The 119308-nt window shown below is 46.7% G+C and overlaps 14 protein-coding genes and 1 long non-coding RNA gene across 26 annotated transcripts; 10 read left to right on the top strand and 5 right to left on the bottom strand.

Annotated features, from left to right (window-relative positions):
* The first annotated feature begins 11594 nt into the window (after positions 1–11594).
* On the top strand, positions 11595–19801 carry LOC100835668 (polyadenylate-binding protein-interacting protein 7). 5 transcript variants are annotated; one of them, XM_024462465.1, is made up of 8 exons: positions 11595–11703; positions 11774–11899; positions 13838–14452; positions 14534–14619; positions 17461–17854; positions 17951–18018; positions 18533–18657; positions 19232–19801. In XM_024462465.1, the coding sequence occupies exons 3-8, from the start codon at positions 13873–13875 to the stop codon at positions 19509–19511; spliced, it is 1533 nt and encodes a 510-aa protein (XP_024318233.1). In that variant the 5' UTR covers positions 11595–11703; positions 11774–11899; positions 13838–13872; the 3' UTR covers positions 19512–19801. The 5 variants fall into 5 exon arrangements, with proteins under 5 accessions (XP_024318233.1, XP_014752815.1, XP_014752813.1 ...); XM_014897329.2 differs by having other exon boundaries at positions 13770–14452; positions 17464–17854; positions 18536–18657; XM_014897327.2 differs by having other exon boundaries at positions 13770–14452; positions 17464–17854.
* Positions 19802–20683: 882 nt separating this feature from the next.
* LOC100835050 (proteasome subunit alpha type-6) lies at positions 20684–23402 on the bottom strand. Its single transcript, XM_003558619.4, has 9 exons — positions 23141–23402; positions 22917–23011; positions 22665–22746; positions 21861–21957; positions 21698–21756; positions 21486–21568; positions 21291–21386; positions 21094–21153; positions 20684–21011 (listed from the first exon to the last, which is right to left on the bottom strand). The coding sequence occupies exons 1-9, from the start codon at positions 23214–23216 to the stop codon at positions 20919–20921; spliced, it is 741 nt and encodes a 246-aa protein (XP_003558667.1). The 5' UTR covers positions 23217–23402; the 3' UTR covers positions 20684–20918.
* A 1573-nt stretch (positions 23403–24975) lies between these two features.
* LOC112270038 lies at positions 24976–26629 on the top strand. Of its 2 annotated transcripts, none has more exons than XM_024457685.1 (5): positions 24976–25323; positions 25414–25495; positions 25603–25943; positions 26113–26266; positions 26345–26629. In XM_024457685.1, exons 1-5 carry the CDS (start codon positions 25318–25320, stop codon positions 26362–26364), a joined length of 603 nt encoding a protein of 200 aa, XP_024313453.1. In that variant the 5' UTR covers positions 24976–25317; the 3' UTR covers positions 26365–26629. The 2 variants fall into 2 exon arrangements, with proteins under 2 accessions (XP_024313453.1, XP_024313452.1); XM_024457684.1 differs by having other exon boundaries at positions 24978–25323; positions 25600–25943.
* Positions 26390–30346, bottom strand: LOC100828564 (UDP-glycosyltransferase TURAN). Of its 3 annotated transcripts, XM_003561943.4 has the most exons (16): positions 30106–30346; positions 29730–29763; positions 29490–29545; positions 29278–29412; positions 28705–28853; positions 28522–28611; positions 28370–28436; positions 28235–28298; positions 28033–28138; positions 27745–27911; positions 27555–27665; positions 27427–27488; positions 27295–27347; positions 27132–27207; positions 26845–26973; positions 26390–26764 (listed from the first exon to the last, which is right to left on the bottom strand). In XM_003561943.4, the coding sequence occupies exons 1-16, from the start codon at positions 30208–30210 to the stop codon at positions 26753–26755; spliced, it is 1416 nt and encodes a 471-aa protein (XP_003561991.1). In that variant the 5' UTR covers positions 30211–30346; the 3' UTR covers positions 26390–26752. The 3 variants fall into 3 exon arrangements, with proteins under 3 accessions (XP_003561991.1, XP_024313451.1, XP_010229087.1); XM_024457683.1 differs by lacking the exon at positions 28033–28138 and having other exon boundaries at positions 28192–28298; XM_010230785.3 differs by lacking the exon at positions 29278–29412.
* A 3908-nt stretch (positions 30347–34254) lies between these two features.
* On the bottom strand, positions 34255–35305 carry LOC100834743 (protein TIFY 11a). Its single transcript, XM_003558618.4, has one exon. The coding sequence runs from the start codon at positions 35295–35297 to the stop codon at positions 34656–34658; it is 642 nt and encodes a 213-aa protein (XP_003558666.3). The 5' UTR covers positions 35298–35305; the 3' UTR covers positions 34255–34655.
* A 2955-nt stretch (positions 35306–38260) lies between these two features.
* Positions 38261–40060, top strand: LOC100828261 (protein TIFY 11c). The gene is made up of 3 exons (XM_003561942.4): positions 38261–38963; positions 39144–39322; positions 39464–40060. The coding sequence occupies exons 1-3, from the start codon at positions 38725–38727 to the stop codon at positions 39658–39660; spliced, it is 615 nt and encodes a 204-aa protein (XP_003561990.1). The 5' UTR covers positions 38261–38724; the 3' UTR covers positions 39661–40060.
* Positions 40061–43440: 3380 nt separating this feature from the next.
* LOC112269826 lies at positions 43441–44749 on the top strand. The gene is made up of 2 exons (XR_002961962.1): positions 43441–43682; positions 44126–44749. It is a non-coding gene; the product is annotated as an uncharacterized LOC112269826 (long non-coding RNA).
* A 1309-nt stretch (positions 44750–46058) lies between these two features.
* Positions 46059–47095, top strand: LOC100834439 (protein TIFY 11b). The gene has a single exon (XM_003558617.4). The coding sequence runs from the start codon at positions 46279–46281 to the stop codon at positions 46843–46845; it is 567 nt and encodes a 188-aa protein (XP_003558665.1). The 5' UTR covers positions 46059–46278; the 3' UTR covers positions 46846–47095.
* Positions 47096–49701: 2606 nt separating this feature from the next.
* LOC100834137 lies at positions 49702–52992 on the bottom strand. 2 transcript variants are annotated; one of them, XM_014901290.2, is made up of 4 exons: positions 51517–52992; positions 50729–50784; positions 50511–50648; positions 49702–50408 (listed from the first exon to the last, which is right to left on the bottom strand). In XM_014901290.2, the coding sequence occupies exons 1-3, from the start codon at positions 52778–52780 to the stop codon at positions 50604–50606; spliced, it is 1365 nt and encodes a 454-aa protein (XP_014756776.1). In that variant the 5' UTR covers positions 52781–52992; the 3' UTR covers positions 49702–50408; positions 50511–50603. The 2 variants fall into 2 exon arrangements, with proteins under 2 accessions (XP_014756776.1, XP_014756781.1); XM_014901295.2 differs by having other exon boundaries at positions 50737–50784.
* Positions 52993–59117: 6125 nt separating this feature from the next.
* On the top strand, positions 59118–63337 carry LOC100827955 (brassinosteroid LRR receptor kinase BRI1). The gene is made up of 3 exons (XM_014897457.2): positions 59118–59842; positions 59930–62212; positions 62856–63337. The coding sequence occupies exons 1-3, from the start codon at positions 59323–59325 to the stop codon at positions 63242–63244; spliced, it is 3192 nt and encodes a 1063-aa protein (XP_014752943.1). The 5' UTR covers positions 59118–59322; the 3' UTR covers positions 63245–63337.
* A 165-nt stretch (positions 63338–63502) lies between these two features.
* Positions 63503–65928, top strand: LOC100827641 (acyl-[acyl-carrier-protein] desaturase 4, chloroplastic). Of its 2 annotated transcripts, none has more exons than XM_003561940.4 (4): positions 63503–63585; positions 64309–64465; positions 64541–65069; positions 65174–65928. In XM_003561940.4, exons 1-4 carry the CDS (start codon positions 63534–63536, stop codon positions 65756–65758), a joined length of 1323 nt encoding a protein of 440 aa, XP_003561988.2. In that variant the 5' UTR covers positions 63503–63533; the 3' UTR covers positions 65759–65928. The 2 variants fall into 2 exon arrangements, with proteins under 2 accessions (XP_003561988.2, XP_024318051.1); XM_024462283.1 differs by having other exon boundaries at positions 63576–63706.
* Positions 65929–70282: 4354 nt separating this feature from the next.
* Positions 70283–73913, top strand: LOC100833827 (3-ketoacyl-CoA synthase 10). The gene is made up of 2 exons (XM_003558615.4): positions 70283–70902; positions 72306–73913. The coding sequence occupies exons 1-2, from the start codon at positions 70483–70485 to the stop codon at positions 73518–73520; spliced, it is 1635 nt and encodes a 544-aa protein (XP_003558663.1). The 5' UTR covers positions 70283–70482; the 3' UTR covers positions 73521–73913.
* Positions 73914–75557: 1644 nt separating this feature from the next.
* LOC100827340 (Werner Syndrome-like exonuclease) lies at positions 75558–76298 on the bottom strand. The gene has a single exon (XM_003561939.3). The coding sequence runs from the start codon at positions 76247–76249 to the stop codon at positions 75650–75652; it is 600 nt and encodes a 199-aa protein (XP_003561987.1). The 5' UTR covers positions 76250–76298; the 3' UTR covers positions 75558–75649.
* Positions 76299–104292: 27994 nt separating this feature from the next.
* On the top strand, positions 104293–110060 carry LOC100827033 (ABC transporter B family member 19). The gene is made up of 8 exons (XM_010231939.3): positions 104293–105557; positions 105653–105707; positions 105784–105959; positions 106077–106241; positions 106358–106970; positions 107064–107287; positions 107384–109306; positions 109406–110060. The coding sequence occupies exons 1-8, from the start codon at positions 104595–104597 to the stop codon at positions 109751–109753; spliced, it is 4467 nt and encodes a 1488-aa protein (XP_010230241.2). The 5' UTR covers positions 104293–104594; the 3' UTR covers positions 109754–110060.
* A 2725-nt stretch (positions 110061–112785) lies between these two features.
* Positions 112786–117419, top strand: LOC100833519. 3 transcript variants are annotated; one of them, XM_010230782.3, is made up of 6 exons: positions 112959–113181; positions 113325–113436; positions 114701–115388; positions 115636–115992; positions 116237–116328; positions 116419–117419. In XM_010230782.3, exons 3-6 carry the CDS (start codon positions 114735–114737, stop codon positions 117032–117034), a joined length of 1719 nt encoding a protein of 572 aa, XP_010229084.1. In that variant the 5' UTR covers positions 112959–113181; positions 113325–113436; positions 114701–114734; the 3' UTR covers positions 117035–117419. The 3 variants fall into 3 exon arrangements, with proteins under 3 accessions (XP_003558662.1, XP_010229084.1, XP_010229085.1); XM_003558614.4 differs by lacking the exons at positions 112959–113181; positions 113325–113436 and adding an exon at positions 112786–112942; XM_010230783.3 differs by lacking the exon at positions 113325–113436.
* The last annotated feature ends 1889 nt before the right edge of the window (positions 117420–119308 follow it).

Raw genomic sequence — 119308 nt, 5'->3', positions numbered from 1 at the left:
CGCCGCAGTACTCTACACGCATACGCTCGTGCTATCGCGGATCTGGAAGGCGGCTCCAGGCCCACATGTCCGTGGCACGTGCTCGCTTGCCGTCTCGTGTCCACGCTTGCGGGTTCTCTTGTGCTAGTGGTAGATTAGGACACCTCGGCCAATGGAGACGCGCCAGATGCTACGAACTGTAGTGAAGTCTACTTCCCTTTTTTTTTAAGTTCGTGTGTGTGTGGAGCGTGTAATGCGCACGTGCAGTGTCTGTCTGTTTTAGCTGCGGCCGCTGTTGTCACTGCTCTTCAGTGCCAGTACATTTGTACGTTTATCACAGTGCTTGGTGCAGATCGGATTAAACCTAAATAAATTACTCGTAGTAACTAATCTGATCGATGAGGTGTGTTAGTAGTTTGGTACGTTGATTGCGGCGATATTTTCACAAGGTAAAAATGGGCCATCGCTGCCAGATTAACCTAACTCGAGTTGTTTGACTCGCTGGAAAAAAAGACATGCATGTGGGTTGAGGTGTCACCTTGTCCATTTCAGAATCATGTCTCAGATTTGGACAGGAAAACGTAATCATCTTTTTGTGTTGTGCTATTCTTATACGGTTGGAAAGGAGAGGTGGACGATGAATCAGTTTCATTTATCGAAATGAACAAAGATAGCTTTGGTCACATTGTAGACTGTTCGAGACCATGACGGAGGTAGACATGGGTCGTCGCACTAGTGCAGAAAAAATTATCAGTAACGGTCGCTCCGATGATACCCATCATCAATAACACGAAGTTAGTAACGGTCGTGTCGGCCCGCCCGCCACTGATGTATATATACATCAGTAACAGTCGCGTTGCCACATCTGTGTCGGTCGCTCGACCGACACTGATACATTTTCGGTACTTAAAAAAATAATTAAAATCACAGAAAATACACAGGAAATACACAAAATTGTATATACAGCACACCACATAAAAATACATATAAAGCCGCATCACATCACAGCACAGCACATCACATTACATCATTTAAACCATACAAATGTATAAGAAGCCGCATCATTTAAAACATATAAATAATACAAAAATATCTCACTTCACGACATTGATTACAAAGTGTCAAAATTTCATAGAAGCATAATTACAAAGTGTCAAAATTTCACAGAAGCATATAAGGAATACAAATGTATCTCATTTCAAGTTAGGTCCTAATGTTGTGGGTGAACCTTAGACACCACTTGTTCCACGCGTTCGTAGAAGTCCCCACTAGGCTTGATGACCTCATTGTTGATGAGATGGGCGAACTCCCTTTGAATGTTATACACGACCCATTTAGGTCGGTGTCCCATTGTCATTCGGAGCCGCCAGTACTCTTCCATCGCCGCGACTGACCCTTCCACTCATGCTTGAACATGCTGGCATTCTTCATAAGGATGTGACAGCAGTAGTAGCCACAGAACACACTGCCGGGCGACTGTTGCTGGCAAGGGAACCTGTGGTTGTGGTGAGGCTCATCTTTGTAGCCTTTACCAGCTAGTTTTCTCTTGGTCGCCACCTTTCAGGCAGTGTTAATGAGTGATTTGATGGGTTTCCAGAACCTACCTCGAACACCCTTCTTCGGAAGTAGTGAGTCGAAATAGTACACCACGGACCAAAACAAACAAATGAGCAGTGTGACCCAATGGTCTCTGTTTTCAAAAGAAACAAACTTTAGTATCTAAGGGTGTATAAGAAAGACTGAATTAGAAAAAACAAACGGTTCCATATATAAAACTGAACTTACTCCAAATTAAGGAAGAAGAGGATAAAGTTGTGGTCCGTGTATTTCTCGAGACATGCCACCAAGTATTTAGATGCAAGGGTTCTTGAGGCATCCTTTCCTGACTCAAGACCAATGTCACCGTAGTTGAACATCGCGGGGTCTATAATGGCTACTTTTTTGACTTCCATTCGCCGCAGTTCTCTTATTTGGTAGGCAGACCGCAGCCTTAAGAGGTTGATATCAAACTTTTGGTGGTTGAAGAGGTGGAACAGTTCGTTAAACTCCACACCAAAGGTGATAGGACGTTCCTGAATGTTCCCGGTTTATTGGTCAAAGAAGCCATAGTCTTTTGGGATTCGAACATTGATCTGTTGCGCATGCTGTTGAGAACCAGCTGATACTTGCATGTAGAACTGATGAAGCCATTGCATCTGTTTGGACACGGCACGCAGGGAATCTTCGGTGACCATCGGTCTTCCAGGATAGTAAATAAGCACCCGGTCAAACTCCCTAGCCACGAAATAGGATCCGTCTTCGAATCTCTGGCCTTGACGGGGGTTCTTTATGAGAATGTCAGGCCTATTGTCCTCTCGGACTCCAGTTATGTCAGGCACATGGTGCATCTCATCTTGAGTGACATTGGAGGACTCCTTGATGGTCTTGCCACCGCGCCCCCTCTTTTTATGTCTTGTCTTATTGTCCAATGCCTTATGCTCATCTGCCTTGTACTTGGCATCGATCTTGTGGCCACCCATGGACTAAGCGGCACCCAAGAGAGAGAAGGTAGGAGGGACGCTTCCAGCCTGTGCCAACCCTGTGGTCTGGCTATCTTTGAGCTGTGCAGGCATCGACATTGCCCGCTCTTCATCTCCGCTGGCATCGACGGGAGGAAGTATCCTAGGGGAAAGGCCGAGCGGCGAATGAGAAGTACCTTTGTGGGCGGAGGGAGATGGAGTCATAGAGAGCCGGCGCTGGTTGTAGAGAGATACCAAGCTCCTAGGCCACATAATGCGGTAGTTTGGACAACCGCCTTGGATATCCACGCCTTCCTCCGGAGGTAGCGGGATAGCATAATCCCGATGCTCCTCGACGACAGAGTCCACCATCACACTCACTTGTGCGTCGTTCATAAGAATGCCGTGCACCAGTGACGGTGATTGTCTGGGCATCAGGCGGCCAATGGCGCCTATAGGCTTCCCAGACTTGTCAACATGGATACGACACTTCACCGGTGCCTGCGCATAACAAAAAGAAGGCATATGTGTGTAAAATCTTTATTCATGAAGGTAAGGAGTGAAAAAGAGTTTGAAAAGTATGCTTACAAGGATGTTGTCGCTCGGACCCGGATCGTTATCCCGGATGCCCTCGCTTGGGTCCGGTTGGCTAGCGGGGGGGTTGTCCATGCTAGGAGCCGGGTTGTAACCTGGGGTGTAGGTGTCTTCGTCGTCCATACGTGTGTCGGAGGCGGCGCTGCTCTTCAGCGGGGTGCTCTTTCGTGGGGGAAGAGGAGGAAGGAGGTTCCTCAAACCTTCCACTCCTCCCCCGAGTATGGCGTCAAGGGCAGGGTGGTCTTTGGCCAACGCCGACACCAAATGATGGACGGCTTGCACTGCATATTCCCGCGACACCTCTTGAGACACGATAGATGCCTGTTCTGGCGCCTCCGCCTTAGCTTGTTCTATTATTTCAGCAGAAGCGGGGAGCTTTTTCTGGACCCTGCTTCGCTTCGGAGCAGGCGGGAAATAATCATCCCAGCAGGCCCCTTCGCCTTCCCCTAGAACACGGCCCGTGTGCTCCGCCTTTTGCCAGCCGGCGGTCACAGCCGACTCCCACCTCTTGCTCTGCACGGAGTTGTCAGAGGTTTCTGACCTCTTGCTTTCCTCTCATTTGTGGGCATTTTCCTGTTATCATATAAGACATGACGCGAGTCTATATGGATCAGGAGTGTCATAATTAACGCCGAAAACAAATAAATGCACGTGAACCCTTACCGTAAATTTTTTTACAGGCAGCTGCATTGGCTTAATGCCCGCCCACTCCTCAGGTGTCATGTGCTGACGTGCATATTCTCTAGCACGTTGGTCCTCCAGCATGTCATGCACTGGAGGCACCCTGCCTGCTGCCTCGAGAATTCGGTTCTGCTTGCGCCAGACCTTCTTCTTCCCCTCTTTCCCTGCACTCCCTAGCCTGTGGTTCAAGGGCCTCCTCGCGCGCAACGCCCTCATACGTTCACTCTTCGCAATGAAGGCCGGGTCAGACGATTCCTTCTTGAATTTTTCCCATTCGGCCTCATCAGTTACCAACGGCCATTTCTTCTTGATGATCTCGTAGAGTTTATCCATCCACTTTCTAGCGGTGGTTTTCCAATTAGCAAGTCCATTGCGCACTGCTATGTTAACGGCCGCTAGGAATCGCTCGCGCCACTCGTCAGTGACTTGGGTCCTCCTTGCAACGTCCGCGATGCACGTGTTTCTAACGACTTCGGAGATGTCACTCCACTCGTCGGTGATCTTGCAATACTTACGTGCAACGGCTCCACAGGTCGTTGCGAAGGCCTTCTGTGCCCTCTCAGGCGACTCCGGGCGGCCTCTCTTAGAGTGCCGGGTGACCACGTAACAGAACTCCTTCAAGTTGTGGCTCCCCCTCGGTATCTTCTTCCTTGGCTTCTTAGCGGGAGTTTCAGAAGGCTGCGGGTTACTCTCTTCCACCCATCGCTCGTTATCGCGCTCTTCTGAACGAGAGCTACCTGAGCCAGAACTGGCAATTTGCTCTCTCGATGAAGACTCTTCATCAACACGATCTACCTCCTCCCGATCAAGAACTGATTTCTGGCTACTCTTGCCCATTTTGTACCTATGCCATCAAAACCATCAAATATATATCGGCCGAAAATTTCGGCATGACCTATGCTAAAAAACTAGCAATTTTTCTCTATTAGGAGCTCGAAACCTGCATAAAAACCCCACTCGCATATGTACCCCCTCGGCACGATGGCCGGCCCCTTCTCCAATGACCCGACACGATGGTCGGGCCCACAATTCAAATAAATGAAGCACTTGGTGTATATAGCTAAAATCATAAGTAAACATCATGTATATAGCTAAAATCATGCACTTTCTGAAATTATGTAGAGCTAAATTTATGAACTGCATCACGCAAACATGTATATTGCAGCATCTAAATTATGTAGAGCTAAATATATAGCTAAAATCTTAAACATGTATAAATCATGCTCTTTAATTCAAATCGGCAAGCTAATTCAAATTAGCAAGGAGCACAGGAGCACATCATACAAGGATTTGGAGCACAAGAGCACATCATACAACATTTGTAATTTCAGTGAACCTTAACACTTGTAAACAGGGGCAGAAGCAGCAATTCCTAACCCTAACAGTGAAACCTAACACTAACCCTAACCCTAACGGTGAACCCTAACCCTAAAATTCAACCCTAACCCTAACAGTGAACCCTAACCCTAACAGTGAGAGGGAGGCAGAGGGAGCGCGCACCTTGTGGGTCGAGGAAGACGGCTTGGTGGCGTGGGGTCGACGGCGCGGAAGAGGAAGACAGCTCGGTGGTGCGGGCTCGGGGACGGCGGAGGAAGACGGCTCGAGGCGGAGGAGGAAGACGGCGAGGAGGTCGCGGGCGAGGTCAACGGCTGCTCCGGGCAAGGACGACGAGGCCGTGGGCGGCGGGCTCCGATCGAGGACGGGGAGGCACGGGCTCGGGGCGGGGGAGGAAGACGGCGCGGAATCCGGCGCGGGCTCGGGGCGGAGGAGGAAGGAGGCGAGGACGAGGCCGTCGGCGGCGGGCTCGGGGCAGCGTGAGGGGTCGACGGCAGCGGCGGCGCGAAAATTGGGCAGAGCTTCGCTAGGGTTAGCGGGGCGCCCACTGCTGGTCTCTCGGTTAGGGGAGGACGCGCATGCGAGAATGAGACCCGACCGTTTCGGCATCTTCTCTTATATACCCTACGTATATCAGTAACGGGCGGGTAAGGGAGCCGACCGTTACTGATGTGCCTATACTCATCAGTAACGGTCGCGTTAGGATGCGACCGCCACTGATAAGCTCTTGTGAGCAATGCCCAACCACTCATCAGTAACGGTCGCACAGCAGCGCGAATGACAGACGACCGTTATTGATGATTATACTTACTAGTATTTCAAGTTTGATGTAAAAATTCATGCATTCGTCTAGTATTTGTACACCACATCATGTCTTGTGTAGTATTTATACACCACACCATGGAATTCACTAGTAATCTGTCCTAAATTAAATTCAAAAAATTCATCACATGCATACACAAAAGTACATGGATCACACATAATTTCACTTAGTACATTACAATGTGACTATTAGTGTTTCTCCTTCCTTCGGTAAGTCATAACTTGACTCCTCGCAGAACTGCTTCTGAGGTAGGGTTTTTGTGGTATTTTCTCGCTCTCGCTCCCATCACTTCTTCTTTTCCCTCTCTTTTTCCTCCTTAATATCGTGCGTTCCGTTTCTTCGTCATCTGCGGCGGTCGTCGGATCATGGAAACCTTCGTAGTCTTCTTGTGAAGTAACTCCGTCCACTCCAACAATGCTTCTTTTTCCTCTTCTTACTACGACAGGGCCTTTATTTGCCGGGTCGTCTATGTAGAATACCTGCTTGCATTGTTTAGCAAAGACCCATGGTTTCTCTCTTGCCGGGATTTTTCTCACGTCAACTTGTTCACGAGGGATCTCAGGAGGTAGCACCATCGTCGTGAACCTGTTATTTTCTTCTTTGTCACCTTTGGTCCATCTTACACGGAACATTGGGATCTTTGTGATCGAGTACTCCAATTCCCAGATCTCCTCGATAACGCCAAAGAACGCTTTGGTTTTGCTGCTGTCGTCGGTCACGGTCTCAGAAGTCATGACTACACCACTATTTTGATACGTGCTTTTACGGTCCTGAGACGCAGTGTAGAAGTTATAGCCGTTGATCGCATATGATTGCCAAATAGAGACGTGGTAAGCAGGTTCCCGTGACAAACATGCAACCGTCTCTTCTGATACATTGGTCATCTCCTTGCTGTACCAATAATTTTTCAGCCACGCTGCGAATGTTTTATTGTGCTTCCAGTGGATCCAGACTTCTCCTCTTTTAGGGTTTTCATTTGGCAGTTGTTCCATGTGCATTTCCTGATAAGGCCGGCAGCAATCGACAGTTTGCAACACAATCAAATGTGCTCTTTCAAAGTCATCTTTCCTTCCTCTTCCATAGACATTAAGGTATGTATGTCCAAGGCCACCTTCGCCATCGAGCTTGCCCTTGTGTCGTGATTCGGGAACACCTATTGATTTCTGATCGGACAACCAATCCGTGCAGAACTCGATGCACTCTTCTGCCCTAAAACCTTCCACAATGCTATCTTCCGGACGCCATCTGTTACGAACGTAGCGCTTCAGAACCCCGTTGTATCGTTCAGGGTCATACATGTTATGCAGGAACGAGGGCCCTAGGGACAAGATCTCATCGCATATGTAGATCATTAGATGGACCATGATATCGAAGAATGATGGAGGGAAGAACATCTCGAGCTCGCACAGAATCTGTATCATACTATCCTTTTGTATTTGACATCGTCTAACGGTGATTGACTTCTGCGAGATGCTGTCAAAGAAGTCAGAAAGCTTCATGATTGTCTCCCTTACGTGCGGCTCCATGATACCTCTGATTGCGATCGGAAGTAACTGAGTGAGTATGACATGGTTGTCGTGAGACTTCATGCGAGATAGCTTCTGACTCTTCATGTCAACTAGATGCTTGATGCTCGACGAATAGTTCGATGTGACTTTAATGCCCTGCAGGCACTGGCACATTCTATCCAACTCGTCTTTGTACAGGTTGTAACATGCAAGACGACACCGCGTGCTCACCGTCACGAAACCATTCTTGTCGGCTGGCGACACTTGATTTTTGCCCCACAACTCTTTTCTGATAGACATGAGTTCCAGGTCCTTCCGTGCATTGGGTCCATCATTCGTCTTCTCTGTAATGTTCATTAGCAACCCCACCACGGTGTCTCATACATTTTTCTCCACATGCATGACATCTATGCTGTGGCGGCATTCTAAATGTGCTCAGTACTTCAGGTCCCAGAATACGGACCTCCTTTTCCACACGACGCCTTCAGGTTCCTTATATTTCTTCGCAGTAATCTTTCTGGGGACAACTTCAAGATCGTTCACAATTTCGAGGATTTGCATACCAGACTTCTCCTTCGGCGCTGTCCCGTGCTCCGTCTTCCCATTGAACCTTTTCTTGTCATCTCTCCAAGGGTCTTTAGCATCCAACCACTTTCGGTGGCCCATGTAAACAATTTTGGATGAAGCGGGCAACTTCTCCGATGTCGTGTTTTCCCCGCACTTTGTACAGGCCTTGTACCCATGTGTCACCTGGCATGAAGTATTTTCATTCGCGGGGTAGTCATGCACGCAGGTCAGAAGTGCTGTTCTCATCGTGAAGCACTCCCTCCTGTTTACGTCCCAAACCACTCTGCCAGGGTTCCAAAGCTACTTCAGCTCATCCTTCACTAGCTGCAGATACACATTTAGGTTAGCTCCCGGCTGCTTTGGACCCTGTATGAGCATGCACATGTGAATGTACTTTCTCTTCATGATTAACCATGGAGAAAGGTTGTAGACAAACAAGATCATTGGCCATGTGCTGTGCTTGTTGTTCATGTTTCCCAAAGGATTTATCCCGTCAGTGTTGAAACCGGGCCTCAGGTTTCTGGGCTCTGCCCCGAAATCAGGAAATGCCATGTCGAAGTTCCTCCACTGAGTCCCATCGGCAGGGTGTCTTAGGACCCCAGCTTTCTCCACATGGTAATGCCCGTTAGGATCGAATGCAGCTTGCGCCGGATCGTGATAGACGAGATACCTCGCGTCCTTAACGTTCTGCATCCAACGCTCAACTCGGCCATCTGCCGTAAGATACCAGACAGTTTTTGCCGGCCGGCCCTTCATCACTTCTTCCCCATCGTCTTCGCCAGCTCTGGCGTTTTTCTTCTTGTATCTCGATGCACCGCATATGTGGCAGCTCTCATGGTTCTCGTACTCTCCAATGTATACCATGTAGTCGTTTGGACATGAATGATGTTTCACGCAATCTAATCCAAGCGGGCATGTAATCTTCTTTGCCTTGTATGTGCTCTTGGGCAACTTGTTTGGCTGTGGAAAAACCGAAGTAAGGTAACTCAACAAGTTCGTGAAACCCTTGTCTAACCAGCATGATGCTGCCTTCAGACTCAAAAGTTCGAGCGTCACTTCGAGCACGTTGTTTTCTTCGCCAGCTCCATCATACAATGGTGTGTTTGCGTCCTCCAACAATTTTTTGAACCGAGAAGACTCTGCCTCATCTTCGGGGTCCTCTAGCTGGTCCCGTAGGTACGGGTCATCTAGCATTTCGGCAATCCTGCCATGTGAAGCTCGTTCACCTTCCACATTAGCCTCCTCATCGACCCTTGTTTCTTCCTCAGAATCATTCGGCAGATCATAACGCAGGACATCATCATCTTCGGTACCGCTACCGACATCAACCGCATACTCCCCGCGACAAGTCCGGCGAGAATAACCTTCCACAAAACCCGATGCTAGCACGTGCATCTGAACATCTTCGGGCTTCATCATGCATGTGTTTCCACATTTGCAACATGGACAACGCATCATCACAAGTCCTTTTCGTTCCATATCACCATTCGCGACTCCAAAAAAGACCGTCCATTCGGTTATCCATTTTGATTCTTTCCTTGGCGTACATCCAAGAACGGTCTTTCGATCTACGACACAAAACACAAGAAAACAAACAAAGCAAAATAGTTAGCCTAATCATTGACAAGGAGATTAAGGTGTTATTAACCGGAGCTAACTAAAACTTTGAAATTAGAGACATTCGGAGAGAAATTGGAGGCCGGCGAGAAAGATCGGGAGGGAGAGAGAGCTCGCAAGGGAGAGGGAAGCTCCGGGCGACGACGAGGAGGCCGCATTTTGGCCGGTGGCCGGAGCTCAAAAATTTGAAATTTGAGAACTTCAGAGAGAAATTGGAGGCTTGCGAGATAAATCGGGAGGGAGAGGGAAGCTTCGGGGTCGAGAATCGGAGCTCGCCCGCCATGGCCGCCCGCCGGCCATGGAAATGGCGACCGCCGGCGCGGGGGGGGGGGGGGAGAGGACGAAGGGGGAGGGAGGAGGGGCTACCTGGGGGGCGCGCCGGCGGCCATGGCGTCGTCGGGCAACGCTTCGCCGTTGCCGGAGAAGAAGGGGCCGCAGCTGGTCCGTTACGGCGCGCAGCGCGACCAGCTGTGGCTCTGCTCTTCGTATTTAAACCGCGACGATCATCAATGGCGGTCAGAAATTGAGCGACCGTTACTGATAATAGTGGGTACATCAGTAACGGTCGCGGTAGGTCTACCGTTACTGATGCGTGGTTCATCAGTGGCGGTCGGTTAAGAACCGACGGCCACTGATGTATCTCGCGAGGTAGAATGGTTCATCGCGCGACCGCCACTGATGTATGGCTAGGCGGGGACGGGCAGACCCAGCTCTGTTCATCAGTAACGGTCGCGACCGCGACCGACACTGATGTTGTTCATCAGTAACGGTCGCGCCGGACCCGTTACTGATGTGCCGTTGCATATAGACTGTTTTGTAGTAGCGTCGGTTGCATGCTCGGGCAAAGAGATATATTTTGTTGGAGTATAAGTGAATTGTCCGCTTTTCTCCAACAGTTCCTGCTTTTGAATGAACTGATTCGGTGCATGAAACTTTTCATGGTATCAAAGTCAAGGTGCTTTCGGTCCGTGTTTAGTCATGTGAGAGCCACACATGAGTGGGAGTGTTGAACAAAGAAACCAACGATGTCCTTAGGAAATAAAAGGGTTCATATACATTTTCAAAAGAAACAAAACATTAACCTAGATCAAAAGCTTTCAATATTATTTGTTCGTCCCTTGACGCTCATCTCATTTATGAATTTCTGGTGTTCACGGTAATTAAACTTCGAACAAAATGAACAGGACCCACCCAGAAAAGGCGAGCAAGGGACATGTGCATATGGAGGATATCCATCGAAGATTTATGTACATTTGTTACAAAAAAATATGCCATGCAAAAAGATATAGAAAGGCATTCCTAAACAAGCGTGTGACTAAAATTATTAGCCAACATAACCGTATACAACATGTCAAAATATGTATAGCTAATCCTCTTGTCCATTTGTATGAATGTTCATCAAAACTTTTATATCTTCCAAAGAAGTGCATTTCTATGTTGTGATTCAAAATCGCATCCCAATGGTTTTTATCTTCCTAATTCCTACCGATCCTCGCCTAAAAAGAGACGCAAGGACCACACGATCCCATGCAACCAAGAATCATTTCGGTACAAAAGATGCGTAAACTATTCGCCCCCTCGCACCTCGAAGGGAGGCGCGACGCTACTCCAAACAGAAACTGGGTCCACCATGCCGCACGCATTTTCCTTCGCTGACCTGCGGGCCGCATACACTTCCGGTCCTCTCTGTCAGTAACACACTCGCCACCAACCCCGCGGGTGGTCCCAGGACCCATCAAATCGAAATGTGGGCCCGCAGCTTCCATCACGGGACAAACAAACACGCCACAGTAGACGCCATTTCTCGCAGGGCCCACATGTCATCCGGACTCGATTCGGTGGCTCCAAAGGTACGCTCGATCTATACCCGCTGGACAACGGACGGGCGGATGCGCGCCCGTGCACGCGTCGGAGGGCCAGGATGAGCCCGTGGGATCCTATCGCGTCCACGAATAATATAAGGCTACGAGTCAACACAGCGAACAAGAGTGATAGAGAGAGAGAGGGGGGCAAAAAAATCTCACGGCAAAAAACATTGGAGAAGAGGGGGAGGAGGAGAAGGGCAGGGAAGAGGAGAGGGGAGGAGGAGGAGAAGGCGAAGGTGAGATCTCCAATCCTTCTAGAAGCTTCTGGATTCGTCGAACCCTTCTAACAATTTCCAATCGTCGCAGATGCGTGCTTCGTCGGCGGAGTGGTAGGTGGTGGCGGAGCTTACGCGTGGGTGGAAAAGCTTTCAGAAGGGCCATCGTACGGGCTGGTTTCCTTCGTGCACCGCCCGCTCTTCGATCTCGTGGAAGGTGAGGGTCCCGATGCTTCTAGATCCTTATCGGTTGCATTGAGTTGGGATTCAACGTGCTCGATTTGCGGATGGGGTTTTTCGAGGATTGGCCGCTAATAGAGCTGCTAAATTCAGCTAGTTTGGCGCTCGATTTCGTTAATTTCAAGCTGCCAAATGCTGCTGACGCGTCTCTCTAGGGTTTTTCCGCTGCATCGAACTGGGTATTGTAATGATTGGATTCGTTAGGTGTGCGTGGTTTCCACTTCTGGACTGAGCCTCCTGAATTTAGTCACTCTGGTGCTTACTGTCACGCTCGACTTACTGGTGTTACTCGCGTACTCCGATTTACTCATGGAAGCACCGCATCAGTTCGATCGAAATTCCTGAGCTGCGGGTTGGAACTGGATTATGTCGTCTTTGGCGTTTTGTAGCTTAGTGCTAGGGGCCTCTGGATGCGATGTGGAGGGGAGTTCCATTCGTTCGGATTTGTGTTGTTCTGTAGTGCAGCTAAGGTTTACCATTTTGGATGTGTCATTGTTTTTCTGTTGTGATCCAGGGCCTGTTTAGATAGTGGCCAAATTGTGCCCTAACAATTTTTTGGTTATGACCAAATAGTTGGTCTTTGTTTGGATGCTTGCCAATTTTTTGGCATGCCAATGCTTCTTTTGGCACTCTTGTTCATGTTTCTTGCCAATGTTGGCCAGACCTTAGGCAAGCAAAACCACGACCAAAAAATTGGCTAGCCAACTTTTGGTTGGGCAAACCTAGGGTAAATCCGAACACACCCCTAGACGTATGACGTATCATCTAATTCTGCTTCTGGGTTGGTGATTAGTTTTAGAGTTATTTTACTTCATTTATCATCTGCTGCACAATGATAATGGTATATGATCCTTCTGTTCTTTGTTATAGAACGAAATGATTAAAGGTTATACTTGCAGCTATTTATGACTAAAGTTGTCAGTCTTTTCCATTTACTTGAGCTGCCACTCATAATCTAACCCCTCATTAGACAGTGCTTCTTGCTCTGGTACTTCAGTATCCAGTAGTGTCGTATGTGCATACTTTGTTCTGTGTCCATGCTTTTTATGAAATCCATACTGCTTGGCTCGGAATGATCTGAGATTCTTAGCTCAACAATGTAGTTTCTCTCTTTTGGAAATAAATATGTTTTCCCATTTGCATCTTCTCAACTGGAATCGTGTTTTGTCTACTTTTGCACTGGTCTGAATTTATAAGATTCGTCGTTGGCTAGCATTTCCGTTTTTAGCTCACACTAAAATGGGAAGAAGCCAATTTCTATGGAAAATAGAGCTTTTCCTTTGACACGCATCGGTTCTTGCCAGTGCATTTCACTTGGTAGGATTTACAGCTTACTGGATAGCTATTTTGTTTAAGTTATGTTCATTCATTTTGCTAGCAATGTGCAGTCTCACATGGCCCACTTTGATATGTCTTTTAAGCGTTTCCTAACTTTTATCATCGATCCTTGCTGGAAATGTAATGTGCTCCGGGAAACACTACGGATCTGTGTCTACCTCCTTACTGTATAGGAATACCAGTACATAGTTAGAGAACACTACGGATCTATGCACCATCTATCCACTTGGATTAAAACATAGTTAGAGAAAACACAGAGTTTGTGTTGGTTGTGCAAATGCGAAAATTGCTTCTTTTTTTGTGTGCAAATCACAGACACGAAAGTTTTTCTCTGAGGTTTTTTCTTCACAACTGGTTGATAAGTTTTGAGTTCCACATAAATGTAGTGGTTAGGGATATTCAGTTCTTTCTTAACACAGTTTATGTCTTGTTTTTCTCAAAGGAAAATTTGTCTGTTAATTTTGCACTGTCTGAATTCTAACTCTCCCTTTCGCAATCCTATCTAATAGGAGTAGGAGAATCTCTTCAGAGAAAGTTTTGCCCCTTGGTGTTCAGTGCTGTTTGTGCCCATTTTCAGATTCTTGAGCAGAGTTGCATCTGGTGACCAGCAAGATGTCAATTGAAGAGAGAAAATTAAGTTTGATAAACAAGTCCACTGCATTAAATCCTAATGCGGTAGAATTTGTTCCTTCATGCCTTAGATCTGTCGGTGATGCTTCAAACAGATCGGACACAACCAAGATTGCTGTCTCAGGGTCCTCCAAGGACAGCAGTGCAGACCAACCGGAGTCCATCCCAAGTAACCCTGATGAAGAAGCACATCGGTATTGGCAACAACAGCTTCCAGATGATATTACTCCTGATTTCAAAGTTGTAGAAGATGAGACTCCTGGACCTGACAGTCTTTCACTCGTGGGCTTGTCAATGAATGATGGCTTTGGTACTTCAGTATTTTCTCCAAACCAGGCATCGAGAATGCAACACCATGCTTCTCCTTTTGTTAGGGATGCACTAAATACGCGTGCAAAGATGGAATTTCCTGGCCCAGAACAGTCGCAAGCTACTATTATGAGTCCAACTGCAAGTACTATGAGTCCGACTGCTGCTCCATGGGTAAAGACAATAAGAAATGGTGGACAATATAGTACAAACAGACGGGATGCTAGTCAGTACAATGGAGATTCTAGCATTGGTACGTCGATTTGATGAGTGTAGTTTGTTTTAAATACTGAAGGTGTTTTATGAATCCTAATCTTTCCCCTTGTAATTTCAGGGTCCCCACTGCAAAACACATCTGATGCTTATTACAGAAACAGGCGTAGCTTGAGGTCAACTATGGACATCATGACTCAGCTGGAGGTCTGTCTTCATTTATCTATCGCGTTGTTCATCTGAAATTGTTCTCTTTGAAAGTTGTATTCGTCCAAGGCCCTAGGCCTCCCAACTGTCTTTGGGCTTGAGTATGCGAAAATCATTAAAAAAATGTTGCAGTAGTTTAACATCAGCTAAGCTGTTTGCTACAATGAAACTTGGAATACTTAATAGGAGCTCCTGGTGTTTAATTGCCGGTAATATTGAATGGTAATTGCTTGCTGTCATCTGATTCATACAAGTATGCATCATCATCTCACTTTGTAATGGTCAGGTTTTCAACAGAATAGTGTGCTACTAATTTTTAAATAATAAGCCCCATCTGACGATCCATGATTAAGGTTTACTCTCAATTAACTAGTCAAGTTTTGCATTTAGCAGCCTTCCTAGTTCTGTCTTCGGCCTTTGGTTTCTATAGTCACAACTTTACACCCTAATTAGGAACACATCTTCAGTTTGATTTCGTAACTGGTAAAAACAATTAGGGATCTCATGTGTCTTTGTAAGTCTTTTTGGTTGCTTGCAATCCTTTGCTAAGTCTTATGCCAAGTGTGTGGAAACCTATGAAGTGCTGATTTGGGAATACAGACACGGGGATACAGGATAAGGCATTTTTCAAAAACAGTCCTACAGGGTTATTGTGAGTATATATAAATAATTTAAAAACACCATGTAACACAGACAAAAAAGATAATTCTAAGTTGTGAGATGAGATTTAAATACTGCCCCATTTGTTGCGTCCGTAACTCCTTTTGAAGTCCTCAATGATTGAATGTTCCTTAATTTCCTAAGTGCTCATACAGTGGCTTTTGAAACTTACAAAATACATCATACGTGAGCATTGACAGTGTTTCTTCCAGTCCCACCGGCAGATGGTTGGCTGCGTGCATGCCGCTGCCACTAGATGCTATGCTTCCTAGACAACCACAAGGGAAGAACAGCAACAACTCAGCAAGCAGCAAGGGCATGGAAGGTGGCAGCAAGCCAGCAACGGTAGCACAGATTCAAGAACAACAGTGAGGGGAGAGGGCTGGAGGGGAGAGATGAGGGTGAGGTACCTTGCTCGAGTTTGCTTACCACCAGGAGGAGCGCTTGGGCCTAGGGGATTCGGATGGGCGAGTCCAGATGGAGGCGGTGGCAAGGTCGAGCTTAGTTTTGCCGATTTGTGTCTGCTGTCCAGTGTGTGCATGCTTGAATAGTATTATTGTTCCAATTGGCCCTAATGGGCTCACATATACCCCCGCTGTATCCCACCGTATCCCCATTTACTTTCTTTTTTACAAAAAACCTGGGATACTCAAGGATACTCGTATCCTGGTGTATCCCCGTGCCCCACCGTATCAGCACGTGGATAAGCCGTATCGGTGCCTGCGAGGTGGGAACTCTTGTGGTAGCACTTTGTTGGCCGACTGTGGTAAGGTGACAAGGGTCGATAGAATTCCATTTATACCGCTGATAATTTGGTCAGTTCCAGATATACCACCAAAATATCCTGGTTCCAAGTATACGACTCAAATTTTGCTCTGGTCCAAATAAGCCACTACCGTTAGTTGACCATCAAGTGGCTGCTGAAAACACAGTTTTGCCCTTTGTGCTGATATTCATACTATCCACTTTGTAGTAGATGTGTATGTAGGCATACATTAGGAAAATATTTGTTCTTAATAAAGAAAGTGACAAGGTTTTGATTTTCTTAGCCGGTCAACTAACAGCCAACTAGCGGTAGTGGCATATTTGGAACCGGTGCAAATTTTGAGTGGTACATTTGGAACTGGGATTGTGCATGCTATACCAGGAAGTGGCCAAATTACTATTGGTATATATGGAATTCTCTCTATTCTCTGTGATATGTGAGTGGTGCTCAAATCATATAGTCTGCGGTGCTCCACAAACTTGGAGAAGAACCAGACAGTATCCTAAGAAAGTCAGATACTCCTACCCCAACGTCACCTTACGGCAGAAATTAGTCTGCTATGGTATCAGTACTGACCTATCTACAGACGAGTACATAATATGGGACTACATACTGTATGAGTTATTTGAGTACGTGATGTTAAAGCTATGTGTAAACTTGGCGTATTCCTTATGTGTGCAACCCATGTGTTACAATCACTAACAGGCACTCTCTCTTAGTGTACAAGTCGCTAATAAAAAAAATATCATGTTGTTAGACAACGAAATTATCTTTGCTAGATATACTAGATATACTCTACTTGCAACTGAGATGTATCGGACTATCGGTCTACACCAAAATGATGTTGTGGTGGATCTCATAATATAGCTTACATTTTCATTGGACTTAGTACAAAGGTTACAAATTAGGATGTCTTCTATTTATGGCAAGTTAGTGACTGTAACAAGTCACTCTGATTAGTTGTGGAGCCGGTCCACTATAGACATTTATTTTTAACTAGGATATAAATACATGATATGATAATATTAGTTCTCTGTTTTAGGTACCATGCTCTGTTAATTCAAATCAACCAAAATAGTGCTCACCCTAGGAACGTAATATACATACTTCCATTGATTTATTATCAGGTCATTCTCTTGACAAAAAAAACTCTGTTATTTTATTCAGTACAATTATAATTATAGTAAATCTTGGCTCATAAATACAATGTGTGACCTAAAATGGCCATGTTTGTAATCAAATCTATAATCCATTATTTCCTTGATGTGCCTGTGAGTTAACAAAACTGCATATCCGTATTTGCTGATGTTGTCTATATATATTTTCGGAATGTTTGATTGCAATAGCTACAATCTATGTTCACCTGCATGAAGTCTGCTTTAAACATTTCTTTAATATCACCATATGTTTAATAGCAGAATAAAGTTGATGGACGACTCGGTCAGAATCTCAGGTCACTGTCATTTGGACATTCAAGTCCTCCATCACCAGTATCATATTCTCAAAATGGTCTTGGGAACTATAACAAAGAGGCATTCGGTCTGCCAAACAGTACATATAGATCTCATTCAGCTATACTCGCAGATGATATAATTTCACCTTCAGCTGGTCGTGAACATGTGTCCCTGGATTCTCCGAGAGGGAGATACAAGACGACCAATTTGCCTGTTTCTGGTCTTGGTTCAAGCAGAGGCTCTCAGCTGCTGTCTGGCTCGTACAACGGTAATCATGATATGATCTCAAACAACGCACTGCAAAACATTACTGGAGTTCAAACAGGACCAAGCTGGCTTGAAACTGATGCTACGGGTAGTGTTGGTGAATTACGACAAATATTTTTTCGTGAACTCTATGGCAGCATTCATGCCTGGTTGCCTTATTGTTTGAATTTGTTTGTGATGGCAGCGAACATGTTTTTGGAAAAGGATGAAGTTCATGATTTTGCAAGTCTAAGACATGCACTTCTTGAACAGGTAGATACACTACTCTGAGATGCTAGATTATTGAAATTCTTCAGGCCAAAATTATTTTGCATGCTAGTTTCAATGGCATAGCTTATTATCCATACGAAAATGTGCATGGCCATTTTATGTTAGTGGAAGTACTCATTGCAAAGTGCTGAAAACAATATTAGCAGTAATAGTGCATATCATCATGGTCATAAATTTTTAGGAGCTTCTAATATTTTGCTGCAGTATAGGGTGATGTTCCTCACTTACCATGTATTAACAATGACAGGAAAGTAGACCTGGAAATTATAGTTGTTCATAGTTAAAATGCACTGGCAGTAAAACTGTGCGATGTTGGTCATGCAAGAGCTTTTGTTTTTGTATGTCTAACCATACACGAATCTTAAATACTTTGTTTTCAGTGTTGCTTTGACCCGTCAATAGCATTTCTGAAAGAATCTCTTCGGTTGTGAGTGTTAATTTTATGGTTTCTGGTTATGTTTGCTCACAGTATGCTACCATCCTCTGAATTTTTTAGCAGGATAGGCAAGCTTTTCTAACTGGTGGCAATCCTTTAGCAAAGGACCTAAATCTTAAGGAGCTATATGCTATCCAAAGCAGATTAGCTCAGGAGAAGGCCAGAGAAACAATGTATCACCAGAGGTCAGCACTAATTTCTCCTTGACGTCAATGTTTGTAAATAGATTATCATGCTTCAATACATTCTTAGAAGGGTATCTTTGCATCATGAACATATGAACATATCTACACATACAAACTGTTCTGTTTGTGATTTTCCATAATTCTAAACCGCCACATCGTGCTTGCTTGTAGATGAGCATGTAATGCGTGAACTTAGTTGCCCAATGGAAGGTTTTCTTAAAACATAATCTGTTTGCATGCATTGTTATGGTTTTTATTCGTAAACTTCTATGTATTTGAAGAACATTAGGTTCTATATTATCGTTCAACTTGTACAGATTGCTTGTTTTAAAGTTTAAGATCTTGAAATTCAACAGTAACCAGCCGACTTTGTGTACCACTAGGGACTAAACCTCCTTTTGAGTCAATAAATCATTGCAATCTATATTGTAGTATGTGAAGTTACTCCACAACGGATCAACCACGATGCTTTGTTGTGCCATACTTTTACAGCATGATATCATGTTCTTGATTAGATGCTAAAAGAATTGTTCACCACCACCCCAAAACTAATGCATACTCGTACTTTCTCCAGATTCCCAATGCCAGAGTTGCAAGGCCTCATCCAGGAGCAGAATCCCCCAATCGACCTTTGTGGTCTTCACGCAAGTGAGGCGATGCACGTCCTGAACTATGAGCTCAACAATCGGAGGAAGATTGCTCGTTCCACTGGCCGCCGGCTTCAGGTCATCATAATATCAAGCGCCCGTTCCGCCCCGGCTAGGCTGACCGCTGCCGTCGAGCAGTACCTCCTGGAGCACGGCCTTCAGTATACGCAGGCACAGCCAGGTCTCTTCCGTATCCTCCTGCCGTGAAGTAGCAGGATGGTGGTCGGCTCTAGCTGTTTGTGTACACAATCAGCTGAAAGAAAAGGTAGGAAAAAAAAGAATGACTTGTACTTCTGTATATGGCAGAGATGAGTAGCAGAATAGAAATGATACAGCAATAGTCCTTGTAATGTTGGTATATCAGGGTTTTTTTTTGTCAGCAAATAACTTGTAAAATTTGCGGAATTAGGGGATATGTTCTTTCACTGTGGCGGTGGGAATGTTGCATCTATCATGCCTTGACGCTGCTGCCCGGTATTGAAGCGTGTTCGTCTGGATAACGGAAGCAGCTGGGCTAGGATGGTATCGCGTAATTGGTTCATGGCTCGATACCATTAGCTGCCTTTGAAAATCATGGCTATCAGATGTACAATTGAATGGACTAATTGACGACTAGGATGGTAGGCGTAAATGACGTGGGCTCTGGGCTGGTACTTGACAGTTGACTACCAGGATGTTTAGGGGTGCACATTACGCACGCCTGAACTATTGGACACGTTTAATACACAACTCTAAGAGCCCTCTTTGTATCGATACGCCTGAACTATTGGCCAAGTTTAACAGGACGTCTCATGTGAAAACATCTATTTAGTAAAAACTTCAAAACTTAGTCCTAGTCATTTGATCTCGAATGTGGGGCATCTAACCGCTTACATGCATGAAAATCCCATCATGATTAGATGTATAAAGGAGTTTTCATAAAATATGTTGTAAGTGCTTACAAGTCTCCCTTTCATATTATCTATTCATTTAAGATGTAACAGTTAGGATTCAAAGTTTTCCCTGAATAAATATTTTCACCTTAAATATTCCCCAAGTTTAATACACAACTCTAAGAGCCTGTAGAATTTCTAAGGATTTCTGTAGAGTTTAATAATCCATATGTATTTCTTTTCTATGGAGGTTCTTTGGTTTAAAGGGTGTCCTCCAAACTTTCTATGGATTGTTTTCTCGTAAGGATAAATGCATCCGTGGTTCAACTATTATTGAATTGGTGTCAATTTAGTCATAAAATTAGGAAATTGCACACTTAGCTCCTAAGCTGGAGCTGGTTTTAACGTGTTCGACCCGTGGCTCGTTGACTCCAGCACACATCAGCCTTTTGTTCTATTCAAAATTACTCGGTTAGATCAGAGTAAAATGAAACCTGTCCCTGTGGGTTCTTAAGCAGGTGCTCGCACACATTTGCCAGCAATATATATTAAATTAAGTCGTAGCAAATTCAACCACACAAAAGGATGATCCAACTAATACACGGCAGACTGGATGCCTGTTTTTGTTGCTACACATCAAATGATTCACTGAATGTTTCTTGGCTGGCTACGAAATAAAATAACAGTGCCAAAGCACTACAACGCTGTGTATGATCACCCACAGTTCAAATTTCAGCGCCGCTCAGTCGCGCTCGCTTATGGCTGTTAGGTGCTGATCGATCTCCTCTGTCGTGAGTGCCCTGAAAACACGATCTTCTTTCCTCACTACACCGACCTGTAATTTGCAATGTGTTAACATGAGCACACATTACAGAATTAAGCTAAGCAACTTGGAAGGAGACGGCTTGTGTATTTACCTCGATCTCGGTAGCCTTGAAATCTTCCTGTAGAACTGATTGCAATGCGGAAATCGCAATCTGAGGGCATAGCGTAAACGTTAGCGGAGGGAAACAATCTCACTTTCTCTGTGGCTGTATGAATAAAAAGGAAAAAACACAAACATCTCTTCCATCCAAACGTGATGAGATTCCGTAATGTAAGCACATGCATTTACCTGAACAGTTTCGTCATATGTGAACTGTGGGCTATCCTTCATTTTCTTCTCTAGAAAATTTATTGCTTCCTGCTCCTTGAGTCCAGCACTGGTTGCCTGACAAGAAAATGTCAGTAGCTTGCTAAAACGAAATATCACAGAGAATATACATCCAACCAATAGAGAATTAGTGCAGTGTAGGAATTTATTGAATACCTTGTGTCCAAAGAAGTGACCTGCAGGGTCACACTTGAAGAGTTGAGCATTTTTCTCTTCGTCATAGCCCAAGACCATAGCAACTGAAGAATATAGCCAAAGAAGATGAGCATGGAGGGCCATAGGCTTTACGCTAATTGATCAAACACTGGAACATCCAGTAGAATAATAAAAACTGAACATACTAATAGATGTAATATGATGATACTAACCTACACCAAGGGGTCTCATGTACGCATGCTGCGTGTATATTTGTGCTTTGTCTGCTATCCTGAAACATTAATCAGATATATGTTATAGCTACCACTTTGTTAAAATACATAACACGACCACATTGCATAAATAAGTAGCTTGAATAAGTGTAATGCACTGTACCATTTTGCCAGTACATCAACAGGCATCTCATAGCCCCATTTTTTACGATACTCCGCTGCTTCATTTCTCGCTTGGGAGACCAAGGACCTAGCATCAGCTGGGAAAAAAAAAAGACATATTCAACATCAACGAAGAGCAGATGGAATGAGGGAAAGCGAATACGATAATCTCAAGGTCGTAGCCCCGACTATCTGATACAAGATAAAAGATAGCGATGTGTGATATCAGGACATGCACAACAACTTTATACAGACAGTACTTTCCTGAAAGGGTAGAATAAACAGAGTAGACAGACCAATATACCAGTGAATTATGTAATTTGAAATATCCAGCAAAAACCATGCTCTCCTTTGTTTCTCCGGTTATTAGCACAAGAATATGACAGTGAAACCTAACCCAAAATCTCATTGTTCACACACTAGGAAATCAAGAAGACTTTGGATATTTCTTACAGCAGAACACATAGAAATACTGCAAGAAATAACACTGTTTCAACCTATCATGACTCTAATAGATAGGCACACATTTGACCATCAGCTCCCACAAATACACATTGCTACAATCCAACATGACTACCATGTAAGAAGCAAACTTTAGTTCTGATCTGCTATGACCATATTCTAGTTAGAATAAGCAATACTGGCAGACACAATTTGGTGTGGTGATGGTCTATTTCTAGTGCCTCTTAACAAAAAAATGATGTGTGATCACTTTCATCGTCGCTATTGTACAACGACTTGACTGTACCATAACTCATCAGTATCACTCATCACATAGTAAAACAAAGCACAGTAGTAAGCAAACCTGTGAGGCCAGTGGCAAGCAGCCCAATGTACTTGGTAATCGGGAACAAGTGGGTGACACTCGTTTCATCCAGCAACTTATCCTACAATCAGAACCACACCACAGGGGGGCAAAAAAATTCAGTATTTCAGTAGCTATGATCTTGCAACCAACAAATCGGGCCGCGCATAAATTTGCAATCCTTTGCACGGCCGGCGCAAGAGATAAAAGCATCCGTAATCGACCGAGGCTAGGGGGCGGCGGATAACTCACCGGCACTTTCTTCTGGGTGACGACGCAGACGGAGTCCTTGCCGCGCACGCCGATAGAGGTCACCCCCGCCGACTTGACCGCCTTGAACGCGTACTCTGCGCAACAACAAACATCCACGGACGGATCAGACGCCCGCGAATCGAATCTCCAGATCTAGGCGAGGAAGAGGGGGGAGAGAGAGAGAAAAAAAGAGCTAGGGTTTTGGGAAGGGGATTCGCACGCACCGACTTGGTAGAGGCGGCCCTCGGGGGAGAAGATGGTGATGTGGCGGTCGTACCCCGCGCCCGATCCGCGGCTCATCTCGAGGTCGCCGGAGAGATCTCGCCGGAGCTGAAGCTGGGCGTGCTGTCTCTGGGCGGATACACGGGAGTTTGTGTGCGTCGCGTCTGTGTGACCTGCTCGGCTGCCTGGGAGAGCAGTAGGAGACGGCTGCGTTGGCTTCTGCCCCAAGAAGAAGCCCGTTTAGGTTCGGCCCCGGCTCGGGTCGGGCACTCGGGCCTTGGTCGGGGTATTTGTGTTCCTCGTCGAGTCGGACTCGAATCCAATCAATATGATACTGCCCCGATTGAGATGAAGCAACACAAATTAAGTATGGAATATATACATAATCGGTTAAAATGCATTAGAAATTCTAATTCATTCGCAAAAGTTACCAAGTTAGTACTAATTCTTTTTAAAACTGCACGTTTGAATCTTAATTGCTTTATAAGTGGTTCAGCGCAGGTCCTATGGTGGTTCGAGCGTGTGCCTTCGGCTAACGTGACTACTTAGACCCACATGTCAGGTGTCAAGGTGGACCTGACGTGGCTACTTGTTGTTGCGGTTGCTCGCGGTCCGCGGCACAGGGGAAGGAAGACACGGAGGAGGCAGGACGAAGCTCGCCGTAGGGGAAAGAGGAGGTGGCGGAGTGTAGAAGAAAATGGGAAGAGTTTGGGGGAGAAAGGGAATAGAGATTGCAGAGGGAGGGAGGAGACGCCAGGGATAAGAAGGAGGAGAGGGAGGGGCTGCTCGGGAGGACAATAATGGAGAGGGGAGGGGTGCGCGGAGCAGAGCAGGACAGCGGCGGGTCCTGACGGCTCCATGGCGTTGGGTCGGGAAGGACAACACTCACGAGTTGCACGGTAGGAGGGAGAAGACAAGTGGGTCCAGCAGTCAGGGAGGAGAAGAGGAAGGAGGAGGTGTTTTTTTTTGCAAAAAAAAGTTCATCTTGGCACCTGACATGTGGGCCTAAATAGTCACATGTGGGACCGAACCACCATAGAGGACCTGCGATGAACCACTTATGAAACAATTGGGACTGAAACATGCAGTTTCAAAAAATTAGGACTAATTTGGGACATTTACGAAAGAATTTGGACCTCTGATGCATTTTACTCTGGATAATTGGACAACTTGAACTATTAATTTTCTGAGATAAATTCTCGCATAAGATTTTCGAAACTCTAGTTAAAAAAATACTACTTCACTAGGAAATTGAACGTTTGGCTTTTCTTATGTACAAAATGATAGTAACTTTGAAAGGACTAGAGTGGGTAGTTTTATCACTTGACCGATTGGAATATGGAGTACTTTTTTCTTGCATAACAATTAAAATTAGCGCATTTTTATTGCACGTTTTTCTTTAGGAACGGAGGTAGCAAGCGAATGCGGAGCCACTAACGCCTAATGTTGCAGTGTTGCTATACGTGCTAACACTGTTGGTTACCGATTAGTTTCAACAGACTGCACTGTCGCCCGAAAAAATGTTTAGCTAGAATGCAAGATGACAGTGCAGACCGACCGGAGCTCTCTCGCCTCCCTCCACGCTTTGCTTCAGGATCGGAGCATCAGCAGGGCACTTTCCGATCCACTGACAAAAAATAAAACACGCTAATAAATCTGTGGCCAAGTTAGCCCACACGCCAAATACTTCGGGGAGACGTCTTAAAACGGGCATACAATACTGCACCCCAGCTCGCTGGACGCAGCACCGGCCACGAGCCTCTCCTCATGATAAGATCCTTGGCCGGAAGTCCGGAAGTGGGAAGATCTCCCCTACTCATGTAATCGACCACGTGCATGGAGGATTAAATCTTCAGTGATTGCAAATCTTTTGCCCCTTTTCAGTCGAAACAAAAAGAACAATGAACAGAACAATTAACTGAGAGGTGTGGTGTGGATTACAACAACTTGTAACTTGGAATTCTTGACACGGCCTGCTCAGGAAATTACAATAAACAGTAGGCGCATTGGAGCTCGAGCTATCAATAAGTTCAGTGCTTGCCTTCAGATGATCGGAGTTCCTCCTATATATATAGCCTGAATCATCCATCAGTTCTGCTACTCAGTCAAGAAGACAAGAACTGAAGAAAATTTTGCTGCTGAACTTTCTTACACAGGAGGGTGCAAGAAGCCAAGACTCATGAGGGTACAATCCATATGCATTCTCTGTTAATCTGTTTCATCTCAACCTCTCGCAGCTAAGGGTACATGCTAATTCTTGTTCACGCTGCTGCAGGTTCTGAACTGGATGCAGAACAGGCTTCATGGGGCGCGCTGCAGCAACAAGAATTCAGAGTTCAGCACAGGCTCCAATCAACGTAAGAACTGCTGATCACATAGACAGCCCACATTTTCTTACAGTTTCAGAGGTTCCAGTGTATCGCATGAATCTGACACCGAAACCTCACCTGCCCTCTTGCAGCAGCTGCTGACACTTCCGTTCTAACCGGACCTCATCGTGACGACGACGACGACCTCCATGACCGCTGGGCCCCGGTGATGCTGTCGATTGGGACGTTTGGTGTAGGCGAGGGTCGGGATGCGCTCAAGAAGCTGCAACAGGAGCTCACGTTGATCATGAGTGCCAAGGCGGAGGAACGCGAGGAGGACAAGAGGCGTCATCACCTGTTGCTGGAGAGGTCCTTGAATGGAGATGGAAGGATAGTCAAGCACAGGTCGTTCAGGAAACTTGTAACCAGTGTAGTCCGTGGCTTCCTGCCCAGACCAAGGCTCAGGGGAACGATGCCTGGATCCAGACCTATTCAGGTGCTGCTATACTGTGCTGCTATACTGCTACAGAATGTTTTTGGTTCAGGACTCATGTCCTATTTCGGAATGCACTAATTTGCTCTAAACAAGCGCGTGGTTAGTTACTGCCTTACTGGTACTTAACTGGGCATGCTCATATGTTGCTATATGATTTTGTTCATGACAGATCCCCTTGCCATTGCTCTACATGGACATACTCCTCGAGAACTCGGCATCGTCAGATATGAAGATCAAGAACTACCAAACAGCCGTGCAATTTCACAGCAGCAGAGATGCGGAGAAGGAACAAGAGATCAAATGGATCAGAACAGATTCAGAGTGTAAGTTCAGATGAGAGAGTGTAGGTTTTGTAGCAGTGATTATAAGCTAAAACTAACATGTCCTTCCATTTTCTCCAGACATCGTGCTAGAGATCTGAACTCACAAGACGGCAGCAAAGAACAGAGGGGAACAGCCTCCTGATACAATTTTGTTTGGTACATGTACATGTCTATTTGTAAAATGTTGTCAGTTTACCGAAATACAGTGTTCCGGGTAGTTTTTCACTTCTCTAGTTGATTGTGTAGAGGCCCCGAGGGCATTGGTGAGGTCTACCAAGACTAACACCAATACCCTTGGCAGCAACTGATCCTAGCAGCAGCTGGTTGCAAGCAAACTGAAATATGCACATGCTCTCTCCTCAACCTATAGATGTACATCTGGTCTCACAATTGTACAATAATACAATTATAAACTCCAGGATTAGCACAAGTTGAGTCCAGCTGTAAAACCATCATTTTGCCATCCGATCAATATTATCATGTCTTTCAGCCTATGACCTGCAAATTGAATTATGAAGGTAAGGCCTAATCTGATGAACCGAATGTACATATTTAGTAAGCCAGATTTGAGCTGTCACCTGGTTCACCAAAGGAAGTGCATATGTTTCCCATTCTGTTGACCATTTGGAAGATGACCCTGTACTCAAGGCACCATCCTTGAGGGATTTCAAGGTGTCACATTCCTCAGGAAACCCCTTAAAGAGCATCTGCATGGTTTGGCAATTGCACTAGTTAACGTCTATTCTAATGGGGGGAAAAAAGCAAGTCACAAAAAAGTGCTTATACTACTTTTTAAATGTATTAAACAACGACCCAAGTAGTCATAAAATGAATGAAACAGAATAATACCAAAAGAGGTCCTCACCATAAGTTCATCTGCAAGCTCTGAAGACGTTGAGAAGAGAAGTCCATTTATGTTTACTTTTACAAGCTCCTCGATGCTGCACAAAGAAAAAGAAAGTAAGATGCTTATAATAATAAATAGAAAACCAAAGACAAGGGCTAAGAAATCCAAAATATGGGGTTACCAGGAAAATGAAGCAGCACAAACTGGCAATCCACATCCAAACATATCAACAACCTAAGAACAACCATTCATGTTACAACCCAGCAAATAAAAATTCCTACATCCTTCAGGTAAGCAGATGCTTGTGAGTAACCTTCATAGGTAGGTCAAGCCCTGACGAGGATGTATGCAATGATACGCCTAGATCAGCCGATCCTGTAATTATTCAAGAAATAAGCATCTACGCTAGTGTAAAATTCTTTTGGCAATTGACTGGTTTACCTAGCAGTAGAGGATAGTCCTCTGATGCAAGCCACATAGTCCGGAAGGCAACACGTCTCAACTTCAACCTTTTTACTTGCTCCTCATATTTCTTCCTGTCAGGTCCTTTACCTTCAATATCGAAATTTACGAAAATCAGAACAATAATTCAACATTAATTATTCAATCTAATACAACAGACACGTGATACCTGTAATAATGAAAAGCAATCTTGGGTAAGAAAATTGCTTCCCATTCTTGATGTCAATCCAAAGTTGCCCCTCATCCATTGAATCCTCTTCACCTAACGTTGCAGCAACACGTCTATCATACATCAGTGCTGCTTCCAGAAGTATGCTGAAATCTTCATCAGGAGTCCTGGAATACAATGGGCAAAAAAAATTGATCTTATCTGCATTTTGACTACCCACTCAAATAATCATGTGTGCTGAACATAAAGAGCTCTGTAGCAGAGACCACTCAGTTCAAGAGAACAGACCAGCTTGTGCTGCTCACAACAAGTGCGGGCCTATTAGGCTTCAACAAAATTTCACCATCAATATTACTAGTAAGTACAGTAGTGTTCTTGTCATCACCTTCTTTTTCTGTGTTTTAAATGAAAACCGCACAAAAAAGTCAAACTGGAATGTGTTTATACCATGAAAAAATATCCAATTGATTGGAGTTAGAGAACAGCATACCAACAGAGATGCAATCAGCACTGCCCATAGCACTACAAATGGTATTACCCAACCTGCTGAACAACTATTTCATGTCTTATTAAGGTCACATACTCAATACTGCAAGTAGAAGAGCAATTGAAAACAGACGCTCACTTCATGTTTCTCTGCCAAGGAAGCAGGATGGAAAAATTCAGGTGAATGATCGTAAAGGACTGTTGCTCTGAAAATTACAGTTATGTTAGTACAAACTGCAGCATGTGTACAACAGCCTTTTGACAAAAAAAAACTAAGTTCAATCTATTTACTTGATTCCCCAATTCTGAGCAAGCTCATGCTGCATTGCTTTCGTAACACAAAAGGCACCATCAGCCATCTGCCCAAAGTGCTTCTCAAACCTAGAATACATGAAAACATCACCAATTAAAACACATGTTCAATAAGATACACTAGCAGTCTAGCAGAGAAACAAACAGGGTTTCAGGGATTACCAGAAATAGATTTTGACAACTATATGACTTCTGCCATGAGACAATCCAAGCAACGTATATCCAAAGTTATGCCAATCCACAATAAATTTAGCACCTCTTATCCAGCTTACAAGTTTTACAGCAGCCAATGTTGGAACGGAGGGTGGATTCTGTTGGACAAAAGATGGTCAAATGACACAGATCTCCCATTGTTACTGCGAAATACAATGACTAAAGCTTAACATTTTTTTACCAAAAATGTGTTCTATAAAAATATCAGACAAAAGTGACTCTAGGTGATTAAAATCTGTAACTAGATAGACTGGAGCATTCTGTAGGTCAGATTAGACAGCTTTGCAAATATACTGCAGTCAGCATTGCCAAAATGAAAATGGTGTCGACAATAGGTTCCTGTATATATTGCATAACACGAGTTATTAACACTATGACTATGAAATTATTTAGCATGGTGGATGAAAAATTCTAGTTTGTTGAATTCTCTTAGATGAAATATAATTCACAGGAAGTGGTTAGTATACTGTTCATATAATTCTGAGCCACACGCAGGTAAGAAAGCTGAATGCGAATTTACACCTGAACGATGAAGACATCAGGGCACGGAATCTTAAAGCAAAGGAACCAAACAAGCATGATAAACTGGATGGCAGCTTTAAGTAGCAAAGCTAGGGCACCAGATATCTTTGAAATTCCTGGTAACTGCACTGATTTCTGGAGAAAAAATACATTTATTGAACTTAACTGTAATAGGAGAGAACAGAGAAAATAGAATAGCTCAAACAATCTACCATCTCGTGGATGTGAATTGATGGATTCTCTCTTAATGATAGATGGGGATCACTTCCTGGACACAGACATAAATTTGTATACAAGGTCAAATATAAAACAAAATAAAAACAGAAAGCTGATGCAATTTCGTCTTGCATGAGGTTCCTTAAGATGTATATCTATATTTAGGATATAAACAGCTACGTACTAAATTTGGTGCCAAATTCAACAGTACAATGAAATTGTGAAGAGCAGAATACCTCCGTTTGCAACAATGTCCACTTCCATACCAGCCTGTTAAGAAGAACAGCGAACGACTAAGTCTAAGAGACTGGAGCAAAAAAACCTATGCTGACACACTAGAATTGTTTGCTCCATGCTCTCAACAACAAGGAATATGCCTCAGCTTCCCAAGTTTCGGTCACTTGTTGAAAAAATAAAAGAAATAATCCGGGTAAATGCACACGCAGTGTGCTCGAGGTATCGAATCTAAAAGTAGTTGGCTAGGTACATGCGCAGAATTAGTCACCGCTACGGCGCTACCGACGCAATCGATAGTATGCTGAGGCGACTACGCTCATCTAATCCAATCCAGGCAAATCGAACACGAGATTACGGAATTTGCGACAGGAGTACCTGGTTGGCGAGGGAGAGGGAGTGGTACTGCATGCGTGGGCTGCGCCCGATGTCCCCCAGCACAACCACCGCCGCGCGCTTCTTCCTTCCCGCCTCAACCTCCATCGTCGTCGAACCTGCGCTGCAGAAGGAGGGAGGGGGGAACGGGGCAGCGCCTAGATATGGAGGGGTCGGGGGCGGCCAGCGGTGGGCACGGACGAGAGATGCTCTGTTCCGATCCAGCCGGAGAAGAGCCGGCAAACCGTTGAAATCCTTCCGTAGTGGGTAGGGCGGCGCGAGGGGTCGCCGTTGCCAGGAGAGGGCGGCGCGGGCGTCTGCGGGTCCGGGGAAGGGGAAAGGCGGCCGACGGCGGGGCTGGACAGCACGGCGGCTCTAGCGCCCGTGGCGTGTGCGACGGGAGGGGGAGGCAGGGAGTGGTCGGGTTGGGTTGGGCTACGTTTGGTTAACTAGTTGGGCCAAAATCTTGTAGTGGGCTGTTTTGTTCTTTTATTCAAATCTTGTAGCCTTGTAGGGAGCACGGGAATACGGGATACTGGAGTGGTCGAATTGCACGACATAAATTTGGGTTTTCAAGCTTAACATCCGAAAATTCTCTTCGGCTTTCGGGCTTCGGGTACTGGGTTCTGTACTTTTGTGTCCAGCCTGACCTGGGCCTCCGCTGCTCGTCGGGCGGATCAATGCCCCCAACGTGGAGGCACTCGTCTTCAATCTCGGATGCCAGTGAGAAGCTTTGTTCTTCCAAAAAAAAAAAGTGAGAAGCTTTGCCCCTAAATTTGGTGCTCGTTCGGCCGGTGATGTTCTGATGCGTGCCTTTTTGCGCGCACGTGTATATAGGGCTGTTTTGGTTTAACTTGAAGATCAAATTGATCCCGTCTCCCTCTTTTTTTTTCTATAACGTGCAGGTGTTGTTCTCTTCAGTAAAGACGTCTGTATTTTAGATGATCAAGACGTCTGTATTTAGCATTGTACAAACAAGATTGATGCAGTGAGATTGACAAAGTACTCATTAGACACTAGAGTCACGACCCTGACTGCTGATTACGTACAGTTCATTGATTTACTCCAACGCAACACTGATGCATCTTACATTCGCGTGACAGTGACATGCAATCCTTCCGGTCACTCGAGGATATTTGTCTTAAGTTTCGGAGAACCAGCTGAAAAAAACGCGAAATTAGTTTTGCAACAATGATTATGTGCGTGTTTCACGCTATACGATCATGCTCCATTGATTGTAACTAGTCGTGTCTCACACAAAGGAGAACACTGTTGCCTGTTTTGCAGAGGTTCCTTTCATGCGTACCATCGTAAGTTTACTTGTCATCTTAAAGGTTGGACATCTGTATTCTGTGGCGTTTCAATTTCTTGTATACTTTGGGTGGTAGGGGATCGATCTAAACTTGTCCTGTGAGTGACACCCATGATATCACGCGGAACATGCTCGGGGAGTACGATTTGTCTGCTCATTTTATCTGTTAAAAAGGAAAAACGCACAGGATTACTGTGGTAACGAGGGGGGGGGGGGGGGGGGGGCAGGGCAATCACAAGATAAGAACAGGGCACCACCAAGGCGAATAAACTGATGATGTGTGGCGTCAGCGTCACGGGCAGTGCCACTTGGTGGCCGGAACGCGTGTTTACGCTGCCGGTGGCCGGTGGGGCTCTCGTGCATGCCACCAGTCGGAGCGACGTGAGTCACGAGTTCACACCACGCAAACAACTCAACTCCGGCAGATCGAGCAGCGGCTGCAAACAGCAGATATCTGCTCACAAAGCGGGAGCATGTGGAGTGTGGACGTCGCCGTCTCCTCTTGATTCTCCATCTTGGCGTCACGAGGCGTGCCTTCCGCGATAAAGCGCCAGGAGGGCCCAGGTTGCTTAGCTAGGACGCCTTCCCATTTCGGCAGGTGAATTCCAGAAAACAGAATGGGAGAATATATATCTGCTGTTTGGTTTGGCTTGGCTGGAGGAGGCCGGCCGGTACGATGATCGATCGGTCGGTGAACGGAGAGCACGCGCATGATGTGCATAATGGATGCGTGCGCATTTGTTGGTTTTCAGGTTTCTGTTGTCACGGGGCAGGACGACGAGCGTTCGGTGCATGCATGCATGAGACTGCAGCCGGACAGCCAGATCACGAGAAGTTTGCCGCGCAACGTACGTGCTGCTCCCTGCTCGGTCGTGTTCAGGGTCAAGATCGAGGTGGTGATACTACATTTTTGGGAAGAACCATATCTTCTGTTTGTTGTGACGTGCTTAATTAGAGTGCTACACTGAAGCTAGCTGCCTAGCTAGTTTGATCATGCTAACAACATGTGCTCACAGCTCAAACTCATGACCCACTCAAGGCTTTAGTTAGCTTTTAACCGGCCGGCCCGTCGATTATATCACACACACGTCCCTTACAGAAAAAAAGCGCGTGTGACAGGTTTTTACTTGCCCCATGCGCGCGCGGCCGGGCTGCGGGTCACACGAACCTCGCCTCCCAACCAACCCCGGCATTACAGGAGACACGCATTCTCCCCGCCTTCCCGGAGCTAGCCGATCGATCGGGCCGGAAGCCGGCGCCCATCCATCGATCCGGCCCGCTTCCTCGATCGATCCCAAAACATGAATATAGTCACGCCCGCCGTGTGTCGCGCGCGTCATGCCGTTTCCGTTTCTTCCGCATGCACGCCCACCCGCCCCGGCCCTGCTGGGCATGCTTTGCCGCCCACCAGGCCGGCACGGCCGATCGATCGATCGGTGAGTCACGGGGAACGGCGTCGCGCGTGTGCGTGCCACGTGAGATACATGCCTGCGCGCACCGGCCCGATCGATCTGTTAGGCAGGCACACGTCGTAATACGGGGGCGTGTTTCATCTGCTCCGCACTCGCAAGCGGGGATGATCCATCGATAGGGACGCCTAACTGTTAGGCGCCGAGACGCGCGCGGGCATGGGCATGGGCGAGCGTGAAGCGATCCGTGGAGCTAGCTAGCAAGCCACATGGAACATGCATGCGCGCATGCGTTGTTGCTGGGATCTGACTGAGATATTTGCGCTCGGTCGATCTCCTGGCCTGAACTTTAGCGGCCGGCAGCTAGGCAGGGAATCAACAACGTACTGACGTGCGTGATGGTGCTTTATACGGAGTAGTACGGTACGTACGCGCGGGGCCAACGCAAAACGACCGATACCTACTTGATTCGTACTGTGATCGTACTGATACGTGCCATATAGACCTACGAACAGCATACGGTGTGCGCGCGTATCCTGGCCTACTAAATTCATTTCGTCTTTTTCTCCCGATCTCTACTTATCTTCACCTCCCATCATCTTTTTTTTTTTTGGAGAATTCACCCCCCCATCATCCAATACGAGCATTTACATAGGAAAAGTAAGAGAGTACTATGTTTGGAAAAAAAATGTACAAGTATTATTAAAAACTTGCAGTGCGTATGTGTACAACTAATGAAAAAAGGATGGAGTACTTGGTCCGCATTTTAATATTCCCGTCCCACCTCCCCTCACCAAATAGAATGGTAGCATTCCATCTTGTTTTAAAGGATAATAAGTAATAGAATGGTTAATTAGGCTTGAGGAGCCCCATTGTATAGTAGTAAGTATTTTGAGAAAACTTGCAAGTGCTACATGTACATAAAAAGAAACGAAGGAATAGTTGTGCTCAACGGCCTTCGATGCCTCCTATCCCTGGCTACACCTAGCAAGAACAAAATATTCGTTCCATTGTAGAGACCTCTTAGCAATTTTACCTTTCTGGTTCTTCATTTTTATTGTTCAAATCTACTACAGTACCTCCGTTCCAAAAATAAGATGTTATAACTTTGTCTTAAGTTAAACTTCTAAAAGTTTGACCAAGTTCATAAAAATGTACTACTTAACATGTACAATATCAAATAAGTACCCCCTCTGATTCTAAATTCTTGACTCAAATTTGCCCAACATGGATGTATCTATTCTTAAAAAACGTCTAGATACATGTAATATTTTAATAACAATTTAGGATCGGAGGGAGTATACTATGGACATATATATCATGATAGATTTAATAAACTAATTTAGATTTATAAATATGTTTGTAGAATTTTCTCTATGAAGTTTGTTAAATTTTAAGAAATTTGATTTAGGGAAAAGCTAAAACACCTACTTTTTAAGAAACAGCGACTCACTGTTCATATAACGAACGTCGCATCCATATAGGACACGAGCAACTTGGCAATACAATAATGATCAGTACAAGCAATTAATTTTGAAACATGCAACTACGCATCTTGTTCACGCAGTTCAACATTTTTAGGGGGTTAGATCGATCTATACGAATGGATCGATCGGTACTAGTACGATTATGTCATCGCGCTCAGCAGGGAGCATGCCTGCCACACATGTACACACACATGTGCGTGGCTTTAATCAAACGAGGAACAAATAGTTGTTAAAATAATTAACCGTATGTAAATTAAGGTTAATCCATCAACTCTCCGCTGGCCATCATCTGTAGGAAAAGCTCCCTGGTCACAGCTCGACGTAGTTGTCATATTGAGGCGGCGATCACTGCGCGTGCATGTCTCCTAAGCTACCCAGGGCCAGCCAGGACGAAGCTGCTCCCGCCTTGCCTTTTTTCGCCGGCGGAAAGGGCGGCTCCACCGCCTCCTCCTCCAAAAGGCCGTAGGGCGGGACAACTGCGGCTGCGACGGCGACGGCGGCGCCCCTGTCCTTGCGCTTCGAGAGGAACCGCTGCAAGGACGCCTTCCTCGCGATCGGCATGTCCACCGGTGCCGGCGCGGGCGCGGGCGCGGCCACCGCCGCCGCGTACCGGATCAGCTCGGCGGCCCTGGCCGGCGTGCAGCCGTCGATCACCACCACCCTCCCCCCGTAGAAGATCGTCAGCTGCTGCGCCCCGTCCGCCAGTGCCGGGCCGAGCTCCTGCTGGACGCGCGCGCCGGACGCCGGCATCGGCATCGGCATCGGCATCGGCGTGGCGGCCTTGACGTACTGGCTGAGCACGCCGCACGCCACGGCGAAGCGGCGCGCGGCGGAGTCTGCCGCCGTCGACGACGACATCGGTGTCGTGGTCGCCATCGGTGGCATCAGCTGGGAGTCGAAGGACGAGGAGGGAGGTTTCGATGGCGATGGATCAAGGAAGCAGCAGGGGCGCCCTTTGCTCAAGCCAGCTGTGGGCGATCGATTCATCCTGGGCGGTCGCCCTGATGGGTTTTATAAAGACTAGCTAGGCCGAGACGACGGGGTTGGTTACCAGCGGTGGGATGGATGAGTCTTTGGCGCGCGGAGTGGCGAGAGCGACCCGGAACGTGATGGAAAACGTGGCCTCGCCTCGCGCGATCGGGAACAGTTCGTGTGTTTGAAACGGTCATTTTTCTCGCTGGCGCCATCGGCAGCCGCGGCAACCGCCTTCCTTCCGTTACGGGGCGACACGTACGCGCCTGGCAGTAATAGCAAATGAGACCCTGTAAAAAGCCGTGTGTGTTTTCCAAGCTGGCTGGACTGGACGAGTGGTTCGTATTTTGTGGACAACGGGACACGAGGAGAAAAAGCTTAATTCGTGCTCGTGCCCGTCCATTCGCAATTTTGACTCGCGGAAAAAAGTGGGATAGCGGTGATATATAGCAGTACGTGAATATCATTTGCTTTTTCTAGAGAAAAACGTGGAGATCTTTAAATTGGACGATCGAAAAGCTCTGATCAAGATAAGCAGAGTTTCAGTCGGTTAATTAGAGGCCTGTCCAGCTGTTCAACTCTTAATTAAGGACTCATAGGCACTACCATTCTTGTCCAGTAGGAGTAATGTACCTTTGGTTCCATATATGACGACGTACGGGATTTATTGTCCTTGCACCGCACGTTGGACCGTTCGTACAGGAGAAGGAGATTCGATCCAAAGCAAATAACCATCGAGTGAGCTAGCTAGATACCATCAGAACCGCCGGTCTTTGTCAATCCGCAATAAATGATCCGCGAGCTAGCTACCTATCTAGCCGCCGCTAGCATGTACAGTATCACGAAACATCCCACAGTTGACAGTTGATTTCGGTCGATTTTATCACATGTGCATCATTCCTTTCGCCAGAATTCCGAAACACTGTCGTATCGAAGGTTAGGAGCCTCGCCAGCTAGCCGAACACGGGCCAAACCAGGCGCACTCTGAAATCTCGATGCGTTTCCGGCAGGCACGGGCGATTTCCGTTGTCCTGACACGAACCAGATAGATACGAGATCGGAGATCATGCACACGTACGCGCGAGAGCACCGTATTCCTTCATGTTCTCTCTGGACGTACACTTCCGGAGAGCTGGAGAATGTTCCCGGAGCGCGTTCGCGTGCCGGAAGCCAGCCCGAATAGGCAAAGCAGGCATCTGAGCATCTCCCGTTCGGCGACGCCCACACCACCGCCGCCGGTATAGCGTGGGACGAAGGGGAAAATAAACGACGTACGGGAAACGGATCCTGGGTACGTACTGTACTACACGTAAACTCTGTCTCAGGGACTCGTGAGGCCGAAACACTATCCTTTTGGGCAAAGACTTGTTGCCCCACACGGCCAAACCACAGCGTCGCTCTGGACCGCGTTTCCGGCACGGGCAATTTCCGTTTCCTTGGTCGAACCGGATAGTGCTCAAGATACGCGAGCACACGAGTTTTGGTTCTCTCTGGAACTTGGCGAATGTTCCCGCGGCGTTCGCGTCGTCGCGTGTGCCCTACAGAGGCCAGATCGGAAGCCCGTTACGAAGGCGGCGAGGCAGGTTAATTGTCCGCGTTCGGCGACGCCCCCAACGTCTCCGAGGCGTATCCCCGCAGCCATGGCCCTTGGGCTAGCTAGCTTTTCGTTTTTCTGTAAAGAACAGCTCAAATCTCAATGATGCCGCGCGCCGGGTTGATTGATTAGCGGGAGCGGGGGACGTGTATGTACAATATGCAACCACTCCACGTACGTACGCGGACTTGAATTGATATATTGATTAGCGGGAGCGGGGGACGTGTGCCTGCACTGCTTTGTTGATGTCTTAACAAAATGGAGCCAAGCTGATCTCTACGCGTGCGTACTTTGTTGATGTCTTAACAAAAAAGAACAGGATGGAGCCAAACTGATCTCATAATTAATCTATGTACACCCATGCTTTGCACCGAGTGGTTGGGTCACAATATGTTACAGGTACGACGTGCACGCACTCGATCCACTAGCTGAGTATACTCCTCGCAAGTCGCAACCCCTTTTCCTTCCTTGTCTTTGCCTTGTTCTTTAATTCCTCCTAGCTAGCTAGCTAGATGCCGAAAGTGAGCCGGGGCCGGGACTACGCGTCAACGACCAGAAGCTAAGCGTCCGTCCGATGAACTTTCTCGCCCAGTTCGTAGGCTTGCAAAGCTTGCTGCCGTGGCGTGCAGTTGACACTGAGAGGCGCCGCGGTGGCCCACATGTCAGCCGCGGATAGAGCATCATTCATTCATTCCTTGGGCCGTGTTTCGACCGACGACGGGGGCTAATCCCAAGCGAAATAATTGGATTTTTTTTTTCTTCGTCGGCATGCATGCATGCCCCACTGTCCCGATTCCATAATCAGCTCGCATACCTTTTGAACTTTCCTTCGACGAAGTACGCGGTAGAGTATGCCAGTGTGGCTTGGCGTGCAGTTACCCATCACCTTTGCACGTCCATTGCATCCCATTGGCTGTTCATGTTACGTACTATCGCGAGTCATGAAAATTATGTCACTTACAACTTACAACCATCAGTTTTTTTCTGCGAAGACGCTAATTTTCTAGGAGCACCTTTTGTGTCTGTCCTCCATCTCCTCCATGTCAACATTCCCTAAAAAAAGTGTACGTGTGCACCAACAACTGAGAACAATTTTCTTGGACATTTGTCAAGCCGAGCAGCCAACGCCGCTCTTCCAGGAAAATAACAAGATCGAACCCGGCGTGGCGAAGAAAAACCGACCAAAGCGGTCGAGCATGGGACCCTGCCACGCCAGTGGCCATGGCCCATGACGTTCGCGTGCGTAACCGTAGCCTGGGGAGAAATCGCCCGTGCGCCAAATTTAACCCGAAACCCAAACGGGCATTTCATTTCCCCTCCTTTCCCTTTTCCCCCTCTGACGCCGCGGCGCGCCACAACCGGGCAAACCAGGGCCGCGCACAGCACATGCCACATGCACGACAACCCCACAAATACACACGCGCGCTTCGGTATCCTTGAATTCCAGAGCAGCTAGCAGCAGAAACAAAAGCAGAAACACGGCCAAACTAAAAACCGTCGCCGAAGCCAGCCAGAGAGACGTGCGGTGCAGCTAGCGAGGGACGGATATAACCACACTTCTTCTTCTTCTCCGGCCGTCTCCTCCAGTCCTCCTCCTCCTCCCCGGCCCTCGCCTTTCACGTGCCGCTTTCCTTCCCGGGAAACGGAAATTAGGCCTATTCTTTACTCCTCCAGCTGTACTGTCCAAAAAAGAAGTGGGGCGTGGTGGTCTTAACCTACGACCTCACCCCTCCCGGCCCCGGGCAATTAAACATCCCGCGTCTCGTCTCGTCTCCGAGAAGCAACCGCAGGCAGGCAGGCTGTACGGAATTTTTGCTGTGAGTTTTGAAAGTTTTCTTTGCTTGAAACATGGGAGCTGAGCAGCAGGCGGCTTCAGCTAAGGCCGGCGGCAGCAGGTTCGCCGCGACGTGCGGCCTGCTGCGGCAGTTCATGAAGGAGCAAGGCGCTGCTGCCGCCGCCTCGCCGGCCGTGACCATAGACTTCATGCCGGCCGCCGCTGATGGTTTCGGGGCGGCGCCCCAGGAGAGGAGGACCATGGAGCTCTTCCCCCAGCAGGCCGGCACACTCAAGGACTCGCAGGACCTAAGGTACGTCTATGCGCAATTTACTCATGATATGTAAGTAAGTTTATTATGGGATCATGTCGGGAAACGGGAGTTCTCTTGCGTCTTCCAGTTTGCAAGGACAGATCATGTCGGATGTTCTTGGAATTAGTACTCCGTGCTAAAAGTTGTGAGCTTTCTTTTGATGTTGCTGTTCTTAATTAGGATGTGGCCTGAGAAGGCGCAGCTGACCATCTTCTACGGCGGGAGGACGATGGTGTTCGACGATTTCCCCGCCGAGAAGGCCAAGGAACTGCTGCAGCTCGCCGGCTCCTTCGAAGCCTCCGACGCCGGCTCCGAGCCCGTCAATTACCATAACTCGCAGGCGGAGCCTTTCTTGTCAGGTACCGATCGTAGTAGTACTTCGTACTGTGTCTGGACTTCTCGACAGGACAAAACAAAAACCCCAGGCACTACGTGCGTCCATACAACGAACGAACTGACTGACTGTACAACATGTGTGTTCGTTTCTTCTTCTTCTTCAGAGATGCCGATGGCGAGGAAGGCGTCGCTGCAGAGGTTCCTGGAGAAGAGGAAGAGCAGGCTCGCCGCGGCTGACCCGTACTACCCGGGGCCTTATTTTGCGCCAAAGGAGAACGGGATTGGTGGCAAGCCAGTGGAAGCAGCTGATCATGGCGCGCCGTGGCTCGCTGTCAGCAGCCCCGTGCTCCACCTCAACTGAAGAATTTGCGTGATGAAACGTACCGGCCGGGAGAGGAGAAAGAAGAAATCGCTCCGCGCGCCCTATTACTGCGTACTTCTCCACGTGCACGCCCGTGGATTAACTATTTGTTTGTCATTGCTATTCTACGCCCCGTTAATTAGCTGCTGCTTCGACCAGGGTAACTGGTTAATCAACTGGGCTATCTATGCACTTTGTGATGATCGATCATTGGTTAAGTACGTAGTTTGTCCATCGTCTGTTTAAGAATTCTTTGGCCACCGAATAAAGGAATTCTTTTTTCGTGCTGTTGAGTTTGTTTATATGTGTGCCCGGTGTATAAATGGGGGAAAGTACCCTTCACACTGTTTGTGTTTTTGTACAAGTATCATGTAATGTATGCGCCGTGTTTATTTTATTTGTCTTGATGCGAATGTATGGAAAAACAAAGACTGTTTTCAAAAATTAAGTATATTATCCTGCTCCTAAATGTAAGAAATCATAACTGTCCTAATTTAAATTACTTCAACTCTGATCAATGTTATAGAATACACATACGACTCTAAGTTATTTTTTATTAAAATCATTATTATTAAATATTTTCATAGTATAATTATTTGATATATATAAATGTTGATGCATTTATCTATAAACTTTAAGAAAATTTGACTTAATAAAAAGTTAGCGCTTCTCATATTTAGGAACAGATGTGGTAACAAATAATGAACAAATTACAAAACAATAATTTGACAGCCACGTATCTATTATATACTAAAAGCAAAATTAAGGGTACCGGGGGAGCCTCCGGGTTGAGCCACATCACTTCAATTAATTTGACCGTTAGATTTTATATCTAATGGTTTAGATTTAATGAAGGGGTATGTGTTTATTGGGCTTTCAATTGGTTTAAGACCCACCTAGCCGGCTAGGCCCAATATGCTATGGTAAAATCAACTCCATTACGGCTAGACCAAGATGCACCAGCCGCCACTCAAGTCCTCCTTGCAACCGGGTATTTTCTTTTCTCCCCAAAGAATCAAATCCGTGCTAACTCTAACTCCCGATCCTAATTGCGAGCGGTGTGATGCGAATGCTTTTTTGGAACAGATTTGGCTACGGTTTCGGGAAACAAACACCTTTTTATTTTGACAAGTTATGAGAATCTTAGGCAAGACTTCATGTCAACGACATATGATGAAGAGCTTGCCGAATTGCAATGATAAGTCTAATACAAACGTGAACAATCGAACAACTGGTCCACATTCTTTGCAAGCTAAAATCACATAAAAATAAAATGTTGTTTCATGTCCAAAATATAACATGATATACTTCCATATTTATAGGTGTAGTCAAGTTGGTTAATTCTACTTTTGTAGATGTACTTACTTTATTCGAATGTATTACTCCAATGTCTATACAAACACGACACGTTTTTCCATTTCATGTAAAAGTTGTAAGAGAAACCCTACAACATAATTACGAGCACCAGGATTTGAACCCTCATGGATGGAGTTATGCACCCACGACTTCACCACCACATTAAGATGTGTTTCTCACAAACACAAACACACATGTCAGATCTTACAAACAACTAATTGCTCTATATCACACATGAATGATATACACCTATCATTGGTTAGTGTTTTTTTTAATAATATGGCAATACATATGTTTTCTAAAAATCTAAAAAGTTATAAAGATGTATCTGCGCGGGACACCTTGCTAGCTTACTGATGTTCAAAGCGGCTTCTTCAGAACTGTCTTTGACCGTTGCATGTGTCACCATGTCATGATTAAAATTACCAAAAGCTAAAGCTTCGTCATCTGCTTGCCGTGCGTGGTAGGAAGAAGTTGGAACGAGAAGAAAAAGGAAGAAACGTGCATGCATGGCATGTGCATGTTGTGGTCGTTACACGTCGTCTTCCTCGTGACTTTTTGCGTGTTGTCTAAATTATTTACCATCCCAAAACTCCGGCTAACCTTGGAAACACGCGGCAGCTTTAACTGTTACGCTAGACGCCCGGTCGCGGGCTGCCGCACTTGTCAAAATTAAGGCCGAAAGAGTAAATAATTAATCAACTGGGGGAGCGATCAGCTCGATCAGCTGAAAGGAGAGCAAGTTCGATCGATCAACCTTCTCTCATATGCTTGCTTTTGCACGTATGCAGATTCGATCTGGTGATGAATTTTGATCGATTTTCCTGGGTGATTCTGCAATTTGGAGTACCAGCAGCCTGTTTGCTCCGTGACCACACGGCGCAACGGTTCGTAAAGATATATGAACTGACGGCCACCTGTCAAGGAGTGTTGAGTGTTTGGCCAGGCTCTGCTGCCAATCAGGATCTTCGCCTACAGGGTTCTTGAAGTAGACTTTTCTTTCTACGGAATTTGTATAGCGAGTTGACAAGACTACGAATGGAATCCTGGAGTACGACAATCGGTTATCACGCGTCATAATGAACCGATAGTTTCATCTGAAACGCAGAAAAAAATTGAGCTCTGAACTGGCATTTTCCCCCTCGACTCGAATACCACCGGACCCGATCTCTCATGCATATTTTAAAACTAGACATATTTGGTCTCTCTTCTCACCGAAACGGTTTGATACATGACGTGACAGTGGTCTTGTCCACATGGCACCACAGTAAAAATAAAGAGGAGAATTCAAGAAAAGTGAATAAGGAAAACATCTCTAGCTTATTACTCTCTCTACAGGTTAAGTTTTCTGCCCTTGGTCGGCTTTGTGGTACTACTAATGACTCCACTACTCAACACTGACCTGTGAGAGGGCATTTTATCCTCTCTTTTTATCGATGTTGTGAAACAAACAGGTTTGTACGTAGTCCGTGGCGGCAAAACCTGCAAGTAGTGTCTCGATCCCTCTGATTTTTCTTTGTCGTATTGTCTCTTGCATACAATGGCATGCCACCGTGCCAGGTTCCCAGACAACATAAATATCCCTTTTGGTTGCACAACTTATCATCGGCTTCCACCTCTTACATTCTGGCTGTGATTGTGGTCACAGCACGACTTATGAGAGGGCGCTTTAGTCCATATCGACGGTTTAAACCAAATTTGTTTTGCATCCGACCGGTTCGTACGTACGTAGCCGCCGGCCCTGCGCCCCTGGAATCCTGGAGGCACCTCTCCGCTGCCGCAGCCTCCGCGGCACAGCCACGGCTGACTCGATCCATCTCCTCCGTTTACTTTCGTTTCTTTCGTCGCATGACACCGATACGTTACACAAAATTAACTCGAACCTTGTGAGAAGAACAAACCGAAATCGTCAACGCACATGTTGGCGCATGGCGGACGGTCGCGACCAAAAACAAAGCGCACATCGCCAATGAAATCCCTTCCCTTGCAGCGGATTTCAACGCCGCACTCATGCATGTCGACGCATGTGGCAGCAGCTAAGCTAGCTGGCCGCGCCCGCGAAAGCGAGACTCGACCTTTCTTTTTCAGAGTTTTCGTAGCGCAGCAAAAAAAATGCATACTGGTACGCAAACAATTAAAAATCTCCGCACGTTGCCGGGCTACGTGACTAGTTTAGTCGTCCGGCCGTATGTCGCCGACCTAGCTCGCTCACGCGGTATGATCTTCGGGCCCGTGGGATGGCGGACACGTACGACAAGTGTGGAACGACCTGGGCCGGGCTGCGCGTCGCTGTCCTGCTCCCCGTCTCCGTGATACACCACCGAGTCAGTCAGTCCCCAAGTGGCACCACGCCACGTACGCAGGACGACGCGTCAAAGTATATACTGCTGCTGCAACTAGCACTCCTGCACGGCTGCACCCCGGCCTGCAGCGGCGTGTGTGTGTACGTTGCTGAAAAAGATAAGATCACGCTGCGGATGAGGATCGAAGCATAGTCGATATGTTCCGATTTTCTCTCCTCTCCTCGTGATTCATGAGCAGGCACGCCCGGGGGAGCCGGAATAAAGGCTGATATGGACTTGATGCTGGAGGGATTCATCTCGTGATTCGTAGTGCAGGCAGCGGCTACAGGTTGGCGAAATTGCGAAATCTGCTGATTCTATCAGGTTTTTTTTTCTTTACCTTCCCTTTGCCTGCCGGAAGTACGGTTTTTCGTACGTAACGTTCTGCCTGCCTGCCTGCCTGAAGTTCATTTTTCTTTCGAACGGTCAGCCTGAAGTTAACAACTTGGTTTGATCTCTTATATTCAGTTACATGATATTGTACCACTTCTTCCGTTCCTAAATACTTGTCGTGATTTTAGTGCAAATTTTGCACGACAAGTACTCCCTCTGATTCTAAATTCTTGACTCAAATTTGTCCAAATATGGATGTATTTATTCTTAAAAAGCGTCTAGATACATGTAATATTTTAACAATAATTTAGGATCGGAGCGAGTATTTAGGAACGGAGGGAGGACATTAGTGTGGAGTAGGGTGAATCTGCCTCGGTGGATTGGTTTGTTCTTGGCGTGCAAGTTAACCTCTATATCTCTGAAACGATGTGCAGGCAGGCAGGCGAACCTCGTGCTTAGATGAACGTCACCGGCTTCAAACCAGGATTAGTTGTTGGAACGGAATTAACAATCAGCGGACGAATAAAGTGGGGCCGCATACTGCCGCTGGCGCGAGCCCGCTATAGCCAACGGATAGCCAACCCATGACCAAACTCGTGATCCAAGTTTGATTTGATTCACTCAGCAAGCACGTGCGTATTTATGATCTGCCACGATCTCTTTCCTCCTCTGCCTTTCTTCGCCGTTGTATGGCCGCTGGATCGGTCATCGGAGGGTGGAGATAGTTGATACTAGCAGACAGGGTTTCCGAACGTCACAGGATCGGAGGCCGGACACACAAGTTTATCTTCCGTTTCATCCCCCACCGCCTCGTTGAGTCGTGATCATGTGTCCCTCCATTCTTGCCACACTCGGTGCAAGCAAATACATCTGTCATGGGACAAGAAGAACAGTTATACTTTGGCATCATCAACAACAACAAAATGTTCTGCACTGGACCAGGTTAAGGGAAATTCTACCCGAACAAAAAAACGTTGAAAATGTGTACTCGACCAGCCCCCAAAAGATCTTCGCCATGTATTACCACCTTCTTGCGTTAATACATAATTTTTTGAGCATGACCGTGTTACATACACTTTGATAGTAACTTTTTTTCCGATACCGGTTAAAAGATACATAAATACGTGCAGGCAAAACTCCTAAATTTTGAAATTTATATACTTGTAAAGCTAACTGGCATACAATTATTCTGCAAGACGAATATGTAACTCCCACAAACTCAATTCATATACCTCGTCGTATAAAAGTGGTCGAATTTTTATAGAGTTAACTGCACGTATAATTACGTGTCTTATGTTATGGAGAGGAGGGAGTATGGAAATAATGTGGTTACATGAATATTTACTTATAAATAATCGTGGTTATATAATCTAGGACCTACCAATGTAAATATTTTTCAAATTTGCCTCAGTGGATTCCACATGACGAAGTGGGGAAAACTGCGACTGTAGGAAGGATAAGGAACCAAGGGTTTAATCGCGGGTTAACTAGTCAAGTCTGGTCAGTGCCAACATGACATCCAACGGGTGGGCCCCACCTATAAGAAATCACGTGAAACCACCAAACCATCCGGTTTCGGGCTCCTTGAACTGCCTCATAATGCGTGATTTTGAGATAAATGTGTCTCAACGATACGACTGCTCACAAAATCGGTGGTTTTCTAAAATTTACTCTTTTTCTTCCTTTACCTATCCCATCAAATCAATAAATAATGACATTCACTTTTCTTTTGAATCAAAGAGTACCCGAGAGCCTCCCCCTAGAACCTAAGTGTGATGTGTGCGTATCATCTTCTTAGTTTAACACACAAAAAAGTAGTTTTATTTATTTTATTTTACTCTTACTATTTACAATAAAATAACGTAAATACCCCAGGCTACTGCACTCACCGCCCTCCGCTTCAAACATGTTTTTCTCGGCCACTTAAACCATGTTCGTGGCTGCGGTACTATGACCCAGGTCTATTTTTACCGAGGCTGTAATTTCCTTTTTCAGGCGACCCGGTCAAAAAAATTGAACTACTATTCACAAACGAAGAGCCTAGTCCAGTCCAGAGAAACCCATATCCAAGCGCGCACATGAAGAGCGTGCGCGATAAACAAACAAGTGGCGGGAGACCGAGGCAGGCGCCCGTGGTCGACAGGAGACACAGAAGGGGAAAGGAAAGGAAAAGAGGTCGCCCCTCTCCCACCGAATACGCATCCGTCTCTATCACCCCACCACCCCTCCCTGCCTCCAAAATCACGTGTTCTTCGTGCCCAACACCACCACTCCACCCCCCCACCACACCACGTCTCCTCCCCCAACCCGCCTAAAAAACTCAAAGACACGACGCGTCTCTGCTTCTCTCCTTCCTTCTTCCCTTCCCACGCTCACCCCCCCTCCCTCCCTATAAAGACGACCCCTTTGAGAGGCCCAGATCCCATCCCACAACCATCCGTCCATCCATCCTACCAGCGAAACCACAACCACCGCTCAAGTGCAAGACATCAACAAGAAAAAGAGCGAGAAGCACAAGGCAAGAAGATCGAAGCAAGGAAAGCACAAGCGCAAGCGTCTTCGACTCTCTTCCGGCCGATCGGTTTCTATGGCGGAGATCAGCAAGAGCAGGAGGTTCGCGCTGGCGTGCGGCGTGCTCAGCCAGTACGTGAAGGCGGAGCAGAAGATGTCTTCAGCCTCGGCGACCGCGCCCCGCGCCCCGGCGACGACGCTGAGCCTGATGCCCGGCGCGGACGTCGCACAGGAGGAGCAGGAGCAGCAGCACAAGGAGGCCGCGACGGCTGAGGCCGGGACCGCGACGGCCGCGGCGTCCGCGGCGCCGCTCACCATCTTCTACGGCGGGAGGGTGGTCGTGTTCGAGGACTTCCCGGCGGAGAAGGCGGCCGAGGTGCTCCGCATGGCCGCCACCGCCGGCGCCGAGCGGGCCGCCCCGGCGGCCCCCGCCCCCGCCGCCGCGGCGCTCGCCGACCTGCCCATCATGCGGAAGGCGTCGCTGCAGAGGTTCTTCGAGAAGCGCAAGGACCGCCTCGGCGCGCGCGCGCCCTACGCCCGCCCCGCGCCGGCTGCGGCCAACAAGGACTCTTCCGAGGAGAAGCCGGCGTCGGCGTCGTCGTCTTCGTGGCTCGGCGGCGACCGCCTCGCCTTCGCCCTCTGATTCGGCGAGGATCGATCGCTCGGAGATCGAGCAAGAGGATTTGCTCCTCCTATCGGGCCGGCCGGCGCTGTAGAAATACGTTTATGTTGTTCCTGTATTCTTTTGGGAAATTTGATACTAGTAGGCAGATTGAAATCATAAAAAAAGCTTTTTTTTTGTTGTTTTCACGATGATTTGTTCTTTTGCAAGTTCATCTGTTCATGACCGAATTCATAAATTAACTTGGAATAAAACGAACCATTTTTATCCATCTGGCTCCACGTTCACACTAGTACCATCATTCCATTTACAGGAAACGAAAAGAAAAAAATAATTCCAAATGAAATCCCCAGCAAGCAGTTCATGGAGTAGGAGGGGGAGGAGAGGTGGTCAAAAAGGTAAGCGCAACTTTGTCAAAAGAAAACGGAGTTCGTGGTGGAAGACTTACGCGTCAATGCCCTCTTTTTTAAACGAAAGCGCCGGCGACGCTGCCGATATCTTTTTAACGGAATTCAAGCACGTTCATTGCGTTCCCGATTTATATACAGGAATATAATAGATAGACAATAGTAGCTGTAGCACCACTAGTCTGTTGGGCCTTCGCTCTCATGCGCTGGCATGAGAGCCCGAATGAAAATCACACGCCGGGTCGACGAGCCTTCCCAACGGCTTCTGCCCTTTGTATTTCAAAGTCCGTTGTTGCTTTCTTCCTCCTCCAATCGACTGTCTCCACTAAATCCTCAAAAACGGGGAAACCGTGGCCCTGTCGTGTTGCTACGGAAGAAGTGTGGATCGGGAATTCAGGGATCAATCGACGCTAAACTCCACTTGCCTGAACATGCTTCTTCTGTTCCGTGGTTTTGCACTTTGCACCCGGCTGGCTGGAAGTGCTTTAATTCCCTCGACACGAGCCGTCGTGCGTGGTGCGATTTGCGTGCGTGCCCGGCTCGATCTATTTTTCGATTCGAGGATGCTCTTTGTCCCCCCGACGTGCCTGGCACGCCTTTGGGACAGTCACCTCCACGGCGGAGGCCAGGACAGGGGAACCGGTTGCTTGTATACTTCAAAAGTGCCTTTCTTTTTATGTCAAATTAAAAGTTCTTTCTTTTCTCAGCTGGCAATTTCGTCAGGTTTAATCTGCGCGAGCTGGTTTCGCGATTTGGGCAGTCTTGGTGAGTTGGTGCTGGCCAAGTCCATGTGCCGGCTGATGGTTCGGATCTAAGGGAACCTTGTCGTGAGTAATCAAGTGCTGGTTAGTGGTGGCACCGCCCACTTGTTGTCAGGGCAGTACAACTTAAAAACAAACGAAATGTTAGACAGTGCTAGTACTTAAATAGTGTAACATACGATGTGCCAGAAATGTCAAAATAGCCCGGCCAGACGAAGAACCCAGGTGTTCATTGTCTAAAATAAAACGCATTAAACATCGTAAGATGTCAAACTAGACTGGCCTTTGAAAACACGTTGCCCTGTAATGATGCCCAAAATCTCCGCCTGCAAGGCCGCAAATCCTTGAGCATATGCTGCGACTTTGCGGCACCACGGAGTCAAATCGATGCAGCCTACCTTATAAAACTAAACGATGCAAAACATTCCCCCTTCAACTTTTACTACTAGGGCTCGAAACTTCAAAAGGCGTTAGAGACACGTAGAAAATTCAGTTTCGGCAGGAGCGTGTTCCAAGTTTTTCCAGTTTGTTTCCCCGGGCACGGGAAATGATACGACGTGGCGGCCGCCTCGCCATGTATTATTCGGACTCGGTGTTGGACAGTGCCGTCGAAGTTCGACCAAGTCAGGCGACACGAGACAGGAGACAGCGTAGCGGGAGAAGCTTGAGGGAATCAACGAGCTCGAGAGACAAAACAAAGACTCGTTAACTGGTCAGGTCAGTCTACTCGTCTGCTGCAAGCTATAGCGATAGCAGGAAGGACGATGGTTCAAACGAAACGTGTGTGTTTCTGTTCAGCCTGCACGGTGACTTGCTGAGGCTCCCTGTCTTGGAGAATAGAATAGTAGTACTGCTGCAGGAGTATAAACTAAACTGAGATGGGTTGCACCGTCGCAGTTAAGAGTGTAATTAAGACTGCCAGAGCATGTGCTTGCTCGGCTCTTCCAGGTGCTTTCCCTTTCGTCCAAGAATCTTGTAGTCCCTCTCCAGAAGCAATTCCATCTATTTACGTGTTTTCAGTTGGCGTGCTCGGTCCTCTCGCACACATGTTCTAGTACTCCTTTGTTGAGCAGTACTAATCAAGTCATGTGTACTTTAGATTACTAGTGTGTGTTGCCTACATCTTGGAGGATCTGTCATGAAACGAGCGAGAAACGCGTTGGTTCCTGTATGTTGACGGGGCGAATAAACCTGCTTACCCTAGAAATCTTTTCGCAAGAATGATACGGAGTATTTAAGAAGAGTTTTCTTTTTTTTTGCAGGGATATTTAAGAAGAAGAGTTGTGTAGATAAATATTTCTAGGGTTCTACCCTAGAAAAGTTCTATAGGAATTTTTTTTCCTCAATAAAGTTCGACAAATATTCTAGTATTACGGCAAAACTGTTCGGGTGTTACCGTGAAAGATAGAACCTCGGGCACGGATTTTCGCAGCGTGGTGAAGTTTCGGTGCATTATGACGGGCCCTGCAGCCCATCTGAGTTTGGTGTGGGCTCTGCTAGAATATCTTAGCGTGGCCTATTTTGTTGGGCTCTACGTAGAAGGTTCCTCCATTGGCCCAGACCACCAAACTGGGCGGTCTGGTCACTGAGCATCAGAAGAATGTGGCAGCAAAGAATGTGGCAGCAATGACCAGCGACGCCAATGCCAGTTCCATTATCGGTACACCGGGAGAGCTCTCGCTTCCATTCCAAATGAAGTTTCCACCAAATTAAGCACACAATTGATCGTGATCATTACTTCCAAGTCAGAGCTATGCTTGGTTTCTGTCTTGATGCGTAATTACAAATTTGTTCCCGCTCATGACTTGCTTGGAGTTGGAGGATTGGTGTCTGGTATTTCCTGTCCTCAAAATTAGCACTAGAATTAGCATAATACGTACATCAGTGATCTAAACTCTTTCAAGCATTTCAATACAAGTGCTTCTTAATATTTCTCTCAACACGCCACGAACAGATACAATGTTTCACAATTGGAACCACTTGCCTAAGAGCCCTGATCATCGCCTTGTCTCCATCGGTGATTGTTGACCTTGGCCTTTTCTGACACATTGCTTTGGTGGTAGCTGTGCTGCACAGGTGGTAGCTGCTGCTGCTGATGATTGCCATAACCTGCTGGGTACGTGCAATGTGCATACACATTTGGATTCTGAATGGTAGGCGAACAGTATTGGCATTCAGGCCTGAATTGGCATCGACCATAGGCCTGAGTATAGAATTGATGGCTGGCTCCATTCCACTGGCTGATATTTTGCCGTGCTAGCGGTTGTTCCTGGTTGTTGCTATAGTATGGGCTTGTGCCATATGATTGCACATCAAGGTCTTCCACAGTAGGAGAACTGTATCGCTGAGCACCATAGCGGTGCCAATGATCACAGCAGCTGTCTCCATTCCACTGGTTGACATCATGCTGGTGTGGCTGCAAAGGCACCTTTTGGTTAATCTTATATACTTAGTGCATGGAGAAGGAAAACTGTAGACATGGTCAACAGACAACAATACAACAGGGTGTATGAAATACCTGTTCAAGAGTATTGCAGCCCCACGATGGACGAACATTCTGCCCGAAAATCTTCACATATTGAACTTCTCCAAACGGTTCAAAAACTTGCCTTCAATCATCCTCGGTAATACAGGCGTCTAGCCCACTCACAACAATCTAGCACAGACGAAGGATAGTAAGGCAGCAGCAGCAGCAATCTTTTATATAGATAAGAGAAAAAAATATGAGTTACTCACTGTTGTACCATTTCCAATATTCATCAAGTCATTTCTTCCATGTGTATTGCAACCACCTGTAATGATAGTAAATGCAGACAACCATTAGTTCACCACAACTGTATCAACAAACATAGATGGCTTCCCTATCAACGGTAAAGGTGAAACACATATTCAGGCAAATTTAGTGGACCTCTAATACACCATAACTGCATTAGAAGGCAATTAAAAAATACCCATGTGCTTTCAATATTTTATTAAAGAAACAGGAAGGTGTAACCAGTTCTCTTAAAAGTTTTTTCTTCTTTTTTGCACAGGTGAATGAAGCAAAATAGTTTACTCGGTTGTAACAAAAGAATTGTAAGTGAATATTTTGCAAGCATGATTAAAGTTGAAATATAGAAGAATAAGAAAACCTTTTACGAGTTGAAGCCTCACAATTTGCGTCAACAGGCAAATGCGAAAAACAGTTTATAAAGCAGCACAATATGGGTAACCATGCATCTGTTAGGAAACTCTGGTTGAGATCAAATAATCATGTATGCAGATGTGCTATACGTCAATGCAGAGTTTTATTTTATACACATAAACAGATGATTCGTTCTTACTGAGGTTGCATCCCAAGTAGATGGAAAACCTCACATAGTTGAGAACAAATTATTTCAGTCCAAATATGTCAGCACAGATACATTAGCCGAACACAACTGGTAAACGGGGATTTGATTTATTTGAAGACAGTTTGAAGCACCGTCAAAATTATTTGAAGTGCGATCAGAAAAGGCTGGAGCGAGAATGGTAAAAATAAGTACCGTCAGAACTATTTGAAGTCATGTCCAAATATCCCGAGAGTGAACAGGGAAGGTATGCGGGACTGGAATAGACGGATCTGTCAGTAGAAAACGAGGCCACTCCTCGTAGATTCTTTGTTTTTATATCAACACCAATCACCCATGTTTCCTCATCCTCAAAGTTCACCTTAGACATCAGGTAAACAACATCATCACCTTGGATTCTCAAAATGGGAGAAGAAGTTACCCGATTCTGCAATGTTGATTTTCCAGGGTATCCAACCGTCAGCTCAGGCAACAAGTCAGAGTGTGTTGGATCACTTATCACGATTTCATCAACATCAACCGTGAAACCCCTATACCAACTTGTCGAAGAAGCCTTCCTGCTCCATATGGAAGCTTTCCAGCCATACCAAGTGCGGGTGGCAGTGGTGTCCAAATCGTCTTCATAGTCTTCGTCAGAGAACACATTAATATCAGGTTGTACCAGTCCTTGACAAATATCTGGTCTTTTATAAGGTTCAACCTCAATAAACTTGAGCAAATTGTTAGTGTAGGTGACATCCCGGTACAGTTGTGCACATTTTTCTTTGGAGTTGGCCTTGTTGCCGTTTGCAGGACGAGGAAATCGGATGTATCGGACCACAGGGTTCTCGTCAAACACATTGCACAGCAGAGCACCCCTCCAGAGATTGACCCAGGCCATAGAGCCTCCTTCAAGTGTGATCGTCTTGTCAGTTCTAAAAAGAAGCAAAGCATCCCTGGAGTTTGCCGGTGGTGACTCCAACAGTACCAACTTAGTGCTCCATCTCCCCGTCTTGGACACGTACATGTGGAGATCATACTCCCGAGGATTCAGCCGCGAAGAAAGAGTGGCCAGGACAAATTCATCATCGCCGTCGCCTAGGCAGGGCAAGAGACCAACTTCCTGAGGATAGAGGAAACGCAGATGTGGGCTCGGGAGCCGATCAAGGGACGGGTGCTCGGAGTGTGCTCTATAAACGAAGAAGTCGCTGAACCCCAACTCATCCGGATCGTTGCTGGGTGGGAAAGAGAATGAGATGAGGAGGATGGCGATGTTTTTCTCCGAGCAGACGACGGCGGGCTCGGCGACGAAGTCAGTAACCTTCAGGCCGGGGCAGTGGACGCACAGGTGGGAGACAGTCGGGGGATTGGCAAGCCAGAAGGATACCTTCACGACATGGGCTTCGCGCGTGGAGGCCGTAGCGGTTGTCCCGTTGCTCCGATCATCCGTGATGTACGCCTTTGTGTCGAGCTGAACCATCTCTGGTGATGATCCGGATCGACCGGAGGTGGCGGCGTCGGGAACCGGCAGGGAAGGGGGGGTGGGTGGACGAGGGGAATACCCATGATCTCGTCATCGGCGATGTCGGCGAGGATGGCGAGGGGAGGGGATTTGGGGATTAGGGTTTGTATCTCCGATCGGATTGAACAGATTGAGCGCGTTTCGATTGTGCTGAGGTTGGGGGTGAGCGCCAGCGTTATATCAGGGTCCTGTTAATTGATGCCCGAGGGCAATGCGGTCCAGGAAAATATGACATGTGGGCCTGGTTCGAATAAGTAGCCTCAAAAAGTTCAAAAATGATGTTTTGTCATGGTGGCAACGAAAGATGTGCTATTTTGTCTAAGAAAATAAAAGTGTGCTTTTGAGGCAAAGTACTAACAAAGATGTAGCATTTTGTCAAATTTTTCCACAGCTTAAGATTGGCGGTTCGCATTTAGGGGGATCGCTGTTTGATGTCCTTTTGCTGCCCTACGTACTCTTTCTTACCTACTATGCTGTTTCAATCCTACTCCCTCCATTCTTAAATACTTGTCGTGGTTTTAATGTAATTTATTACTCCCTCCGATCCTAAATTGTTGTCGAAGTGTTACATGTATCTAAACGTCTTTTAAGAATAGATACATCCATATTTGGGCAAATTTGAGTCAAGAATTTAGGATCGGAGGGAGTACATACTAAATGAGTGGTACCGATTGAAGCCTTCACGTTGATCCACGTCACCCTAATTATTCTAAGTGTTGGATCAGATCTAAGAACCGTAGAAAACACGTTTTATTAAGAATTTAGATCCAATCTATAGAAACATGTCACGTTAGGGAAAACACATTATTTGTTGAAAACATGTTACGTGCCATATCCCACGGTAAGGAAAGAAAACATGTCACGTTTGTGGCCACAAATAAATTGAGGCCCACTCCGTCACAACTTAACAAAATTAATCTTGCGTTTATGTGTGCACGATACGTTCTCTGGAGATTTAGAATCGGTTAACATGAGATCGACTAACTCACCTGACGGTCAAAATTTAATGATGGGTATATTTGGTGGTGGGCTAAAATAAAATACCACTAATCTAAAATCGACATTCTCCGGAGAAATAAAGTCACCAAATCTCAGTCTGTAGTATAGTGTCCATTGATCAGCTAGGTTTAAAGCTACACAAGAAGAAATAAAGAACGATCAATTCTAGTGAACCGCGTACGCCGTAGTGATCCGGTCAGTTGACTAATTTGTGTGCATTTTCTTTCTTTCTATAGCAACACATGTGGAAAACACAGAAGGAGCAGAAATTATATACATGCATGTGCACCGCTGCAACACAAAAATATACTCCCATCGCATATTAATTGTCGAAATATTACAGGTATCTGACGTCTTTTAGACATAGATATATGCATATTTGGACAAATTTAAGACAATGAATATGGGACGGAGGGTGTACTAAGTTATCATCTTCTTCTGAAACGAAGAAATATAATACTCCCTCCGTCCAACAAAAGATGTCTCATGTTTGTCAAAAATTGAATGTATCTAAACATGACTTAGTGTGTAGATGTATTCAAATTTAGTCAAAGTTGAGACATACTTATACTTTGTTAGACGGAGGAAGTAAGTAATTGTACTATACGGGAATAATCAGTATGCAGGTTAGTAGTTGAAGACTTCATGTATCATTTACTCCCTCGGATCCAGAACAAGTGTCTGAGATCTATTATATACCAAAAGCAATATGAGGGGTACTGAGGGGAGTTTTCACGTTGATCCACATCAATCCAATTATTTTTAACCGTTGGATATGAGATTAAGAGTCCATCTTTAACATGTTACGTGCAAAAGAAACTGCTTAAAACAGAACGACAGAATCCCATGCCTGCCACGTAATTTAGTTTTTTTTTAGCTGCACGTACGTTAGCTGTTTTATTTTTCTTTGAGCTGCACGTAACGCCTGCCACGTAGGTTAGATTTTTTTTCAGCTGCATAGCTGTTTTTTCTTTCTCTTTGACCTGCACGTAACGCCTCCCACGTACATTAACTTCTTTTTTTAGCTGCACGGACGTTAGCTTTTGGTAAAGCAAACATGGGACGTTAGTCCTTTGTTTCAATAGCAGACTCCGCGTCCCATGAATCGGTAAATCGGATTATTCTCGCTGCAACTGACTAACAAGTAATGTTCCCGGTAAAAAAAAGCAATGTTTTTCTCTAAAGTTCCAATTGATCGAAACAACCAAAATAAAGCAAATATGGGACGTTAGTCCTTTGTTTCAATACCAGACCCCGCGTCCCATAAATCGGTAAATCGGATTATTCTCGCTGCAACTGACTAACAAGTAATGTTCCCGGTAAAAAAAAACAATGTTTTTCTCTAAAATTCCAATTGATCGAAACAACCAAAATGACAGCAATACTAAAATTACATAAAAAATATTGGAAGCCAACTTCTCTAACTGCGTATTTCACATCTTGATATTTGGACTGTCCTTTTAAGTTTTACTAAGCCGCATGAGCCCCCCACCCTAGCAGGTGAGAAATTGAGATCGTTGAACGCGCGGTGGCCAGACTCACCCCTCGCAAGAAAGGTTGTCAGGCCATTGAATCGTCGCCGAACCGATGAGGAAGAGGACAAAACGTACAAAATCACGACCCACAATCTTCATGTCGTATACGATGATAGCCACGCCAGAACGGGGATGGAGTCGGAAGACCTTCAATCTTTGCATCGTCGCTTCCATATCCACAATCTCCATGTCGTATACGATGATAGCCACGCCAGAACAGGGATGGAGTCGGAAGACTTTTAATCCGTGCATCTTAGCTTCCATCGTAGGCCATCGCCAAGCACACACAAAATCTTACAAAAAGGTACTACTGATACAACGGGCAGACATTTATCCGTGGTTTCTCACACCTCCAAGCACCCAATAGGCTATCGGAGAGGGGAACCGATGAAGATTGAAACCTGGTCAAGATTTTATGAGGATGCCATATTTGATTTGATTGATGTGCTAGAAATAAACGTCACAAGATGGCATATTTGATTTCATTGATAGACTAGAAATAAACATCACGCACGGCTATTACAAATTAATAAACGGGTGCAAGGTAGTTGCGAGACATGATTTGTAACTAGACCTATATGCTTACGTGAATCACTCTGACATGATTTCCAAGATAATTTTTCTTTCTGGAAAATAAATTTACACAATCAATAACAATTTGTATTTTAAAGATGCATGCTTTTTTCATGATTGGACCATGATTTATGCCAGGGAAACATTATGTTTGATCGATAAAAGGAAACATTCAGATTTATCATAAAAGCATATTTTCTTGACACTAACAGAAACAAAATTTCATGATAGTCAAATTCATTCGACGTGTGTTCTCGCAACCATTTTTCTGTTTGCGAAAGGAAAATGTCATATATTAAAGCAACCAACTCTTACAATACTATATTCAATTGAACAAAAATAAAATTACACAACTCCATGAGAAAAATGACTCCGGACTTCCAAACCACGTCGAAGCTATGACAATGTTTTTGACGTAGCAGCCGGAAAGTAACCGGTCTGAGCCAGAAGACACCTGTGATATTGATCTGAGAAGCAGACTATTCGTAGATTCGGCCAATAAAATCAGTCGAGACCTAACCTTACTAGCTTCGAGACGAAGCCGAAGTTGGCTGAACCTCACGATCAGAGAAAATGCACACATACAAGAATAGTATGTACAAAACTCGAAGACACATAAACAAATCGACTATTTTAGAAGAGTTGTCGCCAACGAGATCGTCACTGATGAGGTGGATCATTAGTCGAGGAAACATAATTCTTAAACTGCATGACATCGCGATATCCACCATAGCATCGCAGCTGAGGAACCAAAACTAACTCTATGAAACCTAACTACCACCCCTCAACACAGGTTGGAGGCCCACCCCTCCTACCGTAGCGGCAAACGGGGGAGGAGGGGACCTTTGCAACGCCTGCGGGAAGCAGTAGAGCGGAAATGCGTTTTGGGAATAGAAGCGGCTAGGGTTTCGGGAGATAGATACCTTTTTATTTTGACGAGTTATGGAAACCTTAGTCAGACGTCATGTCAACGACATATGGTGAAGTGTTCACCGAAATGCATGGAGAATATATATGGCTATTGTGACTTCACAAATTAATAAGTGTTTTTAAAATAAAATGGAAATACGTATATGCGGCAAAAAACAAAAAAAATATAAAGGCTTTTCCTGCGCAATTGCGCGGGACACCTTGCTAGTTTAGTACAAAGTTAGTACAATTTTGCACTAAATCTCCGAAACTTGTTATGGGTCGGCATGAGTACCATTTTTTCTTCTTCACCTTTTCAGTTCTTTTTTCCTTCACATTTTCAGTTCTCTAACCATGTGAGGCGTATCGAGGGAAGCACCACGTTGATCCACATCATCTGAATTATTTTGACCATCAGATCTTATATTCAACGGTCAAGATTTAATGAGTGAGATATGTTTGTGCTAGCATGGAACATCAAATTGATTTAAAAACCACAAGGTCCAATATTCTACGATTAGTGTTAACAAGTGTAGCATAGACAAAACAAATATATTAAAATCTCTTGCCTATGTTTTTTGTTGTTTCCTTTCACAAGTCATGAAATACTCCTTCAGTCGCCATCCAAAAAGATAGAAAGTCATGAGTGTTGAACATACTTGGACCAGGGATACTCTCCTAAATGTACAGATCATGGAACCACAAGATCTTAATCAGAACACTAGATAAGCACTCCAAAGCCAAGAAATATCAGGACAACAAAAGCACGAGGACACACTAACAAAAACTCATCAGATCCCCATGACCGGTTCCACGAGAACACCGACCCAATATCACGGAATTGAGCATAATGAACCTGTAGATGAAAAAACATTCTAACTCACGGTCCGCCGAGAAGCCACCGCCACGAAGGAGGAAGAACTAGGTTACCTTTATTTTCAAAGGAACACATAATTTATATTACTGAGATTTCTTGATATTTCTAGGAGGAGCCGAGGTTACACCCACCTCGCAATGCCAAGATGACATCTGAAGGCAATGTGAACCGTAGATCCCCAACGGCGAGTACGACGTTGCACTCCACCTTACAAACACACTAGTTTCTCTTATATTGTTGATTTGCTGTTTCTGAAATAATATAGCAATAATATCTATGTGAACCAAAAAATTAAAGACATAAAAATATATTTCCCGCGCAATTGCGCGGGACACCATGCTAGTTGCACTAAAACCACGACAATTATTTAGTAACGAAGGGAGTATATATCTGTGCGTGCGTTGTATTGGAAAATTCTGCAGCAACACAAGCAAGTAAAATGGCGACCACATGGCCGGCAATAGGCGCTCCCGCGAAATGCTGCTTCAACAGTAGCATGAGCGATAGGAGCGCAGCAAGAGGGGGATTCAGCTGGATCCTCTGCCCTGCAAATCCTAGGTACTCCACTCTCTTTGACGCGCGCGCTCATTCAAGTTGAAGACATACAGAAAATGCACTCTAATCAATCTCCCCCACCACTGATGCAGAAGCCTGACGTACAATCGCTGCCGCGGCCACAAGCACGGACACGCGGTGCCGCGGGAGCAGGTTGAGGTCATCCCAACCTCAATGTCCTAAAAAACCAATAGTTCATATGGTATGGTGACCGGCAATCAAATAGATGTCCTAAAAAACCAATAGAAACCCAATGGTGTCCGGCAATAATTATGTACGGTGTGGGACAGGAGTTTGGGGTTATGCCTGCTAGGCTTGTCCCTTTGCAGGTCGAGTTCTTTTTATGTTGCATGGTGACCGTCAATAAAATAGATGTCCTGAACCCAATAGTTCATATATGTTTGAGATAGACAAATGACACTCAAGAAATTTACAGCCCCAAGTAATTCTGTGTATAAAATATGTTTAATACGGAGTACACCCTTTCTAGTAGATTGCCTAGCGCTTTGCAGATCCAGAACACAGGGCTTGGCGTGCTCACACATCAATATACAAGAAATACTGGGTACCAGCGACGCCGCATCTAGAATACGACACATGTTGGTGTGTACTAGTATCTGGCAATATGCATACCACCCGCATTTTATAGATTTAGTCTGAACTGATTTCAGGCTAGATATCTCTATGGTAGTGGGCCTGTTGATTGGACTTTCTTGAAGGCAAAATTTATGGGTCTTGCTAGTTGGACTTTTCTTGAAGGCAAAATTCGTGGGTCTTGCTAGTTGGACTTTTCTCAACACCAAACGCGTATTTGGGATTCTTGGCTGACCACTTCAGTATGTAAATTTATAGTAGGATGCAGACCTTCCCGTCCCAGTCACGAGTGGCCGAAATCACAAGTTTAACAAAATTCCAGCGATGGGTGCGTACATTTTTGATTTCTCCAACGCGAAGCGCCGACCGTCGATGGGGTGATTCACATTCGTTCAGGACTCGAGATCTCTCATCAGATCTGTCACCTGCTCGAGCTGGCCTTTTTCTATTCCTCTGTAATGACGCGCCGCCGACGACTGAGCTGTGGGAGGTGGCGTACTACTGTCAGTAGCGCTCTGTGCCTGGCGGTACTGCTACTGCTACTCTCGCCGGTCGCGGCAGACGGCGACGACGACGACGACGAGCAGCTGCTGGAGCGGTTCAAGGCGGCGGTACCGGTACGGAACCGGGGGCAGCTCGAGGGATGGACCCGCGGCGACGGCGCGTGCAGGTTCCCCGGTGCCGTGTGCGTCAGCGTCAGCGGAGTGAGGACGAGGCTCGCGTCGCTGTCCCTCGCGGGCGTCCCGCTCGACGTCGACTTCCGCGCCGTCGCCGGCACGCTGCTCCGGCTGGGTGGCGTCGAGGGGATCAGCCTGCGAGGTGCGAACGTCAGCGGCTCGCTCGCGCCCGGAGGGGGGAGGTGCGGCCAGAATCTGGCTGAGCTAGACCTGTCAGGGAACCCCGCGCTCCGCGGATCCGTCGCCGACGCCGGCGCGCTCGCTGCCTCCTGCCGCGGGCTCAGGGAGCTGAACCTCTCAGGTAACGCGCTCGTCAGCGGTGGCGGTCAGAGAGGGGGCACTTTTGGCAATCTGTCTGTGCTTGACCTGTCGAACAACAACATCACAGGCGACGGCGACCTCAGCTGGATGGGAGGTGTCCGCCGGCTGAACCTCGCGTGGAACAGGATCTCCGGGTCACTCTTCCCGGCGTTCCCCAACTGCTCCAGGATGGAGTCACTAGATCTGTTCGGTAACTTGATCTCCGGCGAATTGCTGCCCGGCGTCCTGTCCGGCTGCACTGCTCTCACTTCGCTCAACCTATCCAGCAACCACTTGAGTGGCCCTTTCCCGCCGGAGATCTCGGGGCTCGCGTTGCTCTCTTACCTCGACCTATCGAACAACAACTTCTCCGGTGAGCTCCCGCGCGATGCATTTGCTCGGCTCCCGCGGCTCTCGTTGCTCTCTCTATCTTTCAACAGCTTCAGCGGCTCCCTGCCTGAATCCATGGACGCGCTTGCCGAGCTCAGGACGCTGGACCTCAGCTCCAACTTGCTCACCGGCGCTATACCAGCGTCACTCTGCCCGAGCACCGGCTCCAAGCTCCAAGTGCTCTACCTGCAGAACAACTACCTCACGGGCGGCATCCCGCCGGCCATCTCCAACTGCGCCAGCCTCGAGTCTCTCGACCTCAGCCTCAACTACATCAATGGGTCCATCCCCATATCCATCGGCAGCCTTTCCCGGCTCCGGAACCTCATCATGTGGGAGAACGAATTGGAGGGCGAGATCCCCGCGTCACTGGCCGGCGCTCGCGGACTCCAGAACCTCATCCTCGATTACAACGGGCTCACCGGCAGCATCCCACCGGAGTTGGTGAACTGCAAGGATCTCAACTGGATTTCGCTCGGGAGCAACCAGCTCTCCGGGTCAGTGCCAGCATGGCTCGGGCGACTAGACAAGCTTGCAATATTGAAGCTCAGCAACAACTCATTCTCAGGGCCGATACCGCCAGAGCTAGGTGACTGCAAGAGATTAGTTTGGCTGGACTTGAACGACAACCAGCTTAATGGATCAATACCACCGGAACTCGCGAAGCAGTCCGGGAAGATGCCCGTGGGCATCACCACCGGGCGGCCGTATGTGTACTTGCGCAATGACGAGCTGAGCAGCGAATGTCGTGGCAAGGGAATCCTGCTTGAGATCAGTGGCATCCGTCGCGGGGACCTAACACGGATGGCGAGCAAGAAGCTGTGCAACTTCACGATGGTGTACATGGGTTCCACAGATTACACTTCCTCCGACAATGGCTCCATCATTTTCCTTGACCTATCCTTCAACAAGCTCGACTCCGAGATCCCCAAGGAACTTGGGAACATGTACTATCTTATGATCATGAATCTTGCACACAACCTGCTTTCGGGTGCGATCCCAGCCGAGCTTGGAGGTGCCAGAAAACTGGCTGTGCTTGACCTGTCACACAACCAATTGGAAGGCCCAATCCCCGGTCCATTTACGAGTCTGTCACTATCGGAGGTTAATCTGTCATATAACAGGCTGAATGGATCTATACCTGAGCTGGGATCCCTTGCCACTTTCCCGGAGAGCCAGTATGAGAACAACTCTGGCTTGTGCGGCTTCCCTCTGGCTCCATGCGGATCAGCACTAGTGCCATTTTTGCAACGCCAAGACAAATCTCGCTCCGGTAATAATTACTACGTGCTGAAAATTCTACTCCCAGCTGTCGCGGTAGGTTTTGGCGCTATTGCTATTTGCTTATCCTACCTATTTGTCAGAAAGAAAGGTGAGGTCACAGCTTCTGTTGATCTAGCAGACCCAGTAAACCATCAGTTAGTCTCACATCTCGAGCTTGTTCGTGCCACCGATAATTTCAGTGAAGATAACATACTAGGATCTGGAAGTTTTGGAAAGGTATTCAAGGGCCAACTGAGCAATGGTTCGGTGGTTGCCATAAAGGTTCTCGATATGGTGTCCAAGCGTGCCATTAGAAGTTTCGATGCCGAGTGTCGTGTGCTTCGCATGGCACGGCACCGCAACCTGATACGCATAATCAACACCTGTTCTAACATGGACTTCCGAGCACTAATGCTACAGTACATGCCCAATGGCAATTTAGAGACACTACTGCACTGCTCACAAGCGGGGGAAAGACAATTCGGGTTCCAAGAGAGGTTGGAAGTTATGCTCGGCGTGTCGATGGCAATGGAGTATCTGCACCATGATTACCATCAGGTCGTTTTGCATTGTGACCTGAAACCAAGCAATGTGTTGTTTGATGAAAACATGATTGCACATGTGGCAGACTTTGGCATTGCAAGGTTATTACTACAAGGTGATGATAGTTCTATGATATCGGCAAGATTGCATGGGACAATTGGTTACATGTCACCAGGTACTTAGCATTGTTTATCTTTTGAGAATTTTTATGGTATCCTGGTACTCCCCAGAAGGGGTCAGGAGTACCAAACAAATTTGTCCGTCCATCTGTTAGGGTAGTTTAGACCTTTTGCCTAGGGTGATTTGGACTTTCACGAGCGCCTCCTGACTGCACACCGTGCCGCCGCCTGATCGATCGAACTCCATGCTCCATGTACTGAGAGTACAGGACCGATCAAGTTTGCCATCAGTGGCTTGGGCTGACGGCAGGCTCAGCCAGCCGGCGTGCTACTGTTTGGACTAAATTTCCTAGATATCGGAGCCAAATCTCGCCACCTCAATACTGGCTGCCGTAATTAACTGCGTCAAGTCCGTCCATCCAGCACTTACCCGGTTATCCCCTGTTAATTGACTTTGTAATTACGATTTTAGCCCCACAAACGATGGTACTCCCCATTATTGATCGATGGTACTCCCCGGTTGCTACCTTGGAGTACAGATAAAATCTGTCCGTTAGATTAGAAGAAATTAACGGCTTATTTTAGTTTGTGGGCACTGTAAAAGTGCTCTATCTTTTTCGATGCATGTTAGCATGTATCCTTTTTTGTTAGACTCTTGATCAACAAGTTGGAATTTTTGTTTACCTGTTTTTGTCGCAGAGTATGGTTCAGATGGAAAAGCATCACGAAAGAGTGATGTGTTCAGCTACGGAATCATGCTTCTTGAAGTCTTCACCGGAAGAAGGCCGACAGATGCTATGTTCATCGGTGAACTCAGCCTTAGAAAGTGGGTTCACCGACTATTCCCTGCAGAGCTTGTCAATGTCGTGGATGGACGGCTACTGCAAGGCTCCTCTTCTAGCTGCTGTTTGGATGGTGGTTTTCTGGTGCCAATACTAGAGATTGGTTTGCTCTGCTCCAGCGACTCACCTAACGAGAGGATGAGGATGAGTGATGTGGTCGTAAGGCTCAAGAAGATCAAAACAGAGTACACCACATGGACGACATCTACATTTGGGAAGGCAGGCTCTTGCCACATGTCAATGTAAAATACCAGATCCTCGAAAGTGAGCTTCGGGTACTGGTGTGATTTGTCTTCCGTGGATTGGAGAACGTTAAATAAAGGTTTTGAAAGTTTGTCAGAACTCAGAAGGAGGCTGCTGGCAGATGGAAGGCCATTTCCGCGAGCAGATGCATTTCCAGAAGTAGTCGTCCTTTGCAATTTCATGCCATTGGCGGCAAACAAGCATGCAGAAGACTAACCATCCAGTGGAGGGAAAACGGCCTTGAGAACAGGAAATCCATTTTCATTCTTAATCAGTATAAATCACAGAACCGATGGAAATGGAATGCCTTCTACACCTACACCTAGAATACAAACTGGCTTCAGATACAGGCATATATACAGAGATGGCCAAACACATGCTGATTAATTCATGATTAGTCAAAGTATAAGTAGCATTACTACTCCAATCGTCAACTCTCACTGCAATTTTAATTGTATAAAGATGGTAAGCAGAGAACTAAAAAAGATTTAAGCAGAACATAGTTCATCTAGAATAGCTTCCTTGTTCCACATCTAATATAATTTGGAAACGAGATATACGTTAGGAGTTGGAGAATCTATTTGATGAGTTGAAATAACAGACAGTTTCGAAATAAATATGAATTTGCATTGTCATTACTCTTGACAAGTATTCAATCTGATTCCAAATTTTCAATTCTGTCTTTGTTGTTTGAGTGCGTAACTAATTGACGGCATGAATCTTACATTTAAAAAAAAAAGAACAACAGGGGCTATAAACATTAAAACATGGGAGAATATCAAAGAAACTACGGGCTCTGCCACTAAGCTGCGAAGGCACAAGCGTGATTTATTCAACATTGCATTAACACCGGGTTTGTACAGGCTCGAATTTCATTTGTAACGTGCGTAGAGTAGACTTCCTAGACCTCACACCCATAGCCACATGTGCGACATTCATGGCTCATGGCCGGCCGGTTCGCATTTAGGGGGATCGCTGTTTGATTTTCTTTTGCTGCCTATACGTACTCTTTCTTGCCCACTCTCTGTTGTCTCAATCCTATATATCTGTGCATGCGTCGTATGCAGAATTATTGGAAATTTCTGCAGCGACACAAGCAAGTAAAATGGCGACGACATGGCTGGCAACAGGCAGCGCTCCCGCGAAACTCTGCTTCCACAACAGTAGCAAGAGCGCAGCAAGAGGGGGATTCAGCTGGATCCTCTGCTCTGCAACAAATCCTAGGTACTCCACTCTCTTTGATGCGCGCTCATAAGACAGAAAATGTACTCTAATTAATCTTCCCCGCCGTTGATGCAGAAGCCTGACAATATCTGCGGCGGCCACAAGCGCCGAGCACACGGAGTGCGCGGCGGTGCCGCGGGAGCAGGTCGAGGTCATCCGGTCGCTCAACGGCTGGGTGGCGGAGAACATGCTCCCGCTGCTGGCCCCCGTGGAGTCCTCGTGGCAGCCGCACGATTTTCTGCCGTGCTCTGCCGCGGCGGGCGCGGGCGGCGTGTCGGAGGCCGAGGCGCTGGCCTCGTTCACGGAAGGCGTGGCGCAGCTGCGCGCGGGCGCCGCGGGCGTTCCGGACGACGTCCTGGTGTGCCTCGTGGGCAACATGGTGACCGAGGAGGCGCTGCCGACGTACCAGACCATGGGGAACCGCTCGGAAGGCGCCTCCGATGACACGGGCGTCAGCAGCCTCCCCTGGGCGCAGTGGCTGCGCGGCTGGACCGCCGAGGAGAACCGCCATGGCGACCTCCTCAACCGCTACCTCTATCTTTCCGGCCGCGTCGACATGCGCCAGGTCGAGACCACCGTGCACCACCTCCTCCGCAACGGCATGGTAAAGCTAGAGCGAGCGATCGAGTTACTAATTAATCAGTGCTCATGCATAAATCTGGAGTATATTGATGGTGATCGGTTGTCTTTGTTTTGGCCCCAATTAAGGAAATGCTGATGCCGAGCAGCCCGTACCACAGCGTGATCTACGGCGCGTTCCAGGAGCGAGCGACGTTCATCTCGCACGGCCACACGGGGCGGCTCGCGGGGCAGCACGGCGACCAGGCTCTCGCCAAGATCTGCGGCGCCATCGCAGCCGACGAGCGGCGTCACGAGGCGGGCTACAGCAGGGCGGCCGCCAGGCTCTTCGAGGTGGACCCGGACGGCATGGTGCGCGCGCTGGCGCACGTCATGCGCGGCAAGGTCACCATGCCGGGCCTGCTCATGTCGGACGGCCGCGACGCCGCCTGCGGCGACGGTACTCTGTTCGAGCGGTTCTCCGCGGTGGCGGAGCGCGTCGGCGTGTACACGGCGAGGGACTACGGGGATTTGGTCGAGCACTTCGTGCGCAGGTGGCGGGTGGCGGAGCTCCGTGGGCTGTCCGGCGAGGGCCGCCGCGCGCAGGAGTACGTGTGCGGGCTGCCGCCCAAGGTCCGGAGGCTCGCGGAACTGGCCCACAAGAGGGCTGCGCGGAGCGAGGCCCGTCCGGTGCAGTTCAGCTGGATCTTCGACAGGCCCGTCATGCCGGGATGAACCCCGGCCAGTCCTGGGCTGCGCTTCCGGAGTAATAATAAGCCTGCTTTCTTATGTTAACCAAGTTTAAGTTGTCAATGTAATATCCTGGGTGTTCTCAAAAACAAAATGTAATATCCTGTGAATCCATGAGATACCGTGCATCCAGTTAAGTCCATTTACCACCCTAATCACACCTAAGCCCCTAACTTTATTAAAACCGGAGCAAAACTTAGCCCCTAAGCATGAATCGGTTTAGCTGAGATCGGCCGTCCAAATTTTTTTGTAGCGGGATGGAGACGTGGTTAATGCATGAGATCGATTGGTAAACTGGTCATCTTTTCCTTCTCTCACAAAGGCCTCTCCCTCAGTCTCTCTGTACGCCCTCTTTTCTGAATGCCATATCTGAATGTGCACTCCGTTGAATCTCTGAATATATGAACGTTATTTTTATGATTCTCAGAATATATACATAGTACTTTCTTTTTTCCTTTACCATCTATTCTACATAGTAGAATGGTATATACAAAAAAAAATGCTAGAGTTGCATTCTCATTCACAAGTATAAATCCTGCCAGAGCTTCGTTCAAAGCCCACGGAATAAATTACTCGGAGAAAGAAAATTCAAATTGAACTAACTGGCATGTAAGACGTGTTTGATGGCATTTCTGACGAAGGGGGCCCACTCGTAAGGTTGACGATGTATGTGTGGCGTTATCTGGTGGGATCTCATATCACAAATCTCCGGTTGCCGTCCAAAATAAAAACTTACCGCATCGCACATGTGGTACTTCGTTCCATAATTCTCGTCACTCTATGAAATCATCCTCAGTGACTTCTCTCCACAATAGCATTCTAGAGGGGGCTGTTACTCTAGGGTCCTTCCCGGTACGGCACCATCGACCGCGAGCAGTGCCTTCGTCCGGCTGATGAGCACCACGAATGGGGCCGACCTGAGCTTGCATCCCCTTCATGGCTGATTTAGCCCTTCCGCTGGCAGCGACTCTCGATGGCAAAAAACGTAGCTCCGGGAAAATACAGGATTGGAGAAGAGATAAAGATTCCAGCGTGACAAAGATAACCGTTAGACCGGTCCACCTCAGCTAAACTCTCTGATCCTATTAGGCGGGGGAAGGGGTGATTTATACCGTAACAAAGGTTAGGGGAGATTTTGTCTAGAAGCTAATAGTTTACGGGGCTGGATGTCATCACGTTGTAACATATTTGTTGTCTAACGATGTATGTTGGGCCATACTGCTTTCCACACCATACAAAATAAATATTTGGGTTAAGTAGCATATTTGGCTTATGTGGGTTTGAAGTCGTTTTGATATTTCATCCCTAACCCATCAGATGTATAACCCTGATTAAATCTTAATAATCAAATATAAGATCTAATGGTCTAAATAATTCAGAAAAATGACGTGAATCAATGTGCTGCTTCCTGATTGTGCTTTTAATATATAATAAAAATAGATAATAGATAGTTTATTTTCGCATATAACGCTGATAACTTACCTTGCTAGTACGATTGATAACCCCCTTCTTCATAATAAATCCTTTACTACTTATCAAGAAATGTAATGACACTTCAATCCATGGAGAAATTCATGCACTGCCTCGATCTGGCTCTGTGTTCCTACAAACACGGTCACATGGCGACCAGAAGGAACGTCTTAACGCTATCACATGGGGGGCCGGGGAGGGGGCACGGCCTCACCCATTTATATTCCCTGGATGGGTGCAACCATGAATGTTCTTGCTGCACCGAAGATCTGCCATCCAGGGTCCGGCCAAGCAACCGGCCACACGACACGAGACACGTTATTTGGACGGAAAGAACCATGCTTGATCCTTATTCAAGGGCCTTCACACAATCACACGTACATCCATGAGTTGTCAGGAAGAAGAGCCTAAACCAATGGCGATATATGCCACGGCATGCGTCGTCGGCGCGTTCTCGCCTTGCTCTCGATCAGGTTCCATGGATGCGTATGGGCTATATATGGTCTCCTCTTCTCGCCATTCCAAACTAGGATCGGTCGTTTTCTCCATGGTTTCTCGTTGGGAGTTGGAACCGGACGAGCATGGAGGATGGTTCTTCTTCATCGCGATCAGGTTCTGTGAATCTGTGTGCATATGAGCTACATGACCTGTCGCGACCGCGAAACCGGAATCCTCTGTTAGTAGTAGTTGAGGCTGTTGCGGCGAAGCCGTTTATGGCGGTACTGCCGTACTGGATTAACTTGCTCCACGGCAAAATTAATTTGGGGCTTGGAAGTAGTTGCAGGACAGGATGCTGCTGGAAAGCGCTAGTCGCAATGGCAGTACTGTAGGAATCAGGACTGTAGCGCGATGTTCACTTCATGGTGTTACAGAGTAACCTGCATACTCTGTTTTTTCCTTCTTTGGTTTGTCAGTCCCGCTTTTCCTCCGATGCCTGCTTATTTCCATTTTAGGCTGCACTAGACGTTTGGAGGTGACATTTTTCATCCGACCAGATGAGAAAACGTCTTGAGGAAAAGAAGAGAAATAGAGCAACGCGCCCGGCCAGACCGATTGATGTACCAGTCGCGCAGTCTAAAGCGTTTTCTTCTATTTTTTTAATAAAAAACATGTAATCCCTCGGCCACTTTATATGAAATATGAGACAAGTAATTGCGGCCGGAGGCAGCGACGGAGCCAGGAATTCGATACGAGGAGTGCGAGTTGAGATTAGGGACGCGAAATTAGAGACTTGACCTATTTTTAAGTGATTTTTAATGAGCTGATAGTAACCACTCCCTCCGTCTCGTATTAAGTGACTCAAATTTGCTCAAATTTGATGTATCTATGACTAAAAAGTGTGTAGATACATGTAATAGAAAGTCACTTAATATATGACTGAGAGAGTATTATGTAAAATAAAAAAATTTAGGAGGGCAAAATCCCGGAGCCCCGCGTCTCCGTCCCTAGCCGGAGGGAGTACAAAATTTTGCATGCTTTCAAACAAACACGACAATTCTCTAAGGACCAAAACAAATCACACCCTTTTTTCATCCCAACCCCTACTGGTCCCCATTCTCTCAGCCAGGACGCTGGTCTCACTTCTCTCCGTCTAGTTCTTTCTGCATTACCATTGACACTGTTATTCCTCTTGTTTCTCCCACACATGAATAGGGCTACGACCTTTGTCGCTCATCTCTTTTGATCTGCCGATCCGGCACCCCTTGGTAGTCATCATCCCTCTTACGTACCGAGGGGTGTTGCTGAAACTCGCTCAACTCCATTGACCCATTGTCATCGAGTTTCCTCCCATTCTTCCCCTTCTTCCTCCCAACATCGCTCTTTCTATTTCCTCCGATCGGAATTCGACATTGAATTTTTGATCATATTGTATAGGAGTATGTGTTTTCTAACATCGCCGAGCTTCATCTTTCGATTCCCCCCCCACACCCCCCCCCCCACCCACACCCACACCTCGCCCCAAGCGGACTAGTGGGGAGCGTTTACCTGCTAAGACGAGCTCGTGAACATCCTCCCATTGGATATTATGGGAAAGGCTAATTAAACCATCAAGGCTAACAGATCCCTTTTTTGCCATTTTAATCACTGTCATTGTCCTGATCGTGACTGGCATAAGGCGTGGAAGATCAACATGATGACGGGACCAGGGTATAGATCATGATTATGAGAAGCAAGACCAAGTTTATGAGTGATGCTTTGAAGTTGAGTTCCCAACTGCAAGTATGGAGTACGACAAAATAAATTCTGGTAGCGACAGTAGTAGTTAGCCGTTGTTGTTGCGTTGACCGGGTTCAAAGTTCAGCCGCGCGCTTTTGCTTTGGAATAGCAATATGCAGGGTCTTGACCTTTTCAGATTTATAAAAACTCGATCATATACCATCGGCCTCCGAAATAAAAACTATCAAGCATGGCAAAAACATTTCGTTAATTTTGTTCTGTTCGCATCTACGCACGTACCGGTATGCCAAACTGTCAGGATCAAACGCATGCATGGCAAGGCGAGCTGAAATCCTGTCAGCATGTGTTTGACAGTAGGGGACTAGTGTACTGCATGCATGCGTGTATGCTGCTACCTAATAAAGAGGCCCTGCATAAAAATCTGATGAGCCTCTTCATCCTGCCATCACGTACGCAATCAATAAGGTCCAGCTAGCCTGCACAAATGCCAGATCCAAATTCACTACATCCTGCGAGTACTTGCAAAAAAAATCTTCAACCACAAATTTCTAGTAAAACCTTCTTTCAACTACTCCAAATGCAAATCGCTTGTAAACGTGACAGATACACAACAAAGCAAATTACCTCACACATTTTTCTTTCAGAAAGCATTGGTCCTGCACATGTTGTTGTTGTTGTTGTAAAAGCTACAGTGGCCACCCACACTGCCGCTCCGGGACAACATGTCAGCCTCCTCACAGTCACAGCAAGAGATCGATGCCGCATTGCGCGTAACTGTACAGACCATCATGAATGAACTCCATGCCCCCAAGCATGCATAGTTGCATTGCATACTCCTCCTCCTCCTCCTCCTCTTCTCTTCCTGCTGGCCGGCCCGGCCTATAGCTTGCTCCCTAATGGCATTAACTGCCGCCCAACAACCCGCCCACCCACCATCTCCTCCCCAACCCCAGCAGCCAGCACCAACGCCTCTATATCTACCACACTGACCCCCTTCCACTCCCTCTCACCCTCATCACTGTCCATCCTCCATTCCCCAGAGATCGATCTGCCGGCCGGCCATGGCGCGGGAGGCGGAGGAGCAGGCGCTGCTGTCGACGGAGATCGTGAACCGTGGCGTGGAGCCGTCAGGCCCGGACGCCGGCTCCCCGACGTTCTCGGTGCGCGTGCGCAGGAGGCTGCCGGACTTCCTGCAGTCGGTGAACCTCAAGTACGTGAGGCTGGGTTACCGCTACATGCTGAGCCACGGCGTGTACCTGGCCACGATCCCGGTGATCGTGCTGGTGTGCGGCGCCGAGGTGGGCAGCCTGAGCCGCGACGAGCTGTGGCGCAAGGTGTGGGACGAGGCCACCTACGACCTCGCCACCGTCCTCGCCTTCCTCGCCGTCCTCGCCTTCACCATCTCCGTCTACATCATGTCCAGGCCCAGGCCCATCTACCTCATCGACTTCGCCACCTACAAACCCCCGGAAGAACTCAAGGTATCCATACTTAGATATAGATCTTGACCATCATATGCTTAATCACTGAATTAGTTTGTAGTACTACATGTAGTACACTAGCTAGCTAGACTACTTTGTTTGCATGTGACCACATATGTAGCTAGATCTTATATCTAGCTAGGTGTATCACAAGTATTGAATTTTTTTTGGTAGGATCAATTTATTCGGAGTAATAGATTTCACACAAAATATAGATCATGTACATTTTGGTTGTATAAAATTTATGCTAATATGGCCGGATCTATGTTTAGCTAGGTGCATCACAAGTGGAATTTTTTGGTCGGATTTTCTTTGCACTAATCGATTTCAGACACAAAAGATAGATCACATTCTGGATGTACAAAAGTTAGATCGGATAAATGGTTAAGAGATACTCTTGAGGTTGACATGATTGCCAAGCCACATTTGGCACGCATGAATTTGGCGTGAGACATAGATCAAACCCTCTGGAATTCCTTCGCGTACTAATCTAGCTATGTGCTGAACGGGGACCTAACATGTGAAAGGAGGGAAAGTATCATGTCCTGAAATACTTTAGGATTTATACAGAAATGTTTAGGTCTACCTGAGATGCTGACCGACCTAAGTACTAGTGCTAGTGTGTGGTGTAGTCAAACATTGTAAAAAACATAGGTAAAACAAATTAGCAACAAACTAACAAACGATTAGTTAATTCTCAGACTCCAGAACAAAGCATTGCAGCTATCACACAGTTGGATATATCTTTTTCGTCTTTACTGTTAGAAAACTACTCCACGGCTCAAGCAAAGCAGAATTTTGTAGTTAACCATCGCAAAACCGACAGAGCACAAGATCAAGCCTAGCCGGCTGCATGCGCCGTCCTGTCAATAAATAAGTTTGTATTAGTAGTTCTGGCCATCTGCCAACCAATCAGAAGCAATTAATGTTGCATAAACTTTATAGATCTAACTATCCAGCACTCCAGCAATATTCAAACACTGACAAATGCATGAGCGTTAATGAGATTAATGTGGACGTGCCATTGAGTCAGAGTGAAAAGGAGTGTGAAGGAGTAGACCGTGGACCAGCTAGAATTAGCAGGCCGGCAAATTAAGGCCCTCTGGTCCCGGCCGGCCCATGTGAATGGGGGGGCCACCCGGCAGTTATGACGATCGATCCAGCAGGCAGCGGTTTCGTTCGGGGTACACGTTGTCCGGCCGGCCATCGAATACGGTTGGGCGTTTCGCCACACGCACAATCAATGATTCGCCTCTGTTCAAACAATAAATAAACGAAATTTTAGTTTCATCAGAAAAAAAGATTAAATGAAGTTTTCTTTTCAGCAAAAGAAAAAAAAGAATCTGCAGATCAAATGCTAATGTGGACGATGGTGTGATAATATGGTGGTTCGATCTGTGCAGGTGTCCAAGGCGGAGTTCATCGACCTGGCGCGCAAGTCGGGCAAGTTCGACGAGGAGAGCCTGGCGTTCCAGTCGCGTCTTCTTGCCAAGTCTGGCATCGGGGACGAGTCCTACATGCCGCGCTGCGTCTTCCAGCCGGACGCCAACTGCGCCACCATGAAGGAAGGCCGGGCGGAGGCGTCGGCCGCCATGTTCGCGGCCCTGGACGAGCTCTTCGACAAGTGCCGCGTCCGGCCCAAGGACGTGGGCGTCCTTGTCGTCAACTGCAGCCTCTTCAACCCGACGCCCTCCCTCTCCGCCATGATCGTCAACCACTACAAGATGCGGGGTAACATCCTGAGCTACAACCTGGGCGGCATGGGCTGCAGCGCGGGTGTGATCTCCATCGACCTCGCCCGCGACATGCTGCAGGCCAGCGGCGCCGGTCTGGCCGTCGTGGTGAGCACCGAGGCCGTGTCGTTCACGTGGTACGCCGGGAAGCGCCGGTCCATGCTCATCCCCAACGCCTTCTTCCGCGCCGGGTGCGCCGCCGTGCTGCTCTCCAACCGGCGCCGGGACTTCCACCGCGCCAAGTACCAGCTCGAGCACATCGTCCGCACGCACAAGGGCGCCGACGACAGGAGCTTCAGGTCGGTGTACCAGGAAGAAGACGAGCAGCGGATCAAGGGGCTCGCCATCAGCCGTGACCTTGTCGAGGTCGGCGGGCACGCGCTCAAGACCAACATCACCACGCTGGGGCCGCTGGTGCTGCCGTTCTCGGAGCAGCTGCTGTTCTTCGCTGGCGTGCTGTTCCGTCACCTGTACCCGTCCAAGACATCATCCGCCCAGGTGGCGGGGGAGGCGGACAGCGCGGCGGCGGCGCCGTACATCCCGGACTTCAAGCGCGCGTTCGAGCACTTCTGCATGCACGCGGCGAGCCGGGACGTGCTGGAGCACCTGCAGCGGAACCTGGGCCTCCGGGACGCCGACCTGGAGGCGTCCAGGGCGGCGCTGCACAGGTTCGGGAACACGTCCAGCAGCAGCATCTGGTACGAGCTGGCGTACCTGGAGGCCAAGGGCCGCGTCCGCCGGGGCGACCGCGTCTGGCAGCTCGCGTTCGGCTCCGGGTTCAAGTGCAACAGCGCCGTGTGGCGCGCCGTCCGCCGCGTGCGACGCCCGTCCAGGAGCCCCTGGCTGGACTGCGTCGACCAGTACCCGGCGCGCATGGATGCCTGAGCTGAACGAGCAAGACACGCGGTAAGTGTACGTACGTGCGTGCGTACTGAAGCCTAATGAAATGGTGATGAATACGTCAAGGTTTGAGCTTATAATTTGGTTAATTTCGTGTTGGTGTTGTACTAGCAGATCTCGTTGTGGAGTTTATTTATAGACTATTATTACTAGTCTACTACGTACGTGACATAATGCGCAGAGTGTACGTGCGCGCTGTGTGGAAACTTTGTGAAACTCTTAATTATCTACCAGCAATTTCATTACTTTGAACTTAAATTGTACTAGTGTGTTGTAAGACTTGTAAGTTTGAGTGTTGCTGTTATGCTTGGGATGCCCAAATGTAACCATCGTGTAAGGACACAAAGAGAAGGACTAAAACAGAGAACCGTTACTTGAGTTTTCCCTGTGCCCTGGCAATGCGGTTCGCTCAAGAGAGTTATTACTAAGCCACAAATTCGATTAATATTTCAAAATCACTTAGCCACAAATGCTAACCGGATAATTCAAATAGAAAACCATGTACAGTAATCGTCAACACAATTAGGCCTTGTTCGTTTCCAGCAATCCCTGCAGGAATCGACAGAGAATCTGGGGAAATTGAACTGAATTTCATATTTTCCCTGTCAATCCCCACCGGGAAGGGCAAAAACGAACTGGCCCTTAACGGGCAATCCGGTTCGGGTTATTTGTGCCGAACATGGCACTGAGCAAGTATGGACGGCGGACTATGACGGCAAAGGGAGGTGCATGCAGACTGGGAGAAAAGGAGAAGGTGAATGGGCATGATCATAAGTAGACTTGATGAAAAGGAAATATTGTAAGCATATGTAAATTTTGGATGCCAGCGGCGGAGCCAGGATTTTAAAGATGAGTAGTCGACAAGAGAGGTAGGTGTACCAATGGAGGTGAGAAGATGACGTCGGGTGTATATATGAATCCGAACCCTAGCCGACGACGGCGGCAAAGACCAGCACAAAGAAGGGGAGAGTTCTTCGGTCCGGTCAGGAGTCAACGGGTGGCTCCACAGGTCAGATAATCCGACGCGGCAAGTGGATTCACAAAACAGCTCCACGCTGGCACCAATTCAGGCGGGATGAGAGACCAATTGTGTCCGGTTTTAAGAGTCCCTCGACCAAACGAATACGAAAATGAGGATCCACTCGCATACTTTCGAACAAGTTGAGGGACCAAAAATATAATTTTCTCTTGCATTTTCTCTTTATTTTATTTGCAAATTGAACTAAAACAAATCACTTTCATACAAAAAAATACGACAATCCTAGAGGGGCCTAAGGAAAAGCACATTGGGCCAACTTAAAAAACCTCTCCGTCCAAACCGGCCCAAATGTCTAGTGTGACAGATAGTTAAAAAGTCCAGGTTTGAACTAGTTTTTTTTAATATTCTAGAAAAAAACTAGTTTTTTTTAAGGATTGCAATGGGCTCTACATCCGTAAAAAAAGAGAGTAAATTCTCGGGAAAAAAAACAGAGGAATTAATCGGATCGATCAATTTTGGAGGACAGTTTTTTTTGGGGGGCAGTATTGTACGGAAAGCATTGTTCAACAGTGGTTTCTTGGACCACAGAGATCGCGCTGCCAATCAACCACCACAACAGCCAGTAGCAAAGTGCAATATTGTATTTGCCCTGCTAGAAAAACCTGAGTGCAATATTGTTCAGAGCTAGTAATATTTTGCCGACAATACTTTTGAGTTGTCAGGATGAAACTAAACTGGAAACCTGGCATACTGGAAGCAGCCCATGTTCTGAAAAGAGAACATGGGACAAGTCTCCTGTGCCGTCTTATAATTACCTGGAGGGCATTCCTAACAGTAGTTCGAAAGCTAGCTAGCGTCTCAGATGCACAGAATTCATTTGGTCAAGTCCATCGCAAAATGAAACACAGATGACAATACTGTCCGGTAACATTCAAATTAAACATTAACACCATGCCCCATACATGAACTAGCTAAACAAGACTCGATCAGAAAGTTCATAACACCATAGGACATGGATGAAATAGAAACTTACTAGTTCCTTACCCAGCTACGGAACAGCAAAGCACCACACAATTATTATTACTAGCATGCCATAGTATGCCGCGAGCAAGCAAGATCAATTAACACAGCCCCATCAGTTGTCCAGGAGACGCTCGCCCAGCTTGTAGGACACGTAGGCGTCGATGCAAGCGTACACGACCTGCGCCACGCTGAGGTCGCGCGTCTCCCAGTTGCTCATGGTGACATGCCGCGGCTTCGCCATGGTCAGGCCAAGTATCTCCCTGGTGTAGCCCTTGAGTCCCAGCCTGTTCCTGAAAAGGCTGCGGATGCCTAGGTGCTGGTTGCAGCGGTCCTCGAGGTCCACCGGCGCCGCGCAGACGATCCCGTAGTCGACGGCCAGCTTCCCGCAGTCCTCGCCGACGCCGATGCCGACGCAGCGCACCGTGGGGTCGCCGAGGAAGCTCCTGATGCCCGCCGGCACGCGGTCGACGTAGAACATCTGGAGGATGAGGCAGCTGGTGCCGACGCAGAGCTGGAGGATGGCCACCTTGGAGGGCACCGGCAAGTGGTCGCAGGGCTTCCACTCGCAGTCGAGGCCCACGAGGATGCCACTGCCGGAAGGGTTGGAGGCGCGGACGCTGCGGGCCCACTCGTCGGCCGCCGCGGCGTCGCTGGTGACCGTGGTGTCGATCAGGGCGGAGCTGAAACGGACGGTGTACCTCGCCGTGGTCATCTCCGCCGTTGCTCTCTACTGTGAGCTAGCTATAGTGCAGGGACGTATAGCAGGGAGAGTTGTGTTGTGAGTCTGTTACTGGATGGCTGGTCTCGTATTTATACAGTGTAGCTGAGTTGCTGAGGAGCTTGATCGACGTCACGTCAAGTAGCAATTAAGATCACATTTTGAAACCTGCGACGTCGACGCCTAATCCGAGGAGCCGTCTCTTAGGTTTCCAAGTGAAATGTACAGTAATTACCTCTGAGGGATTTTGTGCGGCTTTTACTTGGGTTGGTTGGCAAATTTGACCAAAATCAGTTGAATGAGTGAGTGCTAAAACAGTAAAACTTCACCCCAAAACCCTCCCTTTGCTTGCTATCCAACGGTACGTTTAAGACGGCCTTTTGTGATCAAGCTGTACTGATCCGTAGCTCACAAGACCATTCTGGCCTGGCCTACCAAGTACCAACGAAACTACCGAGCTTTGTCTAGCCCAACAGCTCGAACGGAAAAAGAAATGACCAAACTAGTCAATGATCATTTGGAAGAAGAATAGTTAGCTGATCTTCCTATCTCAAAAAAAGTTACTCCCTCCGGCCGGAATTACTTGTCGTTGATTTAGTATAACTTTGTACTAAATCTGAGACAAGTAATTCCGGCCAAAAGGAGTAGCAGCTGATCTTTGCGTACCGGTTTCTTCGCCGCCACGGGAAAACCCTAGCCATTGTTTTCGGAGGAATCTTCAATCTTCGGTAATTTTGCTCATCTCCGACAGCAAATTTGGTGTCAAGAAACGGACAGGACCGGAGCCTGGATTTCAAACATGGGCATCATAATTTTTTTACGAGAGATAATTTAGAGGACCGTAGGTATACCATCTTGGACGCGGAGAAAATGGCAGCCAACATGGCTATATATGATGATTATGACACATGGGTTTGGCAAATTTATCTTTTACAACATACAATTTCTTATGCGAAACGAACACGAAGACGTGTAAAACAACTGTCATTCATGCATTGGACGATCCAACAAGACAAAAGCTCTGCTAGCTAGCTGATTAAACCGACTGACATTAATCCCAGCGACACGTAAACAAAACACAAACTCTATTATACGAGCTAATTAAAGAAAGACACCACTCTAATGTCTTGCCTACAAGTATGTAAGTACTAACATTTCGTAAAAGTGCATGGGCATGCATTGCCTACCTAGGCATTAGGCTAGCTCCGCCACGGAGACGGGAGAGCCACGGATCAACATCTTGCATCTAATCTTGTTACATTTTTCGTTAGGTTTATGTGTTCTTGGCGGTGGCATCTTGGGGATGGAGACGACGACGTCTTGAAGATTGGTGTCGTGACTCCATCCTCGTCCTGGTGTAGGCGTTATAGCCGATTTCATGGAGTCATCGATGCAGGAACCATTTTACACCTTGTCTTGAAAGGGGTTTGTTTTTGACCACAATGTGTTCAACGATCTTATGTTCTCATTGTTAGAGCTGGACGGCTCATGCGTCTTTTCAAAACCTATGCGGTTATTTTAGGTTGTGCAAGCAGAACATTCTGCCATTTTGTCACGGAATACGTGGAGGAACATCAAAATGTGAATGATGTATCAACGGAAGTTGATTTCGAAGAGGCAAGATGAAACTTTTAGTTTCATCGAATCAAGAATTTTGGAAGTTCGTGTTCGTTTCGATTGTATCGATTTATTGTATTTTCTTTCATGATTAGACCCTTCTGCGTCCGCGGCATAATATTGCACATCAACATGTTACTTATGTGACCTCTGTTGCAATTTTCCTTGTTTGTGCACGTGCGGTTGATGATATACCCCCAAATCTATATGGCATGGAAGCACTTAAGAAACTATTGCATCATGATAATGTATATAGAAACATTGCAAACAGAAGTATGAAATCATCTTCAAAGCATCGAGAGTCACCAGAACTTCTAAATGACATATGAATTGCTAAAGACACTCATACAACCAGTGGGTTTGCAGTTCGAAGAAATGAATGTCATATGCTCATCATAACAGCAGCTCACGTAATTACACCGGCATTTGCGCACGTGTCTATTATTACCAATGAATGTGCAGATCCAAATACGGCATTTCGCTTTAATGTGATGTGCATCGGGGAAGAGATCTGTTGAACACATCTGCACCCGATCAGACCAATGGAGCTATGCGTAGAATGTTCACTATTGTTACAATTGTTGCCATGGATTCAGAGTTAACTTTTTGGCTCTTTAAGTCATTGACGATAAAATAGGTTTGTTCAATTAAGATACCTGTCATTGTTGTCCTTATGTTCGGCATCATAGACTTATTCTTGTCGATGACAGGACAACACCTGATAGCGAGAAAGTCTTAGTACAATCATGTTCACAACTTCGCAGTGATTCAATGTGCTGGGTTAAATCATAATATCCAGAAAAACGGTACAATACCTTGCCAGTACGAACCCTTATCGCTATGAAACTAGTTTGTTACGGCCCGATGTATGTTTAGGAGGACATATGTTTATGTGCAGTCGGTGTTTACAATAGAGATTTTTTGGTGGCGGAACCTAATACCCACTGACGATGATGTTTGCATATCTACACTACTTGTGAGATTATACTATATTGAGGATAACTCAAGTCTTTATTCACTATCAATATTTTGGTACAACATTTCTTTTAGTGCCTCCTCTGCTATTTACCATACAAATCAATCATGTTAGTTCATCTCTCTTCCCATAGTGTCACAATACTTATTGTTGTGGCTGTACACCTTATGGGGTGATGACAGAGGCGTGTGGGCCCAAGTATTTAAGTGTGTGTATTCAAAATTGTTCTGAAAGGAGTAGTCAAAATTACAACTTGTGTGTTTGATTGAGTGATTGCTCAGGCTTTCCCAGTTGTGCGTAGCCAAGTGCACTTTTGCGGCTGAGAAACGGCGCTTAAGTGTGCAGGAGAGGCAAGTTGACTTAAAGGTGGGGATGTCGAGAAGCAGAGCAGGTGAGGAGGTGGAAAAGCTGTCGCTAGGTTTTTAGATTTGGGAACATGTGAGGCGTAAGGTGCGGGTATCGATCAAGGTGACTGAAAGTATCGGAGAGATGTTTAGGTTTTCGACGATTAAAAATCCTTCACTCAAAGGGGATGAGAGAGATGGACCGGTGCATCAACGGACTCCATGCTACATAATCTTTTTTACGTACATATTATATATTCTTTTTACAAAAAATGATGGGTATTCAAGTGGATACCCTTGAACTGAGCTGGCCCCGCCTCATGGATGAGGGAGCACTCTATTTGTATTTGTACAAGACAATTGGATGCATGACACAGGTCATCATCCTAAACATTCTACTACAAATATATATTCTTTAGAATACTGAAATGTTATTGTAGTTCTAGAGAATTCTCGAGAAGCTTCTTCTAGGACTTTTCACGGTAAATATCATCCCTCTTCATGTAAACTCTCAAGACTTCTTTTGATATGGGGGAGCTTCTCTCGAGTATGGGGAAGCTTCTCTCGAGTGGAGGCAGGATGGTCATCATTAATATTTTACTTCTCCAATTATCCAAAATATTCTAGAATCTTCAAGTATGGGTTGCTAATTTTTATGATGACCAGCCTGAGAAACTCCACTCAGGAGAAGCTTCCCTTTCTAGGTACTCAATTTGTTCTCAAAGCTATCCTCAACAAATTTCTATTCTTTTTTTTTTGTTTTGCAATTTGCGACAGTGAATCGGAATCCCCTAGTATCGGAAGGGAAAAGATTCGACCCCACACCCAAATAGATGGGTATATTGGGCCTCAACCTCTTTTGATTTCCCAAATCAGAAAATCTCGCTCTTTCGAAAATTAATTTGAAGGTTAGAAAACCTTTCAAAGACGCACAATAAGATTTGTAAATACTTAGCCTGGCTCATACCATATATGCTCCATAAAAATAACCGTATCGTCAGCGAAGAATAGACCTGCTCCCATCAACAAGGTACGGAATTACCTCATTTAATGAACCCCGAGCTTAGCCCGTTAAATAAGCATTGCCAACATATCAGCCACTATATTAAACAGCACTGGAAACATAGGATCCCCTTGTCTAAGTCATTTTCTGGTCTCAAAGAAATGCCAAATGTATAAACAATATACTTATGGAGTGATTTTTTTGCAGACTTGTCTTAACGAACTCTAATATGACTTATTCTATGGAAGGGGAAGTACAACAACCCGGCCCAAGGAGAAAACACCTTGGGCCAACTTTTACATAGCTAAAGTTGACCAATCAAAAACTCCCCGTCCACGGATCGGCACTCTTGGAGCTTGGGGTTGGGGCCTGTTTTGTCCCGTGCATGCATGGCATTCTTTTTTTTTTTCCGAGAGGGCCGAAGACCACAAGACAAAATACTCAAGGAGATATGGAATGGAAATTTGAGTAGTTGCTACATTATTCTTGTAATTGTTTTTCCGTGATATGATGATAGGTCAAGGGTTGTATGGTTTGAGATGAAAAATATGGTTCAACATCGAAGAGATGGGCCGACGGCGGCACATGCTACCAAAGCTGAACCGGTCTGAATATATAGTGACAAGTTAGAGGTGGTTTAAGTTCAGATTTCAACTAGCCAGAACAAAAAAAAAATTACACGGGCTGGAGTGCTCGACATCCTTAAAAATAAAGTAATTAAGCGGATTGATCATGGGTGACAGGGCAGAGAGTAAAATTGGCCTGCAGTTCACTCGCATACGTGTTAGCAGTAATTGATTTTGAAGTGTGAAGCAAAGTATTCTGCCGAAAGCATCTTGAAAAGAAGAATTGTTATGTTAGGAAACAGGGGACCACGCTGCCAAAAAACCACCACAACAGTGGCCAGCGCGTGGGTCAACCGTGCGCGCAAACGCAATATATTTGACCTGCTAGAAAAACCTGAGTGCAATATTGCTCCGGGATTTAATTAATACGAAGCTGACAATATTTTTGAGTTTTGAGGATGAAATTAAACTGGTGACCTGGGATACTAGAAGCGGAAGTGCTCCGCGTACGACGAACCAGTGCGTCCGACGGTCATACGACGTGATATCAACCACAAGATGATTTGACCGATGGTTCATGCCTTGCGTCGGACGAGAATTGTACGTGAATCTGTCGCACATATAGCAGTGCTCTACTAGAAGCAGTCCAAATACAGACCGGCCGTGCAATAACGTACGACGAATTTTCATACGACTTCAGTACGACACTACGTGGCAGGCTGGCAGCTTAACGGGGAGTCGGAGGGATTGGACTTTGGACATTGAAGACTCTACACGTTTCACCGTTGACAAAAAAAGCTCCCCGTAGCAGCAGCAGTGTGATATTGCGAGTAGACACCGAGCGAGATAGCGCCGCCGCGGCGTTCCGCTGAATCTCTTGGAAGAGGTCGAGCACGGCTGTGGTCGCCGTTTCCCGCGCGCGAGGGACTTGGTTAGGATGCGTCGGAAAAAGTGCGGAGGCATAGAGGCGGAGGAGGGAGTTGGTGCCGATATGGTGTGGGCGCATGGGGGAGTGCGAGCTTGGCGGCCTTTCGGGCGCGCGGCGAGGAAGGCAGTGGCGCAGAGCACACGGCTGGTAGGCGGTAGCCCGGGTGCGCTGGACGGGATAAGGAAGGATGAAGAAGAGTCGTAGGTGTCGTACCGACGTCGGACGCAATCGCTTGAACGGAAAGGGAAATGACCGAACTACTCCATGATCATTTGCAGAAGTCATATATAGGTCGATCCATAGGCCACGTTCGGTTCTTCCCATCCCGGGGGGGATTGAAGAGGACTAGCCTTGTACCAGCGGTGGTGTTTTTCAGCGCATTCTGTTTGCAGTAGGAATCTGTAGTCTCTGTACTGGTTTATGATGCTTCTCAAATCTTACATAGTTATAGAGCAGGGCAACCACCTGCCGTTTTCAATCTATGTGGCTAGGCGAGGTGGGACTAAACGTTTACTTGGACGGCTGGGAACAAACCCGCATGCGTGGCGCAACGAGGAGACAAAAAAAAATGCCAGCTATAAGTTTTGTATCTTATTGGCAGGGTTCAAACCATCGGTATTTTGCTAACTGAACTAGCCTTTAGGTGTGAGCTTAATCAGTGGAGTGAGTGCTAAAACTTCACCCAAAAGCCTCCCTTGGCTTGCTATCCGGAGTCGAATGCGGGAAGTAATGGGAGGGAAACGGGGATTCAAACTCCAGGACACAGCCCACTCAAACGGGGATTCAAACTTGTAGTATTTGGAGCTGAGAGTTGTACCAGAATTCGTTGCTGTAGTTGCTGTAATTTTTATAAATCAACTTTTTATAGAAGTGCACAACATGGATTCTTTTCTAAAAGACAATAACAAAAAACTTGTAGGTTTCTAAAGTATCTCGCGTAGACAAATTACTATTGGGCCACCTGTCCAGTTAATAGTATGAGTGCACTGCAGCATCATTGAATCCCATAGGCAAAATAGTGCAGACACTTGTTCTTGCCCGAATGTCATGAACTCGTATCTGCAATAGACAAAGAAAAACATTGGAATATGATATGTTGGTTATTTTTATATATAACAAACTCAAACTTGAATTCTCTGTTAATATACCTTTGTTAATTCTTTGTAGGGGATGCCCCGACAGTAAGTCTATTTCATTAACCAAAGTTATGTACAAATTGTTAATATACCTTAATATCTACCGTCAAGGATAAATCAAGTTTTTTCTCTAAAAAGTCCCAAGCCAGATCAAGAAGATACTCTTGAAGCTGCGACGAAAATTTGGTCACATTAGTTCCAAGTACAGGTAAACTAACTTATCGACCATGACAAGAATTTAGCACCTCAACAACAGTAGAAACATGATCCAGATCAATCAATTCAATGACATTCACTCTCCGAATGACAATCTTCTCAGCAGTAGAGTTAGGACACACCTAAACAGATTAAATAGTTAGATTTTATTTTATATTTTAGTTTTTGAGAAATGGCGGAAATTTGGTGTGGAAATAAGTTCATAACTATGAATAGAAACAAGGGAAAAAGGTATATGTGTTTTTGAGGATACCTCAGCTACAATAAAACCACTCCTGATATTGTGGCGGGCCCAAAGCTCATCTCAATAAACCATTTTTAGCATTTGCACGGTTGTCAACTCAAGATGATGAACAGGACGAGCGATTCGGCTACAACAGGTCAAGTTATTTTAGAATATAAACATATTGTAGATTCATATATTTTTCAAATAATCAAACTTAGAGGTACCACTAGTTTGCAAGTAAACGCTCCAAATTGTTTATCAATTTATTTTTTTGCTGAATTTTGAAATGTTAGAAAACCTACCCAAATTGATTCCACATCTGAATACACTTTTTCATTATAGATGTCGATACAATAGCAGCTTTCTGGATATGTGCGACAACCAGACTGATGACCTCACCACTGGTGTTAATTACTGGCCCAGCTGTGCAAATCTGCAAAAGAAATATACGTGAATTGAACATGATGATCAAACAAAGCTATGAAAGTACAAACTACTGAAATATGTATTTTTACCAGGTCGCTAAAGTAGTTGGCAAACATATAATGATTCCTGTCGAAGAAAGGATACTCTACACACGGTATCGAGCCACGACCGACAACCAATGAATAGTCTACATGTCTATCCAATACAGATACATCTTGTCCATAACACGGTCTAGATCCCAAAGAAACCGGAACCACAAAGAACATTGTACTGATATCGAAAAGCGATATCCCATAGTGGCCATTGAAGAATATCACTTGTGCCTCCACAACAATGTCCTTTGGTAGGTGAACTAATACCTAAAAGGATAAGTTTTCATTAGATAAGCCATTATAACATTTTTACCACCAAACTCAACTTGACAACAGCTACATGGGTTAGCTTTGAATGTTCTAGATTTATCATAATCTGACTATAATTAAATGTAATTCAAAATATCAACTTTGATCACAAGAACATAAAAGTACTTAGACTTAAATCGAAAGGAATTACTTTTAGAACTATTATCTAATGATAATTTACATAATAAGATTTTGACACTACATGTTTAAACCATTTTCTAAGAAAAAAACAACTTATGAGAAGCTAGTGTATCTGTGAGTGCACGTCCAGTAGGACATGCTTAGGCATTTTTCTCAGATGTTAGATGATGATTAACTACGGTCAAGTTTGAACAGATGGGTGTGATGTTTTGGGATACATACCAATTGTTAATAAAAAGAGTAATAGTTGGATATTTTGCAGTCATATATTGGACCAAGGCTCTCTTAATGTTTGGACAGAGCCACAACAAACTTAAATCAATGCATGGATGAAACGTACTATTGATTATTAGCACTACATAGTCTAAGGAATTATTAAAAGGAACTTGGTTAGATACAGTAAATGTTTGCACTCTGTTAAGAAATATCAGCTTTCACATTTGAAAATGCTCAATACGCCATTTAATTGTGTATTAGTGTATGGAAATTATATGCTATGCTTAGAAAGGAACTTCGAGCTAATATGGTTGCCTCTTTGTGTCATAGGGTATGTAATAAAGTTTGCATCGTTAAGAGGTTTGTTGGGAATCTTAGCATGGGTCTCAATTCTTTGTCCGTCAGACATTAGGAAAGACAGGATTGTGTCCTTCAGAAAAACTGATCCTGCTATGCAAGTTGATTGGGAGAATTTCCAGCAATCCGTTCATAATAATGAGCTCACAAATCGAAAAAAAATTGAATTGCTTCTAGTTATCGCATGAATAAATCATGTGGGTTAACATTTATGTATTTGTCTTAACTTTGTGCACACACACCAATCTCATGTTGTCGTTGGTTCGCCCTACGGGAGTTTCTGAATATATAACGTATGTACTACTTACGATGCAACCAGAGAAACATTTTTGTGAAGGTTGTTGGAAATGTGGTGAAGCTTTCAGGGTACTACTACGAGGAGCTTTTTGCGCAAAAAAAAGGAGCTATTTCTTGTGAAATTAGTTAATGACCAAGAGGTGTTTGGAGAAAGATTTTTCTGCAGAAGTGAGTAAAGTGTAAAAAGCAAAAGTAATTTCTATCCAAACTTTGAACATCTATATTGGAATTTCAGAGTAATAAATTAACTACGCAAAAGAGTGTAATATGATTATCACTTCTCTGTGACAGTTGAGTGCGCAAAAACCTGGGATCTAATCTAAACCATGCATTTGGACTAAACTATACATCTAAAACATGGTCCAAACTGAGGATGTCGATTTTGTTCTTTCCCATACACAATTTTCATATTGTATATTAATTTGTTTTCAATGATGATGTGTTAGTTCTTGAAAACAAAACAAAGGCTGCTCCCATGGTCACTAATCCAATGTGAAGTATTCCACCTTTCGTGTCTACGGGCCATGTTTAAGAGGTAAAGCGATGCCAAACACCTGCTAGAGCGCAAGCTGTAACATCCCAAAATTTCAAACCTTTACATGTGCAATGCATTCATGAGCATCATGCCACAATTGCATGTTTGAATTCAAATTTTGAATCACAAAAGGCTTTAAGAGATTTTGTTTACATCCCTGTAACCTTTGGATTTTCAAACCAATAGGGTTGATGTATAAAAAGGGTTTAATGCATATATAAGCTATCCCATAATTTTTGGTTAACTATTTGGAGTTGAAAAAGTATTTTATTCAAACAGATATATAGCCCTAAAGTCATTTATAGGGCAAATGTATTTTTATATATTTTATTTTGAAGAGAAACTACTTCCAAAAGTTGTATCATGGTAGAACATGATTTTACAAATTTTCTGGAATTTATTTGGACCAATTTGGAGTTCAAACACAAAAGATATCAAAGAAATAAGAAAAACAGAAAAAGAAAAGGCCTAAAAGAAAAAAAAAAGGGTAAACGGGACCGGCCCGGCCAAAATGGGCCGAACCGGCCCAGTCCGACCGCGCCCGACCGGCCCAGACCGCCCGGTGCGCGCGCGCGTGCCCGCAGTCGCTGACAGGTGGGGTCCACCTGTCAGCTGCGTCTTCCCCGAAGGAAAGCGCCGCCGGTCACGCGCGCGATTTCTGGCCGCCGTCCCCGCGCGCCGGCCGCCGCAATCTCCTCCTCCGGCCTTCCATTTTCATGCCCGAGCACGCCTTTATAACCCCCGCGACCTCCTCTCTCTTTCCCCCTTGTTTCCCCATCCAATCGCGCCGCCAGGCTGCCCCGATTTCTCGCCGGAGCCCGACCGCGCCGCCCGCCCGTCTTCGTCCTCGGCGCCGACCCGACCGTCCCCGACCGCGCCCCGTCTCCGCCGTGCCGCGCCGCGCCTCCCCGTGTCTTCCCCGTCGCGCCCACGTCGCCGGAGCGTCCCCGCGCCGCCGCGCCCGTGCCCGCGCCGCCGTCCGCCGACCGTGGCCCCGTCTCCGCCGTGCCGCGCCGTCATCGCCCGTCACTTCCCCGTCGCGCCCCGACGCCGGAGCACCCCCGCGCCGCCCCGCCCGCGCCGCACCGCCGCCGGTTTCCGTCGCCGGAACCCTAACCCACCGGTGAGCTTCCCCCGATTGATCTCGTCCGTCCATCCATCTCCAACAGTGTAGATTAGATCGTCCTTATTCATTTAAACCGAACCGGTACCAACGAATAGGAATGCGCCACGTGGCACCCGAGTTATAAAATAAAAATGTAATTTTATTTCCCCGGATTAATAAAAGGCATTTTTGCAGATAGGCCCCTGTAACTTCAAATGATCACAACTTTAAATCTGTTTGGCCAAATTTAGTGATCCACACCTTTTTGGAATCCTTAGGAAATGTAGAATCTTTTGGCACTGTCCAAATTCAAATTTGAATATTTGAATCACATTCAAATTACAGATTAGGGTTTTATGCCATTTAAATCATAACTAATTATTTAGAAGTCCTTTTTGAATGAAACCAGTGCCCAAAATTTTGTTTTAATGTCCTCTGTCCAATGGGGTAGAGAAATAAATATTTTGAATTAAATTGTTTTTGCAGATGCAAATAAAACCTCATTTTAGGTTTTAAACCCTAGCTTTTGCTTTTGCTTAAAAACCCTAATTACATGTGTTTAATTCTCAAGGCATTGGATCAGCAGATCACCCAAATAAAATAAACCAAACTCGTGTCACATGTTTTGCATTGCATCATGACATACATATTCTTTTACTTGTGTGGTGTGTTTATGTATGTGTATGTTTGCCTGATTGTATAGTTTTCTCGGAGAGCGAACTGTGTGACTGTGAAGGGTGTTTGAACTCCAACTACTGTCAAGGCAAGTTCACGTTGACCATTTACCCATTATTTTATTGTGCACTAGATTTTATTATTTGCATTGTCAGGATTATTATTGTATCTATGCTAGCTATGATCTGTCCTAATAGTATAGGATACCTTTGCCATGACTTCACCACCAATTGCCATCGTAGTAGTAAAATGCTATGCTATGATAATATACGAGGGTGGTATTATTACAATGTGATACTATTGAATTACAAATATAGTTTTCCTAGTGTATGGCAAAACAAGTAATTCAATGAACCGTCCTGGGTGGGTTGCTTTGAGTATTCGGATGTCGTGACGTTAGGTCCATTTCTATGGGTCCCTCTGAGTCGAGTCTGTGTGGATTCGGAGATGGATCGTCCATGGACGTCTCTCCCGTGGATTCGGGGAGCGCCTTCGTCACAATGTGGGATGCCACCCGGGATAACCAAAGACTGGACTAGTTTCCTATTTAGTAGCTTCCAGTACAACCACATGGTAATATGGGTTCTGCCTGGATGGAGTAAGAAATGTTTACCCAGATCCGAGGGATTGTACTGAGGTAGTTGTGTAGGTGGGAGCGCGGGTCCCTCAGGTGGTTTGGGTGAACATGTTCTGAAAATTCTTGAAGTCGATGCCGTTGCTACTCCACCCGGAGGACAGCAAGGGATTAACACGTCGAATTCTTGTGGGTAAAGTGTACCACCTCTCGAGAGTGTCAAACTAAGTACTTAGCCGTGTCCCTGGTTACGGACAATTATGAGCAACTGGATATTGGAGCTGTAAGGAAGGTCTCACTCATTTTAATCTCCTAATAAAATGAATGGTTTGAACTGGGTAGGAGCATTGATGTTTCTACTCAATGTGCCTAGGTTAATAGGAGCATGGGTGTTTCTACCCCGTGTCCAATAGTATTCAAAACTATTTGTCTAAAAATGATAGGATTTGAATAATGATGCCTTTATGCAAAATAGCCAAACCCCACTTAGCCAAACTATGCATGTACTTGGTAGGTCCTTTATAACTCTAGTGAGCTTGCCAATACATTCAAATGTATTGACCACGTAGTGGCTGCAATTAACAATGCAGGTGGATCCGACGATGAGTGAGGTTCGTCGTTTTGTCATGGGTCATGTGCTTACATTCCAACATGCTCTCTCCTCTGGGAGTAGATGAGGCCCTTTTACTCTACCTTTCCGCTGCAGCTTCATGATACATTGTTGTCATGGTTTTGAACATTATTTGTTTATGCTGGCCTAAGAGGTCATGCAAGTTTGTAGGTACAATTTAAGTTCTGGATGATACGATGTAATAAAGTACTTTTGACCTTTGTATCTTGGTATTACATCTTGAACTGTGTGTGCTAGTGAGTCGATCCAGGGACTAGCACAGTAAGCACAGAGATCGAACCCTTGGTGAAGGGGGGGATCGCTTCAGATGGTATCAGAGCAAAGTGTTGCCTGTAGGAACGTGACCCTAGTTTGGATTAAGATAAGACAAGACCAAAGACCAAACCTTAGGAATATTTCTCATCCCTTTCTGATCTATATCTATATACATACATTCTATTCCTTATCCCTATTCATCTAAATCTTTGCATTTATATCTACATATGCATGACATGTTTATTGTTTTATTCCACATATACACCGAATACTATGCTTATTACCACATATGCATGTTTATTATATTATACTGCAGATGCATATTTGTTTTTTTTACACCATACACCACTATAATCTTGTTGCCATGTTGTTCACATGTTAGTATGCATCCAATTTTATAATTACATTTCCACCCTTGATATTAATGTTTATCACTTGATTCCCACTCTACCACTTTTATTTTATTTTTACTTACACTCGACCATTTGATCATGTCACTGATACTCTCTTATCTCCTTCTTTATTTTCTATAGATGGGAAGCCCAACACCGTTCGGCAATGTACCACCGTTCACCCGCGTCTACTACCCCTCCACGGACGACGACCAGCTGTTCAGTGCCCCTTTGGCGGCACTGTGTGCTTTCCTCGACCTGCCACCACCCAGGTTCAGAGGCCGAGTTGAGACCGCCGCACCCGAGGGATGGCAGCCACGGTGGGAGATCGAGGCAAAGATCCGCGGGCGTGAGATCGCGCCAGCTACACCGGATATCACCTTCATCAGCCGCTACCCCACATTCGAGCAGGGCCTTCAGTTTGCCATGCAGTGCGCCTTCGCACAGGTGTGCCGGGACTATCGGCACGAGTTCCCCGAGGATTCCCCTTTCCTCCTCTTTGGAAGGCGAAACCATGCATGCTCGGCGGTGGCTACGACCAACGACGAGGATGCAACCCCAGTGACGACCCACTTCGAGAACATGGAGATAAACACCGTGGACTTGGAGTCTTGTCTCGAGCACGAGATGACCAGGGCCGACCTCGCCGAGGAGCAGGTTGGTAACCTGATGGGAGAGAAGACCCAGTGGCTGGAGGACAAGGCCGTGTTGGAGAACACTGTCCTCAATATGGGAGACGCCATCGAGCAGCTGCAATACGAGAGGGACCAGGCTCGCTACTACTGCGAGCAGTTCTAGGCGTTCATCGCAGCAGCAGCCGCAGCAGCACCAGCTGCCGCACCGGCGCCAGACCAGGTCCCACCTCCACCACAGGATTAGGAGATGGAGGCTCAGGAGGAGGAGCCGACTGAGGAGGAGGAGCCCCAGGAGGTCCACGAGATGGACACCCCTGCTACCAACACCCGCTCCAAGATGAAGGCGAACGGGACCACACCGACAGCCACACTCCCCTAGATCTGTTGATGCCTACCAGCTTATATTAGTTTTTATCGTTATCAGTTTTGCGAGTTAGTCATTGACCATACAATCTATGTGTATGGCAATGTAGGTCGATTACTTTTTCCTCGTCCTCTTTTTCGTTATGGGCAATGCCCCACCATAAACAAGTGTGTTTTGCTACGATTTCCAAAACCTTTCATGATTGATGAGCTTCATGCGCTAGCCAACGTAACCAAAAGACCGATCTGATAGAAGGGGCTAGGCAATCCACTTATACTTCAACACTCCCCCTCACGTGTGGCTCCCGCAAGCCTAAACGTGGATCGAAAGTGTGCCGCAATTTAATTGCAGCAACCGGGTCTCGAATTCGAGACCTCTTGGCTCTGATACCATGAAGAGCTTCATGCGCTAGCCAACGCAACCAAAAGACCAGTCTGATGGAAGGGGCTAGGCAATCCACTTATACTTCAACACAAACACCAGGCCAACATTGTATTATACGTTGTGTTTAGAATAAACCCCAGGCCAAAGCAGCTGTTTATCCTAAAATATGAGGCAAAAAAATTGCAAGCCCCAGGCCGTGGCCCTTGTCTTGGGGCCTGGCTCCGCCTCTTAAGTGGGAGACAAGGTTTTCTTGAAGTTGCAGCCTTACATTCAAGCTTTTGTTGCCCTAGAGCTAATCACAAGCTACTGTTCAAATTTTATGGCCCCTACCAAGTTATCTCCAAGATCAGTGATGTGGCGTATGAATTGTCATTGCCTGAAGGATCAACTGTTCATCCTGTGTTCCATGTGTCTATGCTTCCTCAGGCACTGCTGCCAAGCATGTCTGTTTGCTGTACACTGCCTCAGGATTCTGACATGCTGGCTATTCCAGTCAAGGTGTTGTCCCAGCATGACGTAAAAAGTCCAATCGACTGGTGGAGTGCAATGGTCTAATGGAGATGTCGGAGCCGTTACATGGGAAGATCACAAAGAACTTTGTTGTCGCTTTCCATTGGCACCAGCTTGGGGACAAGCAGGATTTCAAGAAGTGAGGGATGTCAGGACACCTTCGAGTCAGGAACAAGTACATCGATCAACTAAAGATCATGAGTCGAACGCAGAAAGTAATGGGAGAGAAGCAGGGATTCAAACTCCAGGACAGTCCACTCAAACCAAGCGACCCAACCCAAAATTCACGGGCCCAGCTTGGGTATCACCAAATCAGGTTAGCACGTGGAGAGGAACACAAAATGGCATTCAACACGCATTCGGGGCGGTTCGAATATAAGGTAAGGTCGTTCGTCCTGACGGGAGCACCGGCTACATTCCAGGGAGCGATGAATGTGGCATTGCAATCTGTTCTGTGCAGATGTGCCCAAGTGTTTTTCAACGATATCTTGGTATACAATAAGCATTTGGACGAGCATCAGCAGCACTTGGCAACAATGTTATCACTTCTGCAGAGGGATAAGTGGCAAGTAAAACAATCCAAGTGTTCATTGGCACAGAAAAGCTTGCAGTACTTGGGCCATGTCATTGGCAGCAAAGGAGTGTCACAGACCATTAAAAATTGTTGGAGGGGGAAATTGGAAGATTCCAGAAAATGTCAAGGAACTTCGCGCTTTTGGGGGGGCTTGCAGGGTACTATAGGAAGTCAGTGCCTCATTTTGGTCTCGTAGCTCGACCATTGACTTAGTTGCCGAAGAAACATTGTATCTATGCTTGGAAAAGCAGATGTGGCTTTCAATACTCTGAAAAAGGCTTTAATTTCAGCTCCAGTCCTGGCTATTCTGATTTCAGCAGACAGTTTATTGTGGAGATAGATGCCAATGACAAAGGAATAGGAGTAGTATTGCAACAGGGACATCGCATTGCATATTTGAGCAAACCATTAGGCCCAACGGATGCTGGACTATCAACTTATGAAAATGAGTACTTTGAAATACTCCTAGCAGTTGATCATTGCAGGTCTTACTTTCAAGAAGAGTAATTTATAACACAAGCTGACCAGAAAAGTTTGGTGCATCTGGCGGAGCAGAGGCTCAGAACCCCTTGGCAGAAAAAGGCATTTTCTAAACTGCCTGGGGCATAAGTACAAGATCATTTATAGAAAGGATTGGAAAATACCGCAACAGATGCATTGTCTCGCAAAGATCATGGTTCATAATTGCGATTGGCAGTTGTTTCTGTATTCCAGCCAGCCTGGTCATCTGAGGTGGTAACTGGTTATGAGAATGGTGAGGCAGCACCGAAGCTATTGTCAGCTCTAGCTGTCGATCCGAATGCAAAACCCATGTTTCATTTGGATCAAGGATTGCTGCGGCACAAAAGGAGGATTTGGATGGGTTACAATGTGGAATTTCAGAACAAGATCTTTGATGCTTTTCACAGCAGTTCCTTGGAGGCATTCAGATGCTCCTGTCACCTACATCAGAATTAGACGACTGTTTGGTGGCTTGGCATGAAGAAGCAGATTAAGCGATGGGTTTAGACTTATCAGTTGTGTCAGCAAGCTAAGCCAAAGAGGATTAAATATCTAGGCTTTGTTAAGCCTCTGCATGTTCCTCAAGCTGGATTTCAAGAAGTGAGGGATGTCAGGACAGTCAGGGACAAGTACGTTGATCAACTAAAGATCATGACTCGAATGCAGAAAGTAATGGGAGGGATGCAGGGATTCAAACTTCAGGACAGCCCACTCGAACCAAGCAGCCCAACCCCAAAGTCACAGGCCATGCTTGGGTCCAGTGAAGCGCTACAAAAGGAGGTCGTCACTAACCACACAGCGTTGGGTCATGGCGAAATGGCTTTATCATCCCCACTCCTTGCTTCTCTTGTTTCCCAACCCTCTTCTCCTAAACTTGTATCTGGAACTGAGAGTTGTACCAGAATTCGTTGTTGTAATTTTTATACATCAACTTCATATAGAAGTGCACAACATGGATTCTTTTTTAAAAGGCAAAGGAAAAAAACTGCCAAAGTTCTAAAGTATCTCCGGTAGACAACTTACTATTGGGCCACCCGTCCGGTTAATAGTATGAGTGCACTGCAGCATCATTGAATCCCATAGGGAAAATAGTGGAGACACTTGTTTTTGTCCAAATGTCATGAACTCGTATCTGCAATATACAAAGAAAAACATTGGAGTATGATATGTTGATTATTTTTATCAAAACTCAAACTTGAATGCTTTGTTAATATACCTTAATATCTATCGTCGAGGAGAAATCAAGATTTTTCTCCAAAAAGTCCCAATCAAGACCAAGAAGAAACTCTTCAAGCTATAACGCAAATTTGGTCACATTAGTGTAAGTACAACTAAACTAACTTATCTACCATGACAAGAATTTAGCACCTCAACAACAGTAGAAACATGATCCAAGTCAATCAATTCAATGACATCTCCTCTCCGAATGCCAATCTTCTCAGCAGTAGAGTTAGGACACACCTAAACAGATTAAAAAGTTAGATTTTTTATTTTGTATTCTAGTTTTTGACAAATGGCAGGAATTTGGTGTGGAAAAAAGTTCATAATTATGAATAGAACCAAGGAAACAAGGTGTATGTGTTTTCGAGGATACCTCAGCTACAATAAAACCACTCCTGATATTGTGGCCGGACCAAAGCTCATCTCGATAAACCATTTTCAACATTTGCACGGTAGTCAACTCAAGATGATGAACAGGACGAGCGATCCGGCTGCAACATGTCAAGTTTTTTTAGAATATAAACATATTGTATATATTCATATATTTTCAAATAATCAAACTTAAAGTTACCACTAGTTTGCAGGTAAATGGTCCAATTATTTATTCATTTCATTTTTGCTCAATTTTGAAATGTTAGAAAACCTACCCAAATTGATTCCACATCTGAATACACTTTTTCACAATAGATGTCGATACAATAGCGGCTCCCTAGATATGTGTGGCAACCAAACCAACGACCTCACCAATGTTGTTAATTACTGGCCCACCTGTGCAAATCTACCTGTCGTGGTGGTATCACGACAGATGCCATAGGATGGCTTAACTTGGGGCCGATGGACGATGGAGGAACCGGAGGAGGGAGGACGTGAAGAAGAACACGCACAATTCACACGAGAACACACCGATTTACCCAAGTTCGGAGTCCTCTTGTCGAGGTAAGATTCCTACTCCTGCTTTGTTGTATTAGCCGGGATAGGCAAGCTCTACAATGGTGCTCCTTGAGCTGTATTCTTGAGGAAGAAGAAGAAGAAAGGGGAAACCCTAGAATGCTCTCTCCCTCCTTTTCCTTAAGGGGGGTAAGGTTCTATTTATAGGCCGCACATGGTACACTGCCATGTGGGTCAAGTCTAACATCACCATCCTTGGGCTCCACCGGGCACGCGGCTTGGTTCCCTCCAGGCAGCGCCGTGGGGGACAAGGTCACTTTACTTTTCCTGCCAGCCAGCAGCGGGTACAGCTATCCTCTGCCGGCTTCCGTCATAGATTCCCTTTCGGTGCCTCTTTAGCGTGGTCACCTGACACCGGCATGCAGGCGCTGACCGCTTTCCCTGGAGTGATGATGGCGTTGCTTTACTTTGTACCGTGGGATCAGGATAAGACCGTTGAGGGATCTCAGCTGCTGCCGAGACCAACGTGCTCATCCTTATCCTGCAAACTCATAAGATAAGATAGCCCTGCCGGCATACGCTCGGCGTGCCGGCTTAGCATTAGTTGTATTTCGTGATGCCGGCATACATAACTACGCCGGCCTTGTCTCCGTTATCTCGGCTAGAGTTGTGTCGTCATGACCCTATCCGGGGTCATTCCCCCGACACTACCAAAAAAATATAATTTAATCGAACATGATGACGAAACAAAGTTATGAAAATACAGACTACTGATTTTTTTTTACCCGGTCACTACAGTAGTTGGCAAACATACAATGGTTCCGCTCGAAAAAAGGATACTCAAAACACGGTATCGAACCACGGCCGACAACCAATGAATAGTCTACATGTCTATCCAATACAGATACATCTTGTCCATAACACGGTCTAGATCGCAAAGAAGCTGGCACTAGGGATAACACTGTATTGATATCCAAAAGAGATATCCCATAATGGCCATTGAAGAATATCACTTGTGCCTCCACAACAGTATCCTTTGGTAGGTGAACAAATACCTAAAAGGTGAACTTTTCATTAGATAAGCCATTATAGTATTGTTTACCATCAAACTCAACTTGACAACAGCTGCATGGCTTAGCTTTGAATGTTCTACTAGATTAATCATAATCTGGCTACAATTGACAAATGTAATTCAAAATATCAACATTGAACACAATAACATAAAATGCTTAGACTTCAAATTGGAAGGAAATACTTTTAGAACTATTATTTAATGATAATTTATATAATAATACTTTGACACTACATGTTTAAATCATTTTCAACCGAGTACTTCTAAGAAAAAGCAATTTATGAGAAGCTAGTGTATTTATGAGCGCAAGTCCAGTATGACATGCTTAGGCAGATGATGAACGGTCAAGTTTGAACAGAAAGGTATGTTGTTTTGGAATACATACCAATTGTTAATAAACAGATTAATAGTTGAATTTTTTGCAGTCATACATTGGACCAAGGCTGTCTTATGTTTGGACAAAGCCACAACAAACTTAAATAAATGCATGGATGAGATGAAACGTACTATTGATTAGGAACTTGTTTAGATACAGTAGATGTCTGCAATCTATTAAGAAAAATCAGCTATCACATTTGGAAATGCTCAGTACGCCATTTACTTGTGTATTAGTGTATGCAAATTATATGCTATGCTTAGAAAGGAACTTGGAGCTAATATGGTTGCCTCTTGGTGTCGTACAGTATGTAATAAAGTTTGTCTTGTTAAGAGGTTTGTTGGGATTCTCAGCATGGGTCTCAATTCTTTGTTCGACGAACATTAGGAAAGAAAGATTTGTGTCCTTCAGAAACTGATCCTTCTATGCAAGTTGATTGGGAGAATTCCCACCAGTCAGTTCATAATATTTTGGCTATATGCAAGAATATGATTCGCTGAGCTCAAAAATAAATAAAAAACAAATTGAATTGCTTCTAATTATCACATGAATAAATCATGTGGCTTAACATTTATGTATTTATCTTGACTCTGTGCACACACCAATCTCATGCCGTCGTTGGTTCGTCCTATGGGAGTTTCTGAATATATAACTTCTGCACTACTTTACGATGCAACCAGAGAAACATTTTTGTGAAGGTTGTTGGATCCAAATGTGGTGAAGCTTTCAGGGTACTGCTACGAGGAGCTTTTCGCGCAAAAAAAAAGGAGCTATTGCTTGTGAAATTAGTTAATGACCAAGTTTGGAGAAACATTTCTGCAGAAGTGAGTAGAGTGTAAAAAGCAAAACTAATTTCCATTCAAACTCTGAACATCTATATTTAAATTTCAGAGTAATAAATTAACTACGCAAAAGAGTGTAATATGATTATCGCTTCTCTATGTTGGCAGTTGAGTGAGCAAAAACATGGAATCTAATCTGAACCATGCAATTGCACTCAACTATACATCTGAAAAATGGTCCAAACTGAAGATGAGGCGTTGGTCTAATGGACCGGCAACTGCACATGAGTTTCATTGGGTTTTGAGCAGACAACAACATGCAATTCAGAACGATTTGGATTGGAGAGATGCATGGTGAGAAAGATAAAACACGGTTGCAGAAAAGTAGATGAAAGAGCAAGGTATTGTTATTTCCCATGAGGCGAAAAAAACCATGCTTGATGCTCATGTTAAAAATATATAACTACCTTTGGATCAATGCTAGAGATATTCGATTATTGCTATGTGCAGTGCATGGGTATCATACTAGTACTAAGAAACTAGAGCTCGTCTCACCTACCGGGTAATTACTCGATGATTTGGTTTACAACAGGTCAAGGAATGAACGAACTAAGAGCTGCAATCTGTTACCTTCTGATTTGGGTTCCGCAAGTTGCCCTCCTTGGTGCACATGATGCTAGATGAAGACAAGATCTTAGCGCGCTTACCAACCTCATCATACTCAATGATGATGCTAGTGGAATATAATAGATTCCCATCTGCAAACAAGGAGACGGGTACTATTAGCGGCTAGGAAAAATTAGTAGGAAGAATCACATTAAGGTTTTACTCAAGCGTACCAGCTTCAGTGGCTGATACGTTCACAACGGAGCGAGCCACATCCAGGATCATGCATCTACCATCCATGGAATCCATGCTCGACGCAGATCCCACGGATTTAGTGACCCTGACCCTTCCTCTTCCAAGAGTCAGAATATTACTAAGAGAATCTTAAGAAAGAGAAAAAGGAAAGTAGCAGTTAGTGTCTACAAGTCATCACTAACAAAAGAGAGAGACAGAGCTTGTAACAAGTAGAACAGGAAGGTCACCTTCGTCTCCAAGGTTATCGTTTTCATGCAGCACATCCTTGGCTTTTATCCAAGCCACCACCTCACTGTGTTCACCAAATTTGGGGTAGGGAGGCTCTTGGGGAGGGAGCGGCCGGGCAGCCAAGGCGATTTCCGCCGCCGTAAACATCCTTTCACCGCCCTCCGCCGCTCACCTCTTCCCCACACTGATACCCTCCCCCCTCCGCCATTTGCTTCCGACTGACTGCGCCGCCTCTGTAGGCCAAGCCTTCTCCCCTGCCAGCAATTTTCCTCTGGATCGAGTCACCCTTCCCCTCGATTCCTCCCCGATCAGCAACGCCGGAGTCCTCGTCGGTCCTGACTCAGTATCATCTCCAGTCGCCGACCTCATCCTCAGCCTGACGGCGTTCACCGCTCGATCGAAAGGGGTGGAGTGGCGACTAGGGTTCGAGCGGAGAGAAACGATGCGCTCCGGGGCCGGTGTGGAGCGGCGACTATGGATGTGGCTCTTGGCGGCGGCGAGGTAGGACGGGGCGGTGCTGGCAGCGGCGAGGTGGCTCGGGGGCTCGGGGCGGCGAGGTGGCTTGATTAGCGAGTGGGACCGCAGGCTGAGGCAGGAAAGAGAAAGAAGATGAGCTGGGTTGGGCCAGATGTAAAAAAAAAGAGAAAAACACTAAACGGGCATTTCCATGCGGGCCCACGGGCATGAGGTCGAGGACCAGGAACGGCCTGAGGCGGGTTTACCGGCCCGTTTATTAGTGTGCCATGCCGACCCCGTAACGGGCCCGGCACGATGGGCTCACGATCGTTTTTTGGCACGGCCCATTGGCCAGCTATAGATCCGGGCATCCACCGTGCCCTTCAGGTACCTCGCACTAGCACGCCTTGCTGGCCGTCTGGGTCTCGGCCTGGAGCCCACGAGCCAACAAGGCAAGGTCCGTTTAGCATTCTTTAAAAAAAAATACCTCCCTTGCATAATTCTTGTCAAAATCTTACATGTATTTAGAAATTTTTTAGAAATAGATACATCCATTTTTGATCAAATTTGAGACAAGAATTATGAAACGGAGGGAGTATATACTTTTGTTTTCCTCCATTTCCCATTATTAAACAAGGTCATGGGCCATCTCCGCTCTGTGTCGTTGACCTGCTCTCCAAGCTTGACAAGGAAGCTTGTAGGTGCCGTTGAAGCTCTGCTCAGTGTAGCTCCACTCGCTGTCGCTCAATTTGTAGCCGACACCGGATAATGGACGGGGCAATCGCCGCCGGGGCCTCCGACGCTGAATCTCGGCCATGGAGATAGGAGTTAGGGTCCAGGGAGAGAGGGCAAAGGGTTGGAGAGAGAGAGAGAGAGAGAGAGCAAGCATGTGATGGGACGACGAGTGGGCGGCACGTTGGGTAGGCAACAACGGTGTTGGTAGTGTCGGGAGGAAAAATCGGGCCGTGGAGATGGTTCATCAGCGGGGATGGTACAATTAGGGCATTTCCAAGGGTGAACCACATTTGTCCTCTCCATTTGTCTATCGAGGGTATTTGGACAAGTAGTGTGGAGAAAATACCATAGTGTTGTATTTTTGTCCATAGAACCCGAAATGGACAAATGTGGAGGGTTTGGAGGGTGCCATTGGAGGTGCTCTTATTTCCTTTTTAACATGAAGAGATGGGAGACACGGAGAAAGAGGGAGAGGGGAGACCGGGGATATATGCACTGTTTTTTTCCTTTTTACACATTGAAGCATTCATATATTAGAGGTTGATGCATCTAAGGGCGATTGAAAAAAATAAAAATATTCCATTTAAAGTAGTCATTTATAACACATAGATTTGAATAAAGTTGTTTGAAATATATTTATCCAAAGAAAAAGAATTTTATGAATAAATGTAGACGAGTGAAATATAGGGAATGATATTTGAGGAATCCGTTGGAGATGAGATAATTTTTGGGAAGGAATCTGCTGGCTTTCAGAAAGGAAACATGGGGGGTTGCTAGAGTCACATACATAGCAATTCTTTGGAGATGAAGTTCAGTAGGTAGTCGAGAACAATTTGGTCATGCGCCACCCGCATCCCATAGGCCGGATTTGGGATCCTCTCGGTCCCCTTCTCCATGGTGATAATGAGAGTAAGTATAACATGGTGACGCATGCTGTAAGACTTTAAATAGTACCATATTTATTGTTAGAGGGAAGAGAAGAAGAGAGAAGTGGATTGCTAACTAACGGTCGGCTGCAGCGCACGTGCTCCTAGGCTCCTACGAGAGTGAGATATGGGCAAGTAATTAACAAAGTAGTCCATCTTTATATCTAACCACTATACATGCGGGCTATTGTACTAAGTATGACTATACATGGCATGTCATTAGTTAAATAGCCAACGACGGGCTGCACTATCGTCCTGCTGCTCCTGTGGCGCAATGATGCAGGGCAAAAGAACTCGATGAGAAAAACAGATCACAAAGAGGCACACGAACAAGACAGAAGGAACTAGATGAAATTGCAATGGCAAGTTTCCTCCGGCATCTCAGAAATATCAATAGCAAACGCAATCTCCTCTACCTCTTACAAGCCAAGAGTCGGCCTAAAAGGACCACGCAGGGCCAGCTAGAAGTTGAAAGGACAAAGTCTGAACAGAGCACAAAATAACTCTTAAACTTCCAAAGCTGATTAATGCAAATTGGGCCATTAGACTTCCTAAGCTTTGATCACTGTACACTAGCATTTAGTGGGCCTCGTTGCCTGCATCACGCAACAACATCAATCCTATCGAGGCTTGGATTCACTCTTTTTTTTGTTGCCTCGAAAAGAATAAAAGCACTTGTCATGTTACTAGCTCGGTGACTCTGTTGTAACTCTGTCATGCAAAACTACACTTTTGTTCTTCAGAAACACTTTCAGCCGGGTACAAGTTCTGCTTGCTGATTTTGTTGACTTTTTTTAGATCAAAGGCATGTCTGCCCAATTCCATTTCATCGAAAAAGAAACTTACATAGTCAGTTTAAAGCTCCTGGTTACAACCAAATTAAAAGATGTCTCACAGCGCTCTAGAGAGCCCAAACTGAAAGTGAATTGAAACTTTGTTATTACAGCATGATTCTTCCGAAAGAGCAGCCTGCGCAACCACCTTTTGGATCATCCAGTTCAGCTCACCTTCAGTTGTAGTTGCAGCTTCTGCTCCCCCACGTTCGGCGTTCCCGGCGCAAGCAGAGTGGTGCGGTGTTTTGTTGTTCATCGCAACCGGGGAACTTCTGCCACCTTGATCTCCAAGAGCAGAAGGCACTTGTCCCAAATCTGGATATCTTGTTTGGGGAACAGCGGTTGCCAGCGCTTCAATAAGCGCAGTAACTTCCTCCACATGACATGTATGTTCATCCAGATATATCGAGAAAATAGTAGGTAATTACGAAATTTCCAAAGGGTCCAAATAAGTTCAGACAAGATCATGTTAATAACACCATGTCTTCTATTACAAAACAGTATGTAGCCATGTTTTCATAGGAATTAATCATTGGTCTTTGTATAATACTGGAGACATCGGACCATAGCAGCTTAGGAACCACACATTCAAAGAACAGATGTGTAATTGATTCAGGCTCATTACAAAATAAACAGGTTTTATCTTATGGTCTTGTCTCTTACTCAGGTTATCTCTGGTTAGGATTTGGTTATTACTTAGCAACCAAAGAAACATGTGTACTCTAGGTGATATGGAGATGATCACCATGAATATGACCATTAGAACCCTAATTGTTGGAGTATTCAATAACAATTATAATCAGGTGAATTCAATTATTAAATGTGTTCAATATATTACTTGCAAAGAGGCAGAACTACTATCTTTGTATGATCGTATTATGCAGGCATCTTATTGAACTCTACAAGTCCAAAGTGAAGATGAAGTGTGATAGCCTGCAAAGGGAGATGAAAAGTGAAGCCTTTCAAGTGTACTTTTCAACAAGTCAAATGATGCATGATTCGGAGCTTGGTAGAGAAAGCTATGCCGAATTCAAGTTGAATCTGATTCGGGTCTGAGCTATCAGGAGACCCGAATTTGTTTTAATCACCCAAGCCGCATCCGGAATCCAAATCAAGCAAACAAGTACTTGTTGGAAATATAATTTCAAGACTTTTCCAAAGGATATGGCCCCACCAGGAGATTCGACAAGTGCTGACCGTGGCGGACAAAAAAAGATGACGGATTTGTTTTGCTGTTTCCAAAAGTTGTAGTTTGTTAGGAAAGTTAGATATTGAGTTGGATTTCGGGCTCCTTTCTCATGGTGGACGAAATTCTCTCTTCCTCGTCCTTTATATACTCTGTTTGTTCCCTTATATAGCCTTGGGTTTTGATTAGATAAAGTTTAGCTTTTGCTAATTTCATGTAATCGCGTGTGTCGGTTAGACCACATGTTTTACCGTCATCAAGACTCCAACTTATCGTCTCGTTGAGACACCGGTTTAATAGTGTATTAGCAATTTTAGATTGCATTTGCTATTTATCTTGTTTTTGCTTGTTCTTCGATTGCTTGCAGGAACAAAGACCTTCGTGGTCAGGTTGATCGTGCCCCCGCGTGATCAATAACTCTCTAGAGTTGGTGTATCGGTTGCTAAGGCGCTGCCTTCCTAGGCCGTAGTTGGTTTGTCAACGTCACCGCCTACCCAAATCGAGAGTTAGCAAACTCATCGAAAGATCAGGCCACCCCGAGCCATATCACTAGGGGGAACATAAATGTTCCACAGAGAAGGCACAAAAACAGGATGAATCCCTCTGAAGTTCACTATAGCATAGAGGAACTGAGAGGAATAAATTCTAGAATTATTAAGCTTCCAAATCATATGGTCTTTCTCAGAAGTAAGCTCAACAACAGAAACAATTTGGACTAAATCTTCCCACTGTTCTAAAAGCCTTGGTCCAAAGGCACGTCTAAAATATAACCTAATTTCCAATCCCAGATTTCAGCCAGAGTGGCCATCTGTTCATTGCAAATCACATACAACTCCCAAAACTGAATATCTAAACTGGAGCCCCCAAACCATTGGTCCTACCAGAAACGGATGGATTTTTCATATCCCACTAGCCAGTGGTATCCAATCTTAGCAGCCTTACAGGCCCACATGACTCCTTTCCAAAAATTAGAGGAGTTATTTTTTTCGCAAGCAAAGATGTTGGGGTTATCCACTTCATACTTAAACTTAATGGGGGTTTTCCAAAGCCTATTGGAGTCCAGATTAAATCTCCGAATCCATGAGGCAAACAGGGTGACATTCAGATCTCTAAAGTTAGGTATACCTAAACCTCCAAATTCCTTCTTCATGGCCATAATTTCTCAATTTGCTAGGTGGTACTTATTATATCCTTCATAGTTATTTCACAGACAGTGAGTCATCTATGAATTAATGACTTGAATTACCCATGTAGAAAATTTAATAAAGGAAAGCAGGTAGATAGTGATGCTTGCTAGGGCAAGCTCTAATTAGCACAATTCTACCTCCACAAGATATGAGTCGTCCTCTCCACACAGCTACCATCTTGATGATTTTGTCAATCACAGGCTGCAGATCTTCTTTTCTCAACTTACTATGATGCAGTGGGACTACTAGATATAGGTAACGGGGAGATCACTTTTTTGCATCAAAAAATCTGAGGTACATAATTAATTTCGTCTTCCTCGAGATTCATAGGAATTAGGTCTGATTTATGGTAGTTAATATTCATGCCAGAGATATGTTCTTAAGGTGAGAATCCACTTAAGATTTTGGGCCATGTGTTGTCAATTTTTCAAGAAAATTAAAGAATCGCCTGCATACTGTGCTGCAGGCTAATAACACCACCATGGCAGAAATCTGGGAGGATTCTGCTGACTTTGACTGAGCGAGTGTACGTAAACCGAGCAATTCAAATCCGTGTGCCCGCTCTCCTTCAAACAAGGACTATTTCTTATTACTAGCAACTGCGCGCTGATGAACGATGCTGTTCCCTCGCCACTTGGAAGAACATTAGCACAGAAGACGACCAAGGTACTATTATGCTATTGACCGGCGCACCACTATCTCAATCTGATTATCTGAACTCTACTCTGTTTTGAATAATACTCGGTACTTGATTTACTCCACTCGTTCATGAGGACTCTTCAAACATAACCAACCACCTCTTATTTTGAAGATGGGACAGAAGATAATAATAGTTATACTGCAGCTTTGTCTTTGTCATTGCTGTGTACTTAACGGAGCATATAACGAGAAGTACTAGTAGTAAAAACAGGAGGAAAAGGATAGGCTGTTCTTACGGTGGGGCATCCTTGGACGGGTCACTTAGGCCAGCGAAACTTGTGATCTGAAGCCGATGCGAAAGATGCCCTTCTTGGTAAGTTGCTCAACTTCCAAACGTGTCCCGTCGTCCATTAAAATATATTGGTGTCGAGAGCTTTGATAACATCAAAGAATGATAATCCCATCCAGGCTACAAATCCACACTGTTGAATGAAGCCCCAATACAGCAACGCAAGAGACAACAATGAACACATCCGACCAAACTAATGCTTCTACCTCCATTTGTCCAGAGCTGTATGCACGCTGTCGTGCTTCGGACATGGTGTGCGTAATATCGCGTATAACGACGCAACAAGGCAAGTCTCCGAAATAGGCAGAGTAAGTAAATTGCAGTGCGGAGGTATTTTTATTCCTCTATCTGTTGGCGTTACACAGGTTACAACTGTACTGTACAAGAAGCTTTACGGTAGGACGATGATCTCGCCTGCCACCACAAACTTGCAACACCGCAAGGAAACAGCGCGCGGCGTCGTCTCCTAGGGCCGCCCGGCGACTCGCGCGCTCGTGTCCAACCGGCGAGCATCAGAAGCTACACCCGAGGAACCAACTGCCTTTTTATCGAACCCAGCAGCACCTCTGGGCTCTTTAGCCTGCGCTTCCTACGCGATCCAGCGTGCGTGCGGGCATGGCCGACTTCTCCTTCTCCCGCTCCGGCCCACAGGCCCAAGGCCGGCGCCGGCGCGGCCCATACCCGACCCCGGACAGCTCCACCTCCTTCGCCGGCGGGGGCCCGCGCGGGCAGCGGCGCACGCGGGGTGTCGTCGATGACATGTCGTGGCAGAGCTCCGTGTCCTGGCAGCCGGACACGTCGTGGGCGCAGCCGCACGGCCTCGGCGCCGCCGTCGGCCCATGGGGCTTAGCCGGGCCGGACGCCGCGGCCCGCCGCGGCCCGGCCCTGTTCCAGAGGACGGCGCGGGACTACTACCTGTCGCGCCGCTCCGGCGTCCGGCCCCGCCGCCGCCACGACCTCTCCTCGTCCTCGGTGGCCCACCGGCCAGCCGGCGCCGGCGCCGGCAAGCGGCTGGAGCTGCAGAGCGTGGTGACGGACGCGAGCAAGGCCATCGTCGTGGCGCCCGACGTGTCCTTCGCCAGCAGTCACGGCGACGAGAGCGTGTCCGTCGCCCCTGTCCGCGACATGGTGAGGTACGGCCCCACCAGCACCGCCGGGGCCCGCACGCCGGTCTCCCGCGAGGTCTCCTTCTCCCGCGACAACCACAACAAGCTCTACGTCACCTCTGCACAACCCGCTCGCCAGGACTTGCCCAGCTTCGGCTACGACGTCAGCGTCACGTCGTACAACAGCCGGAGCCAGTACTACGGCGACGAGGACGACGACGGCGGCGGCGTCGGACAGTACGACTTCGACGACGAGGACGACGGCGAGGTCGAGCTGAGGGCCGGGAAGGCGGTCAGCGTCACCGGGCTCTTCAAGTACTCGACGCCTCTGGACATTGTGCTCCTCGTGCTCGGGTGCGTCGGCGCCATGATCAACGGCGGCTCGCTGCCCTGGTACTCGTACCTCTTCGGGAACTTTGTCAACAAGATCGTCACTTCCGACAAGACGCAGATGATGAAGGACGTCAGGCAGGTGAGTGCCAATGATTGATCAACATCAAAATTACCAAAAATTCCCTTTGTTTTCTTCGTATAAAGACAGGTGCATTCGCTATTGGTTTGATGCAGATCAGCGTTTACATGGTGATCCTGGCCGTAATTGTCGTCATAGGAGCATACCTTGGTGAGCGCACGTTGTTCTCATTTTGAACCATGATATGTTTACATGTTCTTCGTCCTGAATCTAAGCGCTCGTGCAGAGATCATGTGCTGGAGGATCGTGGCCGAGAGATCGGCTCTGCGGGTTCGACGAGAGTACCTGAAGGCGGTGCTGCGTCAGGAAATCGGGTTCTTCGACACGGAAGTGAGCACCGGCGAGGTGATGCAGAGCATCTCCAGCGACGTTGCTCAGATCCAGGAAGTCATGGGAGACAAGGTAAACTGAGCAAAGAGACACAAAAATTGCTGAAATTAAATTGTTCGTGTATATCAACAAAACAATACGTGCATGGCCTAAATATTGCTCCATTTGTCGAATGTATGTAACATACAGATGGCAGGGTTCGTGCATCACGTTTTCACCTTCATATTTGGGTACGTGGTCGGGTTCAAAACGTCATGGAGGATCACTCTCGCCGTCCTCGCCGTGACGCCCCTCATGATGGCCTGCGGCCTCGCCTACAAGGCCATATACGGCGGCCTCACCGCCAAGGAAGAGGTCGATCAGCTGATATGAACCGCTCTTTAGTTCCTTTCTTACAATCTCTGAATATATATGCATTGAATTTGAGACTGAACGCAATCTGAAGCCGTCGATGTTTTGTGACCAACCAGGCATCGTACCAACGCGCGGGCAACGTGGCGCAGCAGGCGATCAGCTCGATCCGGACGGTGCTGTCGTTCGTGATGGAGGACCGGCTGGCGGACAAGTACGCCGACTGGCTTCAGAGGTCGTCGCCGATCGGCGTGAAGATGGGGTTCGCCAAGGGCGCCGGCATGGGGATGATCTACCTGGTGACATACTCCCAGTGGGCGCTGGCGCTGTGGTACGGCGCCAAGCTTGTGGCCCAGGGCGAGATCAAGGGCGGCGACGCCATCGCGTGCTTCTTCGGCGTCATGGTCGGGGGCCGTGGCCTGGCGCTGTCGCTGTCCTACTCGGCGCAGTTCGCGCAGGGCACGGCGGCGGCCGGGCGGGTGTTCGAGATCATCGACCGCGCCCCGGAGATCGACCCCTACGGCACGGCCGGGCGGGCGCTGTCCTCGGTCAGGGGCCGGATCGAGTTCAAGGACGTGGAGTTCGCGTACCCGTCGCGCCCGGACTCGCTCATCCTCTACAACCTCAACCTCACCGTGCCCGCGGCCAAGATGCTGGCGCTCGTCGGCGTCAGCGGCGGCGGCAAGTCCACCGTGTTCGCGCTCATCGAGAGGTTCTATGATCCCACGAGAGGTGAATTACTACCAATCGCCGTGCGCCGCGGTTGCATTTTGCATCGATCGGTTGGGGAGATTTTGATTGTGTTGGGTTGGGTTTTGTGTGTAGGGACGATCACGTTGGACGGGCAGGAGCTCGGGTCGCTGAACCTCAAGTGGCTGAGGTCCCAGATCGGGCTGGTCGGGCAGGAACCCATCCTGTTCGCCACTTCCATCATCGAGAACGTGATGATGGGCAAGGAGAATGCGACGAGGCAAGAGGCCGTCGCGGCCTGCACCAAGGCCAATGCCCACACCTTCGTCCTCGGACTCCCCGACGGCTACGACACGCAGGTAACAACTGAAGCAGACTGGACTGACGGGCACACACCACATGTCAAACTCTATCCATGGCCCACGATCTGACAAACAAGTTTTCTTCGGTTTAAGGTTGGGGACCGTGGGACCCAGATGTCGGGGGGCCAGAAGCAGAGGATCGCTCTGGCGCGCGCCATCATCCGCGAGCCGCGCATCCTGCTGCTGGACGAGCCCACCAGCGCGCTGGACGCCGAGTCCGAGGCCGTCGTGCAGCAGTCCATCGACCGCCTCTCCGTCGGCCGCACCGTCCTCGTCATCGCCCACCGCCTCGCCACCGTCCGCAACGCCGACACCATCGCAGTCCTTGACCGCGGCGCCGTCGTCGAGTCCGGCCGCCACGCCGACCTCATGACCCGCAACGGCCCCTACGCCGGCCTCGTCAAGCTGGCCTCCAACAGCGGCAGGACTGAGTCCGACAAACCCGACGCCGCTACACCCGGCAGGGGGACGTACAACAACAACAGCTTCACCGACGACTCCGGTTATGACGTGTCGGTGTCCAAGTCCAAGTATGCCGGCATTCGCACCATACACGAAGAGGAGGCGGAGACGAAGGACAACGACAAGGCGAAGGACACAAGGTTCAGAATCTCGGAGATATGGGAGCTGCAGCGCCGGGAAGGCCCGCTGCTGATCCTGGGGTTCCTGATGGGCATCAACGCCGGCGCGGTGTTCTCGGTGTTCCCGCTGCTGCTGGGCCAGGCCGTCCAGGTGTACTTCGACCCGGACACGGAGAAGATGCGGCGGCAGGTCGGGTACCTGGCGCTCGCCGTCGTGGGTCTCGGCGTGGCGTGCATCCTGACCATGACCGGGCAGCAAGGGTTCTGCGGCTGGGCGGGCGCCCGGCTCACCATGCGCGTCCGCGACCGCCTCTTCCGCGCCATCATGCGGCAGGAGCCCGCGTGGTTCGACGAGGACGACAACGCCATGGGCGTCCTGGTCACGCGCCTCGCGCGGGACGCCGTCGCGTTCCGCTCCATGTTCGGCGACCGGTACGCCGTGCTCCTCATGGCCGTGGGCTCCGCCGGCGTCGGCCTCGGCATCTGCTTCGGGCTCGACGTGCGCCTAACTCTCGTGGCCATGGCTTGCACACCTCTGACGCTCGGTGCCAGCTACCTCAACCTGCTCATCAACCTGGGCGCCAGGTCAGACGACGGGGCCTACGCGCGGGCCAGCAGCATCGCAGCCGGTGCCGTGTCGAACGTGCGCACCGTGGCGGCGCTCTGCGCGCAGGGCGGCATCGTCGGCACGTTCAACCGAGCGCTGGACGGCCCCTCGGCCAAGGCCCAGCGGAGGTCGCAGTACATGGGCCTCATCCTGGGGATCTCCCAGGGCGCCATGTACGGCGCCTACACGGTGACGCTCTGGGCGGGCGCCTACTTCATCAAGAAAGGCCAGTCAAGCTTCGGCGACGTGTCCAAGATCTTCCTCATCCTGGTCCTCAGCTCCTTCTCCGTGGGCCAGCTTGCGGGGCTCGCCCCGGACACGTCAGGCGCGCCGACGGCCATCGCCGGCATACTGGCCATCCTGAAGCGCCGGCCGGCGATCAGCGAGGAAGGCAGCAAGCGGCGGGCGATCAAGGAAGGGAAGCCCATGGACGTGGAGCTGAGGAAAGTGGTCTTCGCGTACCCGTCGCGGCCGGAAATCACGGTGCTCAACGACTTCTCGCTGCGCGTCAAGTCCGGGAGCACGGTGGCGCTTGTCGGAGCCAGCGGGAGCGGCAAGTCCACGGTGGTGTGGCTGGTACAGCGGTTCTATGATCCCCTCGGGGGAACCGTCATGGTCGGCGGGCTGGACGTGCGCGACCTGGACCTCAAGTGGCTCAGGGGGGAATGCGCGTTGGTGGGCCAGGAGCCGGCGCTGTTCAGTGGGTCCATCAGAGAAAACATCGGGTTCGGCAACCCAAAGGCCTCGTGGGCCGAAATCGAGGATGCTGCCAAGGAGGCCAACATCCACAAGTTCATCGCTGGACTTCCCCAAGGCTACGACACGCAGGTGAGCTACTACTCGAAAGTCTAAACACATCAAAACAGCCATTCGTAAATTTGAAGATTTTAACAAGTTAACTTAAGAAAAATTGCTTGTTTTGAGCAGGTTGGAGAGAGTGGGGTGCAGTTGTCAGGGGGCCAGAAGCAGAGGATCGCCATCGCGCGCGCAATCCTGAAGGGGTCGAGGATACTGCTGCTGGACGAGGCGAGCAGCGCGCTGGACCTGGAGTCTGAGAAGCACGTGCAGGAGGCGCTGCGGCGAGTCTCGCGGCGCGCGACGACGATCACGGTGGCGCACCGCCTCTCCACGGTCCGCGAGGCCGACCGCATCGCCGTCGTCAGCGCCGGCAGGACCGTCGAGTTCGGCAGCCACGACGGGCTCCTCGCCAGCCACCGCGACGGCCTCTATGCCGCCATGGTCAAGGCCGAGATCGAGGCCCAGGCGTTCGCGTAGGCCTGATCGCTTGTGTTCGATCGGCAGTCTGGACAGTTCTTCTTCTTGCGTTGACGTGTATTCCTGCCACGAATTTTTTATTAATTATTAGGAAGTTGATAATGTTTTTCGGTAATGCACTAAGGCTACCTAGACCACTTGATGAATAAGTTATGCAAAAGTATACGGAATTAGATGGGATGTCTGTGTTGACATTTTGACAATATGTGGATTCCGTCCAGAGTCCGGACACCTGATAACGATACGCAGAAACTGGTCGCTTAGAGAAGTATATGAATGGTTAAAATTTGACGTACGTAGCAAATAAGATGAGAGATCTTGTTTTGATGAGACTGGTGAGCTGCTCTTATTGATGGCATTGGTTAAGCGAATTGATGTGGCCATGGTATCAGTTGAGATGGATGCATTCGGTAAGCAACCTGGATGGTGGAACTGTTCTCTTCTGATGATTGAGCGTTTTATTTTATCCGTCGTCGTGCTAAGCATTATTTGGGGGGAGAGAAGAAGAAAAGTACAAACTAGTTCCACATAAATCAAGCATAGTTGCTCGAAAAAAACCAAATGTCTTGCATAAGCATGATTGTCTAATGCACGTTCTTCATTTTTTTATATGGATTGTCTAGTCATTTAGTGCAGATTCTGACGTTCATTTGAACTGGGGATCATGTTAACGGTAGTTGTTGTACAATTATTAGTCAGGACAATGATACTAAGCCATTTTTGTTATGATGCTATACGGCACACCAGCCATCATTGGTGAATTAATTACGACAACTCCCAAGTGGATAAATGTATATCTAGAGAAGTGGTGTAATAGTAGAAAATAGTAGCGAATCATTACACGCCCCTAGAATATTGGGTTGTTCCGGAGAAATAAAAAAGAATCAAAGCTGTCATTTTCTTTACAAGTTGACATTTCGTCATAGATGTTGCCGGCTTTTTCGATGATATGAGTCAGTTTACACTAGTAGCTTCTTTTCCTAATATCTTCGTGAAGTAGTTCGTGCATCCCCTTATCATAATGTCCAGTTCTTCAGCTTTATCCTGAATAGTGGTTAGAAAATGTAAACGGAAAACTTTGTGCCGATTTTAGACACTACTCCCTCTATACATATTTGATTGGCGCTGTCGCTTTTGAAAAAAAAAACTTTGCTATTTCCCAAAATCAACCCGTGATATAAGTTTGAACGGAACTTTTGCAAAAAAAACCTTGTTGTTTTCTGAAACCAACCCATGGGATGTGTACTACGGTTGATTTCAGAAATTAACAGGAATTGTTTGCAAAATTTCCGGCGCCAATCAATTGGAAACGGAGTGAGTACTGAATAGTCGGTGCATCCCCTTATCATAAGTGTTTGAACTGTAATTTATTGTTTTAGGTATGACGCTACGGAATACAGGACATCATTGGTAAATCATACAACAAGTGTCAAGTGGTCATGTATATTTAGGTTCTGAAGAGAAACTTATATGTGTAGCATAACAATCATTACGAGCCCCACACAATATTTGTCGTTCTGAGAATGAAAAGAATCAAAGCTGTCATTTTCATTACGAGTTGACATGTCGTCATACTACGAAGTTGCTGGTTCAAGTCTCCGACTTCGTGAGGGCAGAGCTTCGTTTCATAATTTCTTCGTTAAATAGTCGGTCCATCGCCAATCTCAAAAATGTTCAATATCTTCATCTTTATTCCTGAACAGTGCTCTCTCCGTTATATAATTCTTGTTTCAGATTTGTCCAAAAATGAATATATCTATTACTAAAAAGTGTCGAGATACATGTAAGATTTTGACAAGAATTATGAAACGGAGGAAGGACTAGCTAGTTTATTTTTGTTTCTGTGGTGGTCGTAGTAGTGTTAAATATACAAGCTGTGATCAAGTAGTCTGATAAGGGATAGACGACACGTGCTTGCCATGCTAATTGCTATGCTCAATGCTACCCATATTCTTGACTCTGCCGCTTGGAATGATCTCTTGAATGCTTTCCGTAAGCAAGGACGGCACCATCAACAGACACGCCATCTCCATTTAGCAGCGATCCACCAAGATTCCGGACAAAAATCCATCTAAAGCAGCTCGACCAATACAACGCTCAAATCGATCACCACCGCTACAGACTTTTATTCATCGCGAAGGGGTACTAAACTACTAACCGGAGTGCCGCTGTTATGAAGTGTGTAGGACAGCAACGGAACAGCTTTCGCGCTTAGCACTAAACCCAACCCCGAAATCCCCGTATCAGGTCATGGTCACCGCACAATTTCCCTTCGTGGCATCCACCTGTAGAACCCAACTCCGGCCGTGGCAGCTCAGCTTGTGGGATAGGGAAAAGAATTTTTCTCGCCTTTTTGCTCGCCCCCCTCTCGGCGAGACAAAGACGGAAAACGTACACAGTAAACAAAAAGGTTCGGCAAAGCCAGCCGTAGGTGTAGGAACTATCCGTCACGTTGCAAACATGCGCGGATGAAAGTGCGTTCCAGGCCTTGACCACGCGCGCGCGGCAGCCGCAAAGACGGGGTGGGTAAATACGTGCGTGCGTTGACGCAGACGTTTTGGCCTATACTACTTCGATCTGTGAGGAGCGCAAGCCAGCGATGGCCTGATGCATGGCGTGGCCGTGGCGCCGGCTAGCCGCTAGCCCGTCCATCGTCGGTTGCGACGCCGACTCGGCACCGGTTCCCTTGTATCGCGTCCGTCCGCGCCCGAACCCCGATCGGGACCTCCCTCCCACCCCCCGCTAGCTAGCTGCTGTTGTTCCTCTCTGCGCGCGCGCAACAGCTCTTGGAATTCCTGTGGCCCTGGACGGATGGCTCGAAAAGAACTGTACGGCAATCCGACGGAGGACGATGGCGCATCGGAGCGGGTCGCGCCTTGCAGGTTTGGAGGGTGCAGCCGCCTCGAGTTGCTTTATAGTAAGCTGGGGCCAGTAGGTCCCGTTTCTCGTTCCCACGTTTCGGGTGAGAGGCTGACATGCGGGGCCAGCAGGGGACGACGTGTCAGCGTGTCAGGGAGAAACGGTTGCGGGCAGTTGGAAGCCCCGCCACGAGTCGTCGTCGCCCACCTCGTCGCCCTCCCTTTTACTTCTGCCCTTGGAGAGGAGCCCAGGCGTCTCTTCTTCCGGTTCTTCGGCTCCTCTCCCAGCTCCCTCCACCGCACCGCACCGCGCACTACCGAAAGCCCAAAGGTACAACTATCCCTCTCTCTCTCTCTCTCTTCCTCTGACTCTCTCCCTTCATTTCCTTTCCCCACCACCTGTTCGATGAAATGGGGCAGCCACGGAAAAAGCTGCTTCTTGCTTTTCATACCCGATGTCCCTTGTGACGAGATGATAATTTGATGCCGCGCTTCTCCTCTCCGGTGACCAAGAGAGCGTGCTCTTGTTCGATTTTGGTTTTTGAGTGAGCTCTTGTTCCAAAAAAATCGGTATGTATCTCTGCTGCTGCTGTTGTTCCAGGCCTTAGTCTGTTTCTTCCTGGTTCCGTTGCTGTCCTGGGTCTTTTACCTGGTCGGGACCAAGGGCAAGGATCATGCGGCTTGGTAAGAATTATGCTGTTTATTATTTCTAGGATGGTGCGTCGGCGGATAAACTGCCTCCTCGACAAGGAGGTGTAACTTAGTCTGCAATTTCAGTTTCGTGTTGTCCGGGGAAGGAAAGGCTGTCGTGCTGGTAACCTCAAGGTCATCTCCGAATCAACCCCTTGACTTCAAGTTGGAAGCAAGGGAGCTATTTAGTTTAGCTTGACAAATACCTCTCATGTAATTTTGGGTATAACTTGCTTCTGGCAGCAATCTAATTTTCTTGTTGCTTCAGAGTCAGCCTAGAAATTTTGGTGTTTTTAGTCTTCTTGTATTCCCCGAATCCTGACCTTGGAGTAAAAAAGAACCAAAACGCGCACCCTCCCAGGAACTGCGACAGCCGTTTCTTGGCTGGTTAGGTCTCTCTTTTCCTGTCCATTAAGCCAAGAAACCCATATAGGATTGCTTATTCCGATAAGCATGTAGGATTTTAGTATTCGGTCTTGTTAGGGAGAGGAGACATGGGAACTGGGAAATTAGGTGGCTTCTGTTTCAGGTGCCCATGTTCCTGTCCGTGAAGTTTGGCTTTGCAAGAATAATTAGCTGAGTTTTCGCTGATGGGGTCTACTAATCTTTGCTGTAAAGCTAAGGAACATTGGTACTCATTTTCTAATACTTTACCTTCAGTAAAGTCCTTCCCCTGTGCATTTAAAAGTATCATGATTAGACTTTTGTAGTTGGATATGTTGCTGTAGTAGTAGGTGAATTCTGACGGCAGTTGTGTGAAAGGACATTGTTTGGTGATGAGGTAGGGCATTTGGCCGAATAATTTTGTTTCTCGGACCTCCTGCAGTCTGGGCTATATTTGACAGTTTTTTCTGCTTTTCTTTTTGGTTGTTCGCCATGTTGCATTCATCTTCAGACATATGGCAAAATTTAGATTGCAAATTGTTAGGCTGCACGATTTCATACTAACTGTATGTCCATGTGGTTCCTTTTTATGGTTTTGAAGGTTTGCCCAATGCCTCTTTTGTTTTCTTCTTTAAACTTGTCGAACCTGTGTTGTTAGGTAGGAGATTACCTATCATTACAAATAATATGTCCGAAAAACTCATTCTTTGTATGTATTGAGCTATCAACTGTAAGTCACCACCATAGTTTCGTTACCAGCACAGCCCACTTTTATGTACTCAGTTACTACCATTTGTATTGCAAACCATGATTATGCTGACATAATTTCTTTACTTGTATGCTGAACAATGCGTTTTCTACATTTTCTGGTTTGCTTACCGAAATTATATTTCGAACTCAAGCTGTCCTCGAGCCTGATTTATTGGATACTTTGTGTGGCTATATTGTCCTTCTCTTGATGTGTTTCATTATCCAACAGTATGGCCTTTTAACTCATCATACCTTTTTTTCCCAGAGAAAAGAGAGAGTAAGCTGGCTTTGAGAAGAATATGGCATCTCTTACTCCGGGGATACTGTTAAAGGTTCTCAAAAATATAAACTCTGATGTGAAAGTATGTGGAGAATACCGGTCCATTCTTTTGCAAGTTATTAGCATAGTTCCTGCAATTACTGGTTCAGAACTTTGGCCAGACCATGGTTTCTTCATAAAAGTTTCAGATTCATCGCATTCAACGTATGTTTCTTTATCAAAGGAAGACAATGAACTCATCTTATCAAATAAACTACAACTTGGACAGTTTATATATGTTGAAAAGGTTCAATCTAGTGTTCCTGTTCCGATTCTTGTTGGTGTCCGAGCAGTTCCAGGAAGGAATCCTTTCATTGGCAATCCAAAGGATTTGATGCAAATGTCAACTCCCTCTGGGGTTTTGGAAGCTCTGGATCAACAACGAAGGACTACCAAGCCAGCTGAGTTGTCTGAGAGTGAAAAGGAAAACTCTCAGAGGAAGGTAGTCATCAAAGAGCAGAAGGCCGGCGTTGCTTCCCGTTATATGCTTGGGATATCAAGCAACAATGGAAAAATTACCAATCTAAACTCTAGCGTTGATAGTGACAAAAGCAATGGAGGAAGTAGCGTATGTGATTTAAACCATAAGTTGGTTTCTGGTGCCACAAAAGTCAAACAAGAGCCGAAATCACAGGTATGGTTAACCTCAGGTTTAACTGAAATAAGTTTTTGTTAACAACTCTGGCCTTCATTGTATTTTGGCTTAGAGGATATCCAGTCATCTTCATAATTTTATCTGAGCTATCCCATTGAATATGAGATATACCAATAATATTGTTTAAAATCACATAATATCTGAGCATAGACTAAGTAAACAAATTTATGAAGTAAAAAGATGAATCTAGAAAGGTCGGTGATTACATTTGCGGCTATTATTGCAGGAACAACCAAATATTACCTCTCCCAATCATGCTAAGCTAATTTCTGCAAAGCAAGAAGTTAATAAGGACACTCACAAGAATAATGGCAGGCCACCTAGTCAGAATGGTTCTGCTGTAGTGAAGAAGCAAATGCCAAAAGACAGCAAAAAGGAATCGGCAACTGAAAGAAGCTCACCTCCAAAGTTGTATAAGAGTTCACCACCAACACCAGCGAGAACTTCGCCATCGAAGGTCAGGATGGCTGCAAAGCCGAATGGTACCTCCAATTCAGCTGCTTCTGTGCCTACTGTTAAAAGAAGAGTTACAGAAAATATCTCTTGGGATTCCCTCCCGACAAGCCTAATCAAATCGGGAAAGGTATATACTATCATCTTTGATTATAAGCATGGATTGGATTTGAGGTTTGATGAGTTGAATGTGCCTTTTGTGTATACTCTTTTTTGACCGGGCTTCGTGTATGTATACTTGGCATTCATGAAGTGCAACTTATACTTATTAATAATTCTGTTCTTTTGAATACAAAATAGATGCACCATTTATTAGTTCAGCTTCACTAAATTGTTCTGAACCATGTCGTGTATTCATTTCTTTGTGCGAATAGGCTGTTGTCAGGAGGAAGACTATTGCTCTGATAGTTGCAGCAGAGGCGCAAAGGGAGGCTACTGCAGCTGCATCTCTTGTTAAAGGCCTTGGGCAAGTCGTTCTTTGTTGACATCTCACATATTTCTTATTGATAGCTATGTATCCTTGTGGAGAAGTAATCCAACATGTCTATTTCTCCAGAATTTTTGCCGAGATAAGGCAGTCCACTGAGGAGGATCTGCACGGTACAGTCAACAAATTTTTCCAGCTAAATCGGCTAATCATTCAGCAAAACATTTTTTGGAAAGATAACTCACAAGAATCTGGCAAAGAATCCCGACCAGAGAAGGAAAAGCCATCAAGGAAAGTTTCTGCGTCTCAGAATAAAGCTGCTGGATCTACAGCAAAGAACCCCGACGATGCTTACACCAGTGGAAAGCTTGAATGGGCCAGAGAGGATGGTTTCCAGGAGATCCGCAAGTCATGGGTTACTCTAAAAAAGGAGTCACAGTCTTGGTTTCTGAATTTCTTGGAAGACGCTCTTGAATCTGGATTCAAATTTGAGGACAGAACTAAGAACAACACTAGAGAACGAGTGCGGGGACAATCCAAGGGTGGAGATGGGCAGATCGCAGTCCGGCTATCGCAACTCAAGGAAACAAGTAACTGGCTAGACCAGCTGCAGAGCGAGGTGGATAAATCTGCAGATGTTTTGGTGGAAACCATTGAGCGACTGAAGCAGAAGACCTACTCGTGCCTACTTGGAACCGTCGAAACCGCGGCATCTGCTCTTGAAAGTAGAGGTGGTTATTGCTGAAAAGCTTCGTCAGAGCTGGCTTTATATGTTTTTGGATTGGAGCCAACTGAGACTATCTGTTCTACAGCAGACTGGACACGACATGCCGCTTGGAATGGGATCAAAGAAGAAACTTAAATTATTTCGATAGTACACAAGATAACGTAGGAGCGAACAATGAGAGGTGTAAATAGCACAATTTTCAGTTAAGTTATTCGTTCAGTTTATTCGCTTCTTACATTGTGTCATGTCCCTTGTGAAATGGCAGTCTCTGCTGTTCTTCCTATCTGGCCAATTCTAAGGGGGTGCAGACCATATCATCTCACATTTGTATAGCTGTGCTACGGTTTCAATAGCATGCCTGTCATTGTGTATATGGTAACGCGTGTTACTTTGAAATTTTTTATGTGAATATGGTATGAGCATGCAAGGTTGGGCAAATTGGGATCCGGTATGCTGTTTTGGGTTAGCTACTAAGCTCACGTATCACAGTTTGCAGGACCAGACAGACATATGCATGAGCTTGCACTGGACAGTGGTCGGTAATTGGGAAAGTTCCCTGCTGAAAACTGGTCCTCTTGGTCCTGCCAGTACCACCGAAATGATGTCTCTCTTCTTCTTTCTTGAAAACTAGGAGCACTGCCGCTGAAAGTCAGCAAAGAAAGATCGCGTTAGAAAAACATTGAAAGAAAGGGGAGCAACTGAATCTGTAGAGAGCCCAAAAGGCTTGCCTTGATGATGTTCACAAGATTTACGTCAAAACAAAAATGATGTTCACGAGATGTTTTATGTTTTCCTTTCTGAAAGCAAATGGTGAAATCAGAGGATTCTCGAAGTGCCAGCTTATCCTGGTTGTCCTTTTGTTCTCGTGGAAAGACGGTGGCCGGAGATGCAACTGCGAGACGAAGAGGATTCTGGCCTGGAGGCTGGAGCACATCAGCCTCGTGTCCTCGGAATCTGTGGTGCGAAAAGATGGGGGGGGAGCCGGGCTGCGCAATTGCTGAGTTTTTGGGCCATGCCGAAGCAAACCAGGCGGTATGCGAGCTGCAGGCCCAGCAGAAAGCAGCAGCAGGCCGTTCAGGTTCGAAAATGTTCTGATGTCCAACTCTAATCCTCCCCCAGGCCTGGTTCAGTAAAACGCGCGGACTTAATTGGGCGGCAACACTTTCAGGCCCCGCTCCCACACGGGCCGCGGATCCACAGAAGCCCCTCCAGCCTCCAGGAGTAGAGAGAGAGCTGTAGATTAACGCGCTTCGTGTGCCGTCAAACGGCGGGGGGCGCGCGCGGTAAAGCACCGACCGACCCACACGCACGGGTAAAGTAAACCGACCGCGTTGTTTTAAAAAAACCTTGGCACGACGACCCACCACGATGAATCGTGAATCTCCCATCCGAGACCCTGACCCTCAGTTGATCCGCGGCCAAAACCGGTCAGCCAACTGGACTCGACCATGCATTGCGACTTAAAATCGAGAAGCGCGCAAACCCAGCACACATACGCTACCTAGCTACATGCACATATCCACCGTCCCGTCAAACGCAAAATCGGACTTAGACCGGCCGGCCGGCGGATCGATCGAGCCGGCCAAATGCATTAATTTTTCGCCCTGCACATACGCAATGCATGCACCGATCGACAAAGGGCACACGGTCGCTCGCAGCTGGCTCCGGGCAATTGCCGGGTGTGCGCCAAAACGGGGGCATCGATTTGGTTATGCAGGGCCAGCAGGAAAGGGACGTCGACGAGCAGGATTAACTAACGTGATCTTTGAATTCGGTTATTCGGATCGAAAGGGCGCGCGTCGTACGACGTTCTACTACGTGCGAATCGTGCCTAATCAGCTAGCTAGGCGCGTTGATCGATGACTTACATGCATGCAACGGACCAGCCAGGCGTGTTGTCTGGATCATTTTCACTGTTTAATTCCGTGCATGTTTTATTTACCGGCCGGCCGCCTTAGCTAGGAGAGGGAAACAGGACAAAACGAGGTTCAATCCGAGTGGATATATACTAGTATAATGTAACGATCGTACGCGTCCATTCACTAACTTATTTTTTGTGTATTTTAATCGAGCTAACAAAGAAAAAAGAAAAAGCAAATAACATGTGCGCTGGCCGGGCTCGATCTGTGCATTCTTTTGACCTGCCGGCCCATGTACGAACTCTGTAGGTACGATGGTATACGCTGCGCATCCAAAGTACGTATATGGGCCGGCCGGACTCTGGTCATCAAACATTTTATCCACGATCGAATTTGCTTCCAATAATCAACGGGAGTTTTGATTGGAGCGCCC

The sequence above is a fragment of the Brachypodium distachyon genome, chromosome 1 (assembly GCF_000005505.3).
Source record: "Brachypodium distachyon strain Bd21 chromosome 1, Brachypodium_distachyon_v3.0, whole genome shotgun sequence".
Lineage (NCBI taxonomy): Eukaryota > Viridiplantae > Streptophyta > Magnoliopsida > Poales > Poaceae > Brachypodium > Brachypodium distachyon.
The sequence above is the reverse complement of the archived record's forward strand: the minus strand, read 5'-3'. Positions and strand labels throughout refer to the sequence as shown.

Coding starts and splice junctions, on each gene's coding strand:
- LOC100835050 (XM_003558619.4), bottom strand. CDS start 23,216: ATGAGCCGCGGATCGGGCGCGGGGTACGACCGCCACATCACCATCTTC. Junction 23,012..23,140: donor GGGCCGCCTCTACCAAGTCG/GTGCGTGCGAAT, acceptor GTTGTTGCGCAG/AGTACGCGTTCAAGGCGGTC. Junction 21,012..21,093: donor TCAAGGCTACCGAGATCGAG/GTAAATACACAA, acceptor TGCAAATTACAG/GTCGGTGTAGTGAGGAAAGA.
- LOC100827340 (XM_003561939.3), bottom strand. CDS start 76,249: ATGACCACGGCGAGGTACACCGTCCGTTTCAGCTCCGCCCTGATCGAC.
- LOC112270038 (XM_024457684.1), top strand. Junction 25,944..26,112: donor CTGGATCCAGACCTATTCAG/GTGCTGCTATAC, acceptor TGTTCATGACAG/ATCCCCTTGCCATTGCTCTA. Junction 26,267..26,344: donor GATCAGAACAGATTCAGAGT/GTAAGTTCAGAT, acceptor CATTTTCTCCAG/ACATCGTGCTAGAGATCTGA.
- LOC100827033 (XM_010231939.3), top strand. CDS start 104,595: ATGGCCGACTTCTCCTTCTCCCGCTCCGGCCCACAGGCCCAAGGCCGG. Junction 105,708..105,783: donor CGTCATAGGAGCATACCTTG/GTGAGCGCACGT, acceptor GCGCTCGTGCAG/AGATCATGTGCTGGAGGATC. Junction 106,242..106,357: donor GCCTCACCGCCAAGGAAGAG/GTCGATCAGCTG, acceptor GTGACCAACCAG/GCATCGTACCAACGCGCGGG.
- LOC100827955 (XM_014897457.2), top strand. CDS start 59,323: ATGACGCGCCGCCGACGACTGAGCTGTGGGAGGTGGCGTACTACTGTC. Junction 59,843..59,929: donor CAGGGAGCTGAACCTCTCAG/GTAACGCGCTCG, acceptor ACAACATCACAG/GCGACGGCGACCTCAGCTGG. Junction 62,213..62,855: donor AATTGGTTACATGTCACCAG/GTACTTAGCATT, acceptor TTTTTGTCGCAG/AGTATGGTTCAGATGGAAAA.
- LOC100834439 (XM_003558617.4), top strand. CDS start 46,279: ATGGCGGAGATCAGCAAGAGCAGGAGGTTCGCGCTGGCGTGCGGCGTG.
- LOC100828564 (XM_003561943.4), bottom strand. CDS start 30,210: ATGGAGGTTGAGGCGGGAAGGAAGAAGCGCGCGGCGGTGGTTGTGCTG. Junction 29,413..29,489: donor CAATTCACATCCACGAGATG/GTAGATTGTTTG, acceptor TTTTTTCTCCAG/AAATCAGTGCAGTTACCAGG. Junction 27,208..27,294: donor TGTGCTGCTTCATTTTCCTG/GTAACCCCATAT, acceptor TTCTTTGTGCAG/CATCGAGGAGCTTGTAAAAG.
- LOC100835668 (XM_024462465.1), top strand. CDS start 13,873: ATGTCAATTGAAGAGAGAAAATTAAGTTTGATAAACAAGTCCACTGCA. Junction 14,620..17,460: donor ACATCATGACTCAGCTGGAG/GTCTGTCTTCAT, acceptor TATGTTTAATAG/CAGAATAAAGTTGATGGACG. Junction 18,658..19,231: donor GAAACAATGTATCACCAGAG/GTCAGCACTAAT, acceptor TACTTTCTCCAG/ATTCCCAATGCCAGAGTTGC.
- LOC100828261 (XM_003561942.4), top strand. CDS start 38,725: ATGGGAGCTGAGCAGCAGGCGGCTTCAGCTAAGGCCGGCGGCAGCAGG. Junction 38,964..39,143: donor AAGGACTCGCAGGACCTAAG/GTACGTCTATGC, acceptor GTTCTTAATTAG/GATGTGGCCTGAGAAGGCGC. Junction 39,323..39,463: donor GGCGGAGCCTTTCTTGTCAG/GTACCGATCGTA, acceptor CTTCTTCTTCAG/AGATGCCGATGGCGAGGAAG.
- LOC100834137 (XM_014901290.2), bottom strand. CDS start 52,780: ATGGTTCAGCTCGACACAAAGGCGTACATCACGGATGATCGGAGCAAC. Junction 50,785..51,516: donor GACTTCAAATAGTTCTGACG/GTACTTATTTTT, acceptor CTATCATTACAG/GTGGTTGCAATACACATGGA. Junction 50,649..50,728: donor ATATTGGAAATGGTACAACA/GTGAGTAACTCA, acceptor CGTCTGTGCTAG/ATTGTTGTGAGTGGGCTAGA.
- LOC100834743 (XM_003558618.4), bottom strand. CDS start 35,297: ATGAATCGATCGCCCACAGCTGGCTTGAGCAAAGGGCGCCCCTGCTGC.
- LOC100833827 (XM_003558615.4), top strand. CDS start 70,483: ATGGCGCGGGAGGCGGAGGAGCAGGCGCTGCTGTCGACGGAGATCGTG. Junction 70,903..72,305: donor AACCCCCGGAAGAACTCAAG/GTATCCATACTT, acceptor CGATCTGTGCAG/GTGTCCAAGGCGGAGTTCAT.
- LOC100827641 (XM_003561940.4), top strand. CDS start 63,534: ATGGAAATGGAATGCCTTCTACACCTACACCTAGAATACAAACTGGCT. Junction 63,586..64,308: donor AGAATACAAACTGGCTTCAG/ATACAGGCATAT, acceptor CGTCGTATGCAG/AATTATTGGAAATTTCTGCA. Junction 64,466..64,540: donor TGCTCTGCAACAAATCCTAG/GTACTCCACTCT, acceptor CCGTTGATGCAG/AAGCCTGACAATATCTGCGG.
- LOC100833519 (XM_003558614.4), top strand. CDS start 114,735: ATGGCATCTCTTACTCCGGGGATACTGTTAAAGGTTCTCAAAAATATA. Junction 115,389..115,635: donor AACAAGAGCCGAAATCACAG/GTATGGTTAACC, acceptor CTATTATTGCAG/GAACAACCAAATATTACCTC. Junction 116,329..116,418: donor TCTCTTGTTAAAGGCCTTGG/GCAAGTCGTTCT, acceptor CTATTTCTCCAG/AATTTTTGCCGAGATAAGGC.